The following is a 144,179-nucleotide window of genomic DNA, read 5'->3' on the forward strand; positions in this document are numbered from 1 at the left end:
GCCCTAGCCAGAACTTCCAACACTATGTTGAATAGGAGTGGTGAGAGAGGGCATCCCTGTCTTGTGCCAGTTTTCAAAGGGAATTTTTCCAGTTTTTGCCCATTCAGTATGATATTAGCTGTGGGTTTGTCATAAATAGCTCTTATTATTTTGAGGTACGTTCCATCAATACCAAATTATTGAGCGTTTTTAGCATAAAGGGCTGTTGAATTTTGTCAAAAGCCTTTTCTGCATCTATTGAGATAATCATGTGGTTCTTGTCTTTGGTTCTGTTTATATGCTGGATTACGTTTATTGATTTGCGAATGTTGAACCAGCCTTGCATCCCAGGGATGAAGCCCACTTGATCATGGTGGATAAGCTTTTTGATGTGCTGCTGAATCCGGTTTGCCAGTATTTTATTGAGGATTTTTGCATCGATGTTCATCAGGGATATTGGTCTAAAATTCTCTCTTTTTGTTGTGTCTCTGCCAGGCTTTGGTATCAGGATGATGTTGGCCTCATAAAAAGAGTTAGGGAGGATTCCCTCTTTTTCTATTGATTGAAATAGTTTCAGAAGGAATGGTACCAGCTCCACCTTGTACCTCTGGTAGAATTCAGCTGTGAATCCATCTGGTCCTGGACTTTTTTTGGTGGGTAGGCTATTAATTGTTGCCTCAATTTCAGAGCCTGCTATTGGTCTATTCAGGGATTCAACTTCTTCCTGGTTTAGTCTTGGGAGAGTGTAAGTGTCCAGGAAATTATCCATTTCTTCTAGATTTTCTAGTTGATTTGCGTAGAGGTGTTTATAGTATTCTCTGATGGTAGTTTGTATTTCTGTGGGGTCCGTGGTGATATCCCCTTTATCATTTTTTATTGCGTCTATTTGATTCTTCTCTCTTTTCTTCTTTATTAGTCTAGCTAGCGGTCTGTCAATTTTGTTGATCTTTTCAAAAAACCAACTCCTGGATTCATTGATTTTTTGGAGGGTTTTTTGTGTCTCTATCTCCTTCAGTTCTGCTCTGATCTTAGTTATTTCTTGCCTTCTGCTAGCTTTTGAATGTGTTTGCTCTTGCCTCTCTAGTTCTTTTAATTGTGATGTTAGAGTGTCAATTTTAGATCTCTCCTGCTTTCTCTTGTGGGCATTTAGTGCTATAAATTCCCTCTACACACTGCTTTAAATGTGTCCCAGAGATTCTGGTATGTTGTATCTTTGTTCTCATTGGTTTCAAAGAACATCTTTATTTCTGCTTTCATTTCGTTATGTACCCAGTAATCATTCAGGAGCAGGTTGTTCAGTTTCCATGTAGTTGAGCGGTTTTGATTGAGTTTCTTAGTCCTGAGTTCTAGTTTGATTGCACTGTGGTCTGAGAGACAGTTTGTTATAATTTCTGTTCTTGTACATTTGCTGAGGAGTGCTTTACTTCCAATTATGTGGTCAATTTTGGAATAAGTGCGATGTGGTGCTGAGAAGAATGTATATTCTGTTGATTTGGGGTGGAGAGTTCTATAGATGTCTATTAGGTCCGCTTGGTGCAGAGATGAGTTCAATTCCTGGATATCCTTGTTAACTTTCTGTCTCGTTGATCTGTCTAATGTTGACAGTGGAGTGTTGAAGTCTCCCATTATTATTGTATGGGAGTCTAAGTCTCTTTGTAGGTCTCTAAGGACTTGCTTTATGAATCTGGGTGCTCCTGTATTGGGTGCATATATATTTAGGAGAGTTAGCTCTTCCTGTTGAATTGATCCTTTACCATGATGTAATGGCCTTCTTTGTCTCTTTTGATCTTTGATGGTTTAAAGTCTGTTTTATCAGAGACTAGGATTGCAACCCCTGCTTTTTTTTGTTCTCCATTTGCTTGGTAGATCTTCCTCCATCCCTTTATTTTGAGCCTATGTATGTCTCTGCATGTGAGATGGGTCTCCTGAATACAGCAGACTGATGGGTCTTGACTCTTGATCCAGTTTGCCAGTCTGTGTCTTTTAATTGGAGCATTTAGTCCATTGACATTTAAGGTTAGTATTGTTATGTGTGAACTTGATCCTGTCATTATGATATTAACTGGTTATTTTGCTCGTTAGTTGATGCAGTTTCTTCCTAGCCTCGATGGTCTTTACATTTTGGCATGTTTTTGCAATGGCTGGTACCGGTTGTTCCTTTCCATGTTTAGGGCTTCCTTCAGGGTCTCTTGTAAGGCAGGCCTGGTGGTGACAAAATCTCTAAGCATTTGCTTATCTGTAAAGGATTTTATTTCTCCTTCACTGATGAAGCTTAGTTTGGCTGGATATGAAATTCTGGGTTGAAAATTCTTTTCTTTAAGAATGTTGAATATTGGCCCCCACTCTCTTCTGGCTTGTAGAGTTTCTGCCGAGAGGTCTGCTGTTATTCTGATGGGCTTCCCTTTGTGGGTAACCCGACCTTTCTCTCTGGCTGCCCTTAAGATTTTTTCCTTCATTTCAACTTTGGTGAATCTGGCAATTATGTGTCTTGGAGTTGCTCTTCTGGAGGAGTATCTTTGTGGCGTTCTCTGTATTTCCTGAATTTGAATGTTGGCCTGCCCTACTAGGTTGGGGAAGTTCCTGGATGATATCCTGAAGAGTGTTTTCCAACTTGGTTCCATTTTCCCCCTCACTTTCAGGCACCCCAATCAGACGTAGATTTGGTCTTTTTACATAATCCCATACTTCTTGCAGGCTTTGTTCATTTCTTTTTCTTCTTTTTTCTTTTGGTTTCTCTTCTCGCTTCATTTCATTCATTTGATCCTCCATCGCTGATACTCTTTCTTCCAGTTGATCGAGTCGGTTACTGAAGCTTGTGCATTTGTCACGTATTTCTCGTGTCATGGTTTTCATCTCTGTCATTTCGTTTATGATCTTCTCTGCATTAATTAGTCTAGCTGTCAATTCTTCCACTTTTTTTTCAAGATTTTTAGTTTCTTTGCGCTGGGTACGTAATTCCTCCTTTAGCTCTGAGAGGTTTGATGGAGTGAAGCCTTCTTCTCTCATCTCGTCAAAGTCATTCTCTGACCAGCTTTGATCCGTTGCTGGCGATGGGCTGCGCTCCTTTGCAGGGGGAGATGCGCTCTTATTTTTTGAATTTCCAGCTTTTCTGCCCTGCTTCTTCCCCATCTTTGTGGTTTTATCTGTCTCTGGACTTTGATGTTGGTGACGTACTGATGGGGTTTTGGTATAGGTGTCCTTCCTGTTTGATAGTTTTCCGTCTGACAGTCAGAAGGACTGTCTGTTGGTCTGTTGGAGATTGCTTGAGGTCCACTCCACCCTGTTTGCCTGGGTATCAGCAGCAGAGGTTGCCGAAGATAGAATATTGCTGAACAGCGAGTGTACCTGTCTGATTCTTTCTTTGGAAGTTTCCTCTCAGGGGTGACGCCACCCTGTGAGGTGTGGGGTGTCAGACTGCCCCTAGTGGGGGATGTCTCCCAGCTAGGCTACTCAGGGGTCAGGGACCCACCTGAGCAGGCAGTCTGTCCGTTCTCGGATCTCAACCTCCGCGTTAGGAGATCCACGGCTCTCCCCAAAGCTGTCAGACAGAGTCGTTCGCGTCTGCCCCGCCCCCGCTCTTTCCCCTAATGGGCTGCAGCTGTGCGCTGTCCGCAGAGGTAGAGTCTACAGAGACAGGCAGGCTTCCTTGAGCTGCTGTGAGCTCCACCCAGTTCGAGCTTCCCAGCGGCTTTGTTTACCTACTTAAGCCTCAGCAATGGCGGGCGCCCCTCCCCCAGCCTCGCTGCTGCCTTGCGGATAGATCGCCGCAGACGGCTGTGTTAGCAGTGAGGGAGGCTCCGTGGGCGTGGGACCCTCCCGGCCAGGTGTGGGATATATTCTCCTGGTGTGCCTGTTTCCTTAAAGCGCAGTATTGGGGTGGGAGTTACCCGATTTTCCAGGTGTTTGTGTCTCAGTTCCCCTGGCTAGGAAAAGGGATTTCCTTCCCCCTTGCGCTTCCAGGTGAGGCGATGCCTCGCCCTGCTTCAGCTCACGCTGGTCAGGCTGCAGCAGCTGACCAGCACCGATTGTCCGGCACTCCCTAGCGAGATGACCCCAGTACCTCAGTTGAAAACGCAGAAATCACCGGTCTTCTGTGTCGCTCGCGCTGGGAGTTGGAGACTGGAGCTGCTCCTATTCGGCCATCTTGCTCCGCCCCCTCCTGCTTTTCTTTTCTAAACATATATTTTTATATAAAAATAAAAATGATATATTATCTACAAATTCTATATTTTGCATATATAATGTATTTTATTTACTCAGTGCCAGCTAATTTCAGTTTTGTTCATATAGCACAGGCTGTAAATGTGTGTCTTAATCCGTGCTCTTATTTTTACAGAAATGCTTTCTAGGAGCAGGACTGTGGGATTAGAACATATGCCAAATACTGCCAAAGTACTTTCATAACTATTTCATTGCTAATTTTTCCCCACATTCTTTCTTGCTAAAATTAGATATTATCAATATTTGAATGTTTTTTGCCAGTCTGACGGCTGCAAATTATATCACATTGTTTTAGTTTGCATTCTCCTTAAAGCTTGTTAAAGTGATCATTCTTTTATATGTAGATTCTATTTACGTTTTCTTTTTTGAGATATTCCCCCAAATGTCCTATGGGCCATTTATTTAATAAGTTTGAAATCTTACCTGAATCTAATTTCAAATGGTACAATTAAAGTAAAATGTAATCAAGTTTAACATTTCAAATAATCAATAGAGAGAAACACCCCCCGGAAAGGCACATTGTGCAGTCTCTCCACCGCCTTAGCATCTCTCAGGAAGAGACTGCTGTGAGGATGGCTTCTCCTTGCATCCCCCAGCCTAGACTGGGGAGTGCTCCACACCAGCTCTTGCTGCTTTGGGAATCCAAGGGAGAGGGAGAAACCCACCATGAATGTAAATATTTGCACTTGTTGTGGGAGGTAGACGTGGAGACTGAGAATCCTGTAGGGTTAAGGCAAGCCCTTCACTTACCTATTCAGGACCTGCTCAAAGCTTCTCTAAACTCCCTCTGCTTCCCACTCCTGCAAAACAAGAGGGCAGATCATCCTACTGATTTGGGATGAGAAATACTTGCGCTACTTTCCCATGAATTAACTTCAATCCATTAACTCCCAGTGGCCTTTAAGGACCAGGGATGTTGCCACGGTGTCTTCTGGAGCCCACTCTTCCCCCCTCCATTAAATACCTTGGTGTAACACTGGTTTTATGTTTTTAACTTCTTAGGAAAAAGTGCTTCATAAGTAAAGGTAGTTGGTATAAATAAATTCTTCCTAAAGATAGATAAAAGTATCTAAGAGATGAGGCTATCCTCGTTAAAATTGCAAACCTTTTACCATGACATTTCACATCTCATTTTTCCCTCTCCATAACATGTGTCATGTTCTAACATACTATATAAACTACTTACATATTATTTCCATTTAGTATTGCCGGGCTTCTTCTACTAGAGTTTAAATTTCATGAGCGGAGGGATTTTCATATGTTTTGTTCACTGTTGTATGTCTAGTATCTAAACAGTGTCATACATAAGTATGTGCTCAATACACTTCTCTTGCATGAGTAAATGAGTGGAATCTGTGTTCAAAGATAAGGGGAAAGAACCAAGAGAACTCCATTGCCAAGGATGTTAAAAATTCCAACCGTGGCTGGTTCCTAACCTCACCCTCTATGACAGGATAGAAACTCTTGTAAGTGGTAGGTAAAATGGCTCCCAACCATGTGGTCATATATTCTTTAAAAAGAACTATTTTCAAAGAGGTTGGTTCAAATAAGGCTCTAATGTTTTCTATTTTCCATTTACCCATATCATTAATGATTTAGTGCTTTTAGATTAGGCTTAGGGTGGCTTAGACTGAGAAGGTATATTTGGGGGTTAGACATGGACAGCCACAAGTGTCATTAACTTTTGCAAAATAAGACGACCTTTTGAGACTTTTTCTGGAACTGGTGAGAAAGCATTCTCTTCAAAGAAATTAGGTCCCTCTGGTACTTTTTGGTCATTTTCAAAATTTGGTGATAATTTCCTGCAAGGTAGCATAGAGGATGGTTGAGTCCCAGCTTTTCATCCATATGTTGTGGTTGGGAGCCTACTCTAGGGTCGTCTAGTCACAATGATTGGTGCAGATTCAGGAATGGGCCTATGACCCAATAAGGCCCAATTAGAGTGGATTCCAGGATTTGCAAATGAGTTCTGGAAAAAGAGTCTTTCTCTTTTCTATGAACTATAAGCTTGGAAGAGTATTGGTTGGAATTACTGCAGCCATCTTGCCACCATGAGCGCAGAGACTGGCTGAGAATCAAGCCAACATGTTAATCATTCAGTTCTGAAAATCCACTCTCCTCTGGGATTCTTTCTACCTCACTTAGATACTGCTTCTGGATCTTGCAAGTGAGTTTCTTCTCTATCAGAACACTACAGATTGGAGGACTCAGGACTAGGTCGTGGCTTCTTCTAACCTCCATGTACTCTAATTCAACCCCATGGCTTTAAATACTGTCAGTATGCTAACGTCTCCAGGGTTGACCTAGTCCCTGAATTCCATGCTCACACATCCAGTTATGTACTTGATATTTCCATGTAAGACGTCTCAAAAACAGTATGTCAAAACCAGAAAATTTGTTTCTCCTTCTAAAATCAGTTCATTCTCTAGTATTCCACAGCCTGCTAATATAAGACGTAAAGATATCATGGTTAAGCACACAGACTCTGAAGCCGATAAAGTGGGGGTTCACTTAGAGACTGTAACTTAACAACCAAGTGAGGTTAATCTGTCTGTCCCTGTCTTCCCTTATCTGTACAATAGGGATGATGAGAATAGTACCTATCTTGTAGGGTTGTTGTGAGGTTTAAATGAGGTCATACATGTAAAGTGGTTAGAGCCATGACTGGTATATAATAAACACTTTATACACATAAGTTGTTATTATTAGATGATAAGTTGTCACCTACTCAATTGCTAGGGCCATTTTTGCAATTACGAGCATCTTTGATTTCTTGTTTTCCCTCATATCCTGAACCAAATTCATCAGCACATTCCTGCACTTCTACCTCCCCAATATATATCAAATCCTTCTGCTTCTCCTATCCCCATTGGTATACCCTGGCCCAGGTCACTGCCATGTCTCACCTGGACACTGCAAGAGTCCTCCTTCTAACTGGTCTCATTGTTTCCACTCATACCTTGCCCCTAAATCTAGCTTCATTGAGCTTCTAGAAAGAACTTAAGAAGTGTAAATCAAAGCATATCCCTTCCTGTTTGATGCCTTTTAATGGCTTCTCTTGCATGGATAATAAACCTTATTATCTGGCCAAGAAATACCTACATTAATTGCCCAGCCTTTCTCTCTGACCTTGTCTCCTGGCCTGCATTGTCTCTTAGCTGACCTTTCTGCTTCTGAAAGGTGCAAGTTCAGCTCTGCCCTGGGCATTTGTACTTGCTAGCTCCTCCCCCTGGAATACCCTCCCCCAGGCCTTCCCACAGTCAGTTCGTTTCATTTAGGTGTCAGCTCAAGTGTCTCTTCCTTTGACATGATGTTCCCCACCTAGCTGAGGAAGGATCTCCATCTACTCCTAGTAACTCCAAGTCACCTTGGTTATTTCCTTCATATTATCCTCATGCTATGAAATTGTCGTTTGTTGATTTCCTTGTTTATTATCTTCCTTTCTTTGACTCTACTAAAATGTAAGATTCATGAGAAGAGAGGTCTCATGCATATTGTCTGTGACCCTACCCATCTATTCAATTTTGCCACCTCTCATATTCTCACTCCCATCCCTAGTCAAATGAGATTCCTTCTCTGGATTCTTCTTGCTTCCATGATACCTGTTACTATTTGCAGAATGCCACTTGTCACACTGTATTGAAACCTTTGACTCCCTTGTCTGACACTTCCACCAAATCAAAGGCTCCTTAAGAGCAGGATTTTATACTTTGTTGATCTTTGTAATGCCAACATTTAAAGGACAGCTTAGAACACAATAGGGCTCAACAGAGTCTAGTGGATGAATTAATTAAACATGATTTATTACACGCAGCAAAAGTTTTGTCAAGTTTGTCAGAATGAAAAGAGGCATAATTAGTTATTTGAGGATAAAAGTAGTAATTCTCATATTAAGAGATGTTTTGAGGACAATTCTTGCTATTAATGTGTGGCAGAAGACTGCTTTAAGGAACATGGCATATGTTTGCTTTTTCTCCGTATTTCTGAACAGGTGTTAACTCTTATAGATAACTATTTATTTCTTTTAACCACTTGTAATTTTCCGCTCAACAACCTCTAAAGGAGGTAGTAGAAGTATGTTTTATTAGTTTCAGAACAGATTTTTTTTAAGAGTCTGGCTCCATTCTTGGAAAGGTTGAGTTTATAACTTATTTTTAGAAATTTCTGTTCTTAAAACATAAAATAGCTCTGTTTCTTGATGGTGCTTAATCTATTTTATTGCTATTCTGCTTTCCCCACAACTGTGCTTTCTAAATTCTGATATGTTGCATGATCCTCAGAAATATATTGACTGTGGCCATTTGGTTAAATGCATGGCCTAACATGTTGTTTTCACCAGACCAATCACCAGCTGGGTAATGATACAGATTATATTATCATGGAGCAAAATGGCACATGGGGCATTTTGGGTGCACTGTTTTTTTAATCCTTAAAATAATCCCATGAGGCAGCATGAACATTTTCTAACTTGTTTGCCTGACATTCAGGGAGTCCTTATCTGGCCTTTTACTCTCATCAGTCCTAACCCAAAATTCAGCGTATAGTAGGTGTCCAGCAAGAGTTTGTCAAATAAATGACTGAACAAGTTTAAAAATCCATCTCTCATTACCCTTTGACATGTATGCCTCCTTCAAGATCAGTCTATTTTTTAAAAAGCCCTCAACACAAGACAAGCTTATTTCTACTTTCATGTCCTTCTGTGTGCCAGATTGTCCATCTGCTATGTCTTCTTCACTCTTTTATTTCAAGATAAATTATATATTTTCTTCATGATCTCCTCTGCTGTACTGAGTCTTTCATGGCCACTGTAGCCCACAATGAATATTCCCTTTTGGTTAATTTCCCAATGTGATCAAAGATTGCCTATAAATGCATACTGAACTTTCTCTATGTACCTGATTTTGTGGAAACGATTTACGGTTCTGCTGTTTTATTCTGATATAGCTTTCCAAGTGTTTCTTCAAATTTTACTACACTGCATATTTTACTCATTTAGCCAACAAAGATTTATTTGTTTTACTTATTGTCAGGCTCTGTCCTAAATGTTAAACAGGTGAACATACCATTCTCAATAGGGGGATGCAGAAATAAACAAATAAAGAAGTAAACATAAAGGATGTCAGAACAACAAGAACAAACAAGCAGGAGTGGGGGCGGTTTCAGGGCAGGGCCTGGTTTGCTCTTAAAAAAGGGCTGGTCAGGGCTGGGCGCGGTGTCTCACGCCTGTAATCCCAGTACTTTGGGAGGCCGAGGTAGGCGGATCACGAGGTCAGGAGATCGAGACCATCCTGGCTAACACTGTGAAACCCCGTCTCTACTAAAAATACAAAAAAATTAGCCGGGAGTGGTGGTGGGCACCTGTAGCCCCAGCTATTCGGGAGGCTGAGACAGGAGAATCGCTTGAACCCAGGAGGCAGAGCTTGCAGTGAGCAGAGATCATGCCACTGCACTACAGCCTGGATGACAGAGCAAGACTCCGTTTCCAAAAAAAAAAGGCTGGTCAGAAAAAGCTCACCGATGAGGTCACATTTTTGCACAGACCTGAAGGATCCTTATAACGACGAAGGAGTAGAAAGTAAAAAGATTATTGATTTTGGTTTTGTAATTTATGTGAATGTAGAGACAGGCTTGGAGATGTTAAATATTTTTAGTAACCTTTACATAATTATCATGAAACAAAGCCATAATCTAGAAGATTTTACACTTCTCTGAGTCACCTGTTGTGCCTTATTTTCTCTCAGGTAAGTTTCTTAGTTATCTGATTACTTTTAACAAATGGCAGAAACAACTTCTTAACTATGGAAGATTATGTTCTTTTGATTTACCAAATTATTTATCCATATATGTAGTGAATATATTTTCTGAATGAAAAATTGGGCAGCAAACTCTGAAAAGTTCTGAAGTGCTCAGAGGGACAATGTGACCACATAATTGAAGTTGGCACCAAACCATGGTCATCATAAATATAGATGCCTTGGACATAACAGCAAACACTAACCACAAAGTAATGGTGTACTTGCCCTTAAGAAAGATACAAATATGTGGCCGGGTGCGGTGGCTCAAGCCTGTAATCCCAGCACTTTGGGAGGCCGAGACGGGCGGATCACAAGGTCAGGAGATCGAGACCATCCTGGCTAACACGGTGAAACCCCGTCTCTACTAAAAAATACAAGAAAATTAGCCGGGCGAGGTGGCGGGCGCCTGTTAGTCCCAGCTACTCGGGAGGCTGAGGCAGGAGAATGGCGTGAACCTGGGAGGCGGAGCTTGCAGTGAGCTGAGATCCAGCCACAGCACTCCAGCCTGGGCGGCAGAGCAAGACTCCGTCTCAAAAAAAAAAAAAAAAAGGAAAGATACAAATATGTGACTAAAATCAGCTTTTCTCACTCTGTTGCATGGAATATATAGTATTTCCTCAATATATTATTAGTTTTCCTGTTTTAAACTTACAAAAGTATTTTCTTATTTAACAAATTTAAGAAAATGGTGCTAAGTATATTTTCTGTATGGGGAATTATAATGCCCTTTAGAATGTTACAGGTTGGAGAGGTTCCACATTAAAACAACTCTTTAACGTGAGTTTCTAGAAGATTGTTTGTTCCAAGAATACATTGGCCTTGTAGACACTTAGTCAAATCAAGTGTCTTTGTTACCTAGAAAACAGTTTGGAAAACACCAATTCATACAAATGATAATCTTGAGATGAAGCAGAGCTAGAAAAGTGTATCATTAATAAAGAAGAAGAAAAACAACAACTACTGGATTTCTCTTCAAAGAATAAGAAAAACATTTAAGGAAGCAACATGCTGATATGATATGTATGTTTGCAGGAGACTAGAAAAGATTTTAATAAGTATATAGACAATAATTTTTATGTTTGCTATTTGTATTTATTGAAACAAAGTGAATGTCCTAAATGTGAAATGCACTGAAGAGACATCTCAGATTGCTGCTTCCTGCTCACCTCATCTACTGAAAAAATGCTCCGTGTCACCACAGTGACTTGCCTTTACCCACAAATGAGGAACTCAGTTTTATTTCCTAGATAAAATGGAAGCACCAACAATATTCATTTTTTTTCTGTTCATGTGTAACATCTTGGGAATGACCAATGACACTTTGCTACTGAGAAAGAAAACTTTTCATGGTAGTAGTAACCACAGATCCGGATGATGACTCACATTATTACATTAGTAACATCTTTTGTTCTATACTCCACACAAGGAAAAAAGTGCTGAATGCAAAACCACAACCTCAGCTGTCGGTGGAAATGATAGTTAATGGTGCTTTGCTGCTACACTGGGGCCAATTCTTGGTAGAGAGGATTATCTTGAATGTGGTTTCTGAATCAATAGATCAGTACAAATTGTGGCACAAATTATATGATATAATTGATTATCACACTTTAAAAATAGTTTGAATCTTTTTTGTAAGAGAAATCTGGTTATAAATTATATTAAAATACAATTTTATAAATACATATGTAGATATATATAAGTTATAAACAACTCAAAAGGCCCCTAGATATGGAATCAATTAATGCTGTTTATAAACTATTTCAAAGGCTACTCTAAATTATGGTGGGAATCATTTTGGGCTTCAAAGTATCAATTTGGAAATCCTAAAGCCTACATTGGAGAGTTATGATAATCAAAATGGCCAAGACAAGTCCTAGGAGATAATAGCATTTAGTTGAGTGCCTTTAAGAAAATCTAGATTTATCAAATAGTTGGTCAATTTTCACAAACATCGCTGAAACAAAATATATTTCAGAATAATATAGGCTTTCCGTGACCATTTCTACACTTGTAAAGTTCAATGTCTAAAAATGTTGGATGACCTATTTTTCCCCTCAAGTATCACTTAAAAGAAAGCTTTCAGGCATGTAATTCACTTAGATTTTTAATTTCTCAGTAGTTTTTAAAATAATCTTCTCTGAAAGTGTTGTCAAGGTAAATTCTAAAATGCAGTGTTTTAAATTTGTCATGTAACAGGATATTTTACTTCAGAGCTCACAATTGGTGACCATAATATCAAATGTAAAAGAAAAATAAATCCTTTGCTACTATTCTGTAGTGTGGATTTATTAGTGTCACCACTGAAGCAACTACAGATGATGATGCTGCCAACAGAAATTTTAGGTGGATTGTGGTAAGCACTTCAAAGCAAGTTTTGCCTAGTTTCTATAAGCAAATTTCCCAATGAATAAACCAATACTCCTTTAAGTGGCCCATTCTTTTCTTTTTGGATAATGATTTTGAAGGAGAGCTTTCTGACATATATTACGTAGGTTTCTCTTACAATAAGTTTACGTCTCTCAACTTCAGTTTTCTCCTCATTGAAATGAATACTTTCAATTCAGAGGCTCCTAAGTTCCCTCCTAGCTCTCATATCTCCTACTGGCTGTAGGCATGTTGGTGGGTGAGCATGGGTCATATTCACTTCTTCCTTTCTGTATGCGGTTTCTCTTTCTTAAGAGCCCTTCTTCCGATGGCCTTATCTGTTGGTATTCACACAGACTTGGACATCCTCTTCCCCAGCGGTTCCTGAAGGAGTCCAGAGCTCCTATTCCTCTGGGAAATAAGATCGTTGCTCCTTCAATCTCCTGTTGACCACTGGCAGGATTGAAGAGGGAACCCGTAACTTTGTGTCCCTGGTGGGATCTTCAATGTTCACAGCCTCCCCATCACTCTCAGCTTTGAGACTACCAAGGATAATCCTATGATGCTCTTTATGCTTATTTAGGACGGAGGGCCCAAGAAGCCCAGGACATCCAGGTGACCCCTCCGTCCCAAGGCTTTCATTTCCATGATGGCACTGTACTTCCTTTTCCCTCACCTCATCTTCCACCTATCTCCAGCTTCTGAAACCCTTTCATTGTGTCCCCTGAACTCACTGTCAGTCACCAGCAAGATCCCTTGTATCTTTAACAGTTTCTCTGAACTTTGCTTTCTTACTGTAACTGACCTGACTGTCCCCTGGAGACCTGGTTCCTTTGCAGATTTCTCTAGATGCAGCTGTTTTCTTTCCCTTTTCTCTTGCACCTTGGGCATGTAGGCAGAGGTAGTTTAAATACCATTCTTGTGTTTCATCAAAGCACACCCCATTCTTCCTCTCTTCTTTTTAAAACTTTTTCATGTCTTCCTGCTTTAAATATCCTATCATCAGACTACATTATCCATTAATTCCCATAGTCATCATGTACTGATCCCTCAGGTGCTTCTCCTCATTCTAGAAAGATTTTACCTATTGCTCACTGTCATACTCTCCAACACCACCAGGTATCATACACTTCAATATGTGTACATATGGTACTTCAAGCATGCTGGTGTCTCCGTTCCTGACCTCCCTTCCACTCAGATCTTGCCCTTTATCTTCCTTTAGCCAATCCTTCCCATTGGGATCCTAGAACTTGCATTGTAATAGCAACAGCCCCCATTCCCCACATTATCTCAATGACATGACTCCTACTCTATGACTTTTCAGCTTACTCTTTCTATAACCCACTCTAGCTATCATTGAATTCCAATGGAATTGAAAGAAACCATTATTCTTAGCGTCTTTTCACCATAACTCTCCATTTTATGTCTTAACTTCCCTCATTATCGCACCTCAATTCCCTGGTCTGTCATTTGTTCTTGTCTTCCTTCATCATATTCTCCTGGAAAAACTCCAATCATGGCTAAATCCAACTCTCTGCTATCTACCCTGAGCTTTGCACCCACTGACAGTTTCTTAAGTTGTAGTGGAAACACTTTTAAATAGGATTCACATTACAAACTAGAGTTATCAAGTCCTGGCATGTGCCAGTAATGATGATTATCATCATCAACAATATCCTAGTTCACTGTATGTCTGGTGGAGTTCTAAGTATTTCATAAATGTCAACAATACTTTATTTATTTATTTACTTATTTATTTATTTTTTGAGACAGGGTGTCACTTTGTTACTCAGACTGGAGTGCATCCTTGGGATCTCAGCTCACTGCAGCCTCGACCTCCTGGGCTCAAGCGATCCTCCCACTTCAGCCCCACAAGCAGCTGGGACTACAGGTGGGAGGCACCACATCTGGCTAATTTTTGTATTTTTTGTAGAGACAGGGTTTTGCTTCATTGCTTAGGCTCGTCTCAAACTCCTGAGCTCAAGTGATCCACCTGCTTTGGTCTCCGAAAGTGCTAGGATTACAGGCATGAGCTACCCAACAACACTTATTCTTCACAGCAACTCTATGGAGTGGGTGCTATTATCTTCCCTACTTTTAATTGAGAAAAGTAAGATCTTGAAAAGCTAATTAACTTGCCCATTGTCACCCAATTAGTGAAGGTGGAGCTAGGATTTGAACCAGAGTTTTTTGTCTGGACTTTTAATTGCTACCCTCTACTGCCTCATGACTTAGGATTCACTCAAAAAAAAAAAAAGATCGGTAGATGTATTTCTGTAACAATATTATTTTAAGTGCAATCATGTAAGGAACCAGCATGCCAAATACTTCAAGCAGGCTCCCTGAAGGTGGTTTCTTGGAGTTATCTTTATGTGTAGCCACACAAACTGATGTGGAGTTTATGCTCTACAAACTCACTGTGCAGATCCTGAGATGTCTTCCCTATTTCTCTGGCTTTGACCTCCTTGTTGGTGTGGAGCTTTTCTCCCCATTCTTGTCAGAAGAGATCTATGAGCACAGCATTCCCGATCTCCCTCCACCCTCTCGTTCACTCTGCCCCGGGTGGAGTGACTCTTCTGCCTTCTGTGTTTGGGAAGACAAACAGGGCACATGTACCCAGCCCCTTCCACTTCTCTCTGCTTTTCCTCCTGGGAGTGACCAACTATGGGGAGCACTGGCTCTGTCCCGCTCTCCCAGAGTCTTGGAGAGGGTGTCCATGCTGTCCAGCACCACAAGCTGGGTAAGTATTAAATTCTGAGGTTCAGTTTTCAGACTCCCATTTGCTCACAAATTTGAGCTACATTCGCTGTTATTTGCTTTATCAGAAAGAGGACAATACTTTGCTTTTCCATTTGTTTCACTCTTTGTCTTATTTTTCAATGGGCACAGAACCAAGAAGAGAAGAGAGATATTATTTATTGGTTGTTACATTGAACTCCAAAATTCACTCATCTTTCAGCAAGAAATTAAGCATTTTCTTTTTAGACCTCTTCCTCTTCCTCTTCCTCCTCCTCCTCCTTCTCCTTCTTCTTCTTCCTCTTTTCTTCCTTTTCTTCTTCTTATAGGTAATTGCACAATGAAGGAATCCTCTATGGCCATGTTTTCTACTGCCACATGATGTTGTTGCTGAAGAGTGGCCCTACACAGTGTGATGGGTGAGGCTGGCTCAGTCCTTATACAGGCTCCTGAAGCTTGCGAAGGCAGGAGATTTTGGTTTCCTCATGGGGAGGTGCCCAATGTGCCCCAAGTTTATTTTCCAGCTGGCTGATTTTTTTTTTTTTAAGACAGGGTCTCATTGTGTTGCCCAGGCTGGATTTGAACTCCTGGGCCTTCATATTTCTCCCACTTCAGCCTCCCGGGTAGCTGAGACTACAGGTGTGCACCACCCACGCCTGGCCAGCCTGGCCAGCTTTGCTGTTCGTAACACTCAGCTTTTTCAGTCTTCACACCTGGCCACCTCTCAGATCCTCTTGGCCCCAGGAATACTTCTTCAGAACTGGTTCCAGCGTCTGTCCCCTCATGCACCCAACCATTTTCCTTTGTCTTGAGATCCATCCCTTTTAAGTAACCAAAATAGAAGGGGACTGCTCATTCCTCTTATTTTGTTCTTTCTAGCTAATGGTGATATTTGCCCTATGTAAACTCTCTCTGGCTGCTCAGCTGCAAAATAGAAATAAAAATAGCACGTATTTCATAGAATTGTCAGAGGGTTAAATGAGTTAATGCATGTAACTGTCATATAGTAAGCATTCATTAAATAATTTGACAATAATTGTTATTATAATATCTCGTTAGAGGAGAAGCAACATCCTCACTCTGTAATATGTAATTGACAGAGAAACAAGCTCTGTGTACATGAAGGGTGGTTGTAGTGGATTGAATAGGGTCCTCCCCAAATTCATTAGGGTAAACTCTAATCCAGTGACTGATGTCCTTACAAGAAGGGGGAAATTTGGCACAGATACACATAGATGGAAGGAAGTTGGGCACGTGAAGATGGAGGCAGAGAGTGGAGTTGTGCTGCCACAAGCCAAGGAGTGCCAAGAATAGGCAGAAGCCAGAATCGGTAAGGAAATATTCTTCCCTAGAAGGAAGCATGGGAGTATGGTGTTGCCGACACCTTGGTTTCAGGCTTCTAGCCTCCAGAACTGAGAGAGAACACATTTCTGTCGTTTTAAGCTACCTGGTTTGTGCTGATTTGTTGTGACAGCTATAGGAGAATAATGCAGTGGGAATGACAAAGTATTAGAAATTAATATTTACTAAATCAGCCCTGGAATCTCACCTATAGATGTATTACCCTGATACCACATCCACTATTAGTTTGGAAAAATAACATAAAGGTCATGTTTTTAAATCCTTCTGCTTTAAGCCAAATATAATAAAGACCATATTTCTAAATGACCCCTGCCTCCAGCATGGCTTGCAGAAAATTAAGACCTTCAGGAAATTACTTATGGAATAAGCAAGCGAGATGGCAAAAAATAAAGATGTATTATTCCCATTCATCTAGACTGGACCATGTAGGTTTATCACCTGTGATAAGTCCACACCCCAAAATGAATAAGCTGCTTGGGTTCCATGTGCTTTGATCCTTTTACTGATCACCCCAAAAGAGTGTCCCTTGGGAGAAAGAAAGACACCAGATGGGGAAACATCCAGGGCATGGAGTGTACCAGAAGTGGACTAACTCAGCCAAAAGAAACACGAGGAAATGGAGTGCTTCAAAGGTGGGCGAAAAGTGTAAGGAGAAGCAACAGCTAAGAGTGAATGGGCTAGAGATTTACCAGTGGGCAGGATCCTGAGAGGGCAGGGACTAGAAATGGGAAGGGCCAGAGGTTTGTGGAAGCACTAGTAAAATCATATTAGATGCGCTTTATTTTTTATTTTTTGAGCACTTTTAGGTTTATAGAAAATTTGAGCAGAGTAGTGTTCTCATATCCCCCTACCTATTTTCCCCTGTTATTAGCATAATTAGCACTGATGTTATACTTCCATCAGTGTAACATTTGTTATACTTGATGAGACAATTTTGATATGTTATTAACTAAAGTTCATCATTTACATCAGGGTTCATTCTTTGTGTTTACATTCTATGGGTTTTGATAAATGTATCCACTATTACAGTATCACACAGAGTAGAATTTATGTCCTAAAAATCATCTGTGGTCCACCCATTCATCCCTTTCTCCCTTCCCGTGGGTTTCATGGCAACTACTGACATAATAAATTACTTATAGAGACAACATCTCATTATGTTGCCAAGACTGGAGTTCAGGGGCGCGATCGTGGCTAACTGCAGTCTCCACCTCCTGGGTTCAGGCCATCCTGAGTAGCCTTCCAGATTGACTTGTTACACTTAGTAATATGCATTTAATTTTCTTCTATGTCTTTTTGTGGCTTGATGGCTCATTTCTGTTTTATCACAACATAACATTCCATTGTCTGGATGTACCAGAATTTACTTATTCCCTCACCTATTAAAAGACTTCTTTGTTGCTTCCAAGTTTTGGCAACTATGAATAAAACTGCTATAAATAAAACATTCCTGTGCAGATTTTTGTATGGTCATGTTTTCAACATATTTGTTTAGATCCCAACGAGTGTGATAGCTGCATTGTTATCTAACTATGTTTAGTTTTGTAAGAAACTACCAAACTGTCTTCCAAAGTGACTGTACCATTTTGCATTCCCATCAGCAGTGAATGAGAATTCCTGTTGCTCTACATCTTGACCAGCATTTGATGTTGTCAATGTTCTGGATTTTTGTCGTTCTAATAGGTGCCTAGTGGTTATCTCATTGTTGTTTTAATTTGTGATTCCCTAATGATATATGATTTTGAGCATCTTTTTTTTTTTCTTTCTTTTTTTTTTTCTATTATACTTTAAGTTCTAGGGTACATGTGCATAACGTTTATATCATGTATAACTCCCCAATGCAATCCCTCCCTCCTCCCCCCTCCCCATGATAGGCCCCAGTGTGTGATGTTCCCCTTCCCGAGTCCAAGTGATCTCATTGTTCAGTTCCCACCCCCAAATGTCCATCTGTGACAGACTGGATTAAGAAAATGTGGCACATATACACCATGGAATACTATGCAGCCATAAAAAAGGATGAGTTTGCATCCTTTGTAGGGACATGGATGCAGCTGGAAACCATCATTCTTAGCAAACTATCACAAGATGAGCATCTTTTTATATGCTTATTTGTGATCTGTGTATCTTCTTTGGTGATGTGTGTGCTCAGATCTTTTGTCCGTTTTTAAATCAAGTTGTTTATTTTCTTATTGTTGAACTTTATGTGTTCTTTGTATATTTTGGATACCAGTTGTTCATCGAATATATGTTTTGCAGATATTTTCTTTCAGTTTGTGGCTTGTGTTTTCATCCTCTTAAAAATCTCATATTTTTATTCATTAATCATTTATAATAAATTGCATCTGTTATGTGCTAGGCTCTGTGCTAAATGTTGGAATTACAAAGATGAGTAAAACAAAATTCCTTGTCCTGGAAAACATCCTAGCTTAGTGGAAAAAACAAACACATAAATAAAATTATAAGAAAATATGATCAGTACAGTGACAGAGCTACATATAATATATTAAGGGAGCACAGGGGATGAGAACTGCATTCAACCTGAGTAAATCATCAAAACTTCTCAAGGCCGGGCGTGGTGGCTCACGCCTGGAATCCCAGCATGTTGAAGGCCGAGGCGGGTGGATCACTTGAGGTCAGGAGTTCAAGAACAGCCTGGCCAATATGGTGAAACCCCATCTCTACTAAAAATACAAAAATTAGCCCTATGTGGTGGCGCGTGACTGTAATCCCAGCTATTCAGGAGGCTGAGGCAGGAGAATTGCTTGAACTCGAGAGGTGGAGGTCACAGTGAGCCAAGATTGTGCCATTGCACACCACTGCACTCCAGCCTGGGCAACAGAGAATCCATCTAAAAAAAAAAAAAAAAACCTCCTGGAACAAGTGATGTCCAATCTGAGTCTTAAAAAGTAGAAATCATCAGGTCCATCAGGTGACAGCAGGTTCAGCATGAGCTTGGTGCTGAAATCCAGCTGGCAATGCTGGAGTTTAAAATGGGAATCAGAGAATGCTGAGATGAGGATGGATGGGTGGGCAGAAGCCCAGGGATGGTCTTCTGCAACAAGTTAAATAACTTGCAGGGATGAGTGACTCTTATTTGAGGGAAGGCATGCCCTAATCAGGTTTTCTTTTTGGAAAGAATCCCTGGAAAAAATGATGCTCAGGGAGCTACAAGCAGAGATCAGGAGCTGGTTAGGCAGCTATCAGGGTTCAGGAAAGATAATAAGGCTGTTTCCAAGTATGGACAGAAAGCTAAAAATATTAGACAGATTAGGAGATAAAACTGGCAGCACTGGGGAGACTGAGCTAATGTGGGAGAGGTTTCATCTCAGGGGACTGGATAGAGTTGATGTCACCACCATGGAGAGAAAACACAAGAGGAGGAGGCTTAGGGTGGTTAGATTATGTTTAGGGTGACTGTAAGACAGCTGCTTTGAGAGCCACCTCACACCTGGCAGCCTTTTCTGTTGTTTTTTTTTTCAGGTGTAACAGTCAAGGTTTGACCAGGAAAACAGAAGCTGCTTTAGGTATTTTATTTAACTTGCAAGGTTTAATGTAGGGATTTAGAGCTTGATTCAACCATTGTAGAGTGCTACGGTCAGGCAAGCCGCCACCAACAGTGTCAGCCTACAGCACTGAGCTGTGTGCAAGGCTCCTATGCACCCTCTCAGTCTGTAGCACTGAGGTGGGAAATTCTTAAAAGTTTGCCAGGAAGCTGCTTTGAACCTCACACCTGTTCATGCTCCTGCCTCTAGAGAATAATGATCTCACCTTCCAAATCTCTTGCAATTGCCTTAATTGCCCAACTCTAATCAAGAAATATACAAGGAAGAAGATTGTGGGAAATGTAGTTTCTGGCTTCACACATCATAGGGAAGATCTTAAAATGGCTTGTGTGTTCTTTAAGGCTGACAACAGGCAACTGAGATAAATCAATCAGCTCCTATTGGAAATTCTAATTTATGATTCAGACCGTTGAAACCACAGGACAAGTAAAAACTCCAGAGCTGTGAGAGGAAGATGCAGGAAGAGAAAGAATGAGGCAAATGTGCACAGAAAGTGGAAATGATCAACTATGTAGCACACAACCAGAGAGAGACAGGGAAAGGTCTTGAACCATGGCTGAACTTCCTGCTCTGGATTCTCTGAGCAAAACCTGTGTTCTTAAATAATTTTTTTTTCTTAAGATAGCTTAAGTTGGTTTGTAATTCTTCTAAACAAAGGAGTCTTAAGCAAGATAATGTCTGCTCTAAGCTGTCTACACAGCAGCGGGCTGGGTGGGTCAGAGGTTCTGGAGAGTAGTCTGTCCTAGAGGTAGAGATGGAGAGGCCATCAGCATACAGAAGTAGTAAAACTGTGAGAATCGAGAAACTTGGACAATTTTTATTTTACTGAAAGCTGCATGATAATGTGGCTATTAGTTACAAATTGATCTTTACAATAGGTTGGGGCTGGTAACAACAAAAAAAGACAATTAGTGTTCTACAAACAAATAGAATTGGAGTGTAAAATGAAGTTGGAAGGATGAATAAGATGGATAAATATAGAGACAATTACATCTTATTTGATAAAGGCTATAGTAAGGTGTATTTACCTGCCGGAGTGCTTTACAACTCTGAGTTTTGGCATGCTAGTTGGTAATCAATGAAAAAACTCTAATCTTGAGCTTCTTTTTCAGTATGACTAATAAAAATTGTAAGCTCAGTTTTTGTTTGTTTGATTCTGAGAATTGCTATACATTTTTAAATACTGGGTTATATTAAATTTTAGCATGTGCATTTAAATGATAATAAAGCTTTCATCAAATAAATATTTTCATTTTGTTTTTATTTTAGGACAGAGTTACATTCCTACCTTCAAAAATAGAAATTTCAAAGCTCTAATGACATGTTTCATTTATACATGAATGATGAAATATGATCCTGACAGACTATGTCTAAATTTTAAATAACCACTTTTGTGAGGTAATTTATAAATTACAACTATGTGATGGGCCCTGTTATTTGTCCATCCAGTACCTTTCCTTCCCCTATAGAAGCTGGCTTACACGGTACACATGATTTGTGAGGAGGCATGTTGCCATATTTTTTCTGACTCTTTTGGGTGGGAATTCGTATGAGCTGTCAGAGCCCCTCAGTTGGATTTTCCTGGATGAGTACAGAAGCCTCCTAATTGGCCTCTCAGTTTCTACCCTTGCCCCATTAGAGCCAAATTTCCATTTGCTGGCCACAGTGATCCCATTAAAACATATCTCAGATCATGTCACTGTCTTGTTCAAAACCCAGTAGAGAGTACCCCATTTCCTCTAGAATAAAACCCAAAGTGCTTTCCAGGGGCCTGATGTGGCCCTGGTTATCTTTCCGACCCCACTGCCTGCTCCTCAGGTCCAGACACACGACCCCTGCTATGACTCAGCCCTCACTGAAGGGGCGCCTGTCTTGGCTTTTTCCATTTGGCTCTTCTCTGCCTGGGACTTGGTTCCCAGTGGTGTCCATGACTCCCTCCCCACCTTCAGTCAGGTCTCTGCTCAAATGTTCTTTCCTCAGAAAAGCCTTCTCCAACCCCCCATCTAAAATAGCACTATTCCATTCTCTTGCTTTCCTTTTTCAAATCATAATCACAACCTGACATTCTATTACACAATTATGTGTTTGTTTATGTTAATCTTTTTGCTCGAATGTAAGGGCCACAGGGACAGCAGTTTTGTCCCTTTTTTGTTAATTCTTGCTGTATCTTCAGTGCCTAGAAGAATGTCTTGCACATCTACAAGTATTTTTTAATAGGTTTTATTTTTTTTGAGCACTTTTAGGTTCACAGCAAAATTAAAAGGAGGGTGCAGAGATTTTCCATATGCCCCCCTCTCCCCTACACATACACAGCCTCTCCCCATAATCAACATCTCCCATGAGAGAGGTACATTTGTTATAACTGATGAACCTACAATGGCATCACCATCACCCAAAGTCCATGTCTCAGTGTTGAAACTTTTATGGGTTTCAACAAAGGCAGAACGTGTATCTCTCATTCTGAGTCCCACACAAAGTGTTTACATTGTCCTAAGAATGCTCTGTGTGCCACATTTTCATTCCTCTTGCCAACCTCTGGCAACCACTGATCTTTCTTTTTCAGAATGTCATATGGTTGAGTCATGCAGTGTGTAGTCTCTTCAAACTGGTTTCTTTCACTTAGTGATATGTATTGAAGGTTCCTCCATGTCTTTTTATTGCTTGACAGCTCGTTTCTTTCTAGTGCTGAAAAACATTCCATTGTATGGATACACCACAGTTATGAATCCATTCATCTGCTGAAGGACATCATGGTTACTTCAAAGTTTTGGTAACTATGAATAAAACTACCATAAACATTTGTGTGCAGATTTTTCTGTGGACATAAGACTTCAACTCCTTTGGGTAAATACAAAGGAGTGTTGTGATTGGTGGCTGGTATAGTGAGAGTAAAGTTCGTTTTATAAGAAACCACAAAACTGTCTTCCAAAGTGACTGTACCTTCAATCAGAGTTCCTGTTGCTCCACGTCTCAGCCAGCATTTGGTGTTGTCAGTGTTCCAGATTTTTGCCATTTCATAATGGGTGTGTAGGGGTATCTTGTTGTATTGATTTGCATTTCCCTGATGATGTAAATACGTAGCTCAGCAAGTATTTGATGAATTAGTGCAGTGTTTCAAATTAAATATATTAATGGCTAACTTACCTTCCAGCTGGTGAATGCTGCTCTGTGGGAGGCAGTATTGACATTGTCTAACCAAGAGAAGCAGAAGTGACAGGTAGGGAGACAAATCCTGTCAACACTTGAGTACCTGTCTGTGAGATCCTTTCTTTAATCAAAATAGAGTGACTGGAATTTTCATCACTTGTTACCACAAAAGTCCTGGCAAATGCAACTTGTTGGTATACTGACACTAACGCTGAAAAATAAAGGATGTAATAAAAACCGAAAAAATATGAGGGAATAATTAATAACTTCCCATAGCAGATATTACCTGCCTTGCCCATATCCTCTCAGTAGCCTCCCTCTCTCTTCTTACCCTCTGCCTGTGACTGTAACAGCTCGCTATTCTTGGCCTAAAGGCTTCTTTCTGTTTGCACATGAGGAAGACTGGAAGTGCTAGGGGTTTAATGCCCTGGGAGCAGCGCTCAGGCAGTGCTAAAGATAGTTGCAAGATAGATATCCCAACTTCTTCATCCCTTGGGCAGGATAACTTTGGGGTATAGGCTACACCATCACCCAGAGGTCTATAATGGGCTGAGTCCCAGTTGACTACAGTAGCTCCCTTTGGGAACCACCCTGAACTGACTTCCTTCCCTTCCCTGAATCTCTTTGACTCTTTCCTACTGGTGCTTCCTAGAATCACTACCAAAAAAAAAAAAAAAAAAAAAAAAAAAAGAAATCTTTGTCTCAAGCTCTGTTTCTGAGGTAACTCAACCTCAGTTTCTATATGTAAAATATTTCAATTTAACCTGAACAAATACGTTAAAAATGAAGAAATGTACAAATACAACTTCTTGTAAATCAAGTTACAAGGGAAAAAAACCCATGAAATGGAAATAAAAATGATGAGCACACATTGTGCTTGCTATATGCCAAGTATTATTTCAAGAGCTGCACATTTAACTCATTTGAATCCCACAGAACCCTGTGAAGTAGAGTCCAGAGACTTTAAGGAGTTTGCCTAGATTCACGCAGTTGTTTACACAGCTGGTAAAAGATGGAGCCCAGACTCAAACTCAGTCTGGCTCCTTTGTCTGTGCTGTTTGTTAACCATGATACTATCACAGAGATGTTTTAAAAAGGAGATTTATTAGTAATGACATGATATCATGAAAATATTAGGCATAGTTACATTGTTTATACGAATAGTGCAGAAAACGAATAACATTTGATGTCACTATAATCTCAAGGATGAGAGGATCCTTACATAAACAGGAGCAGTTATGAGATAAATACATTTTTAAAAAATTCCTTTAAATGGATGTCAGTTCATGAGAGTGATTTGTCATTAATGTCCAACAGTGAATGACTATGAACAGCAGCTTTTGCGATTGGCAGCAACACAGCTCTTAGGAAAACAGAGGTCAGGCATAGTTCAAAGCTAACATCAGCGTGTGTAATGAGGTATCATCCTGCTCCCTGTGTGGCTTGGGCACTAACTTGCAGGTAAAGAATAGAGATCTCTTTGGGCTTGCAGCCCTGGCTAAGAGGCCCTGCTGGTTCCACCCCCCAGGCCTGATGGTCAAGAATTATTGGATACTTCATGCAAAGCACTCAGCCAGGCACTTTGAGATAGACGAAGAAGACTAAGATGCAGTGTATTCTCTTTAGGACCTTAAAACCTAGTGAGGAAGACAAACATATGAGGGTAACTTGGACTTTTTTTCTTCTATGAGAAAAACATCTGGTAAGGTTATTCAGAGCACTCAGCTTCATATGGATTTACAGATGTTGGTGCAATTTTTACTCCTTGGCTTCAGCTATTGAAGCTGTGGCAGCAGGTGTGATTACTTCAGAAGAGCGAAGGTGCAAAACAAACTCTTGAGGCCCTGGGAGCTCTGCAGGTGGTTTCCTTGCAGTTCTTCAAATAAAAGGAAGTCTAAGAGCTTCCTGACTCTGTATAGAGAATGCTACCATGCAAGGCTATCATTTGAAGCCTTTGCTCTTTGCAGAGGCAGACGCGTCCCTGAGTGCATTGAGACGCTGGGCTGAAGAGAAGAATGACATCAGCGCCAGGTGGGGGAGAAGAGCGATTTCCTTTTTTCTCAGGGTGACCCACAGGAAGGACATGGGAAGTTAGGTCAGAATTGGCTTGACACCTTTGTCCTGGGAAATCCTACCAGGTGACTAAGAAGAAAACATAACCCACCAAGTTGCTGTTCTTTGCCGAGAGATGGAAGGCACCTTGGGGGAAACCCCTGACCACAGGCCAATAGAACAGTATGTTGTTAGTTTTGCTGAAAAAGCCAACCAGAAAAATACTTCTTCAAATTCACCTGGGGTGACAAGAAATATTTCCCACTCTTGGGTTCTTTCACTTTCCTAATGGAAGCATAGATTGAGCACTTGGTGAAATATCATTTAGATTTTCCCCCTTGTGATTGGTTTTATTTTTTCTTTTTAGGAAAAAAAGACAGAGTGCAGGGCATACTTTTTTTGGTGGTTAATAGAATTCCTAATGCAACCATAAATATGACCAGCATATAAGTCATGATCTATGATCCTAATTAGCAAATGATGTTTCTAATTTTCAAATAGTACAAGTTATATATCATGAAGTTTTGGGATGCCAACTCTTTTTTATTCCATCAATTTTTATTTTAAGTTCTGGGGTACATGCGCAGGATGTACAGGTTTGTTACATAGGTAAATGTGTGCTATGGTGATTTGCTGCACAGACCAACCCATCACCTAGATATTAAGCCCAGAATCCATCAGCTATTCTTCCTGATGTTCTCCCTCACCTTACTTCTCCAACAGGCCTCAGTGTGTGTTGTTCCCCCTATGTGTCCATGTGATCTCATTGTTCAGCTTCCACTTGTGAATGAGAACATGTGGTGTTTGGTTTTCTGTTCCTGTGTTAGTTTGCTGAGGATAACAGCTTATAGCTCCATCCATGTTCCTGCAAAGGACATGATCTCATTCTTTTTTATGGCTGCATAGTATTCCATGGTGTATATTTGTACCACATTTTCTTTATCCAGTCAATCATTTATGGGCATGTGGATTGATTCCATGTCTTTGCTATTTTGAATAGTGCTATAGTGAACATATGTGTGCATGTATTTTTATAACAGAATGATTTATATTCCTTTGGGTATACACCAAATAATGGAATTGCTGGTTCAAATGGTATTTCTGTTTCTAGATCTTTGAGGAATTGCCACATGGTCTTCCACAATAGTTGAACTAATTTATATTCCCCCTAACCATCTAAAAGCATTCCTTTTTCTCTGCAACCTTGCCAGCGTCATTGTTTCTTGACTTTTTAATAATCACCAGTCTGACTGGTGTGAGATGGTATCTCATTACTGTTTTGATTTGCATTTCTCTAATGACCAGTAATGTTGAGTTTTTTTTCATGTTTGTTGACTGCATGCATGTCCTCTTTTGAGAAGTGTCTGTTAATATCCTTTGCCCAGTTTTTTTTTTTGTAAATTTGTTTAACTTCTTTGTAGAGTCTGGATATCAGACCTTTATCAGATGGCTAGATTGCAAACATTTTCTCCCATTCTATAGGATGTCTGTTCACTCTGATGATAGTTTCTTTTGTTGTGCAGAAGCTCTTTATTTTAATTAGATCCCATTTGTCAATTTTTGCTTATGTTGCAATTGCTTTTGGTGTTTTTGTCATAAAATCTTTGTCCACGCCTATCTTCTGAATGGTATTGCCTAGATTTTCTTCTAGGGTTTTTATAGTTTTGGGTTTCACATTTAAGTCTTTTATCCATCTTGAGTTAATTTTTGTATAAGGTGTAAGGAAGGGGTCCAGTTTCAATTTTATGCATATGGCTAGCCTATTCTCCCAGCAGCATTTATTACATAGGGACTATGTTCCCCCTTGCTTGTTCTTGTCAGATGAAATGGTTGGGGATGCCAAATCTTAATCAAAGAAACCGACACATGTTTAGAGTTGCCTGAAGTAAAAAAAAAAAAAAAAAAAAAAAATTCTGTGCTGCAATCTAAAAGAAGCTCCCCTCTTTGAAGAAGAAAAGAGATAAGAACTTTAGCTTTCTTACTTAGCTTTATGATACCCATTACCTTTCTAAGTTAAAAGATTAGAAAAAAAAAAAAAACCTTTAAATGCCAGTTACCACAAATTCTTTGTGGAATTAGGGAAATGATAGCTAAAATTATAGCTAAAATAATCAGGCAAGCACATAAATTAAAAAAAAAAAAAAAAGAAAGAAAAAAAGAACAACATCAGAATGCAAACAAAACAAAACAAAACCAAAAACCCAAATTAAAGTTTGAAAAATAGCAAATAAACAGTGGCTTTATAGGTGTTTGAAATTTAAAAAGTCTTAAGAAGGCAATTCCAACAAGGAAGTATTATAAACATGAAAGGAATAGGTTTTAGGGCAATATAAGTCTGAGTAGGCAGTGACAGTGTTTGCTTTGAAGCCATTAAACTAAATTTAAGAATCTACTTTTTTTTTTTTTTGAGAGGGAGTCTCGCACTGTCACCTGGGCTGGAGTGCGGTGCCACGATCTCGGCTCACTGCAACCTCTGCCTCCCAGGTTCAAGCGATTCTCTTGCCTCAGCCTCCTGAATAGTTGGGATTACAGGTGCCTGCCACCATGCCCAGCTAATTTTTTGTATTTTTAGTAGAGATGGGGTTTCACTATGTTGGCCGGGCTGGTCTCAGACTCCTGACCTTGTGATTCTCCTGCCTTTGCCTCCCAAAGTGCTGGGATTACAGGCGTGAGCCACCACGCCCAGCCAAGAATTTACTTTCTATGTAGTACACGTATATATTTTAGAGACAGAGTCTCACTCTGTTGCCCAGGCTGGAGTGCAATGACGTGATCATAGCTCAATGCAGCCTTGAATTCTTGGGCTCAAGTGGTCCTCCCACCTTGGTCTCTTGAGTAGTTGGGACTACAGGCATGGCACACCATGCCCAGCTAATTAAAATTTTTTTTTTTTTTTTTTTGCTTTTTGATACAAGGTCTCAGTATGTTGCTCGGTTGGTCTTGAACTCCTGGCCTCAAGAGATCTTCCTGCCTCAGCCTTCCGGAGTGCTGGGATTACAGGCATGAGCCACTGTGCCCAGCCAAAAATTTATTCTAAAATATGAAATACACATTTCCCTTTTTCTTTTAAAGGCAAGGTCTCTGTCATCCAAGCTGGAGTGCAGTGGTCTGACCATAGTACACTGCAGCCTTTAACTTCTGGCCTCAAGTGATCCTCCTGCCTCAGCTTCCCAAACAGCTGGGATTACAGGCCATATTTCTTATTTACATAAAAGTTGTAGTCAAGATACGAGGTTTCAGTAGCTATATTAGTTAAAGTAATACAATGCCCCCAAAATGTAAAATGGCTTAAACCTAATAGAAGTTTATGTTTTGCTCATGTAAAGTCAAAAATAGATGAAACAGAACAGGAGATCTCTCTTCTCTAAGGAGGACCAGGATCCTTTCTTCCTGTGGCTCCACCGTCTTCACCATCTTCAATAATTGGACTGTGAGGTCACTGTGTATGTGCATATCAAGTTGGTCAACAGAGAAGACATATGGAAGATGGCCCATGGAGGATGGCACATGTCACTTCCACTCACACTCCATGGGCTAGAACTCAGAAATAAATTTGATGAACAGCACGCCAGTCACTGTCCCCAAAGTCTTCCCAGATAGAATGTACATAAGCTGGTTTAGTATCTGCACAGTCTCTGCAGTGATGCCTTTCTTTGTTGCTGCTTATTAGAGTGTTAACAGGATCAAGGATTGACCTAGAAATGGAATATTAAAAAGAAAGTTATTTCATAAATTTCGCTGAGGGTTTTGTCATTTCAAGAGTGCTTCTGAAAGTCTCCGTTGAGGTCATTTTTTTCTTCTTTTGGCAACGAAACATCTGCCCTCATTTTAATCACAATCTAGTTTTTTTTTGTTTTGTTTTGTTTTGCTCTCTCTCTCTTTTTTTTTTTTTTGGTATCTCATTATCTTTAATATGTTTGGTCAGGTTGGGTTGGTAAATCTGGGGCATGGGTTTGCCTGTACCCCATCATGAAATTCAAAGGATACCTAGAAAGTCTTCTACCAGTTTTTTTTTACTCAGCACTGTAGGATTAATGCCAGCAGGCAGGCAACTCATCCATGTTCATTAGACTCACTTTCTAGGGTTGATTCTGGAGCAGAGTGGTACAAAGACAAGAACAGAAGCACTGGAATTTACCAATTTGTTCCTGCATGGTGCCCTGCAGAAGGGCTGAGTAGTTTCTGGGGCAGAGACCTTCTGGGATTGCCTGGTAGATTGTCTGTACTGAGGGTGGTTCCTTAACTGTGTCTTCCATCCATGAGCTCCTCTGTATACCTTCATTAAATGTTACCTTTCAGCTAAAATTAGTCAGAGTTGTTTTTTCATATATGTGCACAAAGAATTTTAACGATATAATATCAGGCACATTAAGTTTTCAGGAGCAAATCAGACAGCAGTAGCTAGATTGGTTGCAGCCCAGTGGTAAGAGCATAAACAGTGAACTCGGCCGGGCGCGGTGGCTCAAGCCTGTAATTCCAGCACTTTGGAAGGCCGAGACGGGTGGATCACGAGGTCAGGAGATCGAGACCATCCTGGCTAACACCGTGAAACCCCGTCTCTACTAAAAAATACAAAAAACTAGCCGGGCGAGGTGGCAGGCGCCTGTAGTCCCAGCTACTCGGGAGGCTGAGGCAGGAGAATGGTGTAAACCCGGGAGGCGGAGCTTGCAGTGAGCTGAGATCCGGCCACTGCACTCCAGCCTGGGCAATAGAGCGAGACTCCGTCTCAAAAAACAAAACAAAACAAAACAAAAAAAAACAATGGACTCAGCCACACCCAGCTTTGTCACTTACTAGGCCAGTGACTTTGGATAAGTTGCTTATTTTCTGAGCCTCATTTTTCTCCTAAATAAAACAAAAATAAATTTATCTTCTTTAGATGGTTGTCATAATTAAATGAGATGGTGCATATAAAGCACTGTGGCAGCTGTTAGTTACTATGAGGCACCATTATTTTTACTGGTAGAAATATTTAGTTGCACAAACACTTGTTCTTAAGCTCTGTTTTACTGGAGCCAAATCCAGATTTATTGAATTTTTTTTTTTTTTGACTATTGCAGTCTTTATACTAAGGTTAGGGTCTTTAGTTTACATATTGCTTGACTAATATTGGCCTCGCCTAATTTGGGAAATTATAACATATAGGTTCTGCAATACCTCAGACTAAAAGTAACAAGGCCTATGGAGACAACTAGAGTTGGGACATGCCATTCAATACTTCTCAAACTTTAAAATCAAAGCATTAACAAAAGCAACAAAAATCCTAACCAAAACCAGGCATCTAAAAATCTCTTGGGAATTTCCACCAATCACCACAGTGAATTCGTCCTTTGCAGCCTGGTAATTTGGACTGCTGCTTCCTCTTTTGAGATAAAGGGCCTGGGTACATGTGTTTCTGGGAGAGAACATTTTGGTTCCAATTAAAAATTCTATCTGAGGCACAGCCATTTTCATTAATCCATTGATTTTATACAGGAGGAAAAGCCTTTGCACTTCCTTCATCTGCACTTGCTGCTTCCCAGATAGTGGAAATTCAGCAATTCTTGAATCCACTAAACCAATTACTACTGGTATTAAAGTAAAACACTTCTATAATTTTCGACTTTTTAAAAAGGTCTTCAAATATTGCTAAGGATTTTTCCTAAATGTAAGAAGACATATGCTTGGTTGTCTTTTTTTTTTTTTTTTTTTTTTTTTTGAGATGGAGTTTTGCTCTTGTTGCCCAGGCTGGAGTGCAATGATGTAACCTCAGCTCACGGCAACCTCTGCCTCCTGGGTTCAAGTGATTCTCCTGCCTCAGCCTCTGAAGTGGCTGGAATGTGCCACCATGCCTGGCTAATTTTGTATTTTCAGTAGAGACGGGGTTTCATCATGTTGGTCAGGTTGGTCTCAAACTCCTGACCTCAGGTGATCCACCCGCTTCGGCCTCCCAAAGTGCTGGGATTATAGGGATGAGCCACTGTGCCGAACCTTGGTTGTTTTAAAACCTTAACATGCTGGGAAAAATCTAGTATAAACCCAAATTAATTCCACATTTTATCAGCATCATTTTCTTATTTGCCAACTAAGCATGAGGTAATCATAAAAAAGTTATAGCAGAACAAACAGTTTAAAAGGGGAAAAAAATAAAGGAATATTATGCAGTACAGGATTAACTTCATCCAAAGAGAGCTTTGGCCTTTGTCTCCAACACTGGGCATGTAACCTCCATGCCCTTGGAATGTTCTGCCTGATAAGAGTGCCTTTGGTTTCCTAGGGGCCTTAAGCCCTGCGACATAGTCTATGCTAACAATGTGATCTATGGTGGGAGCATTGGGCCATCCAGTATCAAATTGACCTCTGGAAGGGCTAGAGACTAAAGTCAGTCATACAGGTGTCAATCTTGTTTATATGACCAAGCTCAATAAAGTCTCTGGACAGCAAGACTCAGGTAAGCTCCCTGAGTCTGCAGTACTCTGTGTACACTGTCACACATCATGACTGGGAAAAGTTAGCACTGTCCACTTCTCTATTGGTAGAGAATGACTGGAAGCTCTAAGCATGGAGTGCTCCTGAGCCCTGCCCTATGGGCCTCTTTCCTCTGCTGATTTTAATCTGTATTCTTTTGCTGTAATCAACCATAATCATGAGTATAATGGTTTTTCTAAGTTCTATGAGTCCTTCTAGTGAATTATTGAGCCTGGGGCTTGTTCCAAACTTTCAGTTGGTGTCAGAAATGAAGGTGGCTTTGGGGACTCCTAGATGTTGCACAAGGGTTATAACACAAAGCCAGTAACTCTGATTCATGCAGTTCCATCTCTGAAACATACTTCTCTGAGGCTATCACTTTTAATTCCTTTAGTTTCATTTCTTAGCTCAACTTCTACTTACCTTACACAACTACATATTTCTTACATTCAATTTTTCCCATTTCAGGTAATATGACTATGACTTACTTTACCCTATACAAATACACACTTAGCCCCTTTATCCTCTGTCTTCCCATTATAGCTGTATTACTCTTTAGGTGGTAAAATGGACATGACTATGATTAGGTAAATCTTGTTCATGATATTTGTGGTACAATATTACATTTTTTCATGCACCATATTTGCTTTTCCTGAAGTTAATAATTGGCATTGTTTGGTTGGTTTTCTTAGTTTTCCACATACCCATCATTAATTTACCTTCCCCTTCTCCAGTCTCTCTCAGGGGTGAAATTTCTTTGTAATGTTCATATTAATTGCATTTTTTTTTAATTGGAGACATTTCTCCTGGGCTTCCCAGTCCTTTAGTTCCAACTAGTGCTGGTTGCTCTGAAGACCTGCTGCACAACGATCCTCTCGGGATTTCCCTCACCACCTGCTAGAAAATCTTCTAGCTTTTTCCTGTGTTAAATCCTTTGTTTCCTGGATCCCAGGTCTTCTTCCTTAATTTCATTTTTTATTCAGGTTAAACACTTTCTCGACTTTCTCGAGATGCTTCATGAGAAAGGACACATGGGACCTAAAGTCATGAAATCTCCCATGAATTAAAAAAAAAGTCTTATCCTAACTATTAATTGTTTGGCATAGCATGAAATTCTAGTTTGGACACTATTTTCTTCCAATATTTAAAAGCATTGCTCCATCAACCTCTAGCTTCCAGAATAGCTATTGAGAAGTGTGATGACATTTTGTTTCCTCATCCTTTGTATTTATAATGTTTACAACCTAGGTTTTCTCTCTCGAACTTTGAGGATCTTCTCCACATCCAAGATTCTCTGAAATTTAAAAATGTACTCTAAGGCCTGTCTCTTTATTTTTTTTTTAAAACTCATTGGGCTGGGCATTCACTCGGTTTTTCATTTTGGAAACTGACATTCTTCACCTATGGAGAAATTAAAAAAATAATCTTCTTGATAATTTTCTTCCTTCAATTACTTATTTTCTCTTTCTGGAGCGCCTGTTACTTAAGTGTTGGATTTCTAAGTAGATTCTTTAGTTTTCCTGAATTTCTTTATATTTTTCCAGTTCTTGGTCATTTTGTTCTCTCTTAGAGATTTCTTCAACTTTATATTTCAACCCTTCTATTGCTTTATAAACTTCTGCCACCATTTTTTTTTTTTTTTTTTTTTTTTTGAGACCAAGTCTCACTCTGTCACCCAGGCTGGAGTGCAGTGATGTGATCTTGGCTCACTGCAACCTCTGCCTCCCGGGCTCCAGTGATCCTCCTACCTCAGCCTCCTGAATAGCTGAGGCTACAGATGTGTGCCACCACACTTGACTAATTTTTGTATTTTCACTAGGGACGGGGTTTCACTATGTTGACCAGGCTGGTCTCGAACTCCTGACCTCCAGTGATCCGCCTGCCTTGGCCTCCCAAAGTGCTGGGATTATAGGCATGAGTCACTGCACCTGGCCCTACCACCAGCTTTTAAGTTCTAAGAGCTTCTTCTTCTCTAAATGTTGTTGTTCCATTAATCTTCTATTTTTTAAAAATTTTTTTCTCTTTGTTATTTTTCTCTGCATTAACTCCATTTCTTTTATGTTTTCTGTTTGTTTTTTAGACTTTGTATTTTATCCTAAAGTTTTTTTTTTCAAGTATTTTTCTGCTCACTAATGTTGTTTATGTTTTACAACAAAGTCCAAATTGTTGGATTGGGTACATTAAATATATGGATTGCACTTCTTGACTTACAAGCCTCCTAGTAGGGTGATACTTGAAACTGGTGAGTTTCACTGGCAGAAACCCCACGTTAGTACATCTTTTCTTTTCGGCTTGGCAATTTCCTAGAGACTAGGAATATAAGCCTGATAGTAAGCATTCTGGAAGCCTTGTGCTGTCACTGTTCAGTATAATGACTTTCAATTAAATCCTACCCTTATGAAGGTACTTACTTCCTTCTCAGCTATGCTAAATATCCAGAAGATATCCAGAACCTTGCTGGAAGGTAAACTTCCAGTCTTCAAACAGGTATATGGGAGCAGTGGAGTGGCTAAGTGGGATATGAGGGATCTAACTACATCTTATATACATTTTTCAACCAATTGTTCTATTTTCAATCCCACCCTGAACTTCCTCTTTCAGAAGTGATTAATAACACAATTCCTGAGTTTTCTACTAATCTGCAGTGTGAACTAACTTTCCTCTACTTGGTACTTGCCGCAGTGGAGAAATCTAAAGTTGAAGTTACTCACCACTTGCTCATCTTCTTTCCATCTTCCATAACTTCATTGACATTTCTCATTTGCTTTTGTCTTTTTTTGTTGTTGAGACTTTATAGCCTTTTATGTTGTTATTTTTGTCTTAGGGATTCTGAAAGAAGGTAGAGGTAGCATGTATTCTATCTGCCATGGTTCGTGTCCTCAAAACATGTGACCATTGTCATTACTGCAGCAAAGGAAGAGAGAGCTGGAAAGATTCTCAGGGGCTTTATTTGGCCTTGGCCCAGAATGGCATCTCATGACTTTTTCTGGCCAGCCTACTCTAATCCAAAGTAATGTCTGTCATTACATAGAGTAGATTGGCCAGAAGAAGTCATGAGATACCATTTAATTGAAAGAGGCCATGAAGTATCTTATTCCATGTGCTAGGAGGAGACTGAATCTGAATATTGGAAGCCACTAGTAATAATGACTATACATTTAATGAGCTCTTACTATATGCAAGGCATTGCACTATTACACATGTTGACATAATTTATACTCATGAAATCTTTTGAGACAGTTATTATTTATATCACCTTTTTATAGATGAGAAAAGTGATACTCAGAGAAGTTAAGTAATGCATTAAAAATCAACAGACAGTAAGGAGCAAAGTCACGATTGAACACACACAACCTGACCCCAGAGCCTTTGAACTTAATCACTAAATCACTTTGGCTCATATTTCGTTAATCCACAGAAGTGTATTGGGGAAAAATTCTGTGCCAGGCACTGTGTTATGTAGGTAGAAAAAAATAATGAAATACTTTGTCTCAAAATGCTAACTGTATTTACCTATGGGAAATGAAATCATAGGTGATTTTTTCTTTTCTTACGCTCTTCTGTATTGTCTGATTTTTTTTTGTTGTTTAAAAGATCCCACATAATTTTACAGCCATTAAAAAATATTTCCATTTGAAAAATCAATGGATGGGAATTTAATTCTGATACTTCTTAAATTAGTTCAGGGATTGGTGACATGGTAATAATGACATGTTAAACACTGGTGAGAAAAGAAACTTATTTATTGGCTCATCATGGACTCAGAATTCCTCTGCCAGGTAGCATAGGAGTGAATGTGAACCTGCCAGTCTGCGGTATAGAACTTTTATCAAGAGAGATACAGAAGTAACTTTCCATTGGAAAAATGTACAAGTTTTCAAAGCCTCGTGCCATTGCCATTTCAGGGGCTACCCTGAGGGCAACTCATTTCTTGAGATCATTGGGGTAAAAAAGCACATGACCTGAAGGTTTAAGTACAAGCTGTGAAGTATTATTCCTACAAATTCTATATATGTTTAAAAATTCAATTCCAATTCAAAGCTCAAATTCAACTTAAATTAAAAACTCAAGTGATGGGTAAAATTTCCCAACTTTTCCACCATTCAGACAATGATTTTTTTCTGAATTTATTTCTTTTATTTGTTTTTGTTTGTTTTAGACAGAGTCTTGCTCTATCACCTAGGCTGGAGTGCAATGGTGCAATCTCGGCTCACTGCAACCTCCGTCTCCTGGGTTCAAGTGATTCTCCTGCCTCAGCCTCCTGAATAGCTGGGATTACAGGTGCATGCTACCATGACCGGCTAATTTTTGTATTTTTAGTAGAGATGGGATTTGTATTTTTAGTAGAGATGGGGTTTCACCATGTTGGCCAGGCTGGTCTCGAACTCCTGACCTCAGGTGATCTGCCTGCCTCAGCCGCCCAAAGTGCTGGGATTACAGGCATGAGCCACTGCACCTGGCTGATTTCTCTGAGTTTCTAAGTCTGTTGGAGTCCTTACTTCCTGTAACCTTAGTCCTTAGTAATGTCATATTCCTCGTAAATCACAATCATAGAAACATAGGATATTAAGAATAGAAGATAACTTAGAGTTCATTTAGATCTAAATCTTCATTTTAAAGATGATGTCGTTAAATATAAGGCATGGGTAAAGGCTTTGTTCAAAATCTCACATCACTTGCAGACACAGGACCAGAATTTGGGACTCCTTTCTCTTAGGCCAAAGTTCTTTCCCTTATATTACTTCATGGATTGTTATGTTTTCCCCCAATACTAATTTTCTTGGAGGAAGAGATTATGCCTTTTACTTTGTAAGTTGAATGAACCCATTTGGAGGATCTAACTAAGAGGCATAACAACAAGTAAACCTTTGCCCTAATAGGGAAAATAGGCAATGAAATATAAATAAATTAGTATCTATCTGGATTTCAGTGTTGAGAAGGATTCAGCAGTTATATCTGAATTCAATAGAAAGGAATGCCATGACTGATTAGTGACGTCTGTCTTGGGTATAGGAGGAAGAAACACAATACATATGTCAATGTGTGTATTTCCCTCTGACCAATAATAAGTCCTCTCAACTATATGAACCACCTGGAGAGGATATACACGGAGAAGAGGTGGGGAATATGGACACCTATTCTACCTATTCAGCCACAAGAACAGGAGAATCAATCCTAGCTTCCAATGTGGTGACATATGCTTCTACCAGATTGTCTCACTGTTGACTTCTTTGTAACCCCTAAAGCTATGAACATTCAATTCAATCTAGTAGGCATTCAATTCAATAAGGACATATTAATTAATTGAAATTGGGATATAAACCAACGTTTTCACAATAGAACTTTCCATCCGTCTTTGGTAACCCCATATCAATCAAAGTATTTGGCACTTGATGCATTAAAATTCCTTGTGGAACAAAAATACAACCTTTAAAGCAGGACCATGAATCTCTGGATTATCAATGCCCAATCCCATCTGATATAAAATGAAGAATATTGTAATCTGATGATTGTACTGTGTAAGTAGCATACCTTCTATATTCTTTGAACTACTCCTCAAAATTGGCCAGAAGGCACAAAAGAAAAGGGGGGATTCAGAAAATCTTCCTCTAACTTACGGGATTTTATGAGTCAAATTGCGGGGAAAATCTGACTCCGTGTGGACTTCCATTCTGTATGTCATGCTTCTTCCGTAGGTTTGGCTTGCATGATGTCAGGAGTTCCGGGAGTCAAAATAGTGTGGGGGTATGGATCCAATATTGACTCATATTGAGTGGAAGAAATCTACACGGAAGTCTGGATGAGATAATTTGGTTGTGAGTACTAGGATGTGACTGCTGATGACAGAGGAAAAGGGAAACCAAGGTGTAAGTTTTGGCTTACTGACTACCTACTCAGTTAAGACGGAGGATAGCATGAGATATGATTGAAATCTTCCTGACGTGTCATATATAACCATAGCCAGTTTTCAGAAAAAAAGTCTGGTTGAAAAGAAAAAAGAAAGTTTTCAGCCCCTCTGTTTTAGTAATATGGTCACACCTTGGCTCCTGGTGGGTTTGCAAAACTTTTAAATTATATCTTGATGGTGATTTATTCTGCAGTCTCAGAACTGGCCAAACCAACAAAGTGTGAAACCTCTAGTTTGCATGTGCAACAAAAGGTGTTTTACGGGCAGAAAAGAGAGAGAAGTTTCTTTGTTTGCAAAGTTGACAAGACAGGAAAAGATCACAAATGGATATACTTATTGTAGTGATAATGTTCTGAGCCAAAAAATCATATGTTGAAAGATGAAAATCTAATAGCAGATGTTTCACTTCCAGCCTGGAATGCAGGACAAGCTACATAATTTGTGGAAACAAGTGCAAAACGAAAATGTGGGTCCGTTGTTTGAAGAGTTATTAGAAATTTCAAGAAAGTGACAACAGAGCATTAAACCAAGTGTAGGCTGTTCTAAGTTCAGGGTTCTGACAGACTGCACAGGTTGCATGCCCATGAAGTTGAGCTGGCTGGGATGTCTAGGCAAAAATTTCCAAAGTATATTTCAAAAACAATTTCAAAATATATTTGCAGTCTTACTATGTTTTAAGGAATTAAAGTGTGATTACTATCTCACAAATTCTACAGAAAAAAAGTTCCAGAAAGTAAAGCCTGATAGGGTGTAATTATCTGAATTCACATATCTAATGTAGAGGCACATACAATAATCTCAATGGATATTGATAGACTGGGGGATGTATTGACTAAAGGTTTCATCGTCTTTGGGAAGATCTTGGATTTAGACTCAGTTCTGCATTAGCCAGTTGAATGAATTTAAGCATATCACTTGTTTTTCTGGGTCTTGATTTACAAATCTAAAAGGTAAGGAGGTTGACCATAGATAATCCATAATTCCATAATTCTGTGCTTGGCCGTGCAATCAAGAGTTATTAGAGCTTGGATTTTAGCCATGTAATTACTCTTCATAAACATCCGTCCACACTGTAAACAATATAATCTGTTATTTTGAATAGGCATTCTCAATTTACAAGTGGCTACGCAGCGTATCATTCCCTGTTATGAATCCCACTATTCTTAACTCCTCAGTCCTAGTACTACATTCCAGTGGAGCAATCAAGCACTAGGCAGAACTAAGTTTTACTTATTTCCAGAAAGCTGGGAACATTCCTTCCAGTGACTCAGAGGTTGACCATTGGAAGTTATTGAGAACCTACAGTGTGTCTCAGGCTTGGACCCAAATCCCTGTGCCACCTGCAAGCACATTCTCTGGCCATAATTTTTCTTGAGCAGAGCAACAGTAGAGCTTTGAATACAACAATGTAATTTTTACATTCTTCACTTGCTTAACATGAGGTTTGGTTCCACATAAATGTTTTGATCTTATTCATTCTTTGGGAAGATTGCCCCTCAAAGAGCTTTCTGGCTTTTTTTCCACATAAAAGAATACACAAAATTGTCCCAGTCATCAAGTGGCTAAAGAGACAGAGCATCATGTTTCTAACATTAATCATAACTATTATTTAATTAAAAACTAGTTTCTTACAGGTTAGGCCTGATAACATCAGAATTAGAACTTCAGGGCAAATAACTCAAAAGAGATCCTTAGGCAAGCATTCGAATTTACATTTATTCAGTGCTGTTTATGAGCAAATCTCCATGCTAAAATATTTTAAGGAAGAGAAAGCCATCATAAAAGCAATGAAACAATTTCTGATTTTCAGAAACTAAATCTAATATGGGAGAAGACACACGGATAACTATCTTCAATCAAGATTGAGGAATCAGAACTCTTAGAAAACTATACACCAAGACTTTTATAGAGAATGTAAGATTAATTTTAGGGAGGATAATTTTGGAAGAACTCAGGGAGATGATAATTTTTAAGCTGGGCTTGGATGAATGGCTACTATCAGGGGCACAAATGAGAGTAAAAAGAACTCAAGACCAAAGACACAGCATGAGCAAAGGTACAGGGTATTTTTTTTTTTTAAAGAAATGACTAGTCATCCAATGTGCCAGAATAATAATAAACTTTTATTGAGTGATTACTATATGCCAGGAAAAATTCCTAGCACTTTATGAGGGTTATCTGATTTAATTTTCAACTGAAGCATGGAGGAAGCTACTATTATCAAGCCAATTTTACAGATAAGGAGACTGAGTCATAGTAGATTTAAGAAGCTAACTCACAATCATATAGCTAGATAGTATGGGAGTCAGGAATCAAGTTTGCCCCCATGACCGCAATGCTGTTATGTACACAGTGCAGGTAGAAATGCAAAGTGGGTTGGAACCAAAGAGTGGAGGGCTTTTTGTGCCATCCCAAAGTGTTGTACTTCATGAATAAATTACAAAGGAGGAGAAATAATCCTATTTTTTTTTTTTTGTATCTGAAAGACAAAGAAATAAAAAGTTAAAAAGATTCTCTGTTAATACTGATTATTTGGAACAATAAATTGTTTAGAGCTATGCTGTCCAATATAGTAGCACCTAGCAATATGTGGCCATTAAACATTTGAAATATGACTAGACCAAATTGAGATGTACTGTAGGTATAAAATATACACTGTAGTTCTTTTTTTTTTTTTTTTTTTGAGATGGAGTCTCACTATGTCACCTAGGCTGGAGCGTAGTGGCATGATCTCGGCTCACTGCAACCTCCACCTCCTGGGTTCAACCAATTCTCCTGCCTCAGCCTCCCTAGTAGCTGAGATTACAGGCATGCACCACCATGTCCGGCTAATTCTTTGTATTTTTAGTAGAGACGGGGTTTCACCATATTGGCCAGGCTGGTGTCGAACTCCTGACCTTGTGATCCACCCACCTCGACCTCCCAAAGTGCTGGGATTACAGGTGTGAGCCACTGTGCCTGGCCCTCCCCATGGGAATATTCTGTACACTGTATTTCAAGGATTTAGTATGACAAAAGGAATATCAAATACCTTATTAATAATGTAGTATACTGATGCATACTGAAGTAATATTTGGGATATATTGGTTTAAATACAATGTATTTAGAAATTATTTACCTTTTTACCTTTTTAAGAAACTTTTATTAATGAGGCTACTAGATCATTTAAATTTACCTGTATGGCTTGTATTATATTTCTACTGGGCAGCACTGATCTAGAGCAATTTGAAACTTGTGGTAGATATTTTGCTAACCAACTCTGATGAAAGACTTCCTCACCAAATTGGTCTTTCAACCACATTCTTTCCTTGCTTTCTGGTCATTTGCAAGAAAAATTTTAAAAGGCTCCCCCTTTGTAAAGGTTTGAGAGGCCCTAGAATTTCCTTTTTCACTTGTTCCCAACCACAAGCAAATGATCAATGTGCTTTGTGAATGAGGAGTCAACATTTTACCAGGGCGAAGGGGGGAGGTGCGAAAAAATTTCCAGTCCTTGAATGGTGTGAAGTAAAAGTGCCTTCAAAGAATCCCACCAGAATGGCACAGGTGGGCATAATGGGTCTGTCTCATCGTCAAAGGACCCAAGGAGTCTAAAGGAAACTCTAACTACAACACCCAAATGCCACAAAACCTTAGTTATTAATACAAACTAGCATCCCTGCCTATCTGTCACCATCTCATCTTAAAAAACTTGTGAAAATACGTAATCCTGAGGAGACTTCAATTAGGTATAAATACCAGCAGCCAAAGGAGGTGCAGCACATTGTTCTGATCATCTGAAGATCAGCTATTAGAAGAGAAAGATCAGTTAAGCCCTTTGGACACGATCAACTTGATACAAGAACTTCTGATTTCAACTTCTTTGGCTTAACTCTCTCTGAAACGATGAAATATACAAGTTATATCTTGGCTTTTCAGCTCTGCATTGTTTTGGGTTCTCTTGGCTGTTACTGCCAGGACCCATATGTAAAAGAAGCAGAAAACCTTAAGAAATATTTTGTAAGTATGGCTTTTTAACAGTACTTTTTTGTGGTTGAAAATGACTGAATATTGACTTGCTGTAGCATCTCTGATAGACTGTCCTCTTGTACACAGTCACTTTGAGATCTGGTTTTATTTTGTTAATTATTGACTGGATGAGTTTCTTGACTACATAATCTAGATATTGTTTTAACCTTCTGCTCAGTTTGTATAGAGACTTAAAAGGGATTTATGAATCTTCCAAAAGATGGGCATGATATGGATATGAAGCATAATGATGTTAATAATTTTGTGGTGAGAACTCATTCAGATGTGATAAGTCAAGGAGTATGCATATTGAAGAAAATGATTGGCTATTAGTTTTTGACTTCTCAGACTCTAAGGTCAGGATTAGCACTAAAAAGTTAATAGGAAACGTTTACAAATTAAAGTAAAAAAGATCCTTAAAGTTTTGGCTTAAAAAAATCACTGATAGGTGATTTTCTCCAAAAAGTTATTTCAACATTCTGCTGCTCTATCTATATTACTTGTGAATTATTCCTGAACTTAGTTGCTCACTGGGATTTTGTAGGAATTATGATTCTGGCTATGGAATGTTTAAAAATTTTAAGTGAGTTTTTTGAGTTTCTTTTAAAATTTTATTGACGGTTAATGAAAAGTTTTTACATTTTAAATATTTCATTATTTATTTAAAACTTAGCTATTATAATTATAACTGTCATACATTCACAATTGATTTTATTCAGACATTCACAATTGATTTTATTCCTACAACACAAAATCAGATCTCACACACACACACACACACACACACACACACACACACATGCACACGTTTGAAACTATCTTTTAAAGTTGACGTAATACCCTACAGGAAGGCATAGTAGATGTAATAGAAACCTGTGCCATTGGGGGGCAGTATTTTATAGTGGGGTGGCTTTGCTGTTTTTGTTTTGTATTTTTTAGCCTAGCTTGAAAACACTTTCTTTAGCCTACTATAGTTTTTGAGACCCTTGGAGTATCATCAGCTTTGTTGAACTCCTTTGTGACATTGCAATTTAATGGTTATATTGGAAAACAAAAAAGCTAAAAGAGCATAATAGTCTTTGGCTATATCTCACATAAACCTTTTGTGAATACTTATTGTTAGAACTAAGCAGAAGAATTGAAAAGGAAATCAGTGAATATTGTCATATCTGAGTTCAATGAAACTTGAAATTTATTTTTAAGACAATTTATAGGCTAATTGTAAACCATTTTTTTTTTTTTTCAGAATGCAGGTGATGCAGATGTAGCAGATAATGGAACTCTTTTCTTAGACATCTTGAGGAATTGGAAAGAGGTAAGCTGAATATTCCCATTTGGCTAATTTTCCTGTTGCTTGTTTTCTGATGGATAAATACACATCATCCTCTGTTTGTGTTCTTTCCTTCCAAGGAGAGTGACAGAAAAATAATGCAGAGCCAAATTGTCTCCTTTTACTTCAAACTTTTTAAAAACTTCAAAGATGACCAGAGGATCCAAAAGAGTGTGGAGACCATCAAGGAAGACATTAATGTCAAGTTTTTCAATAGCAACAAAAAGAAACGGGATGACTTCGAAAAGCTGACCAATTATTCGGTGAGGCTCTTTAAATTCTTTCTTTGGTTTCATTGCGGAGGGTCTTGCAAAGCATTTGTTCTCCAGAAAGTAGACATTAGGTATTTAACAGTTGCTAAAGCTATGAACTCAACCCATAGCTGAAACTCTTACTAATTCCATTTGTGTTTGGATGACTTTGCAAAGCCAGTATGGGGATCACTGAAATATGTAATGTAGAAAAATGCTAGCGTTGTAACTATTGTGTAAAGACAGGTGAATTGACAAATCCAATGAAGAGGAAGTAGGTGAGGAAGTAGTGGGGAGTACTGAGAAGCAATTCTCTCATTGTCCCTTGCTCATATGATGGAAATTCTCTTACTTTGAATGAGAGGCTGTCTGTCTTAATGGAAAGAGCAGTGGGAGGAGCTGAGAAGATGTGTGTTCTCCTCCCAACTCAGCCACCAGGGAACTGTGATGAATCACATGGCTGGCTAGGGCTCAGTGCCCTCATCTTAAAAGGAAACTGTTAGGTTCACTGCATAAGTTTGATGACCTTCTTTGCTCCAAAACTCTACAATGCCAAGAATAGAAAATGAGAATGAGATAGAAGAAAGCTACAGCCTTTGAGTAGGTACCAGTGCACCCCACTGCAAGTCTCTAGCCAACCTATCAGATTGTACTGCCTAATTAGAAGCAAGAATGGTTGCCGTTTGTTTTTAGGGAAAAATAGGTAGAATTTATACCTTATGAAAAGATTGCTCTATCAAGTCTCTATCAACTTTCAGAATATCTCAGCTGGAGAACTCCTTAGACTCCTAAGTCATACCTCATGAACTTGTATCTTTAAATTATCTTTAAATTATGCCTTCTGTAAACAGAACGATAACATTGAGGCATAAAGACAAAACACGTTTTTCAAAATTTTATCTAGAAGACAAAGACCTCTAGATTCCTTTGGGGTTGGCTTTGATATAAATGGGCTCAAATGAGAGCTCAAGCTGGCATTTGTGCTCTTAGGATTTGTGCTCAGCTTTCACTATTGCCGGGCCTGCCTCTCACTCCTCTCATGTGAGCCCCCAGAAACTGAAAGGAGAGACATGGCAACAGGTATCCTTTGGTTAGAAACTAGACACTCAGCACTTGCCACTAACCCAGTGGTGCCCCTGGCTTACTGTTCAGTCCTGGATAAGTCTTTTAGTTTCTTGGTGATGATTTGAACATTGGAAAGTAAAATCTGTCACTTGCAAACACACAGCTTGTAGAAAACTTTTTCTACTCTGCAGGAACCGGGCCTTAAAAAAGTGAAAAAAAAATCTGTGGGTTTCTTCCTTCTGGAAGCTACAAACCTCCTGTTTCTTGATGGGCAATCTTGAGTGAGCTCTATTAATTATTGTTCTCTTTGGCTCAGTTGCTAAGCTGAGGTATGTCATGCCCTTTCATAATTAGTCCTGTAGCCTGTAATCCCCCAGCCATCCTCAGAAATGTGGCGACGTAGCCATAGTGTTCCCAAGATTAGAAAAAAATATAATGGCAGAGTCAAGAGGAAAGTAAATGGTCCACATTTTATGAAGCATGAAATCACCTAAATGGCCCTATTGGTTAGAGTGAAGAAATGCAAATAGTTCAATTTGCTGGCCTAGAAGGTAGAGTACTGGAAAAGTTGTTGCAATTCCTAATTTTAAACTTTATATATCAGTAAGCCATATATAAATATGATTGGTGGTTATTTTAAAACCTATTATGGAAATTGAGAGACTGACCTAATCTCGGAGAAATAAAAAATTACAGTTTTCACTTGTTTTGGATTTGGTGTTTTCTAGGGTACCTAACCTAGATCAGTGGTTCTCAAACTTAGGTGGATGTCAGAATCACCAGGGGAGCTTAGTGAATGCACAGGGCACAGTCCTTCCAATTCATGCACCTGGATCTCTGAGGTCTTTATTAGGTTTCCGGGTTAATCTGCTACGCATAACAGTGAGAACCATTGACCTATAGTTACTCGTTTGATACATACAAGAGAGACTAAAGTATAAAGTGATATAATTGGTAGATTGATGATAGAGAGGTCATAGAAACAGTCTTCTCTTCTTTTAGATGAGAAAATAGAAGTTCCGAAAGGTTAAGTAGCTGGCTCAAGGTCAGAATTATTGCACGCATGAGATTCAGATCCACCTTTTCACATTGACTCCACACCAGGGGTCTTTTCACTATATGATTTCAAGAATTCTATAGGAGTAGATTTAAAGATATGTGATGGACTCCACCACATCATTGCACAACTAGGAATGTAATTATAATTTTTAGCCTCAACTGCTGAAGAAGTAAATATTGTATATTAAGGTAATATGGTCCATTTTTTTTAAGGAATAGTTTTATTTTCACTGACCATCATGCCATTAACAGAATATCCTGATGGCTTATATGCCTGAAATTAATTTTGCTCTTTTCTTTCCCAATAGGTAACTGACTTGAATGTCCAACGCAAAGCAGTACATGAACTCATCCAAGTGATGGCTGAACTGTCACCAGCAGCTAAAATAGGGAAGCGAAAAAGGAGTCAGATGTTTCGAGGTCGAAGAGCATCCCAGTAATGGTTGTCCTGCCTGCACTATTTGAATTTTAAATCTAAATCTATTTATTAATATTTAACATTATTTATATGGGGAATATATTTTTAGACTCATCAATCAAATAAGTATTTATAATAGCAACTTTTGTGTAATGAATATGAATATCTATTAATATATGTATTATTTATAATTCCTATATCCTGTGACTGTTTCACTTAATCCTTTGTTTTCTGACTAATTAGGCGAGGCTATGTGATTACAAGGCTTTATCTCAGGGGCCACCTAGGCAGCCAACCTAAGCAAGATCCTGTGGGTTGTGTGTTTATTTCACTTGATGATACAATGAACACTTATAAGTGAAGTGATACTATCCAGTTACTGCCTGTTTGAAAACTTGCCTGCATTCTGAGCCACTGCTTTAATGGTATGTCAGACAGAACTTGAATGTGTCAGGTGACCCTGATGAAAACATAGCATCTCAAGAGATTTCATGCCTGGTGCTTCCAAATATTGTTGACAACTGTGACTGTACCCAAATGGAAAGTAACTCATTTGTTAAGATTATCAATATCTAATATATATGAATAAAGTGTAAGTTCACAACTATTTATGCTGTGTCGGACTTTTTCTAAGTGAGAACTAGAGTGAAAGAACTACCTATTAATGATTTAGTAGGGACGGGAGTCATCTTAGCTGTGGAAATTTTAGAGTTGCATTTGGTTCCATTAAATGTGGTGTCTCTTTCCACTAGCATTTTGTTGGCTTTCACTTTTCCAGTTGGCAGCTCTTTGAATTATCTTTCTAAGATACAGATTTAATTATGTCACTATTCAATTTAGAGTTTCCGCTATGGAATGTAGTTTAAACTGCTCAGCTTGGCACACAGAGATTTATTTCTAGCCCCTTCTCCACTTTCCTATTCCCTCCTTCATTTCAGAATCTTCCTCTTCCTCATCCAATGCTGGCAAACACCACTGGGTGTGGAGTAGTGGGTGTAAGCTCTAGGGACAAGGCTTGAATTGGAATACAAGTTATTCCATTACAAGTAGTGTGACCTTTAATACATTATGTATATTGTCTAAGTTTCAGCTTTATTGTCGGAAAAATAATTGTGTGTTCCTCATAATATTGTGGTACGAATTGATACTTTCACTCAAGACATATTTATTGGAGTACCTACTATGTGCCTGGTGCTGTTGTAGATCCTTGAGATACCTTACTCCAGCAAAACAGCCTAGGATCCCTGCCCCTGGGGAATTTGAAATTAAGCAAGGGTCAGATAAACAATGAACAAAATACATACTATGTAAGTCTATTGCATGGCATTCTCTAAGGTGATTGGTATCATGGAAAAATAGTTAAAGGAGAGCAGGACAGGGAAATTAGGAATCCTATGTGTGGTGGGGTGGGAGGGCTAGAGGTTTAAAAGAGTAATTATATGTGGCTTCATTGAGGAGATGCCATTTGAGGAAGCACTTGTAAGAAATAAGAGAGGTAGCTATTTGAATTCCAGGCAAAAGGTATATCCTTGCAAAGGCTCTGAAGAGGAGATTTTCCTGGAATGGTAGAAGAACCAGCAGACCAGTGTGCTGCGCCCAGAAGATGAAAGAGAAAACCAGCCACACTTGAGAGGAATTCCGGGGAAGCAATGTCCTTAGGGGAGGGCCAGTTTATCTTTTGAGAAGGAGGAAGTTGAGGATATGAAGGATTTGGTTAGTTCTGGGCTGTAAATTCCAGAAGACCCAGTGAGACAAAATAAGAGAGGCGGTCATAAAAGGGAAAGTGCATAGGGATGTGTTGTGAGTCTGAGACTTCTTATGATCACCGACATAAACAAGATAATGGATATAGTGAGATTAGTTCTACCAACTATGGAACATACAGTGGTGGCAAGATTGTGAATGCCAAGGATAGAGAGGGTTAGGCATCTGGGGCTTCCTTCTCAACAATTTCACATAACCCTCCAACAGCAACAGTAGGATTATGTGAGAGATCACACAAAGGATCATTTGAGTTGTCGATAACAATCAGGGGTCATTATTTTGATTATTGGGCAATTAAGTGACAGTGGGTGAGACCTGATTCTGAAACTTTTGAATCTTTGATGAAGCAAGACTGAAAGTAAATTGGGTTATTTTTGGCACAACTACAGCTAATATGATCTGCGACTGGTGTCTCCACTCTTGTTCGTATTAAGATTCATTGAGGCAGACTTTGATGTATAAACAGATGGAGGGCTACTGTGAAACTGTCTTGCCTGGACCACATTTCCAGACCATACTTCTGGGGAAGGGATTGGAAATTCCCACCATCAATCATCTTGAGAAGTGATTAATCACACCATGTGGAATGAAGCCCCAGGAGATGAATTTTAGTCTAGGGCTGGATAAAACATTCCCTCTCACTGAGGTTGGTCTCAGTTTGGCCCAGAATGTGAGATATGAAGAGATACAAACTGTATTAGGTGTTGTGATGATAGCAGGGAATGAGACAGGGAAAAGATACTTTAAGAGAACTTGAGTTGAGACTGGCCTATGCAGTGGTTGTCAATTATTCCCTATGTTGTATGTTTCTTCTCTTATGAACACACCTAGTTTCAGAAGTATGATGGAGCTTGTAGGAGGGATGGACCATGTTTTAGACTAAGACCTTGGGGGAAGCTTCCTCTCCCAATGCCAGCAGGGGCAGGTATCTCCCTAATTTTGTAAGCAGCTGGGGCAGCAGCCTGGGCTTGCAGTGTGAGAGCCCTTATCGTATGGCGTCCCACCCTTAGTGACTTTCAGAAATTGCTGGCATATCCTTGCTGGTAGGGCAATTTTTGGCAATTAAAATTTGAGCATGAAATGTCAATGGATTTTCTTGCTCTTTCTTATCCTGTTCTCTTCATTCTTCTCTTCTTCTCTTCCCATTTGAACAATATTATTCTAAATCAATTAAGTGCATCAGAGTAAGGTAGACATCTGTAATTGCCCACGATGGGCAGTCAATTCCAGGCACAGTGTGAAGGGAGGAAACCTGTGTGGAAGGTGTCAGAACCTGAGCAGAATGAGGAGAAGGTCCTTGAAGAGGTGAGTGAGCATATTAGTTTCCTATTGTTGTGGTAATAAGTGACAACAAACAGTTGCTGAAAAAAACCCCACATGTTTATTATCTTATCATCATGGAGGGCAGAAATCCAAAACTAGGCTCAGTGGGCTAAAATCAAGGCATCGGCAGGGCTTGTTCCTTCTGGAGACTCTAGGAGACAATCTGTTTCCTTGACTTCTCCAACTGCTGGAGGCCACTCTCATTCCTCAGCTAGTGACCTCTTCCTTTTCAAAGGCCAGCAGAACAGTGTCTTCCAGGCTCTCTCATTCTCTCTGAGTCTGATATTCCCTATTTCCTCTTATAAGGACCCTCGTGATTACACTAAGACCACTTGAATAATTCAGGATATTGTCTCCTTCTTAAGATTTTTAACTTAACCACATCTGAGAATTTGTGTGTGTGTGTGTGTGTGTGTATGCCATATAAAGCAACAGTCCCAGATTCAGGGGACTAGGATGTGGGCATCTTTGGGGGTCCATTATGCAGCGTATCATAGGGCGGCAGCCTGACATGACATGGGTCCTCTGAACCTTAGCCTAGCAAGGAGGTGCCTATGTGAAAGAAAGGCCTGGAGTAGGCTGTCAGAGTCCAGGCAAGGTGAGGAGGACATCTGTGTCCTGGGATGGCCCAGCATGGGTGTTAGAGTGAAATAAGAATGGCATCTGCATAGGGGAAGGCATATTCGTGCAGATGGGAAATTAATTAAGTAATTATATTAAAGATAATGGGAGCCAGTTTTCCTCATTATTGAAGGAAGCTACAGTACAGAAAAGGAGAAAATTAGAATAAACCCTATGATATTGAATTAGAATTAGATGTGTCAGTATTACCTTATGCTCTTCAATATATAGAGGTAGATACAGAAACACATAATAGATGGAAATATTAATTCACCCTAACTCTGTCCATTGAGGGGGCCTGAGAGTAGTTAACATCTCAATAACAGTGAGAACACTGATCACCCACATCTTGACTTCTAAATAACATTCTTTGCTAGAAGGGACTAGAACTCCTTGGAGAACTGGCTGATCCCAGAGCAGGGGTAATGAAAGTACATGGTGTGCTAGAACAAAAGAAGTATTCAGAGGATGATGGAAACATGTTAAAAGGCACAGAAACCAGCTCGAAGGGACTCCCACTGGTCAAATATGAGAAAATTTGAGCATCAAAATAAATAGTGATAGTGATATATTATGACCTTTTGAATATAATAGGAAACCATGAGTATATATTGATATAAATGAACATGCCAAAAGTTTGATGAGGAATGCTATAGCCACACCATTGCAAAATATCTCCCTATAAAATATTTATTAATTACAAATTGGAAAGGAGTAATTTTATAGTAGAGAAGCTTAGCAGATGCCATCTTAATCAAGGAATAAAAGTGAACATCCTTAGTAATGAGATAAACGAAAAGGGTGTCCTACCTGATAAGATGCAAGGAAACGAACACAGCATACCTTTTGTAATAACTCTGTGAAAGATGCATAACCTATTCTAGTCATGAGAAAACATACAAATGCAAACTAAGAAGCAATTTACAAAATATCTTGTCTGTAGTCTTCAAAGTATCAAAGTTATATACGTTAAGGAAAGACTAAGGACTGAAGAACAGTTTTGTTCTGAAATGAATTATAGAGACATGATAGCTAAATGCAATGTAAGTTTCTGAACTGAATACTTATGCAGTAGAAATCATTTTTAGAACAACTGGTGAACTTGAATGAGGTCTGAAGATGAGAGAGTAGTGATATATCAATTTAAACTTCCTGATTTTGAGGTTTGTATCATGGTTAAGCAGGACATGTCTTTGTGGGTAGATAATGCACACTAATGTATTCAGATGTGAAGGGGCATCGGGATAGCCACTTACTCTGAGATGATTCAGGAAATATAAAGCTTTTCCAACTCTTCTGTAAATTTGCAATTTCTTTCTTTCTTTTAAGACACCTAGGCTAGAGTGTCACCCAGGCTAGAGTGCAGTTGGTACAATCATGGCTCACTGCAACCTCCGCTTCCTGGGCTCAAGCCATCCTCCTGCCTCAGCCTCCTGAGTAGCTAGGACCACAGGCATGCACCACCATACTCAGCTAATTTTTTATTTTTGTACTTTTTGTAGAGACGTGGTTTGACCATGTTGCCCAGGCTGGTCTTGAGCTCCTGGGCTCAAGTGATTCACCCACCTTAGCCTCCCAAAGTGCTATGATTTGCATGGGTCCAGCCCGCAATATTTTTTCAAAATATAAATATGAAAAAGTCACTGTGAGATTATTTCAGAGTCACAGGCTGGTGAGGTCTAAAATTCTTGATAACTCAGAATTCCCCTTATTTAACTTGAAACAAGGTGAAATTTCCAAAAGTAATCACACATATATAGTCACCCCATTCCCATGCTCTTCTTGTAATGTGACTTCTTGTAATCCAACTTAAAGATGAGGGTGTGTTACTCTCCTAAATATTGGGAAGCGGCTTGACTTTGCTTACCAGTGAAGTGAAATGGAAATGCAGTCACATCCTTTGAAGTCTAGGGTACAGTCTCTACCTGGCTTCTTTCCATCTCAAGACTTTTGCCCTCAGAACCCAACATCAGGTCGAGATGTTCAGGCTGCATGGGGAGAACCATGTGTGCATATTCTGGCCAAGAGTTCCAGTGAGGCTTCCACTCAACATCAGCACAAATCATCAGATGCGTGTGAGCAAGCCCTTAGATGATTGCAGCTCCAAGCATGTGAATTTTCCAACTAAGGCCTCAGATACCATGCTGCTTGGGATGAAAAAAACCATCGTGGGCTGGGTGCAGTGGCTCAAGCCTATAATCCCAGCACTTTGGGAGGCCGAGGCAGGTGAATCACCAGAGGTGAAGAGATCAAGACCACTCTGGCCAACACGGTGAAACCTGGTCTCTACTAAAAATACAAAAATTAGCTGGACATGGTGGCACGTGCCTGTAGTTTCAGCTACTCAGGAGGCTGAGGCAGGAGAATCACTTGGACCCGTGAGGCAGAGGTTGTGATGAGCTGAGATTGTGCCACTGCATTCCAGCCTGGGTGACAGAGTGAGACTCCATCTCAGAAAAAAAAGGAAAAAAAAAAAAAACCATCATGAGAGACTTCCAGTGTTAGCTCCAACATATACAGAGCCTGGAAGTTGTTACTCCAGCCTTCAAAACAAGGAAAAGCTGGACAAACAAAATCAGTGATTTTTTTTTTTTTTTAGTTCCATTATAGAACGGAATTTGTAGGACAAACTGCCACAATAAAATCTGGAGAGTAGGCAAATCCAGAAATTCACAGCCAAGACCTGCTTACTTGGACCTGAATCCACTGAGGTAATTAACTTGTTAAAACACTTAAATGGTAATTTTGATGAGTTGTTGGAGGCTGAGTGTGGACTAGCATGGGAGTGAGATACACCTAGGGGTTGAACTGTGAAGGGTCCTCCATGTTTTCATGAGGGTACCCACAGGAATCCCACCAAGTTCTCATGGTGAAGTTCTGAGAAAGATATCCCTGTGGCTCTGGCAGGGGGAGGGGATGAGTAATCCTTGTGAAGTATGTCCAGAAACAAAGGTCTGCTCTCCAGGGGGAAAGGCTTTACCAGACTCCTATGAGAGGGCTGTGGGAGAAGGATGTTCCTCTAACTTGAATCCCTTCTAGTTGTCCTTTTTCACCTAAAGCTATACAAGATGAAACACTTGTGAAGATCACAGTCCTGAAACACAGGCCCACTAAAATGCTGAGATTTAAAGATTATAAAACACTTCCCTTTCCCCATACTTTACTACATACCACAGGGCTCCAGTAATAACAGTGGATCACAGGTGAAAGAGCTGCAAGGCACAGCCTCTCTCTAACGAGGAGTAGTTATGGAAGCACAAAGTAAAGATGGGAGACAAAGGCAAGAATGCCAGAGAACTTGAAGCCTCTGGCACACGGAAAGGTGAGAGAAAACAGCCGGAAGTGATCAAACAAACATCAAAACCAGACTTGGATATGACATAGAGTTTGAGATTACCAGGTGAGAAATTTAAAACAGCTAAAATTAATATGTTAAGGGAAAAAGGTAGACAACATGCAAAAACAGATGGGTAACGTCAGTAGAGAGACAGAAAGTCTAAGAAAAGAATCAAATGGAAATACTATAAATAAAATACACTGTAACAGAAATGAAGATTGTCTTTGATCTTCATTTAGGCTTCATTTAGGCTTCATTTAGGCTCAATAGTAAACACAACATATCGGTGAGCCTGAAGAGATTCAGTGAGCTTGAAGATAGGTAAACAGAAACTTCCCAAACTAAAATACAGAGAGAAAAAATGAAGAACAAGCAAACAAACAGAATAGAACAAAACACACAAAAAAGAATATCTAAGAACTGGGGAGGGGGCAATATATTTTTAAATTTTTTCTTTTTGGTAATTTCAAAATATGTAGCATAACAATAGATCCTCAAAGAATACTGAGCAGAACAAATTGCAGTAAAACTACCCCTAAGGATATGCTATGGTTTGTAAGAAGTTCAGGTGTTGTAAACTAATCCCCAACACAACAGTGCTGAGACATAGGATCTTCAGGAGGTGATTAGGTCGTGAGGGCATTAGGCTGTGCCCTCACGAATGGATTAATGTCATTATTGAGAATGGGTTACTTATCCTGAGTGGGTTTCCTTTTAGAATAAATTCAGCTTCCTTCTCCTCCTCCTCCTCTGAACCTTTCTCTCTCAAGCTCTATTACTTTCTCTCATCCATGTGATGCCTTTTGCCGTGTTGTGATGAAGCAAGGTCTTCACCAGGTGCACCCCCTTGGCCTTAGATTTTCCAGCCTCCAGAACTGTAAGACAAATTAATTTCTGCTCATTATAGATTACTCAGTCTCAGGTATTCTGTAATAGCAGCACAAAATGGTCTAAGACAGAATATTATATTCAAATGGCAGAAAAACAAAGAGAAAATCTTGAAAGAGTCAAAGGAAAAAAAACCCCACTTTACCTGTGGAAGAACAAAAAATTACAACAAGCTTATTTTCAGAAGATATGTATATTAGTTTCCCATTGCTGTTATAACAAATTCACAAACTTGGTGGCTTAAACAACACAAATTTGTTATTTTCCAGTTCTGGATGTCATAAGTGCAAAATCAGTCTCAGTGACTAAAATTAAGGTGTAGGGAAACTGTGTTCCTTCTGGAGGCTCTAAGAAGAGAATCTGTTTCCTTATCTTTTTTAATTTCTAGAGGCTGCCTGCATTACTTGGCTCACAGTCCGCTTCCTCCTTGTCAGCTGAGTCCTTCTCATGTTGCCATCTCTCTGGTTCTCTCTGTCTGCCTATATTACCCATTTATAAGAACCTTTGCTTTCATATTGGCTTACCTAGATAATCCAGGATAATCTCCTCATCTGGAGGTCGGGTGATTACCAAACTTAATTTCATCTTCAACCTTAATTCTTTTCCATTTAACCTAACATATTTGTAGAAGGAAACAGAAGGTAAACAGATTGGAAAAGAAAAAATTAAACTGTTCACAGTGACATAATTGTCTATGCAGGAAATCTCAAGGAATTGACAAAAAGTTCTTGGAACTAATAGATGAGTGTTGCAAGGTGACAGGATGCAAGGCGAATACACGAAAGTTAATTGCTTTGCAATATACCAGCACTGAACAATTAAAATTTGAAGTTAAAAACATCATTTACAATAGCACTCAAAACATGGAATAGGTATACATCTAACAAAATATGTACATGAACTCTATGCGGTAAATTACAATGCACTGATGAAAAACATCAAAGAAGATCTAGGTAAATGGAGAAATATTCCATGTTCATGGATCGGAAGATTCCGTATCATTAAGATGTTATTTCTTATTAGCTTAATCTATAGATTCAACAAAATCCCAGCAAGTATTTTGTAGATACCAACAAATTTTGAAATTTATGTGGAAAGGGAAAAAACAGAATAGTTAATCCTATACTGAAGAAGAACAAATTTGGAGGACTCATACTATTTAACTTGAAAACCTACTATAAGGCACAGTAATTAATACAAAATGGTATTGGTGAAAGAATAGACATATAAATCAGTAGAACTGAACAGAGAGCCCAGAAATAGACTCATACAAATATAGCCCACTGAGTTTCGACAGAGTAAAGGTAATTCAATGGAGACAGCATAGATTGCTCAACAAATGTTGCTGGAACAATTGGATCCACATATGCAAAAAAAATCCTAGACAAAACTCATGGCATTAATACTATACAAATGAAAAACTAGTCAAAAAATTTAGATCAAACACCAAGGACTTATTATTATTTTTGATTCCTTGCATTGCTGTTGTTTACTAATTGTATGGGACTCTTTTTGGGATACTAGAACAGTAGAAGACTTACACTTGTGCATTCTTTCATGTTCTTTGGGAGGAAGATTGTGACCGATGCCAACAAGATGAACTGTCTGAATGGAAGCTGACTTGGCAGCCAATTCCAGGAAGGATAATAGTGTGATTTTCATTTTTGTTTGAAATGACAATAAGTAATTATGGGACTTCAAAACTAGAAAAAAAAGGATTATACACTCATCTGTGAGAAAGGAGAAAAGAAACCTTGTTATATTGGAAATATCAATATGGAATTGACTTTAAAAGAAAGGTAGGTACTTATTGTGCTTTCAGTACAAGGATCACTTATCTGAGATCACTCTGTTCTGTCCTGACTATTAAGGTAAAAACAATTCGTTGTGTACTTTTATGCTTAGATTTGGATTTCTTTGCTAAAGAAAACAAGGTCTCCTTGAAGAGACGTTGATATCACATCTGGGATGGAAAAGTTCAAGTTGAGCTCAGGATATCTTGTGGCCTGTTATTTGTCACCTAATATTTTATTGATATTACCATCTTTCTTGCCACAGTTATGCAAGTAGCTTTATGCTGCCTCATTTATTGAGTAGTTGGTATTATGCTAGGCTCTGCTAGGCCCTTTATTTGTTATTACTATATTGTTAATATCATAGTATGTGGTCTGTGCCAGGCTCAGCACTAGACCCTGTTGACTTGCCTAAAAAAAAAGAAAAAAAAAGCACCTGTTGATCAATCAAAGCTATGTATTAAGCCTACTGCACTAAGGGAGAAAAACCTGGACAAAGTCTTTCTAGGTCTCAGAACCTAGCTGTTCAGAGGAGGTCAGAAGGATATTTATAGGGCTTGGGGCTATGGGATCAAGTGGTTTGAGAAGAGTCTTTCAGTAAAGGGAGACTGAGATTGCGGAATCTGTGGTATGTTGATTTAGGTCTAGTGGAAATGTAAGGCATTCTTATATGTCAAGAAATTCTTGTCGGATAAGTAGTTTTTTGATAATTGTTTACTCAGGGGAGCAATCTGTTGTCCTGAGAAGGAGGTTGTTTGTCCAGTTAAGCACACTATTTGTTCAGATAAATTGATTTTCAATACTTTTCTGAAGCAAGCAGTGAAATTATTTACTGGTTTACTTAAGTCACCTTGACCAAGGTGTCATTCAGCTTCAGTTCTGCTGGTTAAGCTCTGTGGACACAGGTGGTCATAGTTCTCACCATGACCCATTTGTCAGTCTCCTTTGTGACCTCTGACTCCTGGGTTGATGTGTGAGGTCTATTTTTGATACATTCTTATCAAGACATAGAGCTTAACTCCTCAAAATAACATACTCACACAAAAGCATTAATACTCAGCAATTCAGAATACTTTCTGAAGGTGTCAGAGGGTTTTTCAGGGAAGAATGATTGTCAGTATTTCAGAGATTTTCTTTTTCCAAAGGTCTACCTCAGCTGTGCCATCATGGAGAGGGGAGATTTTTCTCTTTCCTCTACACAGTACCAATTTCTTTTCCTTTCCAGAAACTTCCGATTCTTCACTCTTATTATCCAGAGTAGCTTCCTCTCTTCCTTTGAAGATTTGACTGGAATGGAATTCGTTCCCTGGGGCTCAGTTTCCAGTATAAGTTTATCAAATCATTTCCCACAAAGCCAGGCTTCCCCGTACAAAATCCTTGCTACTAGAAAGAATACATTTTTTTTTTTTTTTTTTAGTTTATTAGCTTTCACATTTTTCATGATAATTTTATGTGTTAGACATTATCACATAGTTACACTAAATGGATAATTGATTGAAAGAATTGGAGAGGGTTGAGAAATCTTGATTTGTCTGTAATGTAATCAGCATTTGAGTGCTCTGGGAGAAAATACAAGGCCAGAAGTGTCTTATCCTTTTCTGTTTACCTAAAATGAGAATCTGACTGCTCCATGGCAGGGCTTCTTTTGGGCAGATGGTGATGAAGGATCAAAGGTGAAAGTGCCATCACCATCTGAGCTGCATTTTATATGCATTCTATTTAATTTTCACAACAATCTTATCAATGAGGCTTGGAAACTACAAATAACATTCCTAAAGTTTTGCAGCTAAAGAGGTCTGAGTCTAACTGAATCCTGAACAAGAGTTGTTAAGTATAGCACATGCTCACTAGTTGCTCATTAGCATAATTTTACAGTAGCCTATTACACATCCTTGGGGGTGGCCATACCCAAGCTTCTTTTTTTCCTTGGAAAGCAGTAGTTTATTTTTATATGTCCACAAATATTAACTCGGTGATTACAACAAACACTGAGCAATCTCAATGCTGTTTATCTGGAGGATGGTCTGAGGGGTCACAATGAATTATTTCTTCTTGAAGCTTTTCCTTCTCCTAAATCTCATAATGACTCTTGGCCAGATTTCTGTCTTTTCAATGACTGTGGCTTCTACTCAAACAATATCCTTTCTGAGGAGTGGCTTGCCAAGCAGCATGAAGTTGTCTGCCCCAACCAGTAGGACCTTCTCCAGTAGAATTCTCTCTCCACATGTAAGGTCTAGTTCATTTCCAATTAAAATAAGATCTTCAGAGGTCACCTTCAACTGGTGGCTGGCAAAATGCACCATGGGAAAAAGCCTGCCATACTGCCCCATGGCGATGTAAAGTTACATCAGAGAATCATTGACATCTTGGTTACAGCCACCCCCAAGGATGTGTAATAGGTTAGTGTAAAATTATACTCATGAGTGACTAGTGAGCACGTGCTGTACTTGTTTGGGTTTCAGTTAGACTTAGATCTCTTTAGCTGTGAAACTTTAGGAATGTTATTTATAGTCTCCAAGCCTCATTCATAAGATTGTTGGTAAAAATTAAATAAAATGCATATAAAATGCTTAGAAGAGAGACAATGCTCTGTAAATGCCTATTATTATTATTGTGATTTTTGTTGAATAAATCAATGAATCATTGTCATTAGCTTCATCATTCTGGCAAGTTCTGTTCAGTTTTTCTGGGTCTGAAAAATTTTCCATTTCTAGAAGCACCGAGAGAGGAAGCAAGTTGCAAAAGAAGTCAGTAAGTCAGAATCCCTTGATTATGTTTAGTTTAACTGTGTTTTCTTTGCCATGGTGCACTGTTACTTAGGCTCCAGTGTAGATTTTGTGAGGCCTTACATCTTAGGAACATCAGGGCGATGATCTGAGGTGCATAGGGCTTGCAAAACTGATCTAGCCTCAGGAATTTGGTCACAAAACGCCAGAGCACCCTGGCGGTTGGTGAGAGACTGTGGTGTGGCAGTTTTGAGGAGAAAGGGTGGGAGCATCTAGCCTGTGATCCAAATCATGGAGACAGGGGTGGTGAGTGTGATTTTGAGGAATCCATCTATAAAAGACGAGACCACCACTGGTGAGGGGGGTCCCCATGGCGGCATCTAGTCCTTTTGAGCAAGCACTGACACAAGGGCGATGAGGACATGGGTACCGACCAGTAGACCTGCTCAAATGCACTGAAACAGCTTGAGAAGAGGAAGGGGCAGGAAGTTCTGGGGCTGGAGAGGTCCAAACAGCATCACACTCTTTTCTGTTGCATCAGGTCCTTGCTAAACTGCGGTGGATGTAAACTGATATGACTTGCTATGGGCCCTGCCCGTATCATCAGTATTTGCTCAGGACCTGGGGAAAAGGGGTTTGAGCAGGCTGAGACTGCAACCATAGAGAGCTGGGAAAATAAAATATAGGGGCCTGATGATATGCTTTAGATAGGAAAAGATACACAAATTGTGAAAAGGTTTGTAAGAAGTCCAAATGAATCAGTGCTCACGTTTGGATAAACACTCTATTTGATTGAGGTTATGATTTTTAGAGGGCAATTGCTTTTCAGAAATACCAAGTATTTTTGGAAATCTGACACTGTCACTCACCAGCTATGTGACTTTGATTACCTCAGGATCAAATGACATAATGTTTGTGACTTTGAATGGCAAAGTTCTATGTAAATGTGAGCTATGACACTAACGTAGTTTCTGGAAGGAGCCTTGTAATATTCTGGGTGCCAGATTCATGAATTTTAGGAGATACTGAAATGTAGTAGATTTTTCTATTTCTTAAACTTCTCTGATGTATAAATAATCAATTAAGATCTAATTTCATGAATTTAAATCTTGTTAGTGCTTATTCTCAAATACTGCCTTCAGAAGGATTTTGTGGTTCATCTTAAGAATTTGTAGTGGGATTGTTTTGAATTTTTAACTCAGTTTTTCCTCTGTCTTTGTTTGATCTTGGACCATCCCTCCCATTGAAATAGGCCATTCTGTGCTAGTTGTCAAGAACTGATGTAACAATGGAAAATGGAGAAAAACTAGGTCTCCACTTTCAAAGGCCTAGGATGTTAAAAAATAAAAAAGACTTATGATGTAGACAAACAATTTAAGAGAAAGCATCCTGAGCTAGAGGAGCAAGTTCTACCTCAACCCTCAGATTAATCAAGAACTCCTCTGGCCAAAAATATTAGGGGAAATTGGAAATAAGGTGATGGGGGAGGAGAAATTGGGGAGCTCTCGGGTCACAAAGCTGGAACGGAGAGAATCATATGTCCCATAATGGAGTCCCTACCTGGAGGTCAACCAGCTTCTACTTGAGCAAAGTAACCATGCGTCACCTAGACTGACACAAACAGCATTATTCTAAGGGACATGTGCTTCCATTTTCACCAGAAGATTCTGGGAAACCAACTCTATTTCAGGCTGGAAAAATCTGTTATTATCTCACCAAACACTAGTATATGATTTTGTTTTGTTTTTCTGTTTACATTTTAACAAATATAGTTGATACTCTTCTTATTCATTTACAGGTAGTAAAGAAAGGGAGAAAAATTTAGGTTGGTGGAGGAAAACAAATGAATCTTTGCATCTCATAAGATCTTACCTTGTGATTTAAAAAGAGGTACAAAGTGGAAAGAATGTCCCTGGAGCCTCACAAAAGTATACTCTGCGTATCCCACAGAATGGCATACACAGACAGTGGCTCAAAACTACCTTAATACAATTATGAATTTTACATGAAGTTTCAAGGAATTTATTCTGATTTACCAAGAATATTTCTTTTCAGGTGAAAATAACATCAGTAATTAATTACTGAGTGTTGCTAAGAGCTTTCCAGTGTCCAACATGATTTTTCAGTACTTTAGGTGCAGAATTATCTTAGATGTTGTAGTGAGGTCTCCAGAGCCCCCTGCCTGTGCCCCATGGGGATGTGGCAATTAAAAAAATGCACTTGCTCTTTAACCATACAAAAAAGTGATATTAATGATTCATGTCAAATGAACACTGAGATTTTTACCAGTTCATGTAATTTATACATACTGCTTTGGGCGCACCAAGAATTTAATTAGTATAGATAGAAAAAAAGAGGATTGGAAACAATAGCAAAATTATGGCTAGGAATATGATTATGTCTGATAGAAGGTTTTATGGGCTGGAGTATGTTTTTGGTGGAATCCAACAGCAATGCTGATAAATCTGTCTCCTGTCATTGCATCCTGCTTGGAGACACCCACTAGCAGATGTTCAGATTCACCAAGGATTATTTGCACATCATTAATATTTGGGAAGGTGATCTAGCTGCTCTCTAAGAAGCACTAATTATCAACATATTCATTGGGGCTTATGCCACCTCAGCATGTTAATGCATTACTTCTGGGTCTTTGCAAATATGCTAATCCTTTTTGCTACTCAGGTTTCCTGAGGGCTTTGCATAAGCCACTAGAAAACTTTTTAAAATTAAGGCATTGGCATCCATTAGTGAGCTAATAAAGACCCAGCAAATGAATGACCTATAATTTAGGCCTTCAGGTGCAGGGAAAAGGAGCCAATATTGTGTGTCACAGAACACTTTTTGAAAAAATGCTAAACACGTATACTGTAGTGTTTCATGGTTGTGTGGGTGGTTCTACTTTATCTTAGATTGGTGAAGTGAGAGTTGTCTTTATTTTTGAAGAGCAGATGACATGAAATAAACAAAGAAGTAGCAGCAGAATAAGTTTCAAACAGGGGAAAGTGTAGTACGCTGAATGAAGGAAAAGCAAACTTTTTTGTCCCTGAGTTGGGGGTACACAACCAAGCATGTACCCTATGGGAGGAGCAAGAACAGGACCAATCAATTCAATGGAACTATTTCACCAGTCACTAACATAGCAATTGCCCAATTCAGTTTACTTACAATGTTTGGTCATTAGGGTATGTGTGGGTAAGCAAATTCCACTTTTATTCCTCTTTTTCAACCTCATGTGATTTTACAGCAAGGGTACTTGACCACAGAGACAGAATCTGTTTAACTACCTTGACACTATGCTGCTTCCAATAATTCAGGATATGTTTTTTTCTTTGTAAGCTATTCGAAGACCAGATCGGGGTACATTAAGTCCTGGTTAAACCATAGATTCCGTTTTTGTCCTAATGCATATGGGCTCATGAAAAGAATTTACCTTCAAATCTATTATTTATTCAGTGCTAAAATCCTATAGGTAATAAAGAAAGGGAGAAAAATTTAAGTTGGTGGAGGAAAACAAATGAATCTTTGCATCTCATAAGATCTTACTTTGGATTTTAAAAGAAGTACAAAGTGGAAAGAATGTCCCTGGAGCCTCACAAAGGTATACTCCGCGTATCCCACAGGATGGCATACACAGACAGTGGCTCAAAATTTCCTTAACACAGTTATGAATTTTACATGAAGTTTCAAGGAATTTATTCTGATTTACCAAGAATATTTCTTTCCAGGTAAAAATAACACCAGTAATTAATTATTGAGCCTTGCTAAGAGCTTTCCGGTGTCCAACATGATTTTTCAGTACTTTAGGGGGAGAATTATCTTAGATGTTGTAGTGAGGTCTCCAGAGGCCCCAACTGTGCCCCATGGGGATGTGAACAATCGAGAAAAATTGAGGGAGGAATATTGTCTGCATATGTTGAACCAAAATGATTAATTCTAGGGAAGAGATTTTCAAGCAGGTAGGGAAGATGAAGCCTCCCCATTAACCTCCATTATAATTTGCCAGATGGGGATAAATGCAGTACCTATAGGGCCATTGTATAAATTAAGATAAATTATGTGTGTAAGTTACACGAGACATGGGGCAATTCTTCATTGCACAAAACTGTCTCATGCATTGCAGAAGTTCTAACCTCGTTGGCTTCTCCACCCACAATATTCCAGTAAAACCTCTGAAATTATTGTGACAATCAAAGTTGCTCACAGTACATTTCCAAAATTACCTGGGGGTGGGGGGAGATGAATGTCACCCACTCAGCCCTATGACCATTGGACTAATTGAATTTTATGGAACTTTCCACATCTGTGCATGCATGAAGCCATAACTTTGCAGCCTTGCTCTTCTCTGGTTTCTAATCAATGGTATATGATTAATCTTCCAAGGAGTTTGACAAGACCATTTCAAATATTATCAAATTAATATTTTTCTCTCATTGAGGGTACTATGTACAAGGCACTGAAAACACTGGGGTAACAAGAATCATGAATATGAGTAACTGATCTTGGGTGGGTTAAGGGCACCAGGAATTCTGGGTAATTGGGGTTTAGCTATTTTTGTTTTTAATCAGTAACTTTAGGGACTATCACTAGAGTAGAAAATGCTGAGTAACTGGAAAATGACATGTTGGAAACTCTGGCTCAGGAGTTAGGAAATCCCCACCGTCAGTTTCCTTAGGGTAATATACTGGGTTGAATTGGATGTAACTGAAGGGGCCAGACCTCATAGCCATATTAGTCTGCAAGTGTGACCATGTCTAGAAGACACCAGGACAATATAACACCAGCCGATTTAAGGAATAGCATCAGTGAAGACAGTTTGTCATAATGTAGTTAAAATCGATTATTGTTTCCCTGAGTTCTTTCTCTACTTTAATTCCTGACTCAGGGTTACCAGAGGGAAGTCAGAAAACACGTACTCAGAGGACACAGCAACCAAGAAGGACACACCGTGAATTACTGAACAAGCACCCCCCAAAAATGTCCATATGACTTCCAAACAGTGGTCTTAACATCTGAGACTTTGCATCTTTCCAAAGACATCAAGTTATTAGATTCTTAACTGATGTGCATGTCAGACAGGAATGAACTGCTCATTTTATTCTGGTTTGTTTTTGTTTAAATGTCATTTTTCATCTTTTATTGATACGTTTTGTGGCTACTGCTACTATAGCTGCTGCTATTTCATGCCCATGGCCCATGAGCTCAGGTTGGATGACACGAAAAAAGCCAGGCAAGGTATGAAACTTAGAAAAATTGTTGCTGGCCAGTATCTACCATTTGGAGTAATGGGACATGTGACCCAAAATTCCTCCTGCAGTGGGAAGAGGAGAAAAGAGGGGTTTGAAGATTTCAGGGTGTAGTTGGGAAGGGATTATTTCAAGGGACTCCATTTCTGAAGTGAAAAGAGACTCAGTTGGGAAACAAGGTTCTACTCTTATGAGTTTTTTTTTTTTTTCCTGACAAATATCTTAAAGGTCACATACTAATAGTATAAGAATGTTTTTAACCACACAAGTTTCAGTAAAATCAAAATCAAATGCTACTAAGGAAACCAGTCTTTTTATTTTGAACACCAGGTTAGCAAATAAGGAACAGTATACCTATGGGGCTGCATGGCTTGAAGATCTCAATGGTACAATAAGCCAGGGAAACCACAGACTGGGTTTTCTACCCTAAAATGTGGAAACATATTTATTTTCATCTTTTTCCTGTCTCAAAGACTCGACCAGAATGTTGGTGTTAAAAACTGATTTGCACACTGCTCACCAAAACAGTTACATCCCAAATGCAAGAGTCTTGCTCTTAGCAACATAGGGACTTCAGCCATGTCCAGAGGAAGCAGTTTCCTAATTATGCTGACAAGGAGGGCTAGACATTTGCTTTCTGCTTCTTATTAGAGACAGTCAGTGGGAAAGTGGTAGACTTTAAAGAGATGACAGGAAACGGCTTCTCAGAAGTGAAATGAGAGGCCATTTCTACATTGATTAGATGGGAGTGGAAGGGGAGACAGGAAAGAAGGCTGGTAGAAGATTCAAAAAGAAGTAAAGGAAGGCTAAAGGTGCTTCCCTGGACTGTTGTAGGCAGGGCCCAGGGGAGTGTGACTGGGTGAGGGAGATTACTTCCCAGCTCTGAGAAAGACTTGGCCATTCCTGGGAGCAAGTTGGACTTTCTGCAAAGGCTCTTTATGAAAGGGATATTCTAAGTGTGTCTCCCACCCCCTCCTCTCTCCCTACCCGTCACCCCCAGAGTTTTGGTTTGGAAGAGTAAAGAAGACAATACAAATTACTGAAAGTCTTTAGCACAGTGCCTGGCACAAAATTAGTGCTCATAAAGAAAACCATTATTTTATCATTATTGTTCATTTTGGTGGAGTATTTTATTCCCAGCCCATTGATGGGGAACAAAGTAGCTTCTTAATTAGCACTTGTTAATTGGATAATTAATTGGAGTAGTCACAGTGGTAATAATAGTAGTGAACATTGATTTTGGATTTACTATGTGTGTACTTACTACAGTAAATATGCTGAACTCTTTATATGTAGCTCTATAAGTGGGACATCAGTACTATTCTCTTTTTATAGATGAGGAAACTGAGACCCCAGATCATTGAGGTAGTAAATGGCAGAGCCAGGGCTCAAACCCAGGCAGACACTACAGTCTCGACCAGGGCACCTCCCCTGAGAAAATGAGACAGTAGCCAGGAACTGGAGGATTCTGACACCTGCTGGAGGGTTCCTTCTGTGTAGCAAATCTTGGGAATACATGTGAGGAAGAGGAGATGGGTTTCTCTGGTGTAGCAGAGAAGTCCTTAGCCCAGAGAGGAGCTGTAGCAGAGAGGGTCTGCAGGGGCAGGGGCAGAGGCAGAGCCAGCTCATTGATTCTGCTAGACTGTGGCCTCCACGCAACCCTCCTCACCTTTCCCTCACTCCTGAAGCCTACGGTTTCCTGGAAGTGCCCCTGAAGTGATGGGAGAAAGCATCCTGGCCAGATGTTGCAGCAACCACAGCAGTAGGAAAGTGTCACTGTAATTCTAAGAGGAAAAACAGTCATGAGTCTCAAGCTGGGCTTCATAGGCCTGGCCACAGAGAACCTCCGAGGAAGGTCAAACCTAGGTAAGAAAGAATCTTGGATAAATTTGCAAAGTAGGAAGTCCATATCCTGTGCCCACTCCCTTCCTTTTGTGATTCTCCTTTCTCATATTCCTACCTATTCTGGACCTCAAAGCTCTTTGTCTACCCTGGACCCCTCAATGTCATGGTTCACTTAGGCCTGCCTTTCTCTATCCAAAAGCCTTGAGCCCAGAATGCACCCTACTTTTTCCTCCCATCACACGTTTCACTTGTTCTGTGACTACCCTCCTGGCTGACCCAGCTGGAAGAAATTTGATAGGCTAATTTGACCTAAGGAGCCAGATTGGATGCAGATCTTTGAGTGACTTATCCTAGGGATGTTGACGTTTTCAATAAATATTCCTGAAATGTCAATGACTTGATTCTGAAATAATCAAGTTTCCAGGGGGAAGCTTCAGGCTCTGTGGCAGGGTTGGAGGGATTTTTGGGTATCCTGTAAGCTGCAGGGGATTACTGATCAGTCTGCATATATGAGAAAAAGCTGAGCGTTCTCTACTGGCAGCATTTTAAATGAGATGCATGGTGTGTAATGCATTTTATTTCATGCTATCTTAAGTTATTCTCTAACTGTTTTATGTGTGTATTCTGTCTATCAAATGGATGATCAGTTTTTAGGACAGGAACAAATCCTCATGCATTTCATGTACCACATAATGCATAGGAAAGATACTCAACAAACAAGTGTCCATTTGTGTATTCAAGAGGGAGCACAGTGGACACTCTAGGATGATTCATTTTAGGATTTTAAAAAACCTTAATGACAGGATTCATTTAGGGGGAAAAAATCAGAAAATGCCTATAGCCCAGGCAGTCTTACTACAAAGAGGTAACCATTAGGGAACTTCTGCAGATTCAGGTTTAATTAAATTCAGTAACTGCCACTATCATTCCACAACCGGATTTAGGCTTATAAGAAAGTAAACTAGGGTAACATCACCAAGATAGCAGAGTGGGAGATACCAGCCTTCATCCCCCCTGCCCCCCGCCACACACAAAACAATAGAGACAGCTGTCTACAAACCAAAATACAGACCTCAAGTGCTCATCAAATAATCTGCAGCAATGTGGTGGAGCAAAAAATATGGAGCATATCCATCCACATAGTAAGCATTGCTGGTGATATTGGCCTACGTGTGACTCCAGAAGGCAGCCAGTAACAAAGAAAAAGGCAGAGGCTATCTACATCAGCCACTCTGCAGAAGCCACCATGGTCAGAGCAGCCTGCTCTGCACAGGACACGAGTATCTCTTGCCACTGAGGCAACCAACAGCCATTTCCCCTGGTTAGCTCTGGAGAAGGAAATATGGTTTACACCCTCCCCTTCACCCATCAGGAAGCAGCCGCCATGGAGCTGCTTTGGGAAAGGAGCAGCCGTGTCTTCCAACTTTGTGTGGGCCCTATCCCCCAAGCTGTGGCTCCCCTGAGAATGCCTTTACTCCTGACTCAAGCTCTGTGACTGCTTTGTGCCTGCCCACATATCAGACACTGGAGGCATCACCATAGTGAATTAATTTTCACTTTGGGCCCTGGAGCCAAGTTCTTCCTGCCTATGCCCGTGCTCTCAGTGCTGGCTCAGCCACTGTAGAGAGCTAGGCTATATACCAGAGCCACTTTAACTCTGCATACTCCTGTGCTCACATTTTCAGTTTCCCAGCTACTTTACAAGCATCTGTACCTTACATATCATTACCACCAGAGCAGTGGGATGCCTATGTTCCAGGCACCAATGCCATTACTTCTGTAGATCCTGGAGCTGTTATTCTTCCATATGTGCCTGTGCTCCTGGCCTCAGCTCCATGGATGATCCACTTATCAGTCATTGGTAGCATGACCACTGTGAGAGGGTACACAAGCCAGACCCAGAGCCAAGAGGGATGCCTCAGCCACAACATCCCCAGCGGGAGAAAAAGACCAGGAGTTTCTTAGCAGCCATTGCCACTGAGGACCCCACTGCAGACATCCAGAGCATTGGCTGCCCAGGATCCCTGCAATTTTTGTCAACACCAACCTCAGCTGACAAAGCTGCACAGAGACTACACAGCTGCACCTTCACTTGTGCCAGAATTAATATACCCCACCCAGCAAGTGCCCTCAGACTATACCCCTACCACTGAAGAAGGTCTACCTGCAGCAAAACTAACATGTAAAATCTGAAAGGGATGTCTACTTGACCAAATGTGTAGACATCACCATGAGACAAAAAATCATAAAAAACACTACCAAAAGAACACAATAACCTTCCTGTAGCTGACCCCAAAGAAATTAAAATATACAAACTGCATTACAAAGAATTCAAAATGACTGTTTAAAGGAAGTTGAGTGAACTTCAAAAAAATACAGAAAATAATTCAATGAAATTAGGAAAACAATAAATGACCAAAATTATAAATGTAAGAGAGAGATTGAAACTACAAGAAAAAAAAAAAAAAATCAAACAAATTCTGGAGTTGAAAAATATAGTGAATGAAATAAAAAATGCAGCAAAGAGTGTCAACAACAGAATTAATCAAGGAGAGCAAGATGGTGGAATAGAAACCTCCATAGATTGTCTCCTCTGCAAGGACATCAATTTAACAACTATCTATACAAAAAAATCACTTTCACAAACACCAAAACTTAGGTGAGTACTCACCATACCTGGTTTTAACTTTACATCACTGAAAGAGGCACTGGGATGGTAGGAAAAGCAGTCTTGAATCACCAAAGCCACTCTTGCCCAATCTCCAAGCAGGGATGGCATGATGCAGAGAGGATTTCAGTGCCCTGGAGAGAGGAAGATCACAGCATTTGTGAGGCACTGAACACAGTGCTGCCCTGTTACAACAGAAAACAAAACTGGACCAAATTCAGCTGACACACACCCATAGAGGGAGCATTCAAAGCGGCTCTAGCCAGAGGGAAATCACAGATCCCAGTGGTCTAAACTTGGACTCCTGCAATCCTCGCTAATGGGCAAAAGTGCTCTGCAGCTCTAAACAAGCTTGAAAGACAGTCTAGGCCACAAGGACTGCAACTCCTAGTCAAATTCTAGTGCCAAATTGGGTCCAGAGACAGTGGACTGGGTGGGGGGCACACAATCTACTGAGACACCATGTTAGCATCACCTCTCTTTTAACACCAGGCTGCACAGCTCATGGCTCCAACGGTGACCTTTTCCCTTCACTTGAGGAGAGGAGAGGGAAGAGTGGGGAGGACTTTTGCTTTCATCTTGGATACCAGCTCAACCACAGTAGAACAGGGCACCAGTCTGAGTCATGAGGCTCCCTTTCTAGGCCCTAGTTCCAAGATGGCATTTCTAGATACACCCTGGCCAGAAGAGAATCTGCAGCCTTGAAAGGAAGAACCCAGTCCTGGCAGGATTTACCATCTGCTAACTGAAGAGCCCTTGGGCCCTGAATAACCAGCAGCGATATCTAGGTACTACACCAAAGGCCTTGGGTGAGCCTCTGAGACTTGTTAGTCTCAGGCGAGTCTCAGCACCTTCCCAGATATAGTGGTTATGGAGCAAGACTCCTTCCTGTTGAGAAAAGTGGAGGGAAAACAAAGGGGATTTTGTCTCACACCTTAGGTATCAGCTCAGCCACAGGGAGTTAGAGCACCAAGCAGACCCTTTGGCTCCCTAATTCCAAGACTTGACTCTTGGACTGCATTTCTTGACCTGCCCTGGGCCAGTGGGGAGCTCACTTCCCTGAAGGAGAAGTCCCAGGCCAAGCGGCATTTACCACAAGCTGACCAGAGAAACCTCAGGCCAGAAAAGAACATCAGTGGTAGCCTGGCAGTATTCCCCTGGGTCTGGGATGGTGGTGGTCATGAGGTGAGGCTTCTCTGCCTTTAGAAAGGGGATGGAAGAGTGGGAAGGACTACATTTTATGATTCAAGAGCCATTTCAGCCACAGTGCAATAGAATACCAGGTAGACGTCTAAAGTTTTTACTCTAGCTCCTGGTTCCTGGACAGCACCTCTGGACATGCCCAGGGCCTGGGGAGCTGCCACCCTGAAGGAAGGACACAGGCATAGCTGACTTTGCTACCTGCTGATTGTAGAGCCCCAGGGCCTTGAGCAAGTATAGGCTGTAGCCAGGGAGTGGTTACAGCAGGCCTTGGGTGAGACCCAGTGCTGTGGTGGCTTCAGGTCTGACCCAGTGCAGTTCCATTTGTGGCAGCCATAGGGGTGTTTGTGTCACACCACCCCCAGTGTGAGGTGGCTCAGAACAGAGAGACTTCATTCATTTGGGAGAAAGTAAAAGAAGAGAACAACAATCTCTGCCTGGTGATCCAGATAATTGTTCTGAATCTTGTCCAAGACTACCAAGGTGGTGCCTCTATGAGTCTGCAAGAAGCACAATGTTACCGGTCTTGGGGTGCCCCCTAAAGCAGATACAGTTTAGATCACAACACCCACATCCTTCTGATTATCTGGAAAGCCTTCCCAATAAGGACAGGTACAAATAACCCCAGACTGAGACAACCACAATAAATACCTAACTCTTCAATGCCCAGACACCAAAGAATGTCAACAAGCATCAACACCCTCCAGGAAAACACAACCTCACCAAATGAACTAAATAAGGTGCCAGAGACCAATCCTGGAGAAACAGCTATGTGACCTTTCAGAGAGAGAATTCAAAATAGCTGTATTGAGAAAACTCAAAGAAATTCAAGATAACACAGAGAAGGAATTCAGAATTCTTTCAGGTAAATTTAGCAAAGAGACTGAAATAATTAAAAAGAATCAAGCAGAAATTCTGGAGCTGAAAAACACAACTGGCCTACTGAAGAATGCTTTAGAGTCCTTTAATATTAGAATTCATCAAGCAGAAGAAAGAATTAGTAAGCTTGAAGACAGGCTATTTGAAAATACACAGCCAAAGGAAAGAAAAAAAACAGTGAAGCACACCTATAAAATTGGGAAAACAGCCTCAAAAAGGCAAATCAAGAGTTATTGGCTTTAAAGAGGAAGTAGAGAAAGAGGTAGGGGTAGAAAGCTTATCCAAAGGGATAATAACAGAGAACTTCTCAAACCCAGAGAAAGATATTGATATCCAAGTACAAGAAGGTTCTCAAACACTAAGCAGATTTAACCCAAAGAAGACCACTTTGAAGCATTTAGTAATTAAACTCCTAAAGGTCAAGAATAGAGAAAGGATTCTAAAAGAAAAGCAAGAGAAAAGAAACAACATACAATGGAGCTACACTACATCTGGTAGCAGACTTTTCAGTGGAAACCTTATAGATCAGGAAAGGGTGGCATGACATATTTAAAGTGTTGAAGAAAAAACCTTTTACCCTAGAATAGTGTATTTGGTGAAAATACCCTTCAAATGTAAAGGAGAAACAAAGACTTTCCTAGACTAACAAAAGCTGATCGATTTCAACAACACCAGACCTGTCCTATAGGAAATGCTAAAGGGAGCACTTCAATCACAAAGAAAAGGACATTAATGAGCAAAATAAAATCGTCTGAAGGTACAAAACTCACTGGTAATAGTAAGCACCTCAAAATACAGAACATTATAGCACTGTAACTGTGGTATGTAAACTACAGTTATCTTAAGTAGAAAGACTGAGCAATGGACCAATAAAAAATAATAACTATAACAACTTTTCAAGACATAGAGAGTGCAATAAGATATAGCCAGAAACAAGAAAAAGTTAAAAAGGAGAGGAATAAAGTTAGGGCATATAGCATTCATTTTCTTTTTGCTTGTTTGTTTGTTTATGCAAATAATGCTAAGTTGTTACCAGGTTAAAATGATGGGTTATAAGATACTATTTGCAAGTTTCATGGTCGCTTCAAACCAAAAAATATACAAAAGACACACAAAAAAGAAAAAGCAGGAAATGAAGTAATATCATCAAAGAAAATAATCTTCACTAAAAGGAAGGCAGGAAGAAAAGAAAGAAGGAAGAGAAGACCACAAAACACCCAGAAAACAAATAGCAAGATGGCAGAATAAGTCCTTACTTATCAATAATAACATTAAATGTAAATGGGCTAAACTCTCCAATCAAAGAACACAGAGTGGCTGAATAGATTAAAAACAAAACAAAACAAGACTCAATGATCTGTTGCCTACAAGAAACTCATTTCACCTATAAAAACACATATAGATGGGGCATGGTGGCACACACCTGTAATCTCAGCACTTTGGGAGACTGAGGCAGGCAGATTACCTGAGGTTGGGAGTTTGAGACCAGCCTGACCAACATGGAGAAACCCCATCTCTATTAAAAATACAAAATTAGCTGGGCATGGTGGCACAAGCCTGTAATCCCAGCTACTTGGGAGGCTGAGGCAGGAGAATAACTTGAACCCAGGAAGCGGAGGTTGCAGTGATCCGAGATTGCACCATTGCACTCTAGTCTGGGCAACAAGAGTGAAACTCTGTCTCAAAACAAAAACAAAAACAAAAACAAACAAATTAAAAACAGACACATATAGACTGAAAATAAAAAGATGGGAAAAGATTCTCTGTGCCAATGGAAACCAAAAAAGAGCAGGAGTAGCTATAGTTACATCAGACAAGATAAATTTCAAGGCAAAAACCACGAGAAGAGACAAAGAAGGTCACTATATAATGATAAAGGGGTCAATTCAGCAAGAGGATATAACAATTTTAAATATATACACATCCAACACTGAGCACCTGGATATGTAAAGCAAATATTATTAGAGCTAAAGAGTGTGATAGGCCCCAATACAATAATAGCTGGAGACTTCAATGCCCCACTTTCAGCATTGTACAGATCTTGCAGACAGAAAATCAACAAAGAAATGTTGGAGTTAATCTGCACTATAGACCAAATGGATCTAAAAGATATTTACAGGACATTTTATCCAATGACTGCAGAATAAACATTCTTTTCCTCAGCACATGGATCATCCTCAAGAATAGACCATATGTTAGCTCACAAAGTAAGTCTTAAAACATTCAAAAAATTGCAGTAACATTAAGTATCTTCTCTGACACAATAGAATTAAACTAGAAATCAGTAACAGAGGGATTTTGAAAACTATACAAATACATGGAATTAAACAATATGTTCCTGGATGATCAGTGAAGAAATTAAAAAGGAAATTGAAACATTTCTTGAAACAAATGATAATGAAAACACAACATACCAAAACCCATTGGATACAGTAAAAACAATACTAAGAGGGAAGTTTATAGCTGTAACTGCCTATATCAACAAAGAAGAAAAGCTTCAGATAAATAGCCTAACTATGCATCTTAAAGAATGAGAAAAGTCAGAGCAAATTATACCCAAAATTAGTAAAAGGAAAGAAATAATAAGATCAGAGCAGAAATAAATGAAATTGAAATGAAGAAAGCAATACAAAAGATCATTGAAACAAAGAACTTCATTGAAACTGTTTTAAAAATTTGTTGAAAAGTTAAACAAAATTGACAAATGTTTAGCCAGGCTAACTCAGAAAAAAACAGAAAAGATCCAAAGAAATAAAATCAGAAATAAAAAAAGAGACATTACAAATGATACCGCAGAAATTCAAAGGATCATCAGTGGCTACTAGGAGCAATTATATGCCAAAATTGGAAAATCTCAAAAAAATGAACAAATTCTTAGACACATGCAGCCTACCAAGATTGAACCATGAAGAAATCCAATACCTGAACAAGCGATGAGATCAAAGCTGTAATAAAAACTCTCCCACTAAAGAAAACCCATGACCTGATGTCTTCACTGCTGATTTGTATCAAGCATTTAAAGAAGAACTAATAATAATCCTACTCAAAATATTACAAAAAAGTAGAGGAGGGAATACTTCCAAAGTCATTCTACCAGGCCAGTATTATCCTGATACCAAAACCAGACAAAGAAACATCCAAAAAAAGAAAACTATAGGCCAATATCTCCAATGAATATTGATCCAAAAATCCTCAACAAAATACTAGCAAACTGGCTGGGTAATCCCATCTATTTGGGAGGCTGAGGCGGGTGGATCAATTGAGTCACGAGTTCGAGACCAACCTGGCCAACATGGCAAAACCCTGTCTCTACTAAAAATACAAAAATTAGCCGGGTGCTGTGGTGCACGCCTGTAGTCCAGTTACTTGGGAGACTGAGGCAGGAGAATTGCTTGAACCCAGGAGGTGGAGGCTGCAGTGAGCCAAGATCGCACCACTGCACTGCAGCCTGAGCAGCAGAGTGAGACTCTGTCTCAAAACAAACAAATAAACAAAAAGCACTAGCAAACTGAATTTAGCAATATGTCAAAAAGATGATTCATCATGACAAAGTGAGATTTATCCCTAAGATGCGAGGATGGTTCAACATACATACACAAATCAATCAATGTGAGGCATCATATAAACAGAATAAAGGACAAAACCTATGTAACCATTTCAAGTGATGCTGAAATAGCATTTGATACATTTCACATTGCTTCATGATAAAAACCTTCAAAAACTGGCAACAGAAGGAACACACCTCAACATAATAAAAGTCATATGTGACAGACTCATAGCTAGTATACTGAATGGGAAATACTGAAAGCCTTTCCTCTAAGATCTGGAACATAACAAGGATGCCCACCATCACCACTGTTTTTCAACATAGTACTAGAAGTTCTAGCTAGAAAACTTAGACAAGAGAAATAAATAAAGGGCATCCAAATTGGTAACAAAGTAGTCAAATTATCCTTATTTTCAGATAGTATGATCTTATATTTGGAAAATCCTAAGGACACCACAGAAAAGCTATTAGAACTGATAAACAAATTCAGTAAAGTTGCAGGATACAAAACCAAAATATAAAAATCAGCAGCATTTCTATATATCAAGATTGAACAATCTAAAAAAGAAATAAAAAAGTAATACCATTTACAATAGCCATAAATAAAATTAAATATCTAAAATTAAAGATCCAAAGAAATAAAATCAGAGATTAAAAAAAGAGACATTACGAATGATACTGCAGAAATTCAAAGGATCATCAGTGGTTACTATGAGCAATTATATGCTAATAAATTGGAAAATCTCGAAAAAATGAACAAATTCTTAGACACATGCAACCTACCAAGATTTGCAACTGACCAAAGAAGTGAAGGATCTCTATAACGAAAACTATAAAACACTGATGGAAGAAATGGAAGAGGCCACCAAAAAATGGAAAGATATTCCATGTTCACGGACTGGAAGAATCAATATTATTAAAATGTCCATACTATCCAAAGCAATCCACACACTCAGTACAATCCCTATCAAAATACCAAAGACATTCTTCACAAAAATAGAAAAAACAATCCTAAAATTGATATGGAATCACAAGAGCCAAAACTATCTTAATCCAAAAGAACAAACTAGAGGAATCACATTGCCTGATTTCAAATTATACTATAGAGTTTTAGAGACCAGAACAGCAGTACTGGCATAAAAGCAGACACATAGGCCATTGGAACAGAATCGGTAACCCAGAAAGAAATCCACCATCTACCATAAATTAATTTTTGATAATGGTGCCAGGAACATACACTGGAGAAAAGACAGTGTCTTCAATAAGTGGTGCTGGGAAAACTGGATAACCATATGCAGAAGAATAAAACTAGACTCCTAGCTGTCACTGTATGCAAAAATGAAATCAAAATGGATTAAAGACTTAAATATAAGACCTGAAATTATGAAACAACTACAAGAAAACATTGTGGAAACTCTCCAGGACATTGTTCTGGACAAAAATTTCTGAATGATATCCAATAAGCACAGGCAATGAAAGCAAAAATGAATAAACAGAATCACATCAAGTTAAAAAGTTTCTGCACAGCAAAGGAAACAATCAACAAAGTGAAGAGACAACCCACAGAATGGGAGTAAATATTTGCAAACTACCCATCTGACAAGGGATTGATAACCAGAATACATAAGGAACTCAAACAAATCTATAGGAAAAAGTCTAATAATCTGATTTAAAAATGGGCAAAATATTTGAATAGCTATACAAATGGCAAACGGGCACATGAAAAGGTGCTCAACATCACTGATCATCAGAGAAATGCAAATCAAAACTACAATAAGATATCATCTCACTCCAGTTAAAATGGCTTATATCCCAAAGACAGGCAATAACAAATGCTGGTGAGGATGTGGAGAAAAGGGAACCCTGTACACTGTTGGTGGGAATGTAAATTAGCACAATTACCATGGAGAACAGTTTGGAGGTTCCTCAGAAAACTAAAAATAGAGCTACCATATGATCCAACCATCCCACTGCTAGGTATATACCCCAAAGAAAGGAAATCAGTATATCAGAGACATCTGCACTTCTATGTTTGTTGCAGCACTGTTCAGAATCTAAGACTTTGAAGCAACCTAAGTGTCCATCAACACATGAATGGATAAAGAAAATGTGGTACATATACATAACGGAGTACTATTCAGCCATAAAAGGTATGAGATCCTGTCATTTGCAAATGACATGGATGGCAGTGGAGGTCATTATGCTAAGTGAAAAAAGTCAAGCACAGAAAGACAAACATTGGATGTGCTCACTTATTTGTGGGATCTAAAAATCAAAATAATTAAACCCATGGAGATAGAGAGTAGAAGGATAGTTGCCAGAGGCTGGAAGGGCAGTAGGGGATTTGGGGTGGGGGAGTGGGGATGGTTAATGGGTACAAAAAAATAGAAAGAATAAACTAGACCTAGTATGTGATAGCATAACACGGTGACTATAGTGAGAAATAATGTAATCATACATTTAAAAGTAACTAAAAAGTATAATTAGATTGTAACACAAAGGATAAATACCTGAAGGGGTGGATGCCTCATTTTCCATGAAATGATTATTATGCATTTCCTGCCTGTACCAAAACATCTCATGAACCACATAAATATATGTACCTACTATATACCCTCACAAATTAAAATTAAAAATTAAAAAAAAAGTCTTAAGCAGAAGAAAAGTGCGAAGTTGAAGACAGGTTATTTAAAAATATACCATCCCATTTGTCAACTTTGGCTTTTGCTGCCGTTGCTTTTGGTGTTTTAGACATGAAGTACTTGCCCATGCCTATGTCCTGAATGGTACTACCTAGGTTTTCTTCTAGGGTTTTGATGGTATTAGGTCTAACATTTAAGTCTCTAATCCATCTTGAATTAATTTTCGTATAAGGAGTAAGGAAAGGATCCAGTTTCAGCTTTCTACTTATGGCTAGCCAATTTTCCCAGCACCATTTATTAAATAGGGAATCCTTTCCCCATTTCTTGTTTCTCTCAGGTTTGTCAAAGATCAGATGGCTGTAGATGTGTGGTATTATTTCTGAGGACTCTGTTCTGTTCCACTGGTCTATATCTCTGTTTTGGTACCAGTACCATGCTGTTTTGGTTACTGTAGCCTTGTAGTATAGTTTGAAGTCAGGTAGCGTGATGCCTCCAGCTTTGTTCTTATGACATAGGATTGTCTTGGCAATGCGGGCTCTTTTTTGGTTCCATATGAACTTTAAAGCCATTTTTTCCAATTCTGTGACTAAAGAGCTTCTGCACAGCAAAAGAAACTACCATCAGAGTGAACAGGCAACCTACAGAATGGGAGAAAATTTTTGCAATCTACTCATCTGACAAAGGGCTAATATCCAGAATCTACAAAGAACTCAAACAAATTTACAAGAAAAAAACAAACAACCCCATCAAAAAGTGGGCAAAGGATATGAACAGACATTTCTCAAAAGAAGACATTCATACAGCCAACAGACACATGAAAAAATGCTCATCATCACTGGCCATCAGAGAGATGCAAATCAAAATCACAATGAGATACCATCTCACACCAGTTAGAATGGCAATCATTCAAAAGTCAGGAAACAATAGGTGCTGGAGAGGATGTGGAGAAATAGGAACACTTTTACACTGTTGGTGGGATTGTAAACTAGTTCAACCATTATGGAAAACAGTATGGCGATTCCTCAAGGATCTAGAACTAGATGTACCATATGACCCAGCCATCCCACTACTGGGTATATACCCGAAGGATTATAAATCATGCTGCTATAAAGACACATGCACACGTATGTTTATTGCGGCACTATTCACAATAGCAAAGACTTGGAATCAACCCAAATGTCCATCTGTGACAGACTGGATTAAGAAAATGTGGCACATATACACCATGGAATATTATGCAGCCATAAAAAAGGATGAGTTTGCGTCCTTTGTAGGGACATGGATGCAGCTGGAAACCATCATTCTTAGCAAACTATCACAAGAACAGAAAACCAAACACCGCATGTTCTCACTCATAGGTGGGAACTGAACAATGACATCACTTGGACTCGGGAAGGGGAACATCACACATCAGGGCCTATCATGGGGAGGGGGGAGGGGGGAGGGATTGCATTGGGAGTTATACCTGATATAAATGACGAATTGATGGGTGCTGATGAGTTGATGGGTGCAGCACACCAACATGGCACAAGTATACATATGTAACAAACCTGCACATTATGCACATGTACCCTAGAACTTAAAGTATAATAAAAAAATAAAATAAAATAAAAATATACCATCAGAGAAGAAAAAGAACAAAGGATAACAAGGAAAGAAGAAAGCATATGAGATTTATGGGAAAGCATCAAAATGGCAAATATTCAAGTTGTAGAAGTTCAAGAAGGAGAACAGAAAGACAAAAAAGCAAAAAGCTTATTTAAAGAATAATAGGAGAAAATGTCCAAATCAAGGGAAAGAGATAAATATCCAACTACAGGAAAGTCAAAGTTTTCTGATCAGATTCAATCTAAACTAGACTACACCAAGACATGTAATCAAACTGTTAAAAATCAAAAGACAAAGAAGGCCAGGTGTGGTGGCTCATGCCTGTAATCCCAGCACTTTGGAAAGCCAAGGCAGGCAAATCGCTTGAGCCTAGGAGTTCAAGACCAACCTGGGCAACATGGCAAGACCCTGTCTCTAACAAAAAATAAAAATACAAAAATACAAAAATTAGCCAGGTGTGGTGGCATGCACTTGTAGTCCCAGCTACTCAGGGGGTTGAGATGGCAGGATCACTTGAGCCTGGGAAGTTGAGACTGTGGTGAGCCAAGATCATGCCATTGCACCCCAGCCTGGGTGACAGAGCTAAACCCTGTCTCAAAAAACAAAACAAATAAACAAAAAAGAAACAAAAAGAAAAATAAACAAAAAAACCCAAGAAACTAATAACCCTCTCCCCCTCCAAACAAACAAACAAACAAAAAAACCCACAAAAAATCAAAGACAAAGAGAGGATCCTGTAAGCAGCTAGAGAAATGAAGAAAATAACATATAAGGAAGTTTCAATAAGGCTAGAAGCAGATTTCTCAGCAGAAACCTTACAGGGCAGGAGAAAATGGGATGATGTATTCAATGTGCTGCAGGGGAAAAATAAAACCTGTCAGTTAAGAATATATTGCCTGGTAAAGCTGTCATTCAGAAATGAAGGAGAAAGAAAGACTTACCCAGACTTATATCAGCTGAAGAAGTTGATCACCACCAGGCCTGTCTTACAAGAAATGCTACAGGGAGTTCTTCAGGCTGAAAGAGAAGAAGACTAATTATTAGCATGAAAATTTATCAAAGTATAAGACTCACTGGTGAAATAAAGATGCAGTGAAATTCAGAATACTCTTAATAATCTAATGGTGGTACATAGACCACTTATATTCATACTATGAAGATGAGATTTATGGAAAAGCATCAAAATGGCAAATATTCAAGTTGTAAATAGCTATAATAATTGTTAAGGGATAAAAATAATAAATAGTATTTATTATTTATTAATATATATTATAATATTTATTAATAATAATAGCTATAATAATTTGTTAAGGGATATGCAATAAAAAGATGTAAATTGTGACATAAAAAACAAAACATGTGGAGTGTGGTGGAGTAATAGTGTTAAGCTTTTTAATGTGGTCAAAGTTTAGTTGTTAGCTTAAAATAGCCTGTTACAACTATAAGATGTTTTACGTTAGCCTCAGGGTAACCACAAAGCAAAAATGTATAGTAGATAAACAAAAGATGAAACTTAAGGAATGAAAGCATACTAGAGAGAATTATCTAATCAGAAAGGAAGACAGTCACTGAGAAAGAAAGAAACAAAGAATCTACAAAGCAATCAGAAAACAACAAAATGACAGGAGTAAGTCCTTACCTATCAATAATTACCTTGAATATAAATGGACTAAATTCTCTAACCAAAGACACACACAGAATGGCTGAATGGGTGAAAAAATAACAATATGCTGCCTTCAAGAGACTCACTTCACCTTAAAGGACACACATATGTTGAAAATGAAAGGATGAACAAAAATATTCCAGGCAAATGGAAACCAAAAGAGAGCAGGGAGAGCTATAGTTATGTCACACAAAAAAATAGACTTTAAATCAAAAACTGTAAAATGTGACAAAGAACTTCATTATCTAATGATACGGAGATTAATTCATCAAGAAGATATAATAATTACAAATATATATGAACCTAGTATCAGAGCTCCTAGATATATAAAGCAAATATTAATAGACCTGAAGAAAGAGATTGACTGTAACACAGTAATAGTAGGGGATTTCAACAGTGAACAGATTATCTTGACAGAATATCCATAGGGAAACACTGAACATACCAAATGGAACTAACAGACATATTCGGGATATTTTATCCAACAGCAGCAGAATATACATTCTCTTCAACATGCCCCAGGGTAGATCATATGTTAGACCACAGAACAAGTCTTAACAAATTTAAGAAGATTGAAATCTTATCAAATATTTTTTCTAACAACAATGGTATGAAACTAAAAATCAATAATAGGAGGAATTTTGGAAAATTTACAAATATGTGGAAATTAAACAACATGTTTCTAAATAACCAATGGATTGAAAAATAAATTAAAAGAGACATTTTTTTAAAATCTTGAGACAAATAAAAATGGAAGCACAACATATCAAAACTTATGGGATGCAGCAAAAACAATTCCAAGAGGGAAGTTTAAAGCAATAAACATCTACATTACAAAAGAAGAAAGATCCTCAAAAAACAGCCTAATGTTACACTGCAAGGAACTAGAAGCTAATGAATAAACTAAGCCCAAAGAAAAATCTGGTTTTTCTTCCTCATCATATGAAGCTAATCTCTCTTAACTTCCATTTTCTTAGCTTTTAAGTGGGAATAATGAACTGTTTCTTGTAGGATTATTTTGAACTTTGTTGATAGTAGATGGAATATGTATGTGACCCGAGGGCAGCCCTTGCTCATTCTGCACTAACCATGCGTGACTATTTTTCATTTTTTTTCAACAGGCACAACTTATTTTTAGCTTGTGGTCAACTAAGATCTTCTGAGTTTTTTATTTTTTTTTAAACCTAGGCAAACTGAGGTCTTTCTATCCTAAATGTATGTAATTGATTATTTTTTAGAAACTTAATGCAGGTCTTTAACACTTATCCCTTTAAAACAGCTGACTTAGGGCCTCACCACAAACAGTTCTCCTGGTATGGAATGTTCTTCCTCCTGACCTTCCCATGGCTTTCTCTCTCTCTTTTTTTTAAATCATTCAGGTCTCAGTTTACGTGGCATCCTTTCAGCAAGACCTTGCCTGATGACTCAATCTAATGCTGCGTCCAAGTCACTCTCTGTTACACTTTGCTTCTGTTCTCATTTCTTTAGTTGCTTATCATCCATTATCCACCCCACCTCAGCCTGGCCAGCCTGCAGCCTGCACTTATAAGAACACCTAACACACAATGAAGAGTCAATGAATATTTGTTGGAAGAATAGTCATTCTTCTTTTGTTATTGAGAAAAAGTTCTTAATATTGGTTCATTCCTACAAGATGCCTTAACATCAAGGAAAAGAAATTATTTTCACTTCCTATCAGCATTAGTCTCACATTCTTTAAAAAGAGTTTTTTATTAATTTTTTTATAGTAGCATATAGAAAGCTGAACTTTTTCGGAAGAAGAGTCATTGGATGATGTGCTTTGAGGCAGACAGCCTAACAGATAATCTTTCTAGACCCCCAAGGACAAGAACCAGGGGTTCTTCCTGCTCTTAGACAAATTATAGTGTGAGGGGAGCTATTGGGAAGAATAGATGAATAGAAAATAAGCAAAGGAAGCCAAATTTTTGTCACTAATTCAGTATAACAGCTAAGGGAAAGAGAGAATTGAAGAGGTCCTGAGGTTCCTGGCTTAGGCCACTGGATAGATAGTGGTGTTATCTGGCAATATAAAAGCACTGTATAAAAGCAGGCAGAAGAGGAGAAGCAAGATCAGGAGAAGTGAGAAGATCCAAGCACAGCTGGGAAGAATAGGTTTAGTGCTCAGGGTAGGTGTCCAGACTAGACTGAAAGATCTGGGGTTTCTTCTGCAGGTGGCAGTTGAAGTTATGGGAGCAGTTAAGATCACTAAATAGTGTAGAGAGTGAGCAAAGAGGGGTAAGGACTGGATCTTCAGTTACAGTAACATGGAGAGTCAGGAAGATAAGAGGGGACTGGGAAGAGATAGCCAGGGTGTCAGGGGAACGAAGAGAGTGGTATCAGAGAAGCCAAAGGAAGAGTGTGTAGTCAATGATGTCAGATGCTGAAAGATGGCAAGTTCTTAGACCAGAAATGAGTCCACTGATTTGCCAGTCTGTGGTCCCTGGTGACCTTTGGCAGTCACAGTTTCAGAGTTGTTGGTGGTGATGGGTGGGGGCAGAACTTAGAAAGCAGTGGGCTGAGTAAAGAAATGAAAGAAGAGACAGATCTCATCTGTCTGTGTTCTTTAAGATGTGGTAGTCTGTTGCAGTACAGTGGAACTGCTAGGAAAGTGCTGCTTTTAGCAAGCATATTATATATGCCGGTGGCTCCATTTCAGCTTGTGGTCAGCTAAGATCTTCTGACATTTTTTTAAACCTTGGCAAGCCAGGGTCTTTCTATCTGAAATGTGCATAATTGATTATTTTTAAAAATTTTAATGCAGGCCTTTAACATTTATCCCTTTCAAACAGCACCTTATTAGTGTAAGCCAAATTTTCCAAACGTATTCTAAAGCTAATTTCATCATTGTTTACTTCATAGTCCTGCCTAGGACCCTACTTTTTAAGATGCCTGGTTCTCTTCCTTAGAAACTAGGGATGGTGGTATTCCTGTTACTGTAACATTCATGCATGGAAAACTAGATTGAGCTCAATTTCATTCCTGGGAAACAACAACTTTCTTAGCTGAAATATAAACTCTAACTGGAAAGCAACTGACCAGAGGTTTTTTAAGACTTGCATTTTGAAATAGTAAGTGAACGCAAATCAAAAGACATGTACTATTTAATGTGCTTGATTGATTTCAAGATTCCAAATCCTCAAAGCTAAAAACTGTGATCATAACGTACTTAGTTAATGGGTGACTGTATTTTTAGAAAATCTTTTGACAGAAGGCTAGAAAAAGACTTAAATGTGTAAACCAGGATATTTTCTTGCCTGAGTATTCCATTAATTGAAATTTTATACTTTACACCTTTTTTTTCTAAGTTTTGCAAAGGACTATGAAATTGTGATCCCTGTGAGGCAGATGGGCTGTTTTTATTTCACTTCCAAGAAGATCAAGCTATAAGGTACCTATTTCCTCAGATGTCATGAACCCAAAGAATATAATGGTGACCTTTTGATTTTCCACCCAGGCCTTTTGGCATGACTTTCCCAGCACTCACATCAGATATCTTCATTCACAATTTAAAAAGAAGAGTTATGTCTCAAGGAGAAAAATCTAGGTAGGAACAGATAGAAACAGTTTTACATATAGCTCAGCTAATTGTGTGAAGTTAGTGGTCATGAAACTGTGGGACTCTGAATGTTGGTTACACCAAGGCGCAATGTGGGCAGAAGATGCTTCCTCCAGGCAGCTTGGGCAAACTGTTTAGTGCAACACCCTTGCTGTGTAGGCTTATTTTAGCAGAAACAGTGACCTTGAACTCATCAGCTCATTTTGTGTTCAATACAAAATCTGAACCTAGACCTGAGAAGATGCATACCTGTGTCCCCACCCGCCCCTTTGGTGTGCTGCCAGAAAATGTTTACTCAGAGCAGCAGCTGAAGTCTGTTTGGGAACCTGCAGCCTGTGTATATCCGACGAGTGACCAAGATGCTTGGGTGGGTGCTGACTCATTTAAGAACAACTGATTTAGAGAGCTGCTGGGGCGTGGGTGTTAGTGTGCTGTGGTTCATTTTCCAGCATGCTACCAGAAAAGCGCTGGATGGAAGTGGCAAATGATGAAGTCAAAACACAGTTACTGTACTCTTCAGCATATAGATAGCAATTTCTTTTCTAAATCTGTCTTTTAGGATGCCCTAGTCATTAGCATCTGGATTTGGCAATAGTTTAGAAATATTTAAATATAGCTGTATTTAATGAGCACTTACCACGTGCTCGGCATTTTTCTAAATGTTTTATAGGTGTTACATCATTTAGTCCTTGCAGCCACACTCCAAGTCATCTGTTCTCATCTGTCATCATGGCCATCTTGCAGTTGGGGACAACTGAGGCTTGGGGATATGTAACTAGCTTAAAGATACCAGAGTATCTGTGGCAGAGCATGATATAAATCCAGGTCTGACTCAGTGTCAGACTCAATATGACTCAAGTCTATATTGTTAACCTGTTAAATGTTACTGAGGTTTTGGTGCTATTTAAATAGAAACAAATGGGTTGTGCTTAATGTTCAGTAAATATAATTTCTATACCACTTTCTGACTTTTTTGTATATGCATATATACAAAATAAAAGACTAGAGTTTGTCCATTTAACCTGAAAAGGTGCACTCAATTGTGATTAGGTGTAGGAAGATGGTGCAACGATCTTTTTACATGTGATGGATTCTTAAGTCTTTTGAATTCTTTCAGGTGGCTGATCTCTGCTCATGGATATGTCAAACAACACTTCTTTCTCCAGCAGGCAAGAGGCAGATCTGGGTGGGACACTCTGGGCTGGGCTGGGACTAGCTTCTGGAAACACCCAGGGATCCGTTAAGGCATAGCCTAAGTCAGGGTCCTGGGGCCATTGAGAACTCTCCACGGTTAAGAAAGGGGGATTCCTGAGGGTAAGTTAATGACTACAATGGCATACATCAGTATTTCAGACATACATTTAATCATCTGTAACAACTTTTGTTGACCCTGTCTTAAGGTCATTTGAATCTTTTTCCAGAAGCCTATTGCTCTTGGCAATCTGAGGGATGGGACAGTTAGAGACAGAAGTCTTTGACCCATATGTCTCAGGCCTCATCAGCATGACTACAAAATAGAGACATTTATTTATTTATTTTGTAATTGCCTAAATTATGAAACTGTGTACTCTCCTCCTTTGCTTGCCCAAATGTTAAAAACTGGCACCCCCTGCCTCAACTGTTCTCTCAGTATTCCGAGATATCTCAGTGCCGGGTTTCACTGTTGCTCCCTCCTCCACTCCCCAGGTCTCTATCTTCCTCTGCACTGTCACGACCTTCAGGGTTGGGCTGCTGTGATCATCCCTGCCACCTTCCAGAGACCACTCTCATACCCTCTGCTTGATCTCAGGAAATAGACCTCTGCACTCCTGTTTTTCAGCTTGTCTGAACCGTAGGACAGGCCCTTCCATAATTTCCCATAATATAACTGAGACCAACCACATAAGTACAGGCATACTTTGTTTTATTGTGCTTTGCTTTCCTGTGTTTTGCAAACATGGTGGTTTTTACTAATTGAAGGTTTGTGGTAGCCTTATATCCACCTAGTCTATTGGTTCTGTTTTTCCGACAGCATACGCTCACTTTGTATCTCTGTGCCACATTTTGATAATTCTCATAATATTTCAAACTTTTTCATTATTATTATATCTGTTGTGGTGATCTGTGATCAGTGATCTTTGATGTCACTATTGTAATTGTTTTGGAGCGTGATGATCCGTGCCCGTGTAAGACAGAGATCTTAATCGATAAATGTTGTGTGTATTTATCTACCAACTGACTCCAGCAACCAGCTGTTCCCTATTTTTCTCCCTCTTCTTGAGCCTCCCTATTCTATGGGACACAACAATATTAAAATCAGGCCAATTAATCACCCTACAATGTCCTGTAAATGTTCAAGTGAAAGGAAGAGTTTCTCACTTTAAATCAAAAGCTAGAAATGATTAAGCTTAGTGAGAAAGGCATGTCCAAAGCTGAGATGGTCTGAAAACCAGTCCTCTTGCACCAAACAGCCAAGTGGTGAATGCAAAGGAAAAATTCTTGAGGGAAATTAAAAATGTGACATCAATGAACACAATAATGATAAGAAAGTAAAACAATCTTATTGCTGGTATGAAGAAAGTTTTCGTAATCTGGATACAAGACTTGAGCCAAAGTCTAAACCAGAGCAAGGTTCTAACTCTCTTCAATTCTATGAAGGCTGAGAGATGTGAAGAAGCTACAGAAGAAAAGTTTGAAGGAAGCAGTTGGTTCATGAGATTTAAGGAAAGAAGCTGTCTCTATAACATAAAAGTGCAAGGTGAAGCTGCATGTACTGATGGAGAGGTTGCAGCAAGTTATGCAAAAGATCTAGCTAAGTTCAGTGTTGAAGGTGGCTACACTAAACAATGGATTTTAAATGCAGATGAAATAGCCTTATATTGGAAGAATATGCCATCTAGGAGCTTCACAGTCAGAGATGAGAAGTCAAGGCCTGGTTTCAAAGCTTTAAAGGACAGATTGACTCTCTTGTTAGGGGGGCTAATGCAGCTCGTGACTTTAAGTTGAAACCCATGCTCAATTATCCTTCCCAAAATCTTAAAGTCTTTAAGAATTATGTTAAGTCGGCCAGGCTTACCCTCAGGAATCCCCCCTTCTTAACCATGGAGACTTCTCAATGGCCCCAGGACCCTGACTTAGGCTATGCCTTAACGGATCCCTGGGTGTTTCCAGAAGCTAGTCCCAGCCCAGCCCAGAGTGTCCCACCCAGATCTGCCTCTTGCCTGCTGGAGAAAGAAGTGTTGTTTGACATATCCATGACATATGTTAAGTTGCCTGTCTGCTCACATCTGTAATCTCAGCACTTTGGGAGGCTGAGGCAGGCGGATCACGAGGTTAGGAGATCGAGACCATCCTGGCTAACACGGTGAAACCCCATCTCTACTAAAAAATACAAAAAAAATTAGCCGGGCATGGTGGTGGGGTGCCTGTAGTCCCAGTTACTTGGGAGGCTGAGGCAGGAGAATGGCATGAACCCAGGAGGCAGAGCTTGCAGTGAGCCGAGTTTGTGCCACTATACTCCAGCCTGGGGACAGTGTAAGTCTCTTGTCTCAAAAAAAAAAAAAAAAAAGAATTATGTTAAATCTACTCTGCCTGTGCTCTATCAATGGAACAACAAAACCTGGATAACAGCACATCTGTTTACAGCATGGTTTACTGAATATTTTAAGCCCACTGTTGAGACCTACAGCTCAGAAAAAAATATTTCTTTCAAAATGTCACTTCTCATTGACAGTGTACCTAGTCACCCAAGAGCTCATGCCTGCTCTGTTAGGCTTTGTTCTGCAGCCCATGGATCAAGGAGTAATTTCAACTTTCAGGTTGTATTATTTAAGAAATAAATTTTAAAAGCCTATAGCTGCTTTAGATAGTGATTCCATGAATAGATCTGGGAAAAGTAAACTGAAAATCGCCCAGAAAAAATTCACAATTCTGGTTGCCATTAAGAACTTTCATGATTCATGAGAGGAGTTTAAAATATAAACATTAATAGGAGTTTGGAAGAAGTTAATTCCAACCCTCATGGATGACTTTGAGGGATTCAAGACTTTAGTGGAGAAAGTAACTGCACATGTGGTGGAAGTAACAAAAGAAGCAGAAGCGGAGCCTGAAGTTACGAGAGAATTGCTGCAAACTCCTGATAAAATTTGAATATGTCAAGAGTTGCTTCTTAGAGATGAACAGAGAAGGTGATTTCTTGAGATGAAATCTACTGTTAGTGAAGATGCTGTGAACACTGTTGAAATGATGGCAAAGGATTTAGAATATTACATAAACTTAGTTGATAGAGCAGTGGCAGGATTTGAGAGGATTGGATCCAATTTTGAAAGAATTTCTACCATGGGTAATATGCTATCAAGCAGTGTTGCATGCCACAGAGAAATCTTTTGTGAAACGAAGAGTCAGTCAATACAGCAAAGCACATTGTTGTCTTATTTTAACAAATTCCCATAGCCACCGCAACCTTCCACAACCACCATCCTGATCAGCTAGTAGCCATCAACATCTAGGCAAGACCCTCCTGCAGCAAAAACAATTACAACTTGCTGAAGGCTCAGATAATCATTTTCGATTTTTAGCAATAAAATATCTTTTATGTTTTTGAGACAGGGTCTCACTCTGTCACCTGGACTAGAGTGCAGTGGCATGATCAGAGTTTACTGTAATTTCAAACTCCTGGGCTCAAGCAATCCCCTTGCCACATTCTCCCGATCATCTTGGTCTAGAGGTGCGTGCCATCATGCCCAGCTAATGTTTAAATTTTTTTGGTAGAGACTGGGTCTTGCTATGTTGCCCAGGCTGGTCTTGAACTCCTGGCTTCAAGTGATTCTCCAACCTCTGCCTCTCAAAGTGCTAGGATTATAGGCATGAGCCACCAAGGCTAACCGGTAAAGTATTTTTAAATTAAGATATGTACACTGTGTTTTAGACATAATATTATTGCATACTTAATAGACTATAGTACAGTGTAAACATAACTTCTATAGGCACTGGGAAACCAAAACATTTCTGTAACTCACTTTATTGTGATATTTGCTTTATTGCGGTGATCTGGAACGAAACCCACAGCATCTTTGAGGTATGCCCATTTTAGAATTGAAATCACCCCTGTTCTAACTGTGGCTTTTCTTAGAGCTGTCAAAATCACTTGGCTCCCAGTGGTCCTCAACCTAGGCAAAGTCTAGTCATCCCCAATCACCCTACTTATAAGAAAGAACCAAGTCTTATGAGGGAACCTTGTAAAATTTCCCCAGGCCCTAGAGATGGGAAACAGACTTCTCCATATACTAACGCCCACTGCTGCAATTGCATTCTCTGTGCTGGAATTGCCTGTCTGCAATGACAGACTGGAAGTATAAACATTCTTCAGGAAAAACTCTGCCTTTCTTTGCAGGGGTGTAGGTTTAACCTCTAGCTCCCTCAAGTCATCAGAACACTCAAGTCAGACGTTAATGCTTCCTGGCATCTGGCCATTCCTCTCAAACAAAGTTTTCAGTGGGACTCTTTACACTTAGCTTGGGTTACGTGGCATCAGACCCTGGGAGAGTGTTGGTCTTTCCTTCAGGATGTGCAAGTCTGTACTTCCTTGTGGAAGTCTCTTCCTCCCAACTCCTCAGCTTCTACAAAGAGCTCAAACATTGATACACCCATTTTGCAAGGAGGTCCGCATAGGTTGTAGGACCTCCTTGTAGAGCAGACAATATGTTCACTGGGAACAAAACATTTCTCTTTCTGAAACATAATTCACAAGAATAGAGGTTTATCAAGACTTTCCTAGTTGACTTTATTATATGGCATCCAGTGTCTCATTCTGAAGTGATTTGCACACAGATGGTACTCAGTACATACGGAGTGAATGAAGGACACATAAACATTAGGGATGTTTCACTGCATTCTAGTCTTTTCCAAAAAAGGTGAGCAGATGTTTGCTTTCTACTTGCATAACAGCAGAGCCCCTCTCAAGCATGTTTTCTTTTTCCTTTTCCCAGAACAAAGGGACTGTCTGCCACAAAGATAAATCCAAATCTCTAGTCTAGAAGACAGAAGCAGCTTGCTAATTTTAAAATGGTAATTTTCCTCATTTATTTCAGACATTCACATTTACTAATATTTCTTATTGTTTTAATGTAGTTGAAGTGAAAAAATAGTGGGTGCAGAACTGTGAGACCTGAATTCGAATCCTGGTTTCATACTTTCATAGCTCGGTGATACTGGAGGAGTTATAATCTCTCTGACAGTTTTCTTATCATAAACAGGAATCATTATAACATGAAAACCAAATGAAAATGAGTATATGTTATTACTTGGGAAGAATAAAATGCATTAAAGATGCAAATTAGAGTTTTGTATTATTGTTATTACTCAAATTTCCACCCATTTTAGAGCTTTCAACTTCACCATATTTTGAGACACATTGCTCAAGGAAGAATGAAATGGAAGACTAGCAATCTCTATTTCATCTTTCTAACCTCCATTCCTTGTGCGTTCTTTATCCCAAAGGTGTTAGAAAAGGTAGTTGACATTCCTTTTCTCAAATAAACAGCTTCTTATTGAGCCGTTACTGTGGGCTGGATACTATTTGAGGTGTTGGGGTGGGGAAATGTAAAGATAATAGCAACTGTTGTGGACTATGGGGGTTATGATCCAGCTCAGAAGACAGACTTTAACCACATAATTATGTAATTAACTAATTGCAATTGAGATAAATGCTCTGAAAGAAAAGAACCAACACACATAATCTCTGGTCACTAGCCTGGTCCAGCATAGCCACTGCCCCTCTCCCTCAGCATGGGGTCTGACAGTACCCTCTGCAGTAGTCTTTGGGAGGTGCCCTCAGTCTCTTTTGTCACCTGGGCTGCTACCATCAGCTTGTGTGGCAGAGGCTCTCAGGAGCTCCTCCTGGTGGTAGCCCCCATTGAACCTCTGGTGTCTGTCTCCATTAAAAATGGCTACTGGTTTCTTTGGAACTTGGATCACTATATGTTTCCTATTCTGCTCAAAGTGAATTAGTTCCTGAACCTTCCAGCAGCATCTATGAGTCTGGAAAAGGTTTTAAAGAGCTTGCTTAAAGCCCTCTTCTGTTGCATTGGGGATGTCTGCCAGTGTAACACATTACTGTCTGTAGTGTCTTGATTTAGGAAAAAAATAAGTATATATATAAAACTCATAACTGAAGAATTCACAGTGACAGAAACCTCTTGGGTGGAAATGCTGAATTCTGCTTCAGAGAATATAATTAATAAAATGATAACATAATTGTCAATGTCTTTTTTTAGGCTCTAACACTTGTGTATTTCTTTCACTGTTTTGCTTTCCACCTCTTCAAATTATGGTGAGAATTATGAAGCTCATCTGTAAACAAAATTTCATAGCTCTTCTAAAAATATCAGTGAAGAAGAAATTGATCCTTTGATCTCCTGCCTTATTTTTTCTTTCTTTCACCCAGTAAGTTTCATTTTATCAAGGGAGAAATAGGAAGAGAGATGCTGACTCACTGATAAAACTTCTGGAGCTCCAGGGACCAATGAATGAGACTTTGTATCTATTTGCATGGCTTTTCAAATTAGACCAGAAGTAAAATTATGTGTTTTGAATTTATCATTGTATATAAGAGTTTTATAGTTTACACTGAATATTTTGGGAAAAGAATAATTAAAATAATGTGTGCTATCGCTTATTACTAATGAATGGTTAGTTTATTCAAAGAAAAAGATGAAAAGATCAATACACAGGTGACAATCATATTTAATATACTGTTTACTCCATTTTTCCCTCATACTCCATTTTTCCCTCATATATTGGATTTTCTTCAGTTATGAGTTTTACATATATACTTATTTTTTTCCTAAATCTTGATTTGCAATGTAAATATCAATCCCATAATTAACAAACAAATATTTCCCTCCATTTAAAAATACTTTAAATTTTTATTTCTATTTTGTTTGTAGAGACAGAGTCTTGCTGTGTTGGCCAGGCTGGTCTCAAACTCCTGACCTCCGACAATCCTCCTGCCTCTGCCTTCCAAAGTGCTGGCATTATAGGCATGAGTCACTGTGCCTGGACTTTTCTCAGTTTTGTTGTCAGATTCGTGTAGTCTGAATTATTAGTTTATCAAGGAAGTCAATAAGAATTTTAAGAACTCATTTCTGATAAAAGTTAATTTTTGAGATATAAGAAGTTTGATCAGCTAAGGTCAAACTAATGTCTAATGGTAGAAGTCAGACGGTTTCAGAGAGTTGCAGATTCTGAGACCAGATATAATATTATAGACATAGCTATTTTCTCCTCAACAATTGAATGTTAAACTACCAACAGAATTCTAATCTCATATTGGGCAATCAAACACACAGGGCTGGTCAAGAACTGATTAAGGGCTTGTTTTCTGAGACAGACAATCAGACAGCAGCAAACCTCCCACCCACCTCAATTTATTATAGTCCTTACTATTCTATTACAACAAAGCCTTAACAACCCCCACCTTGTTTATATTTTCATATATATATATATATATATATATATATATGCCAATCTCAAGTTACAGATTTCGCATGATTTTCAATGTGACAACATCTTAGACCCTTTTCTTTTTGGCAACTCTGAACAGGTCAACCCATTTGATGTAATGATGTAATACCAGTTATGTTTAATAAAGGAAATATTGTTTTCATTGTGAGACTTTTATATGTTTCCCCATGTTCATCTAATTTCTTTTTTATTATCATCCATAATTCTTTCTTCACTGTTTTAATTCTTTTTGTTTTGATTTTTGGGAGTTTTCTCTGATTACTATCTTGTGTGGCATACTTCATTGAATGCGTGAACATTGAGCGGATTTGCCAGCACAGAGAGGTTCTGCTTCATTCAGAGCCACCTTTGTCGGGGGATGAGCCAGTCAGGAGTTTGACTTTCTGATTGTCACATAGGTACTGAAAGGATTTCTGATCCTTGCAATTTTCATATTTTTGTATTTCATCCACTTCAGTTAGTTTCTCTTCTCCACTATTCTCTACTTTCTTTTATTTTTTAACCAACTTCTTTCCTTTACTTGCCTCTTTGCATCTGAAGCAATCTATCAATTAAAGAATGCCTGCCTTCCTTCTCTGAGTTACGATCCTCAAGGCTAGATTAGTTTCTTAAACCAGCTAAAATCTGCTATGTTCATTTTTATCTACACTAGACCTCTAGGTTCTCCTTGGAGCTGAAATTCCATCATATGATAAGTATTTAAACGGAAATACTTCATGCCAGACACATGGTGGGAATCAAACAGAAAAGCTCCCATATCCTCACAGGGCCTGTGTTCTGGCAAGGGAGCCAGATGATAAACAGCATGTGTAAATGTGTGCTGTAATGGTAGATAGTGACAACAGTTGGGAAGAACAATTGAGCAGGATTGATATAAGGGGGAGAGAAGGTGGAGGCAAAGGCTATCTGAAGAGGTGACCTTTGGGCAGCGGCTGCATGAGTGGGAAGGCAGACATTCAGACATCTCAGGGCAGAGAATTCCAAATGTGAGAACAGCAAAGTCTCTGAGCAAGGATGTGCTGAGAGTGTTTGGGAACAGCAAGGAGGCCAGTGTCTGTAGGGTTGTGATAGGGAACATGAAAGGAAATTGGGTTCCAGAAGGAGCTGGGGGCCAAATCCTGCCCTCAATGAGCACTGTAGGGGGAAAAATAAGGAAGACTTTAAAAATAAAAATCAGAAGCACTTTTTCTTACAGTGCAATACATCATCTGGAACAATATAAGTGGTGCTTATTTTGTCTTACTTACTTATGTTACTGAGTATTTAAAAAGAGAAGTAACGCAGTAGCCTGGGCATAAGTGAGGAAGGCTTCCTGGGAGAGGATGGCCTTGAGCTGTTCTCATACACTCATTTTCTCAGCTTGCATTTTTTGAGTGCAAAATATGTACCAGGCCTTTGCTAGGTGTTGGAGATATGTGATGGGCAAAACAGACTCATTCCTGCCCCCATGAACTTACAGTCCTTTGGGGGAAAGGTAAAGCAAAGAATTACACAACTAAATATACAATTACAAACTGAAAAATGCTCTAAAAGTATGATGGACCATAGGGTGCTGGAAAGACTAAGATAGGCACCTAAGATAGTCTGGGGAAGGAGCATGTTCTAGCGGAATGTGATACACAGGAAGTGACCAGATGACAGGGAGCTGGCCAGGCAGGAGGTGTGCAGAGTTGTCTGAACAGGGGCAGCAGACTGTGGGGTGGTCCTGGGTAGAATAGGAGGCTTATTTGGGGACCTGAAATGCAGCCAGTGTGGTTGAGCATAGTGAAGGTAAATTGGAAAGGTGGAGAAGGTCTTTTCACAATGTAGATGCATCCAGAACATGTGGGACTTTGGATTTTGGATTTTATCCTTAAAATACTTGGACGCAACAAAAGGTTTGAAGTAGGGGAGTGACATGATCAGACTGATGATTTAAGATGCTCATGCTTCAAGCTGTGTAGGGAAAGGTATTGGAAGAGGTCAAAAGAAGAATCAGAGGACTAGGTTGGAGGGCTGCAGGAGGTCAGGATAGCATGATGCTGGCTTAGACTGGAGTGGTGACAGTGGAGACCAAGAGCAAGGGCAGACATATCTTTGAAGTATGTTTATCAGGTAGACCATGGGAAACACATGGAATTTTAATTTATCTATGCTGTGAAAAATTAGAAATACAAAGAAAACAAGAGTCACCAGCTTACGATCTCTTAAATTAGAACAATGAAATATACATTGGCCAGGAAACCAGGCCATCTCACTGGAGAGCTTACATGTCAGTAGTAATTATCTTTTATTCTTGGAAAGTCTTTGGGAGTCTGATTTGCTACTTTCATACAAATTCCAAAATAATAATAAACTTATTAGTATAATAAATAGTATACCTACTGTATGCTAGGAACAGCTGTAGGTTTGGTTTTGGGACACAGTGAATAGTCAGACCTCCTTCCTCAAAGAGCTGAAATTCTGACAAAACTTAAATTTCTGTGTACCTTTTAAGAAATATATAACTTTAGCCAAAAGATGATAAGTAAGAGTGATGTGTTTCTTAAATATATCAGTTTGATATAGGAAAGTATAAAATAATACTTTCTGAATTTTTATGAGAAAACTTCAAAACTTCCATTAGAAAATACTTTAAAGTAAATCAATTAATAGGCAAACAACTTACTGGGAAAGCATTTGCCATCAAAATAACCAAAGAATAATTTTATTACTATAAAAAGATATTGTAGAAATCATTAAATAAAGCAAGATCCCCCAATAGAAAAAATGCACTAAAAGTATAAATACTTTAAAAATAGGTAATACAGATGGCTTCTAGATATGAAAAAATTGACCTCTATAGTAATAAAAGAAACACAAGGTAATTCAATCAGACATTATCTGTCCTTGTAACTGCAAAGATTTCTGTTTTTCAGTCATGATACTTAGTGGTGGGTGGGTGTGGCAGAGCCAGTGTGAATTGACATGGTTTTTCTGGAAAGCTGTTTGGCAGTATACATGAGCCTTAAAATGTTCAATCCTTGTACTTAATCCTATTTTTAGGGGTATACTCTGAAATCGTCACTGATAAAGACAAAGATTTATATACATAAAAGTGGATAAAGGGTTCTAGACAGGACATAGATATTGAGCTTAGGAGATCAGAAAATTAATTCTGTGACCTGACTCACAAAAAGAGTTTTCAGAACTTCCAGAGATCTCATTTTGGCTATATTGTGAATGGATTGAATGCTACAGCATCTGAGTTGGAGTCTCCATCCATTTCCTGGTTGGGAGACTACATTGTACTGATTTAGTGCTACAGCAGAACTGCAGAGCTTAGAGTTTCCTTATACTCCTGCCTCAGAGAGCTGCTGGAGGTTTCTTCTAGCCCAGAGATTGGATCAGAGCCTTGACATACCTGCTAGGAGCTCTCTGACGCCATCTCCAGTCCACTCCTCTCTCTCGGTCTTGCCTTCCACCTCCATTCCAGATGTTAAGTTTCAACACACACATACCACACTTGGTGGAGAGGAAGACTGAAATAAAGACATCAGTGAGTTTGGAATCAATAATAATAGCTGCAATGCTTATGTAGTGCGTATGTCAGGCAGTGCATTTTATTTATAGTAACAAATTTCATCCTCACAATAGCAACAAATAAAATAGTAATATAAGGTAGATACTATTATGATTCCATTTACAGATGAGGACTTGGCCAAGGTTATACTAACAGAGTATGGCAGAGCTGGGATTTGAATCTAAGCAACCTGGGTCTAGAATTCGGCCTTTAAATCACCATATCATCCTGCCTTTTTAATTAATTGCTGAAAATTCATGTCCTGACTTTCCCACTTACCAACTGGGTAACTAGGAAAGGCACTGAACATCTCAGATACTGGGTTTCCTATTGTGAAACAGATACAGTAATACCCACCACACTGAGTGCTGTGATAATGGAATGAAATGATGTGTGTGAAGTTCTTGACACCTAATACACATGGAAATATGGTATTATTATTCATAAGCATATTTTAATACATGTGAGTTTGTACATTGACTTTGCCACAATATTTAACTGCCGTTGAAAAATGACTTGCAAAGACAAAGCTGTGCAGGCCTGAAACATTTTGAGGCCCATTTCTTGTGTCACAGCATTTGGTGGATATACAGCTTACTAAAGAGTGCTGATCTCTACCTCTTGGCCAAGTTTCCAGGCCATCTGCACATCCTGGAAAACCTGATGACACTAGACCAGGTCTCTGCCCATTGTGGGATCCACAGTAGTGGGTTTGACAAAAAACTGTTGGCAGTTTCCTATCACTATAGTTTGTGGCAGCTCAGTTTGGGCAAAAAGGAACTCACTAACTCACCAATATGGACTAATAAGTAACATCGTGGGGTTCTGGGTGCAGAATTGAGAAGTGAGCTTGCTTGTCTGATCTCAAAAGCTGGCTTCTAAGGAATGACTGTGGTACAGAATTTTATACCAACCACAAGAATGTAATTATAAGCACGTCTTGATCTACTTCCTCACTTATGTGGTCACTGCTTGACATTCTGATCCTGCAGAGTAAGAGTTTTAAGAAAAAGAGAAAAATAGATTCCTCGTATACCCTAGAGAAGAAATGGAAATGTAAACATTTGTCTTGGGTAGTCCTGTGTTTAACAAGTTTAACAAGTTCTTGTATATATTTATATAATGTATATATCTGCTCGTTGTCTTCAATTTTCCATTTTTTAAAGGTATAAGTTAACTTTGTGCTTAACTCTCTTCCTGATCTCCCACTTCCTTAAATCACTCCAACCTCTTGCTTCTGCTGTCACATCACCTACTACTTACTTTGATCCTCTTATTTCTCACTTTATAAGGACCCTTGTGATGACACTGGGCCCACTCAGATAATACTGGATAACCTTTCCATCTCAAGATTCTCAACTCAATCACATCTTTAAAGCCCGCTTTTCTATGTAAGGTAGCATGTTCACAGGGTAGGATGTAAATATCTTTGGGGGAGCCATTATTTAGCCTACCACGGTTGATCAAATTTGTATCTTAGAAGTATCACTCTGAGGATCACACACGGAGTTGATTTAAGAAGTATGACAGAAGTTCAGGAAAACAAATTTTAAAATGTTGCAATAATACAGGCACACCTTTGAAGAAAGATATGACAATGAGGAGGGAAAGGAGGATATGAATTCCAAAGATATCCAGGAGTTTAAATTAGCAAAGATTTCACAACCAGTAGGAAATAAATGAGAGGAAAGAATCAAGGTTGACTCCTGATTTTTGATTTCAGTTAGTTGATTGTGATATAATTAACCTGCAAGGAATGCATGAGATTTTGTGGTGGGGGGACAATTAGTTCAGTTTGGGCCCCGCAGTTTGAGTGGCTGATAAAACATCGTGTTGGTGATAACAATTGTCATTGGAAATTCAGGCCTAAAACTGCCATAAGAAAGAGATCATCTGGGGAGAACACATTGAGTAGGAAGAGAAGTTCAAAAATAGAACCTTGGAGGCTCCAACATTTGAGAAGAATGGCTGGGTAACAGGACAGAGAAGGGAAGAAATAGAGATGTCATTGAAGTGAAGAGATGAGAGGCTTTCAAGAAGGAAGGAGTTGGCTGTGATGTCAAATATCTTACGGATCCAAGTAAGATCAGGCGTGACGATTTACTGGACTATGCAGACAGATAGAAGGTAATGTTGGATCTTATTAAGAACAATTTTAGAGAGCCCATGAAGCCTGGAGCTGATAGAAGTATTGAGGGTGACAGTGAAGTAAGAAGGGAGAGAAAATTAATGCAAGCTATTACTCAAGAAGCCTGATTGTAAACAGAGGGCAAAAGATTGGATAGTCAATACAGACAGAAGCAGGTTTCCCCTAGTAATGTCAGTGGATTTCACATTTTATTATTTAAAGGAAAGAGCCACTGGTGAGGTAGACAATAAAGATAAGGGCACAAGAGATTGATGGAGAGAGGAGATGAGTAGTATCAGGTGGTAGAGGAGATGAGTGAAGATCTCACGTTTAAGGGTTAGCTCTGTAGACAGAAGTGGAGAAGGAGACACGTGTGATGAGTGAAAATGTAGGTAGGTACATTAAAAGGGGATACGGCAAAGATGAGGGAACTTGAGCTTGACAGCATCCATGCTTTCTGTGATGTAGGTGGTAAGAGCATCTCTTCACTCAGGAGCTGCAATCTGAGTTCACAAGCTCAGTCTGGGGTACATGTGCACAGATTTAGATCCCAGCTCCACCACTTCCTAGCTGGGCAACCTTGGGTGGCTTGCTTAACTCCTCTGCAGGAGTTCAAGACCAACCTGGGCAACATGGAAAAACCCCATCTCTACAAAAATCACAAAAATTAGCCAGGTATGGTGATGTGCATCTGTAGGCTCAACTACTAGGGAGGCTAAAGTGAGAGGATTGCTTGAGCCTGGGAAGTCGAGGCTGCAGTGAGCTGTGACTAAACCACTGCTCTCCAGCCTGGGCCACAGAGCAAGATCCTATCTCAAAAAAACAAAAATCAAAATGCTTATTGAACTCATTTATTTAGCTTTTAAAGACTTATTCCAATAGAAAGTTGTTTAAAGTTTCAATATGTATCAGTGTGCCCTTTGGATATATCTGATCTTCAACTATAGCGTAATTTATTTAAAGGATGTAAGCCATACATATTATTTTATTTTGATGCCAAGGATAATAGGTCTTGTTTTAAATTCACATCTGGGAGAAAATTTGATATGATATTTATAACTGCATCTAAGAGGATGTTTTATAAATTTCATTGTATGAGATCTTCATCCTGTCATTTCTAAATTTGGGCATCCTCAAGCCTGGGGGCTATCTGTGATCTCATGGTAAGGAGCTCAGGGTCTTAACTGAAATATCTCTATTAATCACACAGCAGGCTTGCTATCCTCAGATGCAATGTGAGTTTTCACCAATTTAGATCCTCTGGTGTCCAGACATTAAATCTGGCTTAATTTATTTCTATAATTTTTTTTTTGAGATGGAGTCTCACTGTCGCCTAGGTTGGAGTGCAGTTGTGTGATCTTGGCTCACTGCAACCTCCACCTCCCAGGTTCAAGAAATTCTCCTGCCTCAGCTCCTGAGTAGCTGGGACTACAGGCATACACCACCATGCCTGGCCAATTTTTGTATTTTTTGTAGAGACAGGGTTTCACCATGTTGACCAAGCTGGTCTCGAACTCCTGAGCTCAAGCAATTTGCCCACCTCAGCCTCCCAAAGTGCTGGGATTACAGGCATGAACCACCATGCCCAGCCTCTAGAAATAACTTGATTACATCAAGTAACTTTGAAAAATTATATATAATATATATTTACTTTTATTATATATAAAATGAAAAATGTATATGTGTATAATTTTTCAAAATACCTTAATATATATGTATGTATGTGTGCATATATATACATCTATCTTTATCTCTATCTCTATCTCTATCTACATCCATATCTATGTCTATATATCTCACCCAGGAGAGAGCGTACGCACATGAGAGAGAAGCAAGAAGAAATAAGGAAAACAAAAGCAGAGGGAGTGAGAAGAGGGAGAGTTAATGAACTGTTTCCTTTCATTCTGCTAAAAATGCCTGTATGCTCTCTTTTTTCAATCCAGAAAATAAAGTCCCAAACTAATGTGGCACTCTTGCAATTTAATCATCAATTCATTGTGAACAACTGGATGAGGAAAAGTTGCCCAGAGTTACCAAAAATAAAATTCTTTAGAAAGGAGTAAAGAAATTGGGTAGAAGATATGTGATGGACACAGCAGCTTCTCATCAATTGACTTGGTTTTACGTTAAAGGAAACATGCAAATCTTTGTAGGTTAAACCACATATGAAATTCATGAGAGCTTCTTGGGTTTTAGGCACTGACTCTGTGGAAATACTAGCTGTAAGCTGCTTTCTTAGGGAAGGGATGTTTATTCTGTCATAGTGCTACTGAAACAGCTCAAAGTTACCACCTTAGAAATCTAGCTTTCACCAGGTACTTTAAAATTCCTTTAAAAAGTGTATTTTTATTAATTTCATTCATAATTTAGTAGCCCTTAAATTTTTCCGGTAGCATTAGATCTGCCAGAGCTTCCAAATATAGGATATTTCGTACTTTGAATGCAAACTAGTTGTCTCTTTAAACTGTGGAATGGGAAAAATTTAGCACAGAAATATCCCTGTGACCAGCTTCCTGAGTAAATGTGCTAGGGGATTCAGTTGAGTGCTAAGAATACATAGAAGAATACACTTATGCATCCATCCTTTTATTAATGCAACAAATATTTATTGTCTACTTCATGTCAGACATTGTTTGCTTCTTGCTTTAGGGATTAAGCAGTGAACAAACCTGTTGAGAACCTTGTCCTTATGAAGCACACGTCCAAAATTATGGGAAGCAGAAAGAAAAAAAATACTGTAAATACTTAATATTGTATGCTGTAAAATACAACAGGACAGGTGGATCATACCACTCCTTTGTTTAAATTCTTCATTTATTTCCATGACTTTAGGAGCAAGTCTAAATCCCTTGCCTGTATCCTGGCACTCTGTTTCTTCAGCCTTCTGTCTTGTTGCCCCCATTCTCACTCAAGGCTGCAACTTTCTCTTTTCTTGGCTTGGCCCTAGGACTTTTCAAATATACCTCTGAGACCCTTTATCCTCTGCTCCATCACTCTCTCGCCTACACCTGGCTAGCTCCTACTGAACCTTACGTCTCAGCCTAAATACGGCTCTTTTCAGGAAGTCCCAAAGTTCTCCCTCCAAGTCTGGTTGTGCATTGCCATGAGTGGTCTCATACAACCTGGTACATCCATTCGTCTCTTATCATGGCACTTGTTGCCCTGTATTATAGCACTTGTGTGTGTGTTGTGTGTGTGTTGGGGAGAGGGTACTGTTTTGTTCTGTTTTCATTTGACTGGCACAGTTCATACTTGATTAATGGGTGAATGGATAGATGACAGAGTGGATGGATGAAGTAATGAATGTAATAATGTAATGTATTCCACCTGTAATTGGACTTTTTAAGGCTGTAGAAACTTCCATTCTTTGAGTTCACACCCAATAGTCCTCCTTTTCCTAATTCCTCTCTCTAACACTGAGTAAATTTTCTTATTAGTGACTCACCAATTTTTCCCAGAGCAGGTGGACAAAATCTCTTTAGTAGACTAACTTTTCTTAAGCCAGTGAGGGGAGAAAAAGATTCTGTCTTTTAGGGAATTGAAGGCGATGATGTAATGTTAACAGCACAGGAGAGAGCAGAAGCTTTGGCTGTGTGAAGCATGGCTCTAGGTTGAAAGCTCTTGAGGAAGTGCTTTTCTAAATCAAACTTCACCCATGAAATGTAATTTGGGGAATTTTTCCATCTGGCGCTGTGTGGACTGTGGCAGACAATAATATCTTTATTTGCTAGTAGTTTTCTTTCAGAGAGGGAGAGTGATTTGGATGTTTGTTTTTTAATTCCATTTAGTGCTGCATAATGCTTATTAGAGACAAAATCTTACTACTTGCCTGCTTCACGTGCTGTAAGCTACCCAAATGTGTTCTAAGTATTGCCTTAGAGGACGTGTGTGTGCATCTGTGTGTGTGTGCGTCTGTGTCTGTTTAGGAATCTGAGCCAGCCCCCACCATTTCCCTGTCCTCCCTGAGGCTGCAGGACTTTAGGATTTATTGTAGCCACTCTTAGAAGGACAGTTGCAGTTGTGTCCGTAGAGAGAGACTATAAATATCAGGGCATTTGGGAACTGAGAGTAGAAACAACCGTCAGAATCATGGGTTCTGCGAAGACTTAAGTCTGCTGGAAGTAGTGTCTTGGGGTCGGCAACAGGCCCTTCAGGAGGATGACTGGGGAGGGGTTTGGGGACGATCAAAAGGACTACATTTTGCAACTCTGTTATTTTCCTGAAATGAAATTCATAGGTAAGTATAGTCCTGCAATGCACATAATTTTCAAAATCTAACATAATGACCTACCTGTAACATAATATTCATTTTAACTTTCAAATGCTAAAAATAACTATATTAGACACAATGAAGCAGTCAAAGGCTTGTACCTAACATAATAAATATGTTTGGATATAAGAAAGTAAGATCATATTCAATTGAATAATGATCTTTTTTTGTATATGAGATATTTTGTGTAAGAGGTATTCTAAAATTTTCATGTGTCCTAAGTCAGACTCAGCCTAATTTTCTCACTACCCTTCTCTGTGTCACCCTCCATTGGTTCCTAAACCAATCTCTAATCACTATATGGTGTCCAAAATCCTGTGTTTCCTCTTCATCTCACTCCTGCCCTAGCGTCTCCTGCCTCTGATTTATGAGAATAGCCTTCTAATTGATTTGTCTGTCTCTAGGCTGTTTTAGAAAGTTGTGTGGTGACCATGGTAATGGGGTGGTGGTGAGCAATTGGTGGATACTGGCCAGGAATTCTAGAAATCCTAATGTGCATGGAGCAATGCATAGAACAACAGTGCATGCAAAAGTGCAAAAATGTCCTGGGTTCCACATGACATTTACTCATCCTGTGTACCCCATGTAGATTAACTTCTATAATTACCTAAACTTAGAAATTAATTCTAGAATCAATCTGGTAACTTTTTAGTTTTTTGGGGAAACTTCTTTGTCATTGAATTTATGTGCACAAAGTGGACTAAATTATTATCTTATAAATCTGTTTTGTGACTGTGGTTATTTCTCTTTTTTTTTCTTTCACTATACTTGCCTAGGTAACTAACACATGAATTATACATTTTAATGTGTGCTCATTTTTCAAAGAGCCAGCTTTTAATGTATTTATTAGCTCTATTGCTCTTCTGTTTCTGATTCATTAATTGGATTTTATGTATATAATTTACTTTCTTCTACTTTCTCTAAGAGTAATTTGAAGTTCCTTTCTAAATTCTTATTTTTTTTTCTGTTTAGTAATTTTTGTTTTAAACTATGAACTTTCCTCTGACTTGTGGTTATATTAAAATTTTATTTATCATTAGTTTTTAGGGATTCTGCAGTGTTGGATTTGATTTACATGTTGGATTTCTCATGAGTTAAGAGATATTCTAAAATTTTCATGTGGCAAAGATTTGTTTTCCTACTTTTGTTATTAATTTCTAATTTTACTGCACTATGATCAAATAATATGATCTATACTATTCCTATGTTTTGAAACAGAGGTTTCCTATGTGGCCTGCTGTGGATTGAATTGTACCCTTTCCAAAAATATGTTACAGTTCTAATCCCTTGGTACCTGTGAATGTGACCTTATTTGGAAATAGGGTCTTTGCATATATAATCAAGTAAAGATGATGTTGTAAGTCAAAAAGTAACTGAGATGGGTCTCAATCAATTTTGAAGTTTATTTTGCCAAGGTTAAGAATTGTGACCTATTAGGAGGTCCTAGGAATATTAGCCCAAGGTGGTTGGGTTACAGCTTGGTTTTATGTGTTTTAGGGAGACATAAGACATCAATCAATATATGTGAAATATACATTGGTTTAATCAGGAAAGGCAGGACAACTTGAAGTGGCAGGGCTTACTGGTCATAAGTGGATTCAAACATTTTCTGATTAGCAATTGGTTGAAAGGGTTAAGCTGTGCCTGAAGAGTTGAAACCAGCCTGAGTTAAGGCAAGTTGGGAGGGCTGGAGAAGCCTAGGTTCTTGTTATGTAGATGAAGCCTCTGCGTAGCAGGCTTTAGAGAGAATAGATGTGAATGTCTCTTATCAAAGGTGTCAGACTCTCTGGAGAGACCTAAAAAAGGAAGGAGAATCTCTATAGATTGTAAAATTTCCTCTATGAGAGACAGGTTTGCAGGGCTATTTCAAAATATGTTTTTCTTTCAGGACTTTGCTATCTGTCATGTAATGCTGTACTAGAGACAGGATAGAATTTGGTATCTTATGGCTATAAAGAGTCTATTCTGTCAGTCTTAGGATCTCTATTGTAATGTTAATGCTGGTCATTTGTGTGCCTGAATTCCAAAAAGAGGAGGGTATAATGAGTCATGTTCAACAACCCCTGCCCCACTCCACCATCTCATCATGATCCGAACTAGATTTTCAGGTTTCTTCGGATCCCCTTGGCCAAGACAAGGGTCCATTCAGTCTGTGTGGGGAGTTAAAATTTTACTTTTGGAACACAATATCATACTGTCATACTGGATACGATTTAATAATGAGTCTAATCCAATAACTGCTGTTCTTTTAAGAAAAGGGAAACTTGGACACAGAGATACACACAGCAAACACTATGTGAAAATAGAGACAGAGATTCTAGTGATATATATACAAACGGAGGAAGCCTAAGGATTCATGGCAATCACCAGAAGCCAGGAAGAGGCAAGGAAGGGTCCTCCTCTAGAGCCTTCAGAGAGAGCATGGCCCTGCTGACACTGTGAGAGAATAAATTTCTATTGGTTGAAGCTACATAGCTTGTGATTCTTTGTTATGACAGCCCTAGGTAACTAATATGTAGCCTAATACGACATAGCCAAACTTTGTAGATGAAAGAAGCTAGAAAGCAAGCTATTTATTTTTCCATGTGAGGATCTACCTTCTTAATTATGTTAAGTCCTCTATGTCTTTTCTTATTTTTGGTTTATTCGAGTTATCAAAGATGGAGAGAGGTAAATTAAACTTATTTATGGCTACTGTCTCTCTATTTTCCTTATATTTTTACAATTTTTGCTTTAAGAATGTAGATGTTATGCTATTTGATGTAGAAGCATTAGGCTCAGAGTTTCATTGTGGGTTGAATTTACTTATTATTACCATAAAGTTCTATTCCTCAAATTCAACCATGCCTAACATTAATATCTTGACCCCTGCTTTACTTTTATTTTCATTTGCTTGCTGTATTTTCCCATCCTAAAAGGATGGAAAATAATACTTCCAATTTTTTGAGTCACTTGTCTTACATATCACATCACATTTTTTGAGTTTAGACTTTTCAAAATCCAATTAGAATCCTTTTAAAAAGTGAATGTATCTGATTTTTATTTATCTGACATACATGTTTGGTTTCTCTTATATCACCTTGAATTGTTTTATTACAGTAGTCACCCCTTTCCACAGGGGATACATTCCAGGATCCCCAATGGATGTCTGAAACTGCTGATAATACTGAACCCTATATATACTGTACTATTGTCTCTCCTATACAACCACATTGTAGAGGGTGGGTAGCATATCAAACATGAGTATGCTGGACAAAGAGATGATCCGTATTCCAGGCAGCATGGAGCAGGATGAAGCAGGATGGTATAAGATTTCATCACACTACTCAGAATGGTGCTCAATTTAAAACTTAGGAATTGCTTATTTCTGGAATTTTCCATTTAATATTTTTGGACCTAGATTGACCCAGTAGCTGAAACCTTGGAAAATAAAGCCACGAATAAGGAAGGGCTGCTGTATATGTTTTATTTTGAAATATTTTGCTCTTTTGGCGTTTTCTCTATTTTCTTTTGTGTGTTTTTTCATAGCGAGGAAGTTTTATAGCCTACTTTTAGTTATTTGTGCATAGGCATTCTCTGTGGTTTGTGTACATGCCTTGGTGTGTGTAGGTAGGAAGGTGAAAGAGCCTGTGTGAAAGAATAAAGGTGTAAGAGAATTTGATGTGCTCCAGGAATGGCAAAAAGATTTCGATAACTAGAGCACAGGCTGTGTCATGGTACGTTAGCTTGGAGAGCTAGGCAGAGGGCAGGCCATTGTGAATCTCTTTAGATCTTTGAGAACCACCGAAAGATTTTGAGCAGGTGTGAAACAAAATCAAACCAGTGAGCAAACTCTCCGGCAGCCACATGGAAGGCGATTGAGGCTAGGGTGAGAGGAGTGACTAGAAACAGGTCAACAAATTAGAGCTCAATCATATTATCTCAGGTGAGAGGTAATGAGAGCTTGTGTGAAGCCTATGACAGCACAGGTTGAGTGAAAAGAGTATGTAACAGGTACAAAAGATTGTAGGTTGATTATACATGGAGGTTGGGTAGAGAAAGGGACTATCTAAGGTAACTCCAGGTTCATGCCCAGGACTTATAAGTGGACTATAGTTCTATTCATTGGGATAAGGACCTAGAAAGATGGGCAAAGATTTGTTGGAGAAATTCAACAAAAGCTCATACATTTTTTTCTATTCTTCAGAGAAGTAGAGCTGATAACATTGAATGAAAAGTTCAATCGATGCATAAACTTTGTGGTTAAATCTGTGGAGTTTTAATATTATTGTAGTCTGATCTGTTGGGAATAGCATATTATATCATATATCACTGTACAGCTCATTGTCAAAGTCACTGTTTCATTTAATTCTCAAACATCCCTTTTAGGTAAGATAGGCATGCATTGCTAACCCCATTGCCCAGATAGGAAAAAAATTTTTGATGAATTTCTCCAACAAATCTTTACAGCTTGACACTTGACTTTTTGAAACACAGGCTCGTGGGTTCCTGTGGGTGGTTCTGATTTAATCTTTGTTCCTTGGCTGACTCCACCAAAACTGGAAGAAGGAGAAGAAATTACTTTTCCCATCTCCAAAATATTTAATAGAAATAGTTCAGACTTCTAGCCAAGAAAAGTCAGTTTATAAGATACGTATTTCTATACCTATACCTAGAACCCAATAAGTTTGTAGAAAAACTTAACATTAGTTCTCAAAAAAAAAAAAAAAAATCACATTGATTACAGCAAGTGAAGAATGCTCAGAATTCTGTTTGCCGCTGAGCTCCATTGATGACTGGACTGCAGAGTGTTGCTTGGAACCACTGCGGTTTGGTTAAAATGAGGATAAACACGAGAGATGCATATTTGTTACCAGACCCGGAGAAACCTAAACAGACTTTACAGATGTCTCCCTGGATCTGAACTCAGCAGCTAACATCATTTCTCACTGACGGAAATATTGCTCACTTCAACTCCCAGCTTATGAACACTAAATTTTTACATACTCTGGTGATGTCTTCAGCAGCTCTAAGGAGAACCCTTGATATTTTAGCTCAGAATAAATCAGAGGAGGAGTATAAACTATTTGTCAGTACAATATTTGTTAGCATCCTCTGAAACTTTTCTAATTAGCCTCAAAGCACGTTGAACCCACAGCAAGTTTACTGGAAATGTCAGTTATTAAAAAGACACTTTACCGTAATTGAATGCTAGTGTCACATAATTCAGACCACAGCTCCTGGCAGCACAGAGAAAGAGTTGCTTGTAGCAAACTGTGCGTTGACAGGAAGCAAACTTCTCAGCTGGGTCCCACCACAGCACTTTGGCCTTAAGTTGCAAGAGGGAAAAATTATCAACCACTACCCCAGCTATCACCACTGAGTTGCTGTCATTGAAATAATATGAGGCCAGGTAAAATAAGAAGAAAACCAAAGTCCTGGTGGGACTTTTAAAACCTCATTAAAAACATTTTTGGTGGGGCTTGAGGTTTATCATATCACTGATAAATGGTCAAAGTAAGGTGCAGAAGGGAAATCCCTGACCCCGGTTGTGGAGGGTTAGGCCATTGATCTGGACTCTATTTTCTGACATTTTTGCAGAAATAATGTGAAACTCCTCTGTTTTTCAAGTACCATCTAAGAACCAAAATTCCATGTCAGGTTGAATTTTAGTATCCTGATTCTCAGACAAATAGGAGACATTGTCATCGTCCAGGCCCAGGATAGAACACTGCCATTGTATTCATAGAACGCTGGCTGCAATTCTCCCTCAGCTGCTGCATATCCCTAGTCCTAGTGACCATTCTGATTTATGAAGTGATGCTAAATTCACCCTGTTTCTTCCCTTCTGTTGAGGGCTCATCATCCTATCTGTGCTCAGCCCCCGTCTCTGGCTTCCTCAGGATCTTCCATGGATCATTCTCCCGACCCTCCACACATGTTCCAGGCTCCTTTATCTCAACGCAAACAGAGAAAAAGCAAACAAATAAATGGTCCTCCACTCAGCAACACTTACTTAAAGTTTTTATCTTCTTTCCTTTATAGCTATAAATATTTGGTTACTGATAACATCTAAAATGTCAAGCCCAGTGACATCATTATCTAAGGAGTGAAAATGTTTCTACTTCACTAACCAGACCCAATATCCACTGTGTCTGATGTGAGCCATAGATGCTGTTAGTCTTTGAGTCAGGAGTTTACATAGCCTGCTCTTAAGTGGGCCCACAATGCAGACTTAAGCTTCTTCCTTGATCCTGGTCTGCTTATCTCCCTGTCTGGTGGGCTCAGGGCCCTTTTCTATGACTGGCGGTCCACCCACCATAAATCCCTAAAAAGACCAGAGCTCTAGGGCCATGATTAGTTCTTGTGAGCCCTCCTTCCCTAGTTCTGGATTCAGGTTTACCTCTGGTGGGAATTCTTGTTACGTATGGTCAGATTTCCTGGGCAGACCATTGTCTGACCAACTCTTACACCTAATACATAGTGTCATTCCATGTGATGTGTCACATGCATTGTATCATCAAGATAACGAGTAAATACTATGTACCTAAGGTGAAACTAAAAATAAAACAATGTTAGGCTTCACTGACCTTTTTATTATAAGCCAAATGCTAAGCAAGAGAATGACCAGCTTTGGCACAGACAGAAGCTAGCGTCTCTTATCTACCCCTGCTGGGATTGTCAGATCTGAATGGTGGTGCTATTCCCATTTTAAAATAGTTTTGGTATTTCAGTTTCCTATTTGGGAGCTATATTCTGAACCCAATCATGCTTAGAATGAAGCTTGACAGTCTGTCTGGCCATCCTCAGCCCCTCAACACTGTCAGAATACTTTTAAATCAGACAGACCCTGTAATAGCAATCTTGACACTCACCTGGCTCTGAGCACTGTGACTACCAGGTGACCCCTCTTCTCTTCTGACGAATGGATTGCTCTTGGCTTCTCTTGTATGTCAAGGTCAGCTTAAACTGCATCTGTGTTTGTCATACATGCCCCTTTGGAATTATGATTTTGGACTGCTGGCTGCTTACATGTCAGGGATCAATCACAAGCTAGCTTAGTCTGCACACCCTAGGCCCTCCTCTTCTCAGTTTCTAATCTTCACATTCAGTCCAGCATGGGGGACAAGCACACTTAGAATATCTTTATTTCCTCATCCAGATCCTGCTTAGCATCCAAAAATTCACTTTTAGGAGGGCATTTAATAAGCAAAAAAGAGTTACATGTAGGTATAATGATGGTTTTTCATTCTAAAGAAGACATTCTATTATGTTTTTAATATGTTAGTAATAATATTAACACAACAATAGCAATTCATGCTAGCAAATCACAAATGCTACATGAATTACATACACTGTCTCATTTATTCTTCACAAGAGTCTTATGCTGTAAGTATGCATGTTTTCCTTGTTTTACAGAGGAACAGCCAGTAGGCTAAGTCTCTCAGTCTAAGCCATAAGCCAGTAAGTGATGGAGTCAGGGCTTGGCTCTAATTTTATTTAGATTCTGTTACCTAAATGAGCTGTTTACCTCTATGCTGTAACGCTGCCTTAAATAAACAAATGGAGTAGAACCCTAGCAAGACATGAAGTTGGCTGGTAAAACAGAACCATTTAAATCTCAGCCTGCGAAGTTTGTATTTGATCCCATACGCAACAGGAAGTTACCACAGATTTTTGAACCTGGAGTTAATGTGGTAAAATTCACTTAAGAAAAATTGACTGGATATTCATGAGTAGGAAAGATAAGCACATGAAATCCAGAGGATGGAGACCATCTGAAAGTCTATTACAAAAAGGCACAATCATAAAGCCTCATATTGAAAGACATTAAAAGAAGCCAAATAAATGGAGAAATATACTATGTTCTTAAACGTTTATAAACAAAAAGACTCAGTATTTTAAAGTTGTCAGTCCTTCCCTAATTAGTCTATAGAATCAATGACATTTCAATCAATATCCCAACAGTTTTGTTGTTGTTGTTGTTGTTGTTTCTTTTAAAATGGATCTTGATGACAAATTCTAAAATAAATATGACAATCTAGGGCCAAGAGAAATCAAATGCTGCTGAAGAACATCAGCTAGCTGGAGGATCTTGTCCTATGACAGATCATGACTTATAAATATATATGGTAATTAAGGTAGTGTGGTATCTGTGTATGGCAAAACAAAAGGCCCATGGCAGAGAATAGAGAGTTCAGCAATAAACCTAAGGACTTACAGAAACTTGATATAGTATGAAGTTGGCATTTCAGATCATTGGAAAGAAGTGGAACTATTCAATAAAAGGTTCTGAAAAAATTGCTTAAATGAGAAATTGGATTTCTAGCTCACACTGCACATATAAAATTCTATTTTAGATGAATTAAAGACAAATGTGAAAAACAATGTTTTAAACTTTCAGAAGAAAATGTAGGAGAAACTTTTATTACCTTGTGGTATGGAAAAATTTATTAAATTAAATATCATATTTGTAAAACAAAGCATTAAATATTAAAGAATAGAATTACATGTTTGATGATATTAAAATTATGAATTTCTATTCCTCAAAGAGTCCACAAAGAAAGTAAAAGAAGAGACTATAACTAGGCAACAGCTGCTAGCTACTACTGTATTACCAAAAATGTATTAACATCTCAAATACATAAAGTTACTAAAACTGGTAAGAAAACAACTATCCAGATAGTAAATGGGCACAAGAATAAAGTAGATGTTTTACGAAAGAAGATACCTATGAAAAACCTATGAATAAACCTATGAAAAAATGAGTGTTTCACCTCATCAATAATCTGAAAGGGCAAATTACAACTATAGTGAGTTATTATTTTATACCTACTAATTTGACAAAAATTAAGAGGTATGATGGTACTAAGAGGGAATGAGTATTAACACATTATTGGAGGAAGTGGCACAGTCTCTTTGAAAAAATAATTCCATATTGTATTGTAAAAGTAGGTATATTCTATGACCCGCAATTATACTCATAGACATATATCTTACAGAAGTGCTTTTCAAATTTAAATGTGCATATGAATCATTTACTAATCTTGATAAAATGCAGATTTACTTTCAGTAATCTGAAGAAGGGTTAAGTTTTTAAAGTCCATAATAGGACACATTATAGAGAAACTGCAAAACATCCTATATTCATTCATTCAACAAATATTTATGGAGCTGAACACTTGCTATGTGCCAGGCAACTTTATAGCATTAAGGGTACAATAATGAAAAGACAGAAGGAAAAAACAAAACAAAAACTCTCTGCCTGCACAGAATTTACATTATAAGGGGCAGAAGGAGGGAGGAGCAATTAGGCAGTGAATAAATAAATAATTAAAATATATATGTTATCTGAGGGTGACAAATGCTATACAAAATCTTTAGCAGAGAAGAGAGGTAGGGAATGCTGGGAGTAGTTGTAATTTTAAATATAGTTGTCAGGGAAAGTCTTCCTGAGAATCTGAAAACCAAGAAGACCCAATGAGCGAGTGAGCCGTGTGATTATTTGAGGGACAAATGTTATGCAAAAGCCCAAGATATAAATATGCTTCATGTGCTGGATGAACAGCAAGGACATCAGTGTGGCTAGATCAAGTGATTAAGGTAAAAAGTAATAAGGGATTAAATCAGGCAAGTAGAGGATGCCAGATCATGTAAATGCCTTCTAAGCCATTGAAGTTACTTTGGCTTTTCCTCAGAGCAAAGGGCAAAAATCTTTGCAGGTTTTTAAGCAGGTAAGTGTTGTAATCTGATTCACAGATAACAGCATCTTTCTGGTTACTATGTTGAGAATAGACTAATTGGAAGAAAGCCAAGTATAAAAGCAGGGAGAACAAGAAATATATTGTAATAAGCCAATCAAAAGATAATGATAGCTTAGAGCAGTGGGAGTGGTAAGAGGTGATTGAATTTTATATAAATTTTAAATGTAGAACTGGTGGAATTTTCTGGAGAACTAAATGTGATGTCTAAGCAAAATGATTACTTTTTGTTCTAAGATAATGGAAAAATAGTGATATTATTTACTGAGTTGGGGAAAACTGCCAGAGGAACATATTTAGGTAAAGTGGTGAAAATCATGAGATCAGATTTGAATGTGTTACTTTTGAAACATTTTAAGAAGAGCTGCTCAGTAGACAGTTGGGTATGCCAGTCTGGAACTAGGGACAGAGGTCTGGATTGGAGATATAATTTTGGGAGTCATTATTATGTAAGTGCTATTTATAGCCCTGGCTGAGATATCTAAAATAGGGAGTGAAAAGAGAAGGGGTCTAGAGTCTGAGCCCAGAATTTCCAATGTTTAAAATAAACATCTTCAAGACACACAGAAAAAAAAGACAAATTACCTATAAACAATGAACAATTAGATGTACAGCTGACTTCACATGAGCAACAGTGAAAGCCAGAAGAAATGGAGGGATGTCTTTAGAGTGCTGCAGAAAAGAAAGCAAAACTACATTTTTTAGAATTAAGGTGAAATAAAGGCATTTTCAGGAAAAGCTGAGAGAATTTATCATCAATAGACCATTCTTAAGTAAATGTCTAAAGAATGCATTTCAAAAAGTAAAGAATTGTTTCTCACAAAGAAAATCTGAAATGAAGGAATAATAGGCTGATTGGGGAATAAAGGAATATCCCAGTTTGGCTGGCAGGCATTCCAACAGAAATACTTCAGACACCAACTTATTTGGGTGAGATTGGTAATCTTTTATCAGGTATAGGAATTGTGCATTTCTAGAAGCTAGGCTGCTGAAAATGTAGACTTATAATTGATCTTGAAATTAATCCTCTCTTACAGTTACCTGCTGTCTTCAATATGATAAGCAAAATGTTTATGCTTCTTTTAAGTGTTTTTACTCATTAGCTTTATTTAAATAAGTTAATATAATTTATAGTTTTTTATGATGAATTTATGGGTAGTCTAAAAATAAACATTTTTTTTTTTTTTTTTTTTTTTGAGACGGAGTCTCACTCTGTCGCCCAGGCTGGAGTGCAGTGGCCGGATCTCAGCTCACTGCAAGCTCCGCCTCCCGGGTTATGCCATTCTCTCGCCTCAGCCTCCCGAATAGCTGGGGCTACAGGCGCCCGCCACATCGCCCGGCTAATTTTTTGTATTTTTTTTTAGTAGAGACGGGGTTTCACCATGTTAGCCAGGATGGTCTCGATCTCCTGACCTCGTGATCCACCCGTCTCGGCCTCCCAAAGTGCTGGGAAAAATAAACATTTTTAAGGTAAAATGTTAACTAATGAGTTATCTTTTCTATTGCTTGTCTATAGGAAAATTATTTTCTATAATAAACTGTGTACCTATTCCAAAGCAAAGATTTGGAAAACATTTATGGGACAATAAAGAAGAAAAGGCCAGTAGTCATCCATACATAAACATCTAGATAATTATTTACCATTCCGGAAATACAATGTTTTGGTTAACCACTTGAATAGGCCATAAGTGCCACATTAAGTTCCTGAAAAAATTGCTGATGGATTAATAATTTAATTTAATAAATAATTTAATTATTTCAACCAAAGAAAAAAGTTTACTAGTGAAATACCTTATATTAACCAGAGGAAAGAAGAAAAACTATTTTAGGTTATACCCAACAAGAATTTAATAAACTTCAACATTCCTTCAATTTTTGAAAGAGAAATGTTCTTAGCAAACTAGAAATAGAAAAAAAGTTAAGAGTACACTAAAAATCTACAATAAAAATTATGCTGAGCGGTGCCACATTCAAAGCATTTCATTGTTAGAAACAATATCAAGATGTCTTGTACCACAGAGTTACTGCTTACTAGTATACTGGAGGGCAATAAAGTGTAATACCAAAATAACAATAGACATTAGATACAATTATTATCAAGAAAGACACAAAACATTGTTATTTACATAACATGCATAATAGCCTACGTAGAATTTTCAAGGAAACTAATAAAAATTATTAGAACTTCCTAGGGAGATTAGGAAGGGGTGGGGTCCAAAATATAAAAATAAACAGCTTATTAAAATACCCGCAATGATCAACTAAAAATGTGGTCAAAACATTGTGTTTATTATTACAGCAAAAATTGTGAAATGCCTAGGAATAAACCCAATAAGGAATATTCAAAGTAGTTATGAAAAATGAATTAAAATTTCCTGAAGAGTATAAAAGAAAACCTGATACATCAAAAAATAAGTAAACATATACAATATTTGAGCATGGAAAGACTCAGGATTTTTAGGGTGTCACTTCTCTCTGGTTACATTATGAATTCAATACAATCCCAGTCAAAATCTTGAAAGGAAATTTCATGGAATTTTACCAGCTGATTATAAAGTTCATGTGAAAGACTAAATGTGCCACAATAGCCAACCAAGCAAATTAAAAAATAAACAAACAAAATTAACCAATATGGTGATCATGCCCCACAAGGAATCAAAATATTAATAAATCTATGATAATATATAATATCAGAGTAGGAAAAATCCAATAAGATGAATAGGACAGGATTGAGAATCCAGGAATGAGACCATGTGTAAGAGACCCTAACTATACATTGTGGCAAAAACAAAAATGTTATATTGATAGCTAATGCTATTGACCCAAAAGTAATCTAGATGGATTAAAGAAATAACTATAAAAAACAAAACTATAATATATTAGAAGAAAATATAGCAGGATTTATTTATGACTTTGTGGTGAATATGGTTTTCTCAAAGTAAGTTTAGAAATGCATAAAGTGTAAAATATAAAAGTTCACAACAATTCAATGTATTATCAAATTTCTGAATGACAAAAGACCATCAAAACACATATAAAGGATGGTGATAACTAGGAAAAAGTATGTGAAGCGTACTTTTTAAACTAAGGGTAAATGAACAATATTCAGAATTTATAAAGAACTAATGGTAATAAATAAGGAAAAGACAAACAGTCCAATTGAAAAATAGCAAAAGGTATGAAAATAATTCACAGAAGGGGAGTTATAAATGAACTATAAACCTACAAGATGACTTTAGTTCTTCTGGTAATCAAGGATATGTAACCAACAGCAATGACATTTATTTACCTCTTTGGAACATTTTTTATGTTTGATAAACTCTCTCTATTTCACTACAAAGTAATACTGTACTGCAGTCAAAAACAATGTAATAAATCTATGCATGCGGATACAAAATCTTTCCAAGAAAACTGTTAAGAAAACTTCCTAATAACATACACATTATATTAATATCTGTATAAAATTTATTCTTATACACATTATATAAATATGTAGAAACACTTAACTGGGTTCCAAGGAATCTGAGTCTGGGATGGGGATTCTGGCTCAAGTGATTTATTGGGAAAGTGCCTTCATGACAAGGGGCGCAAGAGAAGAGGGCAGTACACGGGAAGATTGCTAAGCAAGAACGTGGTCTGAGCAGGAGACCTGCTCAGTCTGATCCCGTAGGGGTGATCTGAAGCAGAAATTGCACCAGAATGGGTCCCACCTTGAGGCCATTTTGTATCCCTGTGTCAGCCCATGATTGACCAAGCGTGTCCTGCCTCCTTCTCCCAGGAGAGCAGGGGGGTAGTCACAGCTCCCTTTTGCCAGGGACAATTCTCCAGGGAAAGGGGAAGTGCCAAGACTCTAGGAGCAGCAGAAAAAGGAATCTGGAAAGGGCAGCAACAGCCTCTGTTGCACACACACACACACCCCTCCTCCCATGCACACATGCACAAACATATGCACACATACACTTACATACATATGTGCACCTGCACATGCACACAAGCACACACTTGAGAGGGCTAAAGACTCGAGGGATTCACACAAAACTAGTAAAATAGTTATTTATAGAGACAAGCCTGAGATTGAGTGGAGGGGTTGCTGTCAGGATAGGTTTTTAGCTTTATATTTGATTGTTTAATAATCACAATGTTATGTTCTTATGTAATTAAAAAATATACTTTTTAAGAAAAAGCATTTTACTTCCCTACTTACCTCCTAGGAAACTCCATTATACCACCCCATTGTCTTCCAGCTTTATTTGTATATTTATTACAAATAAAAGTTATTAAAGGGAACCATGGTGAAATGCCGGTGAGGGTTTTTTATTCTTGTATTTCATAGGTCAGGAGAATTACAGAGCAGTCTTAGGCAGATGTAATTTCAATTTTCTATGTAAGAATAATGTAACCATTCACAGTTCAGTTTGTAAAATATGTGAAACACATACAATATTTTCTAAAACAGAAATCCAATGAATATATAATGTTCATCCTCCCAGTACTCAGTAACTTCAGTCAGAGGTTTCGATTCTTTTGAATGACTTGGTGACAATATCAAATTGACATTTGCCAATTAGTATCCTCTTCTGCTAAAACACGGAAGGGAATCTGATACTTATTCTCTACTTTTTGATATGTATGTCATGAAAATATATTGCTCTGCTCTCTTATTCGTTTAGCCTGCTCATCTGCTAATAACTAATGTAAACAGGTAGGGCCCCTGTTAGCTTCTCCATCTAACTCTTAGATGTGATCTCATGCAATGCCATGGTATCAGATATATATAGGGACCAATGAGTCCTATTTTAGGGACTCTATATTCAACTGCCTAGTTGACCTTTCAACCTGGATGTCTTTATTGAGCATCTCAAACTAAAGAGAATTCTGAATTACCTGTCCACCCTCACCTCCTGCACACCCCTTCCTCAACCCCAGCTCAGTAAAAGTCATCATTATTTATTAATTGCTTAAGCCAAAAATCTAGGCAATTCTTGCTTTCATTCTTTTCATTATTACCACATGACATGGTTTGGCTGTGTCCTCACCCAAATCTCATCTTGAATTGTAGCTCCCACAATCCCCACATGTTGGGGGAAGGAGCCAGTGGGAGGTAACTGAATCGTGGGTGCAGGTTTTTCCCATGCTATTCTCATGATAGTAAATAAGTCTCATGAGATCTGATGGTTTCATAAAGGGCAGTTCCCCTGCAAATGTTCTCTTGCCCGTGGCCATGTAAGACATGTCTTTTCTCCTCCTTCACCTTCTGCCATGGTTGTAAGCCCTCCTCAGCCATGTGAAACTGTGAATCCTTTAAATCTCTTTTTCTTTATAAATTAACCAGTCTCAGGCATTTCTTCACAGCATTATGAAAATGGATTAATAAATAAATTGGTAATAGTGGAGTAGGATACTGCTATTAAGATAACCAAAAATGTGGAAGTGACTTTGGAACTGGATAATAGGCAGAGGTGGGAACAGTTTGGAGGGCTCAGAAGAAGACAGAAATATGTGGGAAAGTTTGGGGCTTATTAGAGACTTGTTGAATGGTTTTGACCAAAATGCTGATAGTGATGTGGACAATGAAGTCCAGGCTGAGGTGGTCTCAGATGGAGATGAAGAATTTATTGGGAACTGGAGCAAAGGGGATTCTTGCTATGCTTTAGTGAAGAGACTGGTGTCATTTTTGCCTTGCCCTAGAGATCTGTGGAACTTTGAACTCGAGAGAGGTTGTTTAGGGTATCTGGCAGAAGAAATTTCTAAACAGCAAAGCATCCAAGATGTGTGCTCTTAAAATCATTAGGTTTTATGCATAAACAATATATAGTTTGGAATTTGCACTTAGGTTTAAAAGGGAAGAAGAGCATAAAAGTTCAGAAAATTTGCAGCCTGATAATGTGATAGAAAAGAAAAACCCATTTTCTGAGGAGAAATTCAAGCTGGCTGCAGAAATTTTCATAAGTAACAAGTAGCCAAATGTTAGTCACCACGACAATGGGAAAAATGTCTCCAAGAAATGTCAGAGACCTTCATGGCAGCCCCTCCTATCATAAACCAGGAGGCCTAGAAGGAAAAAATTGTTTCATGGGCTGGGCCCAGGGCCTTGCTACTTTGTGTAGTCTTGGGACTTGGTGCCCTGTGTCCCAGCCATGGCTAAAAGGGGCCAACCTACAGCTTAGGCTGTTGTTTCAGAGGGTGCAATCCCCAAACCTTGGCAGCTTTCATATGGTGTTGGGCCTGCAGATGCACAGAAGACAAGAATTGAGGTTGGAACATCTGCCTAGATTTCAGAGGATGTATGGAAATGTCTGGATGTCCAAGCAGAAGTTTTCTGCAGGGGTGGAGCCCTCATGGAGAACCTCTGCTAGGGCAGTGTGAAAGGAAAATGTAGGGTTGGAGCTCCCACACAGAGTACCACTGAGGCACTGCCTAGTGGAGCTGTGAGAAGAGGACCACTATCCTCCAGACAGCAGAATGGTAGAGTCACTGACAGCTTGCACCTTGTGACTAGGAAAGCTGCAGGCACTCAATGCCAGTCCATGAAAGCAGTTAGGAGAGGGGGCTATACCCTGCAAAGCCACAGAAGCAGAGCTGCCCAAGGTCATGAGCACCTACCTCTTGCATCAGCATGACCTGGATGTGAGACATGGAGTCAAAGGAGATCATTTTGGAACTTTAGCGTTTGATGACTGCCCTATTGGATTTTGGACTTGCATGGGTCTGTAGCTCCTTTGTTTTGGCCAATTTCTCCCGTTTAAAGTGGCTCTATTTTCCCAATGACTGCACTCCCATAGTATCTAGGAAGTAGCTAACTTGCTTTTGATTTTTGCAGGCTCATAGGCAGAAGGGACTTGCCTTGTCTCAGACGAGACTTTGGACTTGGACTTTTGAGAATTCTGGAATGAATTAAGACTTTGAGGGGACTGTTGCAAGGGCACAATTGTGTTTTGAAATGTGAAGACAAGAGATTTAGGAGGAGCCAGAAGTGAAATGATATGGTTTGGCTGTTTCCCTACCCAAATCTCATCTTGAATTATAGCTCCCATAATCCCCATTTGTCATGGAAAGGACCTGGTGGGAGGTAATTGAATCATGGGGACAGGATTTTCCCATGCTATTCTCATGATAGTGAATAAGTCTCATGAGATCTGATGGTTTCATAAAGGTCAGTTCCCTGCACATGCTCTCTTGCCTGCCACTATGTAAGACATGGCTTTGCTCTTCCTTCACATTCCACCATGATTGTGAGGCCTCCCCAGCCATGTGAAACTGTGAGTCCATTAAACCTCTTTTTCTTTATAAATCATCAAGTCTCAGGTATTTCTTCATAGCAATATGAAAATGGACTAATGCGCTCCACAACAGATTCATTAGCAAATCTTGACTATATCCTCAAAACACCTTCTTAATCTGTTTTTCTCTGTCTCCATTAACACTGCCCACATCCAAACAACAAAATCTTTCTCATGCACTTTGCAATAAAGTAACTACTCTCCCTGCTTTGATTTTTTTACTCTGTATTGCATTCACAATCGTTAGCAGATTTAAAATAATGCAAATTAGAATATTTAATTTTCCTGGCTAAAACTCTGATATTTAGAATAAAATTTACACGCCTAATAGTGGGTTCCAAAGACCCTAAGAACTTTTTTCTGCTATTCCCCCATCTCATTTCTTATACTCCTCTCTCTCTCTTTTTTTTTTTTTTTTTTTAAGGAGTGGAGAGTTTAATAGGCAAGAAGGAAGAAGCTCTCCCATACAGAGACAGAAAGAGGAGGGCTCCAAAGCTGAGAGAGAGAACCACCCATATACTCCTCTCTCACTAAGCTCTGGCCACACAGGGCTTCTACTGGTTCCTTTGTAAGTGCCAACTCAGTTCATGAAGAAGTCCTTTGTCTTTCAGATCTCTGTCTAGATATGACCTTAGAGAGGTATTCTCTGACCATCCAATTCAATGTAGCCACTTTGTTCCATTGTATTATATTTTCCTATTTTAGTTTTTTTAAATCATATTTGTCACCTCCGGTATTTTTCTTGTTACTGTCTCATCTCATTCAAATTTAAGCCCTACTAAAGCAGAGACCTTTCACAGAGCAGGGACCTTGTATAATTTATGTGTCTGTGTGTGTATGTGTGTGTGTGTGTGTGTGTGTATGAGAATATATGAGAATAGCATATATATAATGGATTCTGGCACATAATAGGCTCTTGATACACATTAAAGAAATGGGTGAATAAATGCATGCAAGCATGGCCAATTCTGTAAAAAGCATTTTGGAGATACATGGTAAATATGAAAATGGTCTCTGTCACATATGGAGCTTCCAATTTGCCTGGTGGCCCAAACAACAGAGCATTGTATGACTAAGCAGTAAACTATGTGGTATTGACAGGAGTTCAGAGAAGTGTGTGGGAAATGCAAGAGACCTAAGCTCTGGGCCTGGGTTCCAGTATTTGCATACTGCTCCATTATGCACATCATTTAACCGAATGTATAGAATTTCCATACCTAACAATGTGGTTGCAGGAGGAGTTGAATGGTGCTAAAACTGGTGATAGTTTATGCTTCAACAGCCCATCCAAACAACTTTTTTCCAATACATTTGCATTCAAGTATATTTTCAACAGATATATTTTGAATGGGTTTTACGATTTATACAAACTTAGTAAATAATTGGGCAAACTTCTGTCCTTCCTAAACAAGATGCATGTGTAGGATGACATTAAGGGTTTTTTTTTTTTTTACATTAATTTATAGGCACAGTAAGTAAAGAGACCAGTGAGAGAGAACTTGGTGATGCCAACAATATTCCGAAGGATATTTGAATATTTTTGTTTTTTCACTTAATTGGGTTATTTTTCAATCTTAATTGATTACATTACTTTGATTTTTGAAGCTTAATTCTTCTCAAAAACTAACTCTTTTTGGAATCTTTTATTACCCATTTACTTAATAGACTATTAGAGTTAAAGCCTTAGTGGCGTGTTGAGCTAATTAATACTCCTGTCATTTGCCCATGTGGAAATTGTGTTCACTTCCCAGGGAGATTCTCTTATTGTCACAACAGATATAACAGTGAACATATTAATTAAGTGAATACCCCCAAAGATTAAAAATAATTGTTTTAATTTTATAGTTTCTTGTTGAAAAGTGAGGAAAAAAAGGTTTAAAGAATCTGCCTAGGAGAAACAGGTGTGTGAGGCAAACATGGGATGGAGAAGTTTAGCATTCTTTATCTTCTTTCTTCTGGAGAAATCCGATCACAGCAAACACTTGAAGAATTTACTGCTATTGCTTTTCAGATAAATGACTTGGGGTGTGAAAAACAGCACATCCGCCCTGTGGTTGAGCATTGTTTTCTGTGAGTAGCTTAGCTTTGAACTTCTCTGTAGTGGTGGGCTGGTGGTACTCCCCTGGCCTCTCCCGGAGATTCCTTTCTAACTCAGTTACTTTCAGTTTACTGAAAGACCCCAAGATGACCTGAGGAAAGCTCTGTTGTTTTCTTCATTTCCTGACTCCACGCTGCAGTGATGACATCTTCAAAAAATAGATTTCTGCATGTGATAATATACCCATATCCTATTTTATCAAGAAAGCAGCATCTCAGTTTATTGGATTCATGACTTAATATAATAACACCCCAAATAATAGAGGCCACCTGACCCACATTTTTAATTAACTAGTATTTTTCCCACTAACATCAACTTTTAGGGGAAGAGGAGAGTACCAACTGTTTCAGGAATATATTTAGTTACTTTTAAAGTGTTATAAAACAAAAAAATTAATTTTTAAAAGTATGACTATAAACATAACTCCTTTTGTTTATACTTAGATGAAAATCAAAATATTGACTTATTAATATTAGCAAAATCCCTGTAACCCCTAAGATGGATAGATTCTAGTATCAACTAAGGCCCTTAAAAAGTTGTATTTAATATATACTTTCTTTCACACAAATGGAAGAAAATAGGCCTAGAGTTCAAACCATTTCATTTATTCAACTAGTTACCAGATGAAAAGAATGGTGGCCTGTTCTCATGGCTTCGAATCAGGAAAGGCCCTGACCAACTACGTAGAAACCTAAAGAGGACTTATTGCCTCTGGGCAGAAAGAGAACTCCCAACAAATGGACAGTGACCTAAACCCTCCAGTAAATTATGCAGAAATGAATATTAGGCTCCAACTGGTTACAGTGTGAAAGGCAGGATTCCTGGTGGTATAAGAGAGAGGTATTACACACAAAATTCCACCAAGTGCAAAAGGAAGAGATGGGTTGCCATATATGACTGCGCAAGTTGTACTCTGTACCACTATAAGGTGAAGAAGGGTTCCGTTGATAAGGAATGGTATCAATATGTCCCTGAGGGTTGTGTAGCAACAGTAGAGTCACAAACATTTCTTGGGACATGTGTAGAAACTAACTCACTGTATTACACTGCACAAGTCATTTAATCCCTATTTATGGTTGGGATTTCCTTGGTCAGAGATTACTTTTTACCCACCCAATAATCATTCTTGCCTACTTCCTTAGCTTTGAGCCCCTATATTGACAGGCACAGATTTGTGTCCAGATTCAAACAAACAAACAAACAACAAACAAAACAAACAAACGAAGTACACTCCCCAGCCTTCCTTGCATAGAAGTGGCCAATGGGAAATCTCTAAATAAAAATGACTCAGCTGGGAAATACAGTCTTTCTCTTTTATCCCTCGTGCTACACAGAACAAGATTGTGGTAGCTAGAACTCCTGCAATTGTAAGGTGACCTTGAAGTCAGCTTGAGGATGGAAACCACCCATGAAAAATGATGAAGTGGAGAGAAAAGGAGTGTGGGTCTCTGATATTGGTGAAGCTACCACAATAGCTTGCACTCTTCCACTCCCTTTTCACATGAGATAAAGTACAACCCTATTTTGATTAAGCTACTGTTGGTTGAGTATATGTATCCACCCTAATCATAATCGATGGATACGTCATCTGTAATGATATTTGTGTAGGTGAAGAGAAATAAAAGAGGACATATTGGGAAACACTTTGTGAACAATAAAATGCTACGTTAATGTAATGGTTTTGTGAGATTCTAGGCTCAAGTAGTGTCACTTGGAGGTGCTAATGAAAATGACAGGCACATAGCTGTGCAGTGGGTCATTCCCTCCCTCCCCTCATTCTGCCTCAGGCCATAGTACAGCTTCCTGAGAGCACAGAATGGTCACTCCCTAAGCATGGCTCTGTCTGGCCTGGCAGGATTCTCCGTACTTACAACAGAGTCACCCAGGAGAAACTTGGCAGGAGCTGGAGAGAGAACAAGTTTATCAGAAGACTCAGAAGACTGGTCCTGACAACTGGGAGACTCCTTCCTCTATGGCTTCCTGGAGTAAGAATCGGAGCTATAGTCAGTGACAGGGGAAGGTCTTGAAGCTGCACTGATGGGACTCAGAGCCATTGAGACTTTTATACATGACACAGAGGGTTTCTTGGACATTTGGGTACAACTAATTCACTCATTTGATAACTGATACGCAAAAACGATGCAAGCTTACCCAACCTGTCTTATTTCATTGTTCTTCTGTTTTGTTTTGTTTTAGGCTTTTAGCAGCCTGAACCCATAGTTTTCAGTTTCTGTCTCTAGTGATAAGTGAAAAAGAGGGAGGAGGAAGGGGCTTTACTGGCCCAACCAGAAACAGAAACTAAGAACCCATGACTGTGTTCTCCCCCTTGGACACCCCTGGAAGTGATCAAAAGAGAAAGACATATTTTCCTGGAGATGACAGGGAAGCCACACTCATCCTTGGTCCTCAATGCTGGCCAAGAAGTTCACCTGCCCTTGAAACAGGGGAAAGAGGGTACATTTGTGTGATAGAACCCTTGTCCTAACACATTGCTGAGAATAGGAAATCAGGACACCCTGGAGGCAATTACATAAATCTTCTGCAATATCCTCAACAAGTCGCCATCTAATCTCTGCTTGTACACCAACAGTGATGTAGAACGTACTAACTCCCTAAAGAGACGAATCTACTTTTGAACATCTTTCTTTTCTCCTTATAAAGTCTTCTATTGAGAACAAAGCTTCAAATAAACAAAATTAAAATACAATACAAACCTTGGATTTCAGAATCAGGTTTGGGACAAATTACTAGCTTTATCTTTCCAATAGCTATGTGACTTTGTGAATTTATTTAACTTTTCTAAGCCTGTACTATAAAGGGAAATAATGATTGCCAACTCCTGAAATTGTTAAGAATGATGATAACAATGATAATGAAAATAATAGCTAACCCTTACTGGCTATATTACTGTTTGTCAAGTCTCTACATTGTTTCACATACTTTTAACAAGAACCCCATAAGGTGGATACCAATGTTATCCCTACTTTTCAGTTGAAGAAACAGAGGCAAAGAGGCTTAGAAACTTGCTGATGGCCACACAGTTGCACTTAACCACTTTCCTAGACAGCCTTTTTATAAAAGAGAGTTCCCATCAAGGTCAGCTAGTCCTGATCCTGCTTAGCTCCAGTGTTTAAAAAGACCAGGTATTTTAAGGAGTTAAGGTGATAGAAAAGAAATAAGCTAATGGACACGACAGAGCTTCACACATCAACACTACCACAGAGCTTGACATAGCGATACATTTGAGTTCATTTTCCCTTCCCTCTTCTTCAGCTTAAGAAGCCACAATTCTGCTAACAATTCTCAATAAGTATCATTTGAAAGTTCCTCTCAATCTGGATTCTTTTCTCTACTTGTGTTATTTGTTTACATCCATGTAGTATCTATACTGAACTTAACACCCTGGGTATAATCTGACCAGTCTCAATATGAATCCACATCTCCCTTGTTTTTCGTGTGTGTGTGTGTGTGTGTGGTGTGTGTGTGTGTATGTGTTTTGATGGAGTCTCCCTCTGTTGCCCAAGCTGGAGTGCAGTGCCCTGATCTCTGCTCACTGCAACCTCTGCCTCCGGGGTTCAAGTGATTCTCCTGCCTCAGCCTCCCAAATATCTGGGATTACAGGTGCTTGCCACCATGCCTGGTTAACTTTTAGTAGAGACAGGGTTTTACCATGTTGGCCAGGCTAGTTTCGAACTCCTGATCTCAAGTGATCCACCCGCTTCGGCCTCCCAAAGTGCTGGGATTGCAGGCATGAGCCACCACACCCAGTCCATCTCCCTTGTTTTGAATGTGAATTTTCTCAATGTCATCCAAAATCACTTTAGCTTCGAGGGTAGCCACTGTCATACCTTTGGTTCATAAGCTTTGTCTCTTGCTTGCCTGGCACTGCTTCCTTCTTAAACCAAAGTATCCAGTCTTAACATGTATTGGTACAATTCTCTTAGAAAGCAAGTTGGAAATATAAAAAAGTATCTTAAAGATGTATATCCCTTTGGCTGTTATGAAAAGATGAGAGATAACAAGTGTTGGTGAGGATATGGAGACAAGGGAACTGTTGATGGGGGTGTAGATTGGTGCAGTCATGAAAAATAGTATATAGGTTGCCAAATAAATTAAAATTAGAACTACCAGACGACCCAGCAGTTCTCTTCTGGGTATGCACTCAAAGGAAATAAAATCACCACCTTGTAAAAATATCTGCATTTTCATGGTCACTGCAACATTATACACAATAAATATCTGTCCACTGAGAGACAAATGAATAAACTGTGATGTGTGGGTGTGTATGTACAATATTATTCAGCCTTAAAAGAGGAAATTCTGCCATTTGCTACAACACGAATGAACTTGGAAGACATTATGCTAGGTGAAACAAGCCAGATACAGGAAGAAAAACAAATTATATAATCTCACTTATATGTGAAATCTTAATTTTTAAAAAAGTTAAACACCCAGAGATAGAGAATAAAACAGTGATTACTAAGGACCGGGGGCTTGGGGCCATGGCCAGATGTAGGTCAAAGTATTCAAAGTAGTAGCAGATATAGAGGATAAAAAAGTCTAGAGATCTAATGTACAATGTAAGGACTGTAGTTAATAATATTGTTTTGTATTCAGGATTTTTGTTTACTGAGTAGATTTTAGCTAGTGTTACCGCAAAAATAAGGATAACTATGTAATATGATGTATATGTTAACTTTCTTTACTATAACCATTTTTCTACTTATATGTATCCCATAACTTCATGTTGCATACCTTAAATACACGATACAACTTATTTTTATAATGTGTATCTTTTGATACACAGTCTGAGAAAATCTGATTGGAAGCTTTCCTAAATGCTGAAAAAAGTTTATAGTCAAAATGTCCATTATTTGCATAGCAAAAATTAGAAAATAGCCTACATGTCCAAATACCAGGGGACTCTAGTAGAGCTACGGGGAGTGTAGCAGCTGAGAGTTTAAGAGTAAGAATCTCTGGACTTGCTTCCAATTCTTCCCTTTAATGTTCATGACTACACACACACACACACACACACACACGGCCATGAACAGGTAACCCTGATGTTATGAATACTTGGCCTGGACCACCTGGAGGAAAGGAAGGCAGCTCCTGCATGTCTCCCCAGTGAAGAATCTTCCCCAAGTTTGCACATTCCTGTCCAGGTGCACTGCAGTTTACTTTTCTGGTTTTACTTTAGTATATAAGATTACTGAGTGGAGGTGGGTAGGACAGTCTGGGAAGGGAACTAGAGTTAGGACAGAGAGTAGCTCCGTCACAGGAGGATTTCAGATGTTACAATGTGAAGCTAACAACTGCTGTAGCAATGTTAGGGAGAAATGTTTCATAAACCCCCTCGTTTTATTTTTACCACTTGTAACACGATACATTTTACCAAAAAAAACACAAAATTGTTGTTAAGTTTTCAAGCTAGCCTTCATTTTACTCTGGAAAGTTTTGCAACATTTGCTATTGCTTGACTCTTTCGAGAATTGCAGTAAAGAATTTTATAGAAGAAAATGCTTCATTAATAAAAAAGGAAGTGTTTGTATTAAATCGTCTCTTAAAGATTTTCTAACTAGGTGTCCCTCAGAGATGTATTATCTAGATAAAACACTGAGAGAGAGGCACTGGAGACCTTGGAGAACAATGAATGAGTTACCATATGCAAGAAATGGTAAGGGAGGCAGCTGAAAAGGTGATATAAATTAATTTCTATTACCTTATGGGGGAAAATACAAGAAGATATTTCTGCTCTCAAAGCATCACGATTAGTCCTAAGTAGCTGCAACTAACTTTTTAGAGCCCCAATTATGTGCCAAGCTCTGTCCTAAGTGGTGTTCACATAAATGAACTAATGTAGCTATCGTCTCCTACCTGTGAAGTGGGTAGTGTCGTTATCTTTGCCACAACCCCAAAGGTCACATCGAATTTTTCATCCTCGGTAGAGACATCACTGACTGAGTCTACAGAGCTTCTTCACTTGCCCCTTGGCTCCTTCCCACCATGCTGGTAAAGCAGGACAGAGTTGCTCCGATGAAAATCTCTTATTTTAAAGATTATTCTAATAACAATAGGGAAAAGTCAGAGGCTAAGAAAAATAATGTGGGATAATTAAAAAGGCACATGAAGGCTTGGAAAGCTTCCCTCCGTCATGTGTCCTGCTCTAATTGGTCCCAAGAGTCTAACAGGGCTATGGTACTTTGCTCTGTGATTTGATGCTGGCGAGTGGAGGTATCTAACTGCCTCCAGTTATGATAGTGGGTAGGAATTCTCAGGGGCAATAAAAGCAGAGTGTCCCTTTGCCACAAGAAGAAACTTTCATTTCTGGAAACCTCCAAACTATACCCATTTTACTAAGTGCCCTTTTCACAGAGTAATGGACCTCTTTGGGTATTTCCTTATGTTAAGAGAGAGTCTTTGTGTGGGCTACCCAGGAACCAAATTAACATTTATATAACGCTCTTCCTTTAGAGCAAAAATTTTGATGTCTAAAAAATCAGCTCTCAAATGAGTGTTTAGAATTCAAATGCCTAGGTCAGGGTGTTTATATGTACTGAATCACTATGCACATTAAATTTCTAGGTGGAATAATATTAATACTTATTTTCAGTTCATGTGAACACCATTATTTTATTCTTCTTATTTTGTAAAATTACCCAGTACTTTCTGGATGGTAAAAATCAATCTTATAAAGATGACAATTTTCAACCAAGTTAGTTCATGGCTTTAATGTCAAAAAAAATTTTAATATCATTCTTTCCAGAACTAGACCAAATGGTTTTTAAATTGTGTTGAGAATTAAAGAAGAAAAACATCAGGGAATATTCTAAAGAAAATGAAGAATAAGAGAAGACTGGCCCTAACAGATAATAGCACGTGCTATTATTATTTAAACAACATAATATAAACACTAAAAGTATTTAAGTGTTTAGTGCAATATAATAGAGATTCTTATCAATTTATGATAGTACATATACAATACATTAGATTATAGGAAACTTTAAAAACTATTATAATAATATGTCACATTAAAATATTATATTTTTAATTATATAATAAAGAAAAATTTAATTCTTACTCTTATGTCTTATTTTATGTTTACTCTTATGTCTTATTTTGAAATAGATGTCTAACTTAAATATTTTTAAAGCAGAAAGAAAGAGAGTAATTCCAAGATACAACAGAGATGGATGCTTGTGAGAGACTTAAAGCAATAGAAGGAATTATGAAAAAAAATGGACAGTTTTGGTTAGGTAAAATTGTTTATAAAGTAAACACCAACAAAAAATAGGATTCGATAGAATGCAAAAATGGCAGCCTATACTGGGAACAACAGGGCTCTAGGAATGGTGGTTGAAGCATGGACTTTGAAGTCAGGCCACTGAGTCCAAATCCTGTCTCCACCACACATGTGAACATGCATAAGTTACTTATCTGTACCTCAGTTCCTCCTTTTGTAAAGGGAGGCTAATAGTACCTCGCTTGTAGTATTGTTGTAGGTATGAGATGCATGATAAAGCACTTAGAACAGTGTCTGACATATAGTAACCACTCAATTAATTGATAGTTATTATTATTATCAATGGCAGCATTTCTATTTGTTATTGTTATTGGAATCTATAATAGTGCTTCTTTACCAGGGGCAATTTTTCATCCAGAGGACACTTGGCAATGTCTGGAGACAATTTTGGTTGTCATAACTTGGGTTGCTGCCAGTTGAGTAGGTAGAGACCTACTCAACATCCCACAATCACAGGATAGCCCACCACAATAAAGAATTATCTGGTCCCAAATGTCAGTAGAGCCAAGGATGAGAAACTCTACACGATGGTATATAAAAAGTTTTTACAGCTTTACAAGAACTCCAACAGTATCCCAATAGGTACATGAAAAAAGGCACATGAACTATTCACTTAAAAAGAAGTTCAGATAACAAGTATTTGAGAAAGCATTCACATTTGCCACTAAAAAAATTAATTTGGACAATGAAGAATTATCTTAAAAGTTCAAGAGAGTTAATATTAAAAACCAAGGTCAGTTATTATCCAGGGAAATGGGTATATTTATACCTTGTTGATAGCTGTGTATGTAGGTAGCAGTCCTTGGGAAATAATTTGGTAGTAAGAGTCCTAAAAATGTGCAGAACTTTTGACACTTTGATATCAGTTCTGGAGATTTATTCTAAATTAATTATTTTAATAAGAACTTATATGGGCCAATATGCTCAATGCATACTGTAACATTTTTTTTTTTACTAGCAAAAACCTGACAGAAATTTAAATGAACATAAATGGAAAACAGTTAAGTTATATGTTATAACTAAATGGACTATTTTATCACCACTGAATTTATGATAAAACAAAAAATCTGACTACATGGAAAATGTAATGTTGAAAGTAATGTTAAGTGGAAATGAGTATAACATTTTTATTTGATTGTATTCTATGATTTTTACTATATAAAATATATAACAAATATGAAACTCAAAACATATGTTTAATAACACTGGTTAAATGAGTTAAAAACAAAACAAAAAAAGTCTTATGACATCATAAAGATGGTATACATGTATCTTTTTCCATTTACTTTAATATTTCTTAATGTATTATAATGTTTCCTGAACAAATAGAAAAGGAAAAAAAAAAACCTCATCAAGCATGCGTTTACTGGTGACTTAAAGTTCAGCAGACAGAATAGAGGTATCAATGAGTGGTAGGTAGTCTTCACACATCCATAACTCATATTACCAGTGACCCAGACTTTGGTATTTTTGAGTACACACATATCTCAGTTTTTGCTCTGTAAGTGACCCCTTACAAATTTTGTGTTCAGCTCGAGGCAGAAACATTTTCAAGATATTCTTTTCCATTTCAGTTGAAAGCATAGGTAGTCCTTCAGGACCCTTCAGGAAAAGATGCAAGCAAATCACTCTGAGGTATTAAATACATTATTAAAGATTAAAAAAAAAAAAAAGGTGCTAGTGATTGTGTGAGGTTAGTCATGGAGAAAATTCCATCTTCTTAGGGAATTTGAATAATGGTCCTTGCAGAAGTCATTCATAGGTTAGTTATTTTTTAAATTGCTTACTTTTTTACATGGAAGAAGTCAAAGTTTTTGTTTTTGACAAGAGCTACAACAGTTTTCTTCTTCTTTTTTCTTTTCTTTCTTTCTTTCTTTTTTTTTAGAAACAGGGTTTCACTCTGTGGCCCAGGCTGGAGTGCAGTGGCTCAATCACAGCTCACTGCAGCCTCGACCTCCCAGGCTCAAGTGATTCTCCCACATCAGCCTCCTAAATAGCTGGGACCACAGGTGCATGCTAGTATGCCCAGCTAATTTTTTATTTTTTGTAAAGATGGGGGTCTCCCTATTTTACCTAGGCTGGTCTCAAGCTCCTGGGCTCAAGCAATCTTCCTGCCTTGGCCTCCAAAAGCGCCAGTTTTCTTCTTTAATTTGGTATTTAAGCAAGCGTAGTGGTTTATTCATATCTTTAAAAATTTCTTAAACTTTTGCCATAGATTATTGGCAGAGACAGCCTATTGATAGGAAAAACACACAAAGTCACTTCGGAACTGATTCTGAGAACCTGCAGTAAGGAGAAATTGCCACTGATACTGTTTTGTTCAAGATGATACAGTGTGATATATAGCCTTAATCATCACTTTATATATATAGCCTTAATGATCATTTTCTCCTATAGATGATTTTTAGGTATAAGAAGTCATTGATTTCCAGAAAGAAACTACAAAAACACTCTTTCTGGGAGAGGTGTTGTTTGGAGAAGGAGGACTTTGACAAAAACTTAAGTCCTGGCTCACCAATATTTCTCAATAAACTCAAGTCATTTAACCATTCTGGCCCTTGGGTTTCCTAATTATAAAATGAAACTAAGATGTCTCTGCCATACCTCCCACCCCACTGAGACTTCAAATCATAGAGGAAAAGTTTATTTTCAGAAATGACATTATGGCATTGGAGAGCCATTTGTAGGGAAAAACAAAATCTATATTTCACTCCATCCATACACAAATAAAATACAGATGAATCAATATTCAAATGTAGCAAATGAAACTATAAATTACCGGGAAAAGATAGGATATTCATATAACTTTGGAGTGGCTGTTGGGTTTTCAATATTCGTCTTTATTAATTTCATTTTAAATGCACATATGAAGTATTCTGGGTTTGAGACAGATGTCTTGCGATTACTTCACAGTAAATAATGAGTGAGTTACTTCCCTTTTTCCCAGGCCTTACCCCTGAGATGATGTGATAAAAGACAGATTGAATACCCTACAAGAGTAGTTGGATACTCCAGCTAGCCAGGGAGAAAGAACAACAGATTTTCTCCGTTTATGTATAGGAGAAAAAGAGAGAACCATCTCTCTTCCCTCCAGAAAGGAGAAAGAGAGAAAAAAGTCCTTTCGCTCCTTAGAGAAAGCATGGGAAGGATCCTGGGTTCTTGCTCTAACTTTGGAATGTAAATATATTCTTCCAAGGACCAAAGATCCAGCTATTTTCACCTAGATATGTGTCCAAAGTCTGGATTTCATCCCTTTTAAGTGTAAATATTTAGGGAGATAGTGCGCCCATCTTCCGGTTACTTTGAGGCCTAACTTAGGGACCTAGTGCAGCCTGTAACCATTTGGCTTTCTTGGAGCAGAACAATTAACTAGATAAACAGCTACAGATTTAATTGTCATGGTACGAAATCCTTTTAGGGGAAGTGAAGCAAACATTTCCTATCTTTAGACCATAAACATTTCTATGTTTCAGGAGGTTAGAACTCTTTACAAGAACACTGAAAAGTCCGGTGAAATTTTCTTTCTTCATAGTACAGAATATTTTTCCAAACAGAATAAAAAGACTAGGAACCTAAAGAAAATCATTGACAGATTTGACTGTGTAATCATAATTATAAATTGGTGTAGTAAAAAAACTATAAAAAGAATTGAGTGACAAGTGATGAGCAGAAAGAAAAAACACATTTATAGCACATACGCAGAGTTAATACCTCTTAACCCTTAAAAAAACAAGCAAAAAAGACCTTTAAAAACTGTGCAAAAGGCCGGGCGCGGTGGCTCAAGCCTGTAATCCCAGCACTTTGGGAGGCCGAGACGGCGGATCACGAGGTCAGGAGATCGAGACCATCCTGGCTAATACGGTGAAACCCTGTCTCTACTTAAAAATACAAAAAACTAGCCGGGCGACGAGGCGGGCGCCTGTAGTCCCAGCTACTCGGGAGGCTGAGGCAGGAGAATGGCGTAAACCCGGGAGGCGGAGCTTGCAGTGAGCTGAGATCCGGCCACTGCACTCCAGCCTGGGTGGCAGAGCAAGACTCCGTCTCAAAAAAAAAAAAAAAAAAAAAAACTGTGCAAAAGTCGTGGATTTTCTTCAACAAAGAAGACAAAGCAAAAAGTTCTCACCTACAAGATAGTTGCTCGGGCTCCTTAGTAATCAAATAAGTACAAATAAAGATCATCTGTGATATTATTGTCTTGACAAATTGGCAAAATGAAGGAAAACAATGCCTAGAGCTAGCAAAGCCATGGTGATAGTCCCTTTCATATTGTAGTAGAGGGAATGTAGTGCTTCTTTGGGCCACTTTGCCATCACATATTGCAGTAGACAGAATCCTGAACTCAAAGGTATCCACATTCTAATCCTGGAAACCTGTGAATATGTTATGCTCCAGAGCAAGGGAGAACTAAGGTTGCAGATGGAATTAAGGTTGCTAATCAGCTGGCTTGAAGACAAGAACAGATCAAGATGACTGACTAGAGTGTGACTCCTCCATGGAGAAGAGCCAGAATCGTAAGTAGATACTCATATTTCTGACAGATCATCTAGGAAAGAATGCTTGAATTCACCAGAGAAGAGATGGGAAACACCAGAATTAAGTAAGCAGAGGGTTTGAGGCAGCTTACCTAGCAGGAAGTGACTAAGAGCTGGGAAAGACCCCTGGATGCAGGGAAACAGTCAGAGAAATCCCCCAAGCTCTGAAATAGGGTTTTGCGATCTTGGCTATGGGAGAAACCTTGGACCCACTAGGTCATTGTGCCTGACATAGAGAGCTGCCTAAAGATTGCATGGAGACATTGCTCCAGAAAGGAAACCCACACAGAATTTCACAGGCATCTGAGCCTGGAGCAGCATCAGCTGGGCCATTTTGAGACCCCAGACACTGGGGATCTGTGGACATGGCTGTAGCCACTGCTGCATTGCCCCAAGGAGGGAGAAGGGAAGATGTGCATGCCCATGCACCCCTAAGACGGTCCCTGCTGCCCTGCTCTAAGATGCTATGAGACTGATACACGAGTGCACCACATTCCCCATGGTATGTTGCTCATGCTACTCACCTGGGAGATGCCCTGCTCTCTCCGATCTCAGGCCCAAGAGATTTGCCATTTTGAGAGTTTAATGCTGAGCTGTGCCCCACCCTCTACCTGAATTTGGGCTGATGCAGCTGCAGCTGCTGCCAAGCCAAGGAGGGGCAGGGAAGTCAGGCTCTCCTACATATACCTCGGTTAATACTCATTGCCTTGCTATGAACTACTGCGAGACCGAGATTTGAGTAGACCTCACAGTTTCTCACCCATGCTGCTCACCTGAGAGAGGTCCCACCCTCTTTGGTCACAAGCCCACAGCTGGCACCATTTTGAGAGTTTAGAGACATTGTTTCGTGACCTGGCAATTTTGGTGGCCACAGTAACTATTTTAGTTTTAGGCCACAGACCAGAATACTTTCTCTGGAATGAGGCAAGGACCCCCCACAGCCAGAATTGAGCAGTGAATGTGGAGATCGCCCCAGCAGTAGGAATTGGAATTAGGTTCCCTCCCATTGCAGTATTGGAGCAGGAGGAGAGATGATGAAGCCTCGGTTTCTCCTGGGCAGTGAGACTTGCATCCAGGGACAGCTTTGTGACCTGAAACCAGTCTGCATGTGTCATTTCTGGGTGCCTCAGCCTACTCCCCTGGTCAGTTAGGGGACAGTGCCCCATCAGCTCTGAGGAGTGGGAGGGAGGTGGGCCCCACTCCCCTGGAAACATAACACTCAGTGTGGTTCACTCCAAGGGAGTGGGGAGTGCAGCCTGCCAAAGCCCCACTAGGGTCAAAGAAAATAAGGGCAGAACCAGCTGCTGAAGGCAATACCACCAACGCCAGGAATGAACATGGAAAGGGATCATCTCTCATCTCCCCACACTCTTCCTCAGTGCATTGTTATGAATTCAGCAAGTTCTTCCCATTCTGGCCTGAGGAGTGTGGGCCAAAAGAGACCACTTCTTGGGCTTCTCCAGAGGCTCCACCCCCACTGAAGATGAATGCATACTAAAGAAGGGCACTTTCTCATTAGTCCATTGCCTCTACTCCTGCCCCTACCTGTAGGCTCTTACTCTTAAGTGCCATCTACTGGAATGCAGCCTGAATTACACCACAAAACAAAATTACATCGCTACCAGCAACAACTGAGAAAGCCACTGCACAAACCTGTCTATAGCCAAGAAACCTGTACAGAGCCTTAGCCCCTGAAAGCACCCAGAAATGAAGCCTACCAATCATACACAATATACACCACAGTCATACCCCTAGGGAAAAAGAATACGACAATAAAAAATCCCCATCCAAACTATAGCAAATTTAAGAAAAAAAGAAGTGTCAGCTCTCAAATGAGAAGGAATCATATTAAGAACTCCTGCAATACAAAAAGCCAAGAGTGTTTCGTCATCTCCAAAGGATCCAACTAGCTCTCAACCAATGAATTCTAACCAGAAAATGAATGTCTAAAATGACAGATATAGAATTCAGGATATGGATGGAAAAGAAACTCAACAAGGTTCCAGAGAAAGTTCACATCCAACACAAAGAAGCCAGAGAAATGACCCAAGATTGGAAAAATAACATAGCTATATTGAGAAAGAACCAAATAAAACCCCTGGAATTGAAAAATTCACTAATGTTGTTTGAAAACACAATTGGAAACTTTGACAACAGACTGGACCAAGCAAAAGAAATAATTTCAGAGCTTGAAGACCAGACCTTTGAATTAACCCAGTCCCACAAAAATAAAGAAAAAATAATTTAAAAAATGAACAAAGCCTTCAAGAAATATAGGATTATGTAAAGCAACCAAATCTATGACTTATTGGCCTTCCTGAGAGAGAACAAGAGAAAGCAAGCACTTGAAAAACATATTTTAGGGAAAATTTTTCCCAATCTTGCTAGAGATGTCAGCACACAGAGAGAAGAAATCCAGAGAACTCCAGTGAGATACTACACAAAGCAATCATCCCCAAGGCACATAGTCATCATACTACCCACGATCAATGTGAAAGAAAAAATATTAAAGGCAGCTAGAGAAAAGGGTTATTATTACCTATAAAGGAAAACCCTTAAGATTAACAGCAGACTTCTCAGCAGAAACCTTACAAGCCAGAAAACATTGGGGGTCTGTTTTTAGCATTCTTAAAATAAAGAAATGCCAGCCAAGAATTCCATATCCTGCCAAACTAAGCTCCACAAACGAAGTAGAAATAAAGTCTTTTGCAGACAAGCAATTGCTAAGATAATTGGTCACCACCAGACCAGCCCTACAAGAGATGCTTAACAGAGATGAAAACATGGGAACAAAGTAATGATACTTGCTACCACAAAAGGGCAGAAAAGCACACAGCCCATGGACTCTGTAAAGCAAGTACATAATTAAGACTACAAAGGAGCTAGCTAACAACACTATAACAGGAACAAAACCTCACATATCAATATTGATCTTGAACATAGATGGCCTTAGCACTCCACTTAAAAGACAAAGAGTGGCAAATTGGATAAAAACCAAACCCATCCTCTGCTGTCTTGAAGAGATCCATCTTACATTTAATGACACTCATAGGCTCAAAGTAAAGAGATGGAGAAAGATCTAAAGCAAACGGAAAACAAACAAACAAAAAGCAGAAGTCAGTCTTCTTTTAGCAGATAAAATAGACTTTAAACCAACAACAGTAAAGATGGACAAAGAAGAGCATTACATAATGATAAAGGGTTCATTTCAACAGGAAGACTTAACTATTCTAAATATATATGCACTAAATATTGAAGTACCCAGATTTATAAAACAATTCTTCTATTTAACATGAGATTAGGAGGATAAAAACACCAACAATTACTTCTACACCTAAGAAAAGACTTTGACAGCCACCCAATAATAATGGGTGACTTCAGCACCCAACTGATAGGATTAGATAGATCATCAAGGCAGAAAACTAACAAAGAAATTCTGGACTTAAATTCGGCCCTTGACCAATTGGACCTAATACACATCTGTAGAATACTCCACCCAACAACCACAGAATGAACATTCTTCTTATCTGCATACAGAACATACTATCAGATTGACCACATGCTCAGTTCTAAAGTAAGTCATAATTTTTTTTAACAATTTCAGTCATACCAACCATCTTCTTAGACCACAGTGGAATAAAAATAGAAATCAATATGAAGAGGAACTCTCAAAACCACAAACACATGGAAACTAAACAGCAGCTCCTGAATACCTCTGGGTAAACAACAAAAGGCAGAAATAAAAAATTTTTGAAACAAATGCAAATACAGACACAATATTCCACAACCTCTGAGATGTGGCAAAAGCAGTGTTAAGAGGGAAGTTTATAGTGCTAAATTTAGTTCCCTGGTTGTCCAGTGGCTAGGAAAAAAAAAAGGAAGAAAGATGTCAAAGATAGAAAGATCCCTAATCTCACACCTAAAGAAACTAAAAAAACAAGAAAAAACTAAACCTATAGCTAGCAGAAGAAAAGAAACAACTAAAATTAGAGCAGAACTAAATAAAATTGAGACCTCAAAAAGACATACAAAAGGATCAATGAAACAAAAAGTTGATTTTTTTTGAAAAAATAAATAAAATCGATAGGCTGCTAGCTAAATTAACAAAGAAAAAAAAGAAAACATCTGAATAAGCACAATCAGAAATGACAAAGGTGACATCGTATAATCCCACAGAAATACAAAAGATTCTCAGAGACTACTATGAACAACTCTATGTACACAAACTAGAAAATCTAGAAGAAATGGATAAATTCCCTAGAAACACAAAGCCTCCCAAGATTGAATCAGGAAGAAACAGAAATCCTGAACTGAGAAACAATGAGTAATAAAATTGAATCAGTAATAGAAATCTTACCAACCAAAAAAAAAAAAAAAAAAAAGCTGTGGACTATTTGGGTTCATAGCCAAATTCTACCAGATCTACAAAGATTTGGTACCAATCCCACTGAAACTGTTTCAAAAAATCAAGGAGGAGGGGCTCCTCCTTAACTCATTTAAAGTCCATTTTATCTGATACAATGGTATTGACTCATTCTAAAAAACCAGTATCATCCTGATACAATAATCTGGCAAAGTCACAACAGAAAAAGAAAACTACAGACTAATTTCCCTGATGAACACAGACACAAAAAATCCTTAACAAAATACTAGCAAATTGAATCCAGCAGCACATTAATTCAGCACTAGAAGCAGCTGCAGTTGGAGGCTCCCACTGAGAACCAAAACAACATGTGAATCCTGCACCAGCAACCGAGGTATGAAGGTTCTATTATCAGGACTGACTAGGTGTGACCCATGGAGAGCAAGGAAAAGTAGGGTGGTGCGTCGGCCCACCTGAGAGCCACACGGGGCAAGGGCACCCCCACCTCCAGCCAAGGGAGGCAGTGAGTGAGCATGCTACCCAGCCTGAGAAATCGTGTTTTTTCACAGATTTGTTCAACCTGAAGATCAGGAGATTCCACTTGTCAGCCCACACCACCAGGGCCTTGGGTCCCAACCACAGAGCTGTACAGATTCTCAACAGTCACTAGGCTGGAGTCTGCCACAAACTACCGAGTTCCTGAGGGCAGGGGCGTCCATCATCACTGCAGCTGTCTGCTGCCTAAGCTGTCTGAGCTCCCTGGGGGAAGAACAGCAGCCATCACTGTGGCTGCTAGCTACCTAAGATGCTGGATAGCTTGGTCCCAAGAGGTATTCCCCACAGCACAGCAGATCAGCTGTGGGAGATTGTGGCCAGACTGCCTCTTTAGCCTGAACCCTGACCCATCCCTCCTCACTGGGCGGGGCCTCTCTGCAGGAACTATAGCAACCCCAGCCAGGGGCTTAGGGGCAGAACTCTGATCTCCCTGGGCCTGAGACCCTAAGGGAAGGGGTGGATGTTGGACATGATCTCCATGAATCAGCAGATTTAGTATTTCCCCGCTAGTTCTGAGGAATCTGGGCATCCCAGATGAGTGGGTTTCCCCCAGCACAGTATACCCACTCCACCAAGGGGCAATCAGAGTGCTTCATTAAATGGGTCCTGGATCCCGTGTACCCTGACTGGGTGAGACTTCCCCAGCAGGGGTCGCCAGACGCCTTATACAGGAGTGTTCTTACTGGCAACATGTTGGTGCCCCTGGAGGACAGAGATCCCAGAGGAAGGAGTAGGCACCCATCTTTACTGTTCTTCAGCCTCCTCACGTGACACCTAGAGGTACAGGAGGAACCCGGGTGAATAGGGCCTGAAGTGAACCCCCCAGCAAACTGCAGCAGTCCTACAGAAGAGGGACCTGGCTGTTGAAAGAAAAACAAACAAACAGAAAGGAACAACAACAGTATCAACAAAAAAGTTCCCATTAAAACCCCATCCACAGGTCAGCAGCCTCAAAGATTGAAACTAGACAAACTCATGAAGACGAGAAAGAATCAATGAAAACACACTGAAAACTCGAAAGGTCAGAGTGCCTCTTCTCCTCCAAATGATGGCAATACCTCTCCAGCAAGGGCAGAGAACTGGTCAGAGGCTGAGATGGACAAATTGACAGAAATAAGCTTCAGAAGATATGTAATAACAAACTTCACTGAGCTGAAGGAGCATGTTTTAACTCAATGCAAAGAAGCTAAGAACCTTGATAAAAGGTTACAGGAGCTGCTAACTAAAATAACCCATTTAGAGAGGAACATAAATGACCTGATGGAGCTGAAAAACACAACATGAGAACTTTGTGATGTAAACACAAGTATCTGTAGCTGAATTGATCAAGCAGGAGAAAGAATATCAGGGCTTGGAGACTATCTTGCTGAAATAAGGCAGGCAGACAAGATTAGAGAAAAAATAATGAAAAAGAACTAACAAAACCACCAGGAAATATGGCACTAAGTAAAAAGAACAAACCTATGACTGATGGAGTACCTGAAGAAGACAGGGAGAATGGAACCAAGTTGGAAAACACATTTCAGGATATCATCCAGGAGAACTTCCTCTACCTAGCAAGACAGGCCAACATTCAAATTCAGGAAATACAGAGAACCCCAGTAAGATACTGCATGAGAAATTCGACTCCAAGACACATAATCGTCAGATTCTCCAAGGTTGAAATGAAGGAAAAAATGTTAAGGGCAGCCGGAGAGAAAGGCCAGGTTGCCTACAAAGGGAAGTCCATCAGTCTAACAATGGACCTCTCAGCAGAAACCCTACAAGTCAGAAGAGAGTGGAAACCAATGTTCAACATTCTTAAATGAAAAAACATTTCCAAATTAGAATTTCATATCTGACCAAACTAAGCTTCATAAGTGAAGGAGAAATAAAATCCTTTTCAGACAAGCAAATGCTGAGGGAATTTACCTCCACCACACCTGCCTTGCAAGAGCACCCAAAGGAAGCACTAAATAGGGAAAGGAAAAACTGGTATGAACCACTGCAAAAACACACCAAAATATAAAGGCCAATGACACTATGAAGAAACTGCATCAACTAGTGTGCAAAATAACCAGCTAGCATCATGATGAAAAGATCGAATTCACACATAACAATATTAACCTTAAATGTAGATGGGTTAAATGCCCCAATTAAAAGACACAGACTGGCAAATTGGATAGAGTCAAGACCCATTGTTGTGCTGTATTCAGGAGACCATCTCATGTAAAAAGACACACATAGGCTCAAAATAAAGGGATGGAGGGAAACTTACCAAGCAAATGGGAAGTAGAAAAAAAGCAGGGGTTGCAATCCTAGTCTCTGACAAAACAGACTTTAAACCAACCAAGATCAAAAAAGACAAAGAAGCACATTATATAATGGTAAAGGGATCAATTCAACAAGAAGAGCTAACAATCCTAAATATATATGCACCCAATACAGGAGCACCCAGATTCATAAAACAAGTTCTTTGAGACCTACAAAGAGACTTAGACTCCCACACAATAATAGTGGGAGACTTTAACACCCCACTGTCAGTATTAGACAGAGCATCAAGACAGAAAATTAACAAGGATATTCAGGACTTTAATTCAGCTCTGGATCAAGTGGACCTGATAGATCTCTACAGAACTCTGTACCCCAAAACAACAGAATATACATTCTTCTCAGTGCCACATGGCACTTATTCTAAAATGAATCACATAATTGGAAGTAAAAGACTACTCAGCAAATGCAAAGTAACTGAAATCATAACAAACAGTCGCTAGACCACAGAGAAATCAAATTAAAATTCAAGAAACTCACTCAAAACCACACAACTACATGGAAATGGAACAACCTGCTCCTGAATGGCTCCTGGGTAAATAATGAAATTAAGGCGGAAATCAAGAAGTTCTTTGAAACCAATGAGAACAAAGAGACAATGTACAAGAATCTCTGGGACACAGCTAAAGCAGTGTTAGGAGGGAAATTTATAGCACTAAATGCCCACATCAGAAAGTTGGAAGGATCTCAAATTGATACCCTAACATCACAACTAAAAGAACTAGAGAAGCAAGAGCAAACAAATCCAAAAGCTAGCAGAAGACAAGAAACAACTAAGATTAGAGTGAAACTGAAGGAGATAGAGACATGAAAAACCCTTCAAAAAATCAATGAATCCAGGAGCTGGTTTTCTGAAAAAATTAGTAAATCAGATAGACTGCTAGCTAGACTAATAAAGAAGAAAAGAGAGAAGTATCAAATAGACAGAATAAAAAATGATAAAGGGGATATCACCACTGACCCCAAAGAAATACAACCATCAGATAATACTATAAACACCTGTGTGCAAATAAAGTAGAAAATCTAGAAGAAATGGATAAATTCTTGGACACATACAGAGTGTCCTCCCAAGACCAAACCAGGTAGAAGTGGAATCCTTGAATAGACCAATAACAAGGTCTGAAATTGAGGCAGTAATTAATAACTAACCAACCAAAAAAAAAAAAAAAAAAAAAAAGCCCAGACAGAATTACAGCTGGATTCTACCAGAGGTACAAAGAGGATCTGTTACCATTCCTTCTAAAATTATTTCAAACAATTGAAAATGAAGGCCTTCTCCCTAACTCATTTCATGAGGTTCGCATCATCCTGATACCAAAATCTGACAGAGACACTACCAGAAAAGAAAACTTCAGTCCAATATCCCCAATGGACTTCGATATGAAAGTCCTCTGGCAAACTAAATCCAGCAGTACATCAAAAAGCTTATCCACCATGATCAAATTGGCTTCATCCCTGGAATACAAGGCTGGTTCAACATATGCAAATCAATAAACATAATTCATCATATAAACAGAACTAGTGACAAAAACTACATGATTATCTCAATAGATGCAGAAAAGGCCTTTGATAAAATTCAACATCCCTTCATGTTAAAATCTCTCAATTAACTAGGTATTGATGGAACATATCTCAAAATAATGAGGGCCATTTATGACAAACCCACAGCCAATATCATACTAAATGGGCAAAAGCTGGAAGCATTCCCTTTGAAAACTGGCACAAGACAAGAATGCCCTCTCTCACCACTCCTATTTGACATAGTATTGGAAGTTCTGGCCATGGCAATTAGGCAAGAGAAAGAAATAAAGGGTATTCAAATAAGAAGAGAGGAAGTCAAATCATCTCTGAAGATGACGTGATCCTATATCTAGAAAACCCCATTGTCTTGGCCTAAAAGCTCCTTAAGCTGATAAGCAACTTTAGCAAAGTCTCAGGATACAAAATCAATGTGCAAAAATCACAAGCATTCCTATACACTAACAACAGACAGGCAGACAGTCAAATCATGAATGAACTCCCATTCTCAATTGCTACAAAGAGAATAAAATACCTAGGAATACAGCTAACAAGGGATGTGAAGGACCTCTTCATGGAGAACTGCAAACCACTGCTCAAAGAAATAAGAGAGGACACAAACAAATGGAAAAACACTCCATGCTCATGAATAGGAATAATCAATATCATGAACATGTCCATACTGCCCCAAGTAATTTATAAATTCAATGCTATTCCCATTAAACTATTATTGACATTCTTCACAGAATTAAAAAAAAACTACTTTAAAATTCATATGGAACCAAAAAAGAGCTCATATAGTCAAAACAATCCTAAGCAAAAAGAACAAAGCTGGAGACATCACACTACCCAACTTCAAACTATACTACAAGGCTATAGTAACCAAAACAGCATGGTACTGGTACCAAAATAGACACATAGACCAATGGAACAGAATAGAGATCTCAGATATATAACCATCTGATCTTAGAAAAACCTGACAAAAACAAGCACTGGGAAAAGGATTCCCTATTTAATAAATGGTGCTGGAAAAACTGGCTAGCCATATGCAGAAAGCTGAAACTGGATCCCTTCCTTACACCTTCTACAAAAATTAACTCAAGATGGATTAAAGACTTAAATGTAAAACCCCAAGCCATAAAAACCCCAGAAAAAAAATCTAAGGCATACCATTCAGGACATCATAGGCAAAGATTTTATGGTGGAATCACCAAAAGCAATTGCAACAAAAGCAAACATTGACAGATCTAATTAAACTAAAGAGTTTCTGCACAGCAAAAGAAACTATCATCAGAACAAACAGGCAACCTACAGAATGGGAGAAAATCTTTGCAATCTACCCATCTGATAAAGGTCTAATATCCAGAATCTTCAAGGAACTTAAAATAATTTACAAGAAAAAAGAGATAACCTCATGAAAAAGTGGGCAAAGGACATGAACAGACACTTCTCAAAAGAAGACATTTATGCGGCCAGCAAACATATGAAAAAACACTCAACATCACTGATAATTAGAGAAATGCAAATCAAAACCACAATGAGATACCACCTCATACCAGTCAGAATGATGATTATTAAAAGGTGAAGAAACAACAGATGCTGGCAAGGCCATGGAGAATTAGGAACACTTTTACACTGTTAGTGGGAATGTAAATTTGTTCAATCATTGTGGATACCAGAGTGGTGATTCCTTAAGGATCTAGAATAAGAAATACCATTTGACCCAGCAATTCCATTATTGGATATATAACCAAAGGAATATAAATCATTCTATTATAAAGATACATGCACATGTATGTTTATTGCAGCACTACTCACAATACCAAAGACATGGAATCAACTCAAATGCCCATCAATGATAGACTGGATAAAGAAAATGTAATACATATACACCATGGAATACTACGCAGCCATAAAAAGGAACAAGATCACGTCCTTTGCAGGCATGGATGAAGCTGGAAGCCATCATCCTCAGCAAACTAACACAGGAGCAGAAAACCAAGCATCACATGTTCTCATTCATAAGTGGGAGCTGAACAATGAGAACACATGACTCGAGGGAGGGGAACAACACATAGTGGGGCCTGCTGGAGGGCTGGGGAGAGGGAGAGCATTAGGATAAACAGCTAATGCATACAGGCCTTAATACCTAGTTGATGGGTTGATAGGTGCAGCAAACCACCATGGCACACGTTTACCTACGTAACAAACCTGCATGTCCTGCACATGCATTCAGGAGCTTAAAATAAAAAAGTTAATTCACCACAATCAAGTAAACTGTATTACTGGGATGCAAGGATGATTCAATATATTCAAACCAATAAATATGATTCACCACATAAACAGAATTTCAAAACAAAAATCACGTGATTATTGGAATAGATGCAGAAAGTGCAGTTGATAAAATCCAACATCCCTTCATGCTAAAAACCTTCAGCAAATTAGGAATCAAAGGAATATACCACCATTCTATGACAAACCCACAGCCAACATCACACTGAATAGGCAATAGTTGGAAGCATTCCCCTTAAGAACTAGAACAAGACAAGGATGTCCTCTGTCACCACTCCTATTCAACATATGATATGGTTTGACTCTGTGTCTCAACGCAAAACTCATCTTGTAGCACCCATAATTCCCACGTGTTGTGGGAAGGACCCAGTGGGAGATGGTTGAATCATGGGGGCAGGTCTTTCCTGTGCTGTCCTCATGATAGCGAATGGGTCTCAGGAGATCTGATGGTTTTAAGAATAGAAGTTTCCCTGCACAAGTTCTCTCTTTGCCTGCAGCCATCCATGTAAGATATGACTTGCTCCTCCTTGCCTTCCATCATGATTGTGATGCCTCCCCAGTCATGTGGAATTGTAAGTCCAATAAACCTCTTTCTTGTGTAAATTGCCCAATCTCAGTTATGTCATTATCAGCAGTGTGAAAATGGACTAATACAATATAGTACTGGAAATCCTAGCCAGAGCAATCAGTCAAGAGAAAGAAATAGAAGGCATCCAAATAG

The 144,179-nt window shown here is 38.9% G+C and overlaps 1 protein-coding gene, 1 long non-coding RNA gene and 1 pseudogene across 2 annotated transcripts; 1 reads left to right on the top strand and 2 right to left on the bottom strand.

The window, feature by feature from the left end:
- Positions 1 to 28,322: 28,322 nt before the first annotated feature.
- On the bottom strand, positions 28,323 to 95,030 carry LOC117089785. The gene is made up of 3 exons (XR_004439746.1): positions 94,911 to 95,030; positions 78,728 to 78,803; positions 28,323 to 28,914 (listed from the first exon to the last, which is right to left on the bottom strand). It is a non-coding gene; the product is annotated as an uncharacterized LOC117089785 (long non-coding RNA).
- IFNG (interferon gamma) lies at positions 41,321 to 46,309 on the top strand. The gene is made up of 4 exons (XM_033221355.1): positions 41,321 to 41,570; positions 42,826 to 42,894; positions 42,990 to 43,172; positions 45,593 to 46,309. The coding sequence occupies exons 1-4, from the start codon at positions 41,457 to 41,459 to the stop codon at positions 45,722 to 45,724; spliced, it is 498 nt and encodes a 165-aa protein (XP_033077246.1). The 5' UTR covers positions 41,321 to 41,456; the 3' UTR covers positions 45,725 to 46,309.
- LOC117089784 lies at positions 57,002 to 57,844 on the bottom strand (annotated as a pseudogene).
- Positions 95,031 to 144,179: the final 49,149 nt, after the last annotated feature.

Source organism: Trachypithecus francoisi, unplaced genomic scaffold (assembly GCF_009764315.1).
Source record: "Trachypithecus francoisi isolate TF-2019V2 unplaced genomic scaffold, Tfra_2.0 Lachesis_group11, whole genome shotgun sequence".
NCBI classification, from domain to species: Eukaryota; Metazoa; Chordata; class Mammalia; order Primates; family Cercopithecidae; genus Trachypithecus; species Trachypithecus francoisi.

Bases quoted from the DNA above. Each gene is read 5' to 3' on its own strand.
- IFNG (XM_033221355.1), top strand. From the start codon at position 41,457: ATGAAATATACAAGTTATATCTTGGCTTTTCAGCTCTGCATTGTTTTG. The intron at 41,571-42,825 runs GTAAGTATGGCT...TTTTTTTTTCAG, and splicing joins AAAACCTTAAGAAATATTTT to AATGCAGGTGATGCAGATGT. The intron at 43,173-45,592 runs GTGAGGCTCTTT...CTTTCCCAATAG, and splicing joins AAAAGCTGACCAATTATTCG to GTAACTGACTTGAATGTCCA.